Source organism: Pelodiscus sinensis, chromosome 5 (assembly GCF_049634645.1).
Source record: "Pelodiscus sinensis isolate JC-2024 chromosome 5, ASM4963464v1, whole genome shotgun sequence".
NCBI lineage: Eukaryota > Metazoa > Chordata > Testudines > Trionychidae > Pelodiscus > Pelodiscus sinensis.
Window position 1 is genome coordinate 30099086 of NC_134715.1, and position 141864 is coordinate 30240949.

Sequence of the window (141864 nt, forward strand, 5' to 3'; positions counted from 1 at the left end):
GGAGCCACCTGTAATAAGCAGTGTCCAGCTGGAGCCCGCTCCAAACCCTACCCCAGTCATGTGCCCCCCTCTACACCCCAGGCCCCTGACCTAGCCCTGAGCCCCCCCAGACCCAAACTCCCTTACAGAGCCTGCACCCTGAACCACCTCCTGCACCCCAACTCCCTGCCCCAGGCTCAGCTCAGAGCCCCCTCACACTCCAAATCCCTTAGCCCAAGACCAGAGCCTGTGTCCCAACCCTCTGCCCCTGCCTGGTGAAAGGGAAGGAGAATGGGAGGTCAGAGTGAGCAGGGGCAGGGCCTTGGAGAAGAGGCACGAAGGAGGCAGGACAAGGGTGTTTGGGTTTGAGGTGGATCCTGAATTGCACTTAAATTCAAAAAGTGATCTTGTGCTTAAAAAGGTTGGAGACCACTGCACTAAGGGCACTGACCAGGGAAGTAAATTCACCCACAGCTACCCTGTTAGTACATGTAGTTCTTAAACCTCTCTTTGAAAACTGGTCCTGTATATGTGAAAATAGCAACATTTTAAAGCTTGAAACAAAAGTGAAGTTATACCATTTTCTTGCCAATGCTTCTGTCTGTAACTGCATGGAGTTACACAATGAAAGAATGACTCCATGACTGAGGGAAAACAACTGAATGAAATTGCAAAGATTTTTTTTTTTAATCTTGGAAATTTGACTGCACAAAATCCATGGTGGATTTTCAAGGAAATTCTTGGTTGTTAATAAAAACAACAACAACAACAGGAGGAAAAAAATAAGAGGTAGTGGCAAAGGTTGAGGTTTCCTAGCAGTTACACCACTCTCTGTGAACTCTTTCTGAAAGCTGCTGACAGAGCTTTGGCATATGATCATCCCCTAACTGCTGATTAACATAGCACTGTTTTATATTTAACTGAAAGCAGAGTAGGAGGAATAGGAGGTGGGGCTGCACTGCTTATAAGGAGAGGAGTAGTAACAAAATTCTTCTTCTGCGCCGGTTTCTTCTGTCTTCCTTCACAGCTGCACTCCTCTGGATCACTTTGCCTCTGGTTCAGATGAGTGCTATCTTTAATTAATTGAGTGCTTGGTGGAAGGAGAGGTGGGGGAGACAGAGACAGAAAGGATATAACTACATCATTAGAATACAGATCGAATCTGCTGGCCTAAAACAGGCAACGCTGCTGAGGAGCTTAATAAGCCTTTTTTAGAGTTAATGTCTAGCTTTGAAGGAAGAGAGGGGAGCAGAGATGCAGGGAATGGATTTTGAAGATAAGATGTCCAAGAAGTACTGCATGAAGAAAAAGCATGTGGCCATTATCTGTGCAGTGGTGGTTGTAGTAGGTTTAGCTGTGGGACTTGGTGTAGGATTAAGCAGACCTGAGCCTTGCCAGAATTCAGGAGCCACACAGCAGCCAGCAACCACCGTCCCTGGGACAGAGGAGCTGCACTACTGCGCTCCCAAAAATGATGTGAATGGAGGCTGGAAAGACTTCAGGCTACCCACTTACATTAACCCAGTGCACTATCAGCTGGAAATTAAGCCTGAGATGGAAGCAGATATTTACACAGGGACAGTCAACATCTCCATCAAGTTGAATGAATCAACCCAGCATTTGTGGCTTCACCTCCGAGAGACCAAGATCACAGAGATGCCCGTGCTCCGGAAATCCTCCGGGCAGCAGATTGCACTGAGAGATTGCTTTAAATATGAACAACATGAATATGTGGTGATGGAGGCAGAAGAGAAGCTCTCTCCTACTGCTGAAAATGTCGACTATGTACTCACCCTGAAGTTCCAAGGCTGGCTGAATGGCTCCCTGGTTGGATTTTACAGAACCACCTACACTGAGAATGGAGTAACCAAGTAAACCCATTTATTTTAAACTTTGACTTGCACAGCTATCTCTGCTTACTCAGATCTGCTCTCTCCCTCTCCCCCTTCTTTCTGTCACCCAATTGCTTACCTTTCTGGGCTCTCTTGTAATTTTCCTGCTCCCCTCAGGAAGCTACAGCATTAAGAATGCCAGAGCAATCTTGGGGCCACTGCTTACAAGGAAATGTGGCTGGAGTTTGTATTGTGAAAAGCAGTCTGGTACTCTATTGGCCATAGGCTACCCCTGATCTTTTCAAACTCACATCTGGGAGTTGTATGTGGGGACTGAGACTTGTCTGTTGCTTCATAGGTGTAGTCTGGTACATGGAAACAGCTCTGTAAGTTGTATTTGATCATTCCCAAAAGTAAGAGCCTTTCAGTGAAATGCCAGCTATCTGGCACTGACAGCTTTCTTGACATAACCTCTTGGATGTTGTAAGCTAAAGGAATGTCAGAGCTCTACTTTTCCTTCGCCAGCTGCTTTAAATTACACATAGGCAGGTTTGAAAGCTGGAGCATATCTATGAGTTGACATACTCCTTCCCCTTTATTAAAATGTTACCAAGGTTTTGTCACAATTAAAGAACCCAAATATGTCCCCTTTGGATGACTCAGACTTTCCTTTCCTCAGATCTCCACTACTTCTAAGGCAGGGCTTGAAAAATCTGGTAGATAGTGCTAGTGGCAAATTTCCCCTGATGCGTATATGTTAGGAGAGAGGCACTAAACAACCACTTTCTGCTATATTTATTATTAAACATTTTAAAGGGATGTTTCCAGCCCTAATACTTGGAAGATGGGTTGGAATCTGCAGACAGGCTGCTGGAATCCCTCCTAGCTTTCCTGAACAGAAAAGTGAATCTAGTCCATTTTCATTGTTGGTATTCAAAACCTTTAGGTGCAACAAGCCAGAGTTATGTCAGCTTGACTCTGCTGCCAACTAGCAAACCCATGAGCAAACCCAGAGGCTGGCAAAGGAGGATGCAAGGGCAGACCGAAGAGAAAAGGTCAACTGGGCCACCCTCTGACATGTATAGAAGTGGATTCCTACAACAATTTGGTCTAAGGGGAAGCCCTATGGGGAGCATCTGAGTTTCCATTTGGCTCTTCAGCTCTATTCCCTTGCTACCATCCCTGTACAGCTCCTCTGTTATCAATGTAAGTAACGTACTTATGGCCCTAGCATATAACAACCTCATAACCATTAACAAAGTCTCACTGGGCCTCTGTAAAGCAGGGAGTTGTTATTTACAGTTTATTGGAAGCAGGGAGGGAGAGAGAGGTGACTTGCCCATGGTATCACAAGAAATATGCCAGAGAATCAGGGACAGAACTCAGATTTCCAAAGGGCCAGTTCAGCATCTTAACCACAAGCTCATCTTCCCTCTCACCCCTCGGTCAGCCAGCAGGCCTCTGTTTCTGAAGTAGGGTGGCAAGGTGGAACAGCAACTCAAATGTGGAAGCAGGAAGCATCCCTCTTTCTTAGCAGGTTTGTGTAGCAAATGCCGGGAAAGAGTCTTGCGTGACTAACAGATATTTAACAAAAATATCTGTTAAAACCACATTATTAAGATTGCAAAGTCAAACATTAACATGGCTCCAGGTGTTGCTCAATGCCTCATTTATTGCACAATATTCAAATTCCACTATGGAAATGGGAAGAGGTGGAATAGAAAGAAGCCAGTTGGGAGGCTGGTTCTATTGGGGCAAAGGATTGCTTAAGCATTGCCGTCGCCCCTTTTCTCTAAACACTAGGCATGGGTCCAGACATTACTTCCCCTTAAATTCAGCTCTGATTTTATACATTCACCAGAAGATAATGGTAGGTCCCAGAGGAAGAATGATTCAGTCGTTTGGGGACTGGCCTGGAACTTAGGAAACCACAGTTTAATGCTCTTATTTGTCACCGACTTCCATTATGATACTGAATACCTGCAAATGGGGGAAACAATGATGAGGAAAAAAACAATAAACAGATTGAAAAGTGTTCAGATATGAAGATAATGAGGTCCAGGAAAGTGCCAAATAAGTGTTTTGGCCTAGAGTAACAACTTTTCAATTCTCGGCTGCTATTAAGAGATGAGAAGTTATTCCAGTTTCTATTCTTCTGGTATTACTGAGGATACAGATGGAGCAAGGCAGCTGTGTCTTAGCTTTACATACCTAAAATCTGGCTCAGATCAGAATTCCTTATTGAAAGCACTGAAGTGAAGCAATGTGTGGGTGTCGTGGGGCTCAAAAGGTGCTAGTTTGGCATGTCTCTGATAAGGAAGCCGGTATTCATGGTTTTGTTGGTTAGCACAGATGTGAATTATTCCTCCATTCTCTCCTTGAATTTTCTCTTATTAAAAGAAAGCCAAGGCAGTTGCTGAAGGCAGAAAACACACTTTGCCATGACTTTGCGTATCCTTTGGTAAAGTGCCAAAATTTCTCTGGGAAAATGATGAATCTATGTTTGCAAAAAATGTATGAAAATCTATTACTTCACTGAGGCAGACAAATAAAACTCTTTCTTTGTGTGTGTCACTTTTTTTCATGAAAATCTGTGTGTGCTTGGCAAAAACCAGTAATTTATCATCTAAATGTAGCAACATTTTATTTTGGGAACAACAGCTGCATTTGGTCACAGACAGATCTCCTCTCAATAGTCCTGGTATAGTTACTACTTTGTCACTTCTGATTCATGTTTTAAAACCTAGAAATCAACACAAATTGCAGGGACAGGATGCAACTTATAAAAAGGGGAGGCTTTTTCATGTAAAAACCAAGTTATGCAAGATTTTTTCTTTCTTTAATTACTACTTTTGTGCACAGAGACATGGCCTGGACTAGAGGGCTCTGAATCAACTGCCATGACTGGTGGCATTAATACATTGCATCATTGGTGTATGTCTGCCTACTACAAATGTATGAATACATATGGATTATCACCTTATAAATCAGTGAAGTGGTTCTTGTGTTGTCAGTCTTAAAGAACATGGATAGAAGAATGTCTCAATATACAGCAGTTTGAAAGGCAACAGCTGTAAAACATTGCCCAGAAGACTGAAGTTAACTTGGTTATGAAATAACTTCTAAACTCTACAAAGACGAGAACAGGACATCAAACAACTTATAAAGCAGAAGAAACTCTGCTAAGTCTAAGCTCTTTTGGGAGGCTTAAATAAGGTGATGTTCATTACACTTCCACCTCCAAGACCTTGAATTTGAGACATTCGAGTGACTGTTCAAATGAACAGAAATAGTAAAACTAAGATGTATTACCTCATCTGACCTATACATGAACCTTGCCACTAACCTATCTTAATGACCATCTTTAGTATTTATCAATCACAGGAGAAAGCCAAAGGAACAGAAACATTGAAAAATTAGTTGCCAAATGAACTTTTGTTGATGGTGGTAAAGATCTATAATTTATTATGAGTATTTGAATTAATTTACTGAGGAAAAGACAAAGAAAAAATCTTCACCTTACAATAATGTGGCTCGAATAGCTGTAGAAATGCTGTCAGAAAGTGCATTGCATTCCAAATTAATTGAAGATACCTGAGATGCATTCACCTGTCAATCAGAGCAGGGAGCATGCTCCATCTCTGAACAGCATGCTGATAGGGGGCAACTTGAATTCATGTTTCAGGTTTCATAAAAGTTGTGACAATGTTCTCTAAATGATCCTATTTTGCAACAACTTTCTTAGTCATTTCTAAGTCAGCCAACTTCACTTCCAAGCCAAAATACTGTAAACAAAATGTGGCACAGATTTGTTGTTAGGTGTTCTACTCTATCTCAAATGTCAGTGCACAACTCATTACTGGAGTCAGTAAAGTTAAGAGTATTAGCAGGCAAATGTGCAGGGTAACCTCTGAAGGATAAATGTCTATACCACGAAAGTGCTGTGCAGAAAGCTTCACTGTTTTGTGGAGGTAGGGATGAGCAATCACTCGAAAGTTTTTGAAGATGTCTTTCCAAGAGAAGCTCAGGTCCCAATCCTGTTATGAGCCCCAATCAGTGGAGCTTCCTATGGACAAATCAATCTATTCATTTGGAGCTCATAGATAGATCAGGGCCTTAGTTTTCTTTTAGCGGATGACATTACTAATGTTTACTCCAGTGAAGTCAATGGGATTACTCATATTAGTAGGCTGGGCAGAATTTCTCCTTTCTGTGTGATGGAATACTTGTGTTTTACTTTTCCTGCTCTTAAAAAAAAATGAGCACATCCTCCATTTATGATTAGCAGTTTTATTTTATTTAGATGCTAAAACACCTAACAGTTGTGACTTCTAGGAGCCTAAGTATATTGGAGGGCTATAAATATTGCAGTTAATCTTAGAAAAAGACCAATGGAAATAAAACTTTTGCTAGTTCTACTATAGTTTGCAGTATTAATGAATAATTATGCTCATACATGGAAACAACAAATAATGGGTTTCATGAAGACTTAGGGCAATGCAACTATTTTTTTTTATTTTAAAGGAGTATAGCAGCTACTGACCATGAGCCAACAGATGCACGGAAGTCATTTCCTTGCTTTGATGAGCCCAACAAAAAGGCAACTTACACCATAATTATCATCCATAAAGAACCATTCCAGGCACTCTCAAATATGGCAGTAGAGGTATGTATTTCACAAATGAACTATATAAGAAGAATATATCTGTAAAACAACTGTAACAGTAATTCAGATCTAAACACTCTTGTGTGTTAATAGATCCATTGTCATCTCAGAAGCTGTACAGATTAAGGTTACCACCTTAAGGTTTCATAAGGCTTTTATAAAATAGGACAGGTGGTTTAATTATCATTCTTAGTTGTGTATTACTGGCCACAGAGGTTCAGCAGCAAAGCACAACACAGCAGTGCTCTGCCAATCACAATGGAGGATAAAATCATATTTTTTCTTGAGTTAGCTATTCCAGGGCTTCTGCATGCACAGATTTTGTAGACTTGCTGTCCCACAGGCCATATAAAAACAATAAGCAGTGGTGTTGTAGCTATGTCAGTTCTAGGATGTGAGAGAGACAAAGTGGGTAAGGTAATATCTTTCATTGAACCAACTGCTGTTGGTGGAGAGAAAGCTTTCAAGCTTAAACAGAGCTGACTAAACTACAGAAGGATCTCACAAAAATGGTGACTGTGCAACAAAATGGCATACAAAATTCAGTGTCGATAAGTGCAAAGTAATGCATATTGGAAAAAAAATCCCAACTATATGTCCATAATGATGGGGTCTAAATTACAGTAAAACTCCAGTGGTCCGGCATCCAATGGTCCGGCACTCCTGATGGTCCGGCACCATCTGGAACACGGAAGTGCTCCGGCAAGCCGGACAATTGGAGCTGCTCTGCCCTGGGCTTCCCTGAGTCAGCCGCTGGTCAGTTTCAGCAGCGGCTGACTTGGGGACACCTGGGGCAGAGCAGCTGGGGTGCTGCCGGGTTGCTCTCGCAGTGCCGAGGGGCACATCACCCCCACTCCACCCCAGATCCCTCATAGCCCCCCCCTTCCAATAGTCCTGCATATTTGATAATCCGGCACCCCCTGGGTTCTAAAGGTGCCAGATTATCGGAAGTTTACTGTAGCTATTTTCACTCAAGAGAGAGATCTTGGAGTCATTGTCGATAGTCCTCTCAATGCACAGCAGCAGCCAAAAAAGTGAAATGAATGTTGGAAATCATCATGAAAGAGGTATTTAAGAAGGAAAATAACATTGCCTCTAAATAAATCCATGGTATGCCCACATCTTAAATACTGTGTGCAGATGTGGTTGCTTCATCTCAAAAAAGATATATTGGAATTGGACAAGGTTCAGAAAAGAGGGAAAAATGATTAGGGATATGGAATGGCTATCATAGGAGGATATACGAGAACTTTTCAGCTTGGAAAAGAGATGACTAAGGGACAACATGATAAAGATGTACAAAATCACGATTGGTGTGGAAATAATGAATCAAGAAGTTATTTACTCCTTCCCATAACACAAGGACTAAGGGTCACCAAATGAAATTAAAGGGTACCAGGTTTTAAATAAACAAAAGGAAGTATGTCTTCACACAATGCACAGTCAACCTGTGGAACTCCTTGCCAGAGAATGTTGTGAAGACCAGGACTTCAATTAGATAAATTCATGTAGGATAGGCCCATCAATGGCTTTTAGCCAGGATGGGAAGGGATGATGTCCGTAACCTCTATTTGCTAGGACAGGGAATAAGTGATAGGAATGGATCCCTTGATGATTATCTGTTCTAAGTCCCTCTGGAGCACATGGCATTGGCCACCGTCAGAAGACAGAATGCTGGACTAGATGGATATTTGGTCTAACCCAGTATGGCCATTCTTATGTTCTTATCACTCAAGAAAAAAAATCTAACCAAAATGGACAGGGAAACTACCTCATGTTTTGGGATGGTGCTAAACTTCTGATGACCAGAAGCCACGAGTGGAAGAGATGGAATGATCCACTCCTAGTTGCCCTGTTCTGTACTTCCTCCCAAAAGCTCTGGTATGGACTACTGTCACACACAGACAACGGGGCAAAATAGGCCATGGTCTAACCCAATGTGCTAGATTTTGTATTTTTAGCGCATAAAAACTTCCTTTTTTCCCTCCAGTTGTAGACATGACTTGGACATTTACTGGTGTTTTTCATGGACTACTCCATTTCTGTAGGAAATACTGATGGAGTTTCTAGGAGCACTTTAAGTTGAAAGTAGAAACATAGTTAACATATTTTGGAAGGGGGTTCAAAGCATAAAAGGTTCCATGGAAGGTTCTACAAAAGGATTAGACTGATCTAATGTATTTGCACTAAAAATTACGGGATATTTACTTCAGCAAGACAAGGGGAAACGTAGTGATTTTGTTTCAATGTTTCTTTGAAATTATAGGTGTGTTCAGTTTTTAAAACTGAAAGTGGTATTGTATATCTACTGTAAATATAGTATGTTATTTGCCATTGGCTTTTTCACTTTTGCGGAGTTATCCAATCAGGCAACAGAAAATATACTATATGACGAGTAACAAATAGTTGAAGTAATTTGTACACACTATTCAGCAACTATTTAAGGATATCAAGTGTATTTGCTAAAATCAAGTCTGGCATGCAATGGATTAATAAACCAAAAATCTAACCAGCACTAAGAATACAAGAATGTTTAAACAAACCTTGCATCAAGATTTATAGACTAATTACTACTGAAAAAAATTGGATTCCATGGGCTAAATTCTTCCTTCAGTTACATCCATAATATCCCACTAGCTTCAATAAAGTTACACAGGTTTAAAGGAGGGCAAAATTTGGCCCACTATTTAATTTTCCCAACAGTTTGGTTTTAAGAAGCCATTTCATGAAGACTAGTTAGAAAACACATTAAACTGGACTCAGGCTTATTGAAAAACTCATCTGAAGTGCATGGTTTGAATTCTTAATACAAACAGCTAGAAATGAAAAAACTTATTCTTAGTGCATAAAACCAAAGTCTCATTATATGCCTGGTACCTTTAAGAAAAAAATCACTTTGCATGTTCCCATCTCATGTCCTGTGTAAAGCCAGAGTGGAAGTTCATCCTGACCATAGCTCTACTTTATATATATAACTATTGTATTCTTTTATGCACATGTCTGCAGTTTTAAAAAGTAAGATTTTTTTTTCTCCTTCAGCAAACCGTTCGACTGGGTGATGGCTGGAACAGGACAACTTTTCAGAAGTCTGTCCCAATGAGCACATATTTGGTGTGCTTTGCTGTGCATCAGTTTGAGTGGGTAGAAAGAAAGTCTGCCAGAGGCATTCCTGTAAGTCCAATTTTAATTCTGAATGCGTTCCAGATGTGAGTTTCAAAAAACATAAATCAGCTTTTCATATTGTATTGCTTAATCTTCCCATTCTTATGGCCTGTGTTCTGCAGGAAGTCAAAATAAGTGATCAAATAGTCCCTTCTGTCCTTAAAAGCTGTGAGTGTGTGTGCACCTCATTAGCAATCAACTACACTGAAAAACTGAGTCATAGCACTGCATTGTTGTGTACAAATGCATAGTGTACCATTATTAATTATATCACAGTAGTGCCTATACAGTTATAGTAGGACTGTGCAGTTATAGTAGGAATGATGCAGACTCATTAAAAAGACACAGTCCCTGCCCTGAAAGGCTGGAACCTCAGGTCCTCTGAACTGAATAGGTTTGGATTTGAATCCATGAATCTGAACTTCTCCTATTATTTTAGTTCAGATTGTATCCAGAAGAGTAAGGAGTCTGTTTTCCAAGTATGGTTTGGATTCAGCCAGAATTTTGTAAGAACAGCTAGTCTCATGAGATTTTAACTTTTTAAGATCTTGTGGAAACAGTTCAACAGTTGAATCTTACCTGAAACCACAGCCATGATGTAGCCTCCAAATCTTAATGAGCTTGTACTTGAGCTGGAATGCTGAATGCCAACCTGTTAGTTGTCCAACTTTTCCAATGTGAGGTAGAAAAATTCTTCCAAAGTGGTGCTCTTGCTATTTCCCTTATTTTTTCTTCTAAAAATCAGAGTACACACTCAGTGTGTCTACACTACAACACAATTCCTTAGTCTGCGTCTACACCGCAGGCAGTTATTTCAAAATACTGTCAAGCTGGAGGACTTCTTACTCTGACTCCTGTAACCCTCATTGTATGAGGAATACGGGAAGTTGGAGGAAGAGTGCTCTATTTCAAAATAAGTGCTGTGCAGACGTTCCCTATTTCAAAATAAGCTACACAATTGACGTAGCTCAATTTGCGTTGCTTATTTTGAGTTAAGCCCTGCAGTGTAGATGCACCCTTACACTGTGAGGATGTCTTAACCATTTGCTCAGCGTAGTTTATTACTGTTCTAGATAAAATATTGCCTAATGACTGGAAATCCAGATTTCTGGATTATAGTCACTGCTATTGACTCACTATATAACGTTCCTTCGCAAGTCAATATTTTGCCTCGGTTTCCCATTTGCAAACCAATCCCTTCCCACACTATAGAGTTGACTGACATGCAAATATGATGCTTTTAACAAAAATTTCAGAGGTTTTACCCTCCTTATTAGCAAACATCTAATGGCATAGTGCCGTGCTGAGGTTTCCTTGCCGAGAGCACCATTTATGGGGGGCTAGGTGGACAGTAGACCCCGTCCCTGAGTTTGAATCCCTGGATTTCATACTTGGGTCTGCTTAAAGCCCATCTCCTAACTCCAGATGCAGTTCTTAAATGCAACAAAGTTTGAGCTGCTTGCAGATTTGCCTTTGGGGCAGGGAGTTTGTTATAAAAAGAGGGCAGAAAAGTGATTACAAATTACAAAAGACTGGGCATTCCAGTAATTGAAGGTTTGTTAGATCATCATGAAAACATTGCAAGGTACTCCACTTAAAAGATGGAGGGGGGGAAGAGTAGGAAAAAGAGTTATGCGTCAGGGATCTTCATTTGGACTACTGTGTTAAACTTACAAATGTTCTTGAAAAAGGGGTGAACATAGACTAATCCAAAACTGACTACAAAGAGCTACAAAGGGATGTCACAAAATTGAGAAATTGAGCAACACAAGGACAGATGGAATTCAGTGTTGATAAGTGCAAAATAATGCACATGGGAAAATATAATCCTAACTACAGATGCAAAAATGATGGGATCTAAAATAACTGTTACCATTCGAGAAAGGGATCTTGTGGATAGTTCCCTGAAAACATCTGTTCAATGTGCAGTGGCAGTCTAAAAACTAAAATGATAACAGAATATTGGGAATCATTAGGAAAGGAATAGATAATCGTACAAAATTATATTGCCTCTATACAGTCAGGCTACGTCTACACTGGCCCCTTTTCCGAAAGGGGCATGCTAATTTTACAGGTCGTAATAGGGAAATCCGCGGGGGATTTAAATATCCCCCGCGGCATTTAAATAAAAATTTTGAAGTAGGAATAAGAGATCCTCCGGAAAAGGGCTTTTTTCCGGAGGATCGGGGCCAGTGTAGACGCTCTTTTCCGGCTTTTCTAAAAGCCGGAAAAAAGCGGCGGACATTTTTATTTAAATGCCGCGGGGGATATTTAAATCCCCCACGGATTTCCCTATTACGACCTGTAAAATTAGCATGCCCCTTTCGGAAAAGGGGCCAGTGTAGACGTAGCCTCATTGTATGCCCATATCTTGAATACCGTATGCAGATCTGGTCACCCGATCTAAAAAAAGATGCATGGGATTTGGAAAAGATGCAGCAAGGGCAACAGAAATGATTCGGGGTTAAGGAATAGCTTTCATATGAGGAGAGATTAACAAGACTGGGACTTTTCAGCTTGGAAAAGAAATGACGAAAGGATTAGAAGATATGTTAAAAGTCTAGAAAATCATGAATGGTGTGGGAAAATAGAATAAGGAAATGTTATTCATTCTTTCACTAACATAACAGGAGAAGCTGACCCAATTAAATGTTTAAGCAGCAGATTTCAAACAAACAAAATAGGCGACAGGGGATGGATCATGATGATTGCCTCTTCTGTTTATTCCTTCAGAAGCACCTGGCTTTGGCCACTGTTGGAAGACAGGATACAGGGCTAAAAGGACCATTGGTCAGAGACAGTATTGCCATTTTGATGTTCTTGTATAGAGCTGAAATGTATCGCCCCTTTGCTGTAACCCACTAGAACCCATTCCTCTTCCAGAGCTGAGACAGAGCCTAGGAGTCCTGGGAGACTCCACAGAGCTAGTAACAAAGTAAGAATATATATTAAAATTTTAAGGATAACCAGTGTCCTTTAAGTGACTTGCCACAATTAGATACAGTATTCCTGTCAGCTAACTGCTAAGTTGTTTGCCAAAAAAGTAGAGCTTTCCAGTGCCTTAGTCATCCCTGGATAGAGTTGATGTGTATGTGTGGGGGAGGGCAGATGGCATTGGTTCTCCCCCCCCCCCCCATCTGATGCTTGGCTTTTACTTGGAATACTTAGTAACACTGCTGAAGCCTCTATCCTCAGTCAATTCCCCTCATGCTCTTACTCTCTTTTCCCCCCGCATCATGGCATGCACAGGTCACCCCCTCTCCACCACCAAAATCTGAAATGGTGCCCCTGTTCCTTGCTCTAAAACTTTCTGTTTGTACACCTTTACATATGCAGTGTTGGATCAGAAAAAATTAGACCTGCACCACATTTGTCTAAATACATGACCAGAGTATGTTTTGTGAAGTGATGCAGTATCCTTGATTTTTTTTAAAAACCTCACATTTGTTTAGTTGCAAATCTCATTCACAAGCTGTGATAATCAGCAAAGGGTCTCCAAACCTTTAGAGCAAGAGTAGCTCTCAGAGTCAGAATATGCAAGGGTCTTTTGCAGAATTTATTTAGGGAAAAAGAAATGGAATGCAGCAAACACACACATTACTTGGTATACATAAAACCCAACCATTCAACAGTCAGCTACCACACTCTTCTAGGCAATGAATTAGGGACTGATATTTGTTGATTCAAAGGGAAACATTAAAGGCAGCAAAGTTACAGTGTCACATCCCAGGTAAGTGCCCTCACCAGTGGGTTACTGGCTATTTTGAGTTCTTTCTCTGCTAGTTTTGACCATAAATTCCATCCTGGATGCGAGAAACCTTCCAGATAAAAGCTTTGTCAACACAGATACTTTCCTCAAAAAAGTTTAGATTTTGACAAATCAGTATTTTCTGAAGAAAACTGTTTTGCCACAAAATGACCATCCAGCTCTAAGCATGCATCTTTGCAGGAAAAGATCCTTGGCCCCTTACACCTGGAGAACAGTTCATTGCTAAATAGTAAAACAAAATTAATTTCCACATGGCAGCAGCAGAGTGGGGGCATGAGAGATCAACACTTGACATGTCACTTTTCTCCTCTTCATTAAAAAATATGATAGATCTAAACTGTGCACTCAGTACACAATGCGTACTTCTTAATACCCAAACATACTTCCCAGTTAAGATGAGTGATGACTAGCTTATAGTTTGTAGGTTATAATAAACAAATCCAAGTAAGAAATATCACAGAACACTCACATTGCCTCATAAAAGCCATGAGCATATCTTCATCATACCAGCATTGGAATTTTACTATAAAAATATCATTCTCACAAGGCAAGATCTAAGCATGATACTTTGCAGATAGCTTAGCAGCTATCACACATGTCAATGCCTACCTTACTACACTGACAGTCTATTTTTTTTAATAATATTTACAATGACAATCAGAATTTAGTCTGCAACCCTTCTACTAAAAGCAGTTTCCTACACTTACGCGAAGCATGAAAAGTTGAGAAACTGTCCTGCTAGTGCAGGACAGGAGAACCAAGCATAGCCAGAGTTGGAGAGGAAAGTGAAGAAAACATATGGCAGAGCACACTTTACTATTGCTTCAAAAAGGAACACTATATCTCCACAGATATATACAGAGACCAACAATTGTGAGATGTCCTGTCCCCTTAAGTGTTCTGTGCTCTCTTCATCCCCCAAGTGCAAAGCTTTTGTTGCCAGAACAATGAAACTACCACAACACATCAGAGAGATGGACTGTATGTCCATCTGTTCCCTCAGCATTTGTCAGACTGTCAGTCTGTCTCTGCTAGCTCCAAACGTGTAACCATTTGACCACAATGTTCTTCATCCAATACCATGTAGCGCTGGATTGCAAGCCTGCACTAGTAGGTCTGTGTGGGAAAGATGTTCCTGCCTCTTCTTCTCTACACAGTACACTTCTGTAGCAGAGACTTGTGGAATACAATTGTGTACCTGTCTTGTTACCAGGGAAACCTACCATAGCAAAAAGCTAGAGGAAAAAATCCTTTTTTCCAGCTGTTTTTCTCACTTAGACACTCAGTTGGCCTTTTTTGTTGATAGCAGGTTTCAGCACTTAGGGTACGTCTAGACAGATACTGTTGAGAAAGCCTCTGTTGAAAAAGAGTGTGTAGACTACAGCCAGTTCTGTCGACAAAGCAAGCCACTTTTTCGACAAAGGGTCTAGACGCTCTCTTTGGAAAAAGCACAGTGTGGATGCAATAACGCCTTTTTCGAAATAACTCTGTTGAAAAAAGATGTTATTCCTCGTAGAATGAGGTTTACCACCATCGACAAAACTGCTGCGTTCTGTCAACTTACTGTCGACAGAACTTGGCAGTAGTGTAGACGCAAAACCTGTAGTCTAGACACACTCATACTGTCTAATGTGCTAGTCTTCGGAGAGCACGTGTAACACCAACAAACGCTGATCATTGGCAGGCAGAATCAAACCTGGGACCTCTAAAGGCTTATTACAGGGGCTAAAAGTCATGTGATGACAGTAGCAAACTCATTAATCTGTAGGTGGTCTAGGTGACACTGGAATGGGGGATGCAGCACCACACTTAGCAGGTATGGGTTAAACACGTATACCTGTTCTTACCTAAAGGATGTTTATCTGTAACAGCTGCAAAAGTATTCATTTGTGAAAGCTATTCTTCCAAAAAACTGAAAAGTACAGCTGAACTTTCAAGTAGTAACAAATACATTTTATAAATCTATTCAAATTTCATGTGGTGGCTTACACTAATCACTAAAAATTAAGCTCGGAGGTGAAATCCTAATCATGAAAATCATGGTCCACAATCCAGACAGAATTTAGTGGAAGCAGTGAACAGACAGCAAAATATGTTAGGTTTGTCTCTTATTGTTACTTTTTACTTATATAACTCCACAGCTGTGAATGCTGCCTTACAAAACAAGTAAGACAGTGTTCCCATCCAAAGAGCTAGTAATCTACAATTGGGCAAAATCAGGAGATGAGGGAACGAGTGCGCTTGGTCCTGAGAGGAATGAATAAAATAATCTCATAATGTTTCTATGGATGAATAACGCACAGATTTGTGGGAGGTTACACATGGATTTGATCTCTGTATATCTATATATAAAAGTTTACATTTCAGAAACCTCTTCCATAAAGTGGTGTAGACAAGCATCTCAGTGTTAGGTTTAATCTTTCAGAGAAGAAAAGTCAACCACATTATCCTTCTCCTTAGCAATGATGCTTCAGTACTAAACACATGTTGATTTGTTTTGACCAGCTGGTATCTACTCTAACTGTATTTCTCTACTTTATTTGCAGCTCAGGATCTATGCACAGCCACAGCAAATACACACAGCAGAATATGCTGCAAATGTTACTAAAGCTGTATTTGACTACTTTGAAGAGTATTTCAATATGAGCTATTCTCTTCCAAAATTAGGTGATTACAACCATTTATATTCTTCATGCTCTTCATTTACTATCACAGTTTTGTTTTCTGCTTCACTGTTATTTCATGGGAGAGTGAGAATAAAGAATTTGTGCTGCTAACGCCAGAATCCACTTAGATTAAGACTTTATAGTTCAAGATGCCCTATTATGTCATGAGCGGAGGCTCAGACCCAGTTGGGATATTCTCCTCCCTTCGTTTTGGCAGCTGAATTGAAACACTGGCACTAACACTGCTATTTTAGAGTGTCCAGTTTTAAAAAATGGGAAATGTTAGTTCAACACAGAAACAATACGGCCTAAACACAGCAAAATGCAGCTTGAGATAGATGGGTTCCACTCCAGGGAGGCTTGTCAACAACAGTAACTGGTGACATAAATGATTCAAGTCATGTGACTTGTTCCAATTTGTGTACACCTATTTCTACCAGGGACCCATGACTATAATTGATTTTTTATAGATGGGATGAATGAAGAACACAGATCCAAACCAAACCAAACCAAACCAACCTTGATACCGAACCAAATTTTGCCTGTAGCCCCTGTATTTTAAGGTCCTAAAGCAAAACATTGGCTCTGAGCATCCCTAAATTTGGACCTTTGAAATCTGGATCTGATATATGAAAATTGAATTAATTAGGGATATAAGTAATGCTGTAGAAAAACTACAGAAACAGCCCATGCTATAAAATCCAAAGGCATAGTAGCAAGGTACACAAACTTAGCTTATAAGGATGGAAAATTAAAACAAAACCCAAAATGTTAAGGCAGCCAGAGTATTTTTTAAATCATGTTATGCGCTGTCTAATGGATTACCCATGTCAAACCACTGACATGCTAAATTCTCTGAAAGTTTTTAAACTTCCTCTTTTCCTCTCCCCTTGATATCATTTGAATCACTATAAATTTCCATGTATATTACAGGTTACAATTAAGTTAGGAGACCTAGCTATAACATAGTTGTCCCTTTACCTGGTTACAAGCGGACTCCACTTTGTGGATCCATTTAGACTAGCTCTTAGCTACCTATAACCAAGCTCACGTTTCTATAACATGTCTGATGCCCAGTTAAAGGACACTGTTAAGGTTACATCTAACATTGTAGAATAGAACTCTTCCCCTGATTGTAACACAGACCATCTTAAAGATTTTATGTTGTTTGTCTCCTACTTCTTTGAACCCAGAAGAACACATCTCCCCTCTCAAAACCAGTAATCCATCTTTCTTTCATAGCTTTATAGAATCATAGAGTCATAGAACACTAGAACTGGAAGGAACCTCAAGAAGTCATCGAGTCAAGTCCCCTGCCCTCATGGTAGGATCAAGTATTGTCTAGATCATCCCTGACAGGTGTCTGTCTGACCTGCTCTTAAATATCTCCAGTGATGGAGATTCTGCAACTCTCCCAAGGCAATATATTCCAGTGTTTAACCACCCTGACAGGCAGGAAGTTTTTCCTGATGTCCAACCTAAACCTCTTTTGCTTCTTGTCCTATCCTCAGAGGGCAAGAACAACAATTTTTCTCCTTCCTCCTTCTAACACCCTTTTAGGTACTGGTAACTGCTATTAGGTCCCCTCTTAGTCTTCTCTTTTCTAAAATAAACAAGCCCAGTTCTTTCAGTCTTCCATCACAGCTCTTGTTTTCTAGACCTTTAATCATTTTTGTTGCTCTTCTTTGGACCTTCTCCAAATTCTCCACGTCTTTACTGAAATGTGGTGCCCAGAACTGGATGCAATACTCCAAATGAACACAGAGTAGAGCGGAAGAATGACTTCTAATGTCTTGCTCACAACACTTCTATTAATGCATCCCAGAATCATGTTTACTTTTTTTGCAACAGTGTCACACTGTTGACTCATGTTTAACTTGTCATCCACTATGACCCCTAAATCCCTTTCAAGAGTACTCCTTCCTAGACAGTCACTTCCCGTTCTGCATGATGCCATAGGCCTCCTCATCACTTCCCATTCTGTATGTGTGAAACTGATTGTTCCTTCTTAAGTGGAGTACTTTGCATTTGTCCTTATTAAACTTCATCATGTTTGCCTCAGACCATTTCTCTAGTTTGTTCAGATCATTTTGAATTTTGACCCTATCCTCCAAAGTACTTGCAACCCCTCCCAGCATGGTTTCAACTGAAAACTTAATAATTATACTCTCCATGCCATCATCTAAATCATTGATGAAGATATTGAACAGAACCGGTCCCAAAACAGACCCCTGCGGAACCCCACTTGTTATGTCCTTCTAACAGGATTGTAAACAGTTAATTACTAACTACTCTCTGAGAATTGTTATCCAGACAGTTATGCACCCACCTTATAGTAGGCCCATCTAAGTTGTATTTGCCTCGTTTATTGATAAGAAGATCATGCAAGACAGTGTTAAATTCCTTACTAAAGTCTAAGTGTACCACATCCACTGCTTCTCCCTTATCCACAAGACTTGTTATCCTATCAAAGAAAGCTATCAGATTGATTTGACATGATTATTCTTTACAAATCCATGCTGGCCGTTACCTATCACTTTATTTTCTTCCAGAAGTTTGTAGATTAATTCCTTAATTACTTGCTCCATTATCTTCCCTGGCACATAAGTTAAACTGACTGGTCTGTAGTTTCCTGGATTGTGCTTCTTTCCCATTTTATAGATGGGCACTAGACTTGCCCTTTTCCAGTCTTCTGGAATCTCTTCCTTCTTCCATGACTTTTCAAAGATTATAGCTAAAGACTCAGTACCTTCTCTATCAGCTCCCTGAGTATTCTAGGATGCATTTCATGATAGTGTCCCTTCATTATTATAAATTGATTATATCAGACATGGTGAATTAAAGAGGGGTTTAACAAAATAATAATTTAACTAAACTAATGTACTATCACATCAATATTTTTCATGTTTCCCTCATTTTTGGATCTTTGACAGACTGTATAATGTGTCCCATAGACCTTGCCAGGTTGACAGCTATGACCAGTGACTGAGCTGAGTATAATAAACAGACATTGGTAATTCCACATGCAATTTGCAATTAGAGATGGGTGTAAAGGCTTTTTGTCTAATTTTGAACCCATTTGATGCATTTTACCCTTATCCTCTTGGAAAGGCTGCTGTCAATCCTCACAGAATGCAAGGCCAATTGAGTCCACAATTGTATTGATCATGGAACGTGAAGAAGTGACTCCACAGATTGCAGTGAGAAGAAGCAATTGTTCATAACATGGGGAATTTACTTCAGTTATTAAGTCAATACATATTTGTTATTCAAGAGAGTGACAATGACATGCCTCATTATGCAACAGACAGTTTCAGATGCTTTATTGCCTAACTTATCCCTAGAAAATACAATTAATTTCTGGATCGAAGCTGTGGTGTTAGATTACATTTGTATTTCCATAAGGTTGCACAACACTGTCTGGCAACAGATCTTTGACTAGTATAAATTGTCAGAGCTACATTAAAGTTGCTGGAGCTATGACAATTTGCATTCAGTTGTGAGTCTGTCCCACGGTGTTACTGAGTATCATACAGATAGAAAGAGGGCTTTGAGAGTACACTCTCTCATTGCAGTATGTAATATAGAAGACTGTCAAATGACAAACAACAAAACAAGCTATTATCATATGTTTTGAATAATCAGAGGGCTCTCTTCCTACATAAAAGGGAATCATTGTGTAAGAATTTCAGTGACTACAATGTTGACCATGCTCTCTTTCTTTCCACATAGATAAAATTGCTATTCCAGATTTTGGTACTGGTGCTATGGAAAACTGGGGTCTGATCACTTACAGAGAAACAAACCTACTTTACGATCCCAAAGAATCTGCTTCCTCCAACAAACAGAGAGTAGCAGCTGTGATTGCCCATGAACTCGTTCATCAGGTACATCTCATTTAAAAACTGCACCTTAAAAATAATTGCACAGATGTAATTCTACTCAGAGTTTCACAGTACTGGAATTATTGATAATGGTATTTTCTCAGAAAAAGTAGATATTTAGGATGAGGTTTTCAGTCAGCATCTGAAAAATCTTATTGCAACATCATCATCTCTCTCTCTCTCTCTCTCTCTCTCTCACACACACACATATTATTTACATGTGAACACACGTGATTTAAGCTTGCAAGTGGATGCAACTAAACTGTGGAAGCTGCTTGAAAAATTGATCCATATAAAGGTTAATCAAATCAAGAAGAGGAAACTAAAAATAATTCCAGTGATATATGAATCAGTACCAATCACCTCTGTAATATGTAATTTTATAATACAAATGATTAATGTGAGTCATCTGAATTCCTATTAAAAACCTACTTTTATGACAAATTCTTCTTCCTGGAAACAGGAAGAAATGTAAACAAATGAATGTACTGCAAGAAGATTCACAAAACTATAATAAACACTTATTGCAATAGTTAACACTTTATTTTTAATGTTTACAATTACAGTGGTTTGGAAACATTGTGACCATGGATTGGTGGGACGACTTGTGGCTAAATGAAGGATTTGCTAGTTTCTTTGAGTACCTTGGAGTAAATGCTGCAGAAAGTGATTGGCAAATGGTAATTATTCTGTACTATGTTTTTCATTTTGTAATTGAGTCAATATTAAAATCATGTTATAGATACTGAAAACTAAGAGACACAATGGATACACATACACTTAATTATTGTAGTGTGCAGACAGAAAGAGAAAAGAAATGTGAACAAATGGGCTTATATAGTTGTATAGCACCTCTAATGGTTGGCCTGTATAAACACTTGGCTTGGTTTCTAAATTGTCTTGGTAACCAGGTTTTGATCTGAAACTAGTCTGAAAGTTCTGCTACTCTAAAGGTTATAATGTTTTGACAAGTGAGTAAAATACTAGTTTGTCACTGTTATAAAGAATCAATAAGGCCATGTCTACACTACAGAGAAAATCAAAGCTGCCGCAGTCAGTCTTCTGGGGTTCAAATTAGCTGGTCTAGTGAACACACACTAATTTGAACTGAGGGGATGCTCCTGTCAACGCCGGTATTCCTGCTCCTATGAAGAGTGAGGGAAGTTGAAGGGAGAGTGTGCTCCTGTCGACTTCCTGCAGTGTGGACTGTACCAAAATTCGATTTATGATACTTTGACTCTAGCTATGCAATTAATGTAGCTAGAGTTGCGTATCTTAATTTGAAATTCTCCCCTAATGGAGACCTAGCCATAGCAAATTCTGAGCCTGGACGTGGTGATTTTGCAAGGTGGCAATATGTCTTAGCCCTCAAGTCCTCAAGAGAGCCTTCTTATATTTATTCAGAAGAGCTGAATTGTCTGGTTCTGTTTTGTTTTGTGTGGATACAGAACCACGATCCAACATGGAAGTCTGGTGGATTGGCAAGTGGGGATTTCTAGTTTTGTTTCCAGATTAGAAGGGGGAAATGATTTTTCCAGCAGCAGATCCTGCAAGTGTTTTCAACACTATTCCATAGTACAGTACCATGCTCAGAAGAGGTCTAATCAAAATCATGTTTAAAACACTGGTGACCACAGGTGTCTGGCCTAAAATGCCCAACATTGCTTACAGTGGAGCTGAACTAATCAGTTCACTTTAAGATTCTGCAAAAAAAGGAAACCAGGTGCTTATATATTAACATTTTACACACTGAAGACTAATCACTGCTTGTATTAATCAGGTGATTTTGTTGTCTGCCAAAAACAGATTTCATGGCCCATATCTACCAAATTAATATGAGACTTTATAGACAAATGCTAATCACTGGCACATATACATTAGCAGTGACTAGACCATATCTGATGCTCCAGAACAAAACCAAAAATATTATGCATCTTTTCATTCATGCAATACAGTGCTCTACATAAGAGGCGAAATCCTTCTACCTTGTATTAATCACCTTCTATCCTGAAGTATGAAATTCCATTCGTCTTATTTAGCATATATAACTACATGTTATTGATCATGAACTTATGTAGCCCTTTTAAAATCTAGATTTTGTTTAAGGCATAGAGCTGTGGTTCTCAACTGTTCTGGCCTACGGTCCACCCCACTCATTGCTGACCTTTCTGTGGACCGTCAGTCAACCACCTGTGATGACAAAATGGGTGCATGATGGGGTGTGGAAGTAGGGTCTGGTTGAGAGGCTGGCTGTAGGATGGGAGTCGGGGGGAGGGAGGGAAAATGGGTGGAAGATAGGATGCAAGATTTGGCTGGGGATGGAGATCTGCCCAGAAGGTTGGGCACAGGAGCAGGCTGAGGTGTTTGGGTGGGAGGTAGGGTGCAGGAATGGGGCAGGTTTGTGGTTTCTGCTCTCAAACACTACCCCCAGCTGCTCCCCTCGGCTGTGATTTTGGAAAGCCTCCAGGTGAGTAGTTTCCTGCGCTGCCATTTCCCCAGCTGAGGATAGGGGGAGCAGCAGTGCATGGATCTGCTTCCTTTCCCAACAAGCCAGATCCGGCCTGCGAGGCTCAGGCCCTGCCTCATAGTGGGAAGCTGGTGCTGGTGTTCCAACCTTGTGTGGGAAGGGGCTGCGGAGCTGGAATGCCAGTACTGGTTCTCCGCTGCAGCACGGTGGGGTGAGCTGCAAGCCCACGGATCATCTGCAAGACTGTTGCAGACCACTGGTGGTCCGTGGACCACACCTTGAGAACCATAGGCATAGAGCTATGTACCAATGAATGGAAAAACAGAAGATTATCATCAAACTTTAGTTTCACTCATCCATTCATCAAGAATAAAATGAATATGGACCACAAGTTACTGAATCTCTCAAAAGAAAAAAAAATCAGACACAGCACCTCGAGAAACCCTACCTACTCCTCAACCTGATCTCCATATATTCATCTGTGCTATGTCTCAAAGAAGAAATTGGGTTTTGTGATGCACACGTGTGCAAACTGGATTCTGTGAGAGATAGTGTATTGTAGCCAACGGAAAATGTCCCCATCTTAGAAATATAATGCTCGTGATATAATTATAATTATTCTGAATATATTCAGAATATAATTATTCTGTAGAGCAAATGAAGTTTCATTCTGTATTCCTCTTCCACCACATCAAAGGCAGGTCTGAAACTTTCTTTAAAGTTATAAACTACTTGTTCTTGGAATTAGAATTAGAGTTCTGATTTTGTTTTTGTTTTAATGTTTCCTTTTTACCAGCTTGATCAGATGTTAATTGACGACGTGCTGCCTGTGTTGAAGGAAGACTCCTTGCAGTCTTCCCACCCTATTGTGGTCAGTGTGTCATCTCCCGCTGAAATAACATCCGTTTTTGACGGCATATCATACAGCAAGGTGAGCTATGGCATTATAACGTTAACTATGACAAAGGGCATTTAAAGGGGGAGACAAAGGGGAGACAAAAAAGACAGTGGAGCCTAATCAAAATCAGCCTATGTCTGCACTAGTTTTATTTTTTTTTCCAAAAAATTTGCCTTAGTTGAGGTTACAGCAACTGCAAGAACAATCCTTTAGTCAGGGCTCCAGATAGCCATTGGTATTCTGTGCCATCTAAGCATGCTCACAGCATGTGTACAACTGTGGGGATTAAAATGTTGGCAGTCTCTAGCACTGTCCTCACTAGAGTTCCTATTGTATATGACAGAGTTACACTAGATCCAGCACAGTGGTCACTAACCAGTAGACAGTGATCTACTGGTAGATCTTGGCGCCTCTGACAGGTGATCTTGACTATTTTGGCTGGGAAGCTATCAAGCACTGGCACTTCAGTTGCCTCTTTAACCACTGTCATTCTGCTCCTGCCCTCTGCCCTGGAGCTGCCCCCCGGAGAGCCTCCTGCTTGCTGTGCAGAGTGTGGGAGGGAGAAAAGGCAGGGTGCTGATGTCAGGGTGTCCCTCCTTTCCCCACTCCTGTACCCCATCTCCACACATTGAAAAGGGGATGGAGGGAGCTTGGCAAATCTCTGTCACTCTCACACACTGTGTGTGTGTCTGTCATTCTCACAAACACATACTGTCCTTCACTCTCATCTCCCGACCCAACATATACATGAGTTGTTGTTGTTACTTCTTTTACTGCTTGCAAAGTGGGTTATTTTGGGTTTTTGACTGGTCTGTGCATTTCATAATTTTCATTTCTCTCCTACGCTTAAATTTAATACTTTGAGTAATGAGTTCTCAAATGCCTAACCTGTCGTGTCTGGAGTAATTGTCTTTATGGTAATTGCTGCTCCTGGACATGTCTGGCATGTCCCTGCAACCCCTCAGAAAGGCATAGCAGGGTCTCCCCACATGCTGTCCTTGCCTGCAGCTCCTGCTCCTGCAGCTCCTGCTCCTGCAGCTCCCATTGATCAGTAATAGGGAACCATGGCCAGTAGAAGCTGTGGGCTCAGTGCCTGTAGATGAGGGGCAGCACATGGCACCATGGAGGCACTGCTGTACAGGAGTGGTGCAGGGCCAGGGCCTTAAGCCTGCCTTAACCCCACTGCTCCACCACCCAGAAGCTCTCAGTTAAATGGTGCCCAGATGCTTCCTGAACCCTTGTCCTGAACTTCCTCCTGCACCAAACTTCCCTCCCCAGATGTGAGGCCCCCTGCACCCAAGCACCCTGAAATGCCTCCCGGACCCCCAAACCTGGAGCCCCTGCCATATGCCGAATCCTTTGGCTCAAGACCAGAGTCTGCACCCCAAACCCTCTACCCTAGCCTGGTGAAAGTGAGTGAGGACAGGAGATGAAGGAGGACGGAGTGAGCAGGGTGAGGCCTCAGAGAAGGGGCAGGAAGGAAGCGGGGCAAGGGTATTTGGATTCGAGTAGATCTTACATTGCACTTCAATTGAAAAAGTGATCTTGTGGTTATAAACATTGGAGACCACTGATCTAGCATGTCTAATCAGACTGGTGGTGATAACAGCAGCCCTCAGTCCATCTAAGTAAGGGCATCTAATGTTGCTGAAGCAGTGTTAATGACCATGGGAATTTTTAAAGACAGGGAAACTGCTTTTAGTGGGACTACTTGTAGGAGAGAGACAAGGCCTGGGAGCCTTTTACAGCAAAATGTTCCTGCCAGTTACTAGTTTTAGTGACTCCACAGTTAAAGTTGTTTTGAGATTCCCACTTTAATTATTACCCTCCATTTTCCCTCCCAGTTTAATTTTACAGTTTAATCAATTACATCTTCAGATGACATTTGATACTGTTTAAAGTTTTTAGAGAAAATATTTTAAAGGAGTTATTTTTGAAGTAGTCATGAGAGTCTCAGCATTTCTGAACCTTGTGGGTAAAAGCATCAAAACATCCCAATTAATTTGGCCCAAATGAGAGAAGTTATGTGAACAACTTGGGTTTATGTGGAAACAATTGGTTTACATTACTTGTATTCTTCTACTCTACTGTGTCACAACTTCAAGGGGACTACAAAAAGAAGTGAGGAACTTTGTGAGAAACACAATTCTACATTGTTTATTAAAGTGGCTGTATAGTCCTTGTAATTAAAATCAGTTCTGAAGTTTGTCAGCCTCTCCAGTTTTTATAACAAAGCTATTTTTGCATTGGAAAAGAGTCATCTACTGGCCAGATTCAAAAGTGCAACAATAAATTGGAAGAGAAACTCTCCAAACTAGGGGCTCTGGGTCAGTGGTTCCCAAACTTTTTGGCATCAGACCCCCCTTATAGATTTTTGACAAACCCTCACGGTCCCGTCCCCCCCAAATAACAGCAAAACTTGTTGAGCAAAAAAAAAAAAAAAAAATAGCAGCACAACTGGGGTGGGGGGTGGGGGATTTACAGGGTGGACTGGGTTGCATTGTGCCCCCCCTGGAATTTCTTCATGCCCCCCCCCAGGGTGGCATGCGTCCCAGTTTAGGAACCCATGCTCTAGGGGATCTACTGCTGTTTTTAACCACTACTCTGCATCAAAGCACTCTATGGAACTTTTAGTGCATGGTAACACAGTCCACATGGCCAGTAAACATGCAGCAAGTTAGTGTACTGTATATTCACACCCTGCTTGCTGCACACAAAGTCTTAGTGTAGATAAGTCCTAAGTCTACTTCATGTTAACAACCAGTCTGGTGTGACTCTGGTGTGATCAAATAGAACACACCTAGTAATATAAACAATGGATTAGTAATCCTAGTAATATAAACAATAGATTCAAGGCCTGAGGACTGACATGAATTCCTAATCTCATGAGACAGTGATAGTTTAAAAAAACAGTTCAAAATATTTATTTCAACAATCCTATTTTTAAATTTTTAAATAAAATGTATTAACTTTGAAGTTGTAGGTTGGGTTTTTTTTAAAAAAAAATTTGTTTCCCTCTTTCTGTGTCTCCCCCTTTTTTTCTCTTCCACTTGTCTATTATTTCTTCTCTCTATTTATTTCCCCTCATCTTCCTTGGCGTCATTCGCTACCCTCTTCTTTTTCAAGGCCGCTATCTCACTTTTTTCTCCTTCTGGCCACCCAAGATCCTAAGCCTGTTACAAGATCACAGAGCCCATCAACCATCTTCAGAGGCTGGTATTTTTATGCCAGGTCAGCATTCCAGAATAATTTAAGCCTTTACTAGAGTCAATGTACAATGTAAAACTGTAGATTTACAGTATTTAAAGGCTCCCAATTCAGTGAAAGTCTCAGTTCTGAAGTCATGCAGGAGTGTGAGGCTGTCTCTAGACTACACCTACCTCTCTGTCAACAGAGAGATGTAAATTAGGCACCTCAAAATTGCTAATGAAGCAGGGATTTAAGTATCCCATACTTCATTAGCATAAACATGGCCAATGATTTTTTCGAAACAGAGCTTTTTTAAAAAAACGGCAGTTTAGATGGGGATCTGTCAAAAAATAAACCCTTTTTTGACAGATCCTGTAAACCTCCTTTTTTGAGGAATACAGGATCTGTTGAAAAAGGGTTTATTTTTCAACAGATACCCGTCTAGACTGACATTTTTTTTCGAAAAAGCTCCGTTTCGAGAAAAAGCAGAGGCCATGTTTATGCTAATGAAGTGCAGGATATTTAAATCTCTGCTTCATTAGCAATTCTGATATGCCTAATCTACATCACTCTGTCAATAGAGAGGTGTAGTCTAGATGTACCCTAAGTGTTGGAGAAAGAGTGAGTGTGTGTGTGTGTGTGTGTGTGTGTGTGTGTGAGAGAGAGAGAAAGAACGCTTTGCAGAAATAAATAACTATATTTTTATCCACATATATTACTTCTATTTTTTGATGCAATATTCACTCTACTGAAGTATTTTAAAGTAAAGAGAATCTAGTTTTAAAAAGGTAGGAAATGACCTTGTCCCCTTTCTTTTTGTACATAGGGAGCATCAATTCTCAGAATGCTTCAAGACTGGATTACACCAACAAATTTTCAAAAAGGATGCCAGGTATGAACAACAGTAGAACAGGCCAGAAACAAAACAAACCACATGTGGCAAAGGGAAAGATTTTCCTCAGAAAAGTGAATGTGATGCACTCAGGTGTGGTGCTCTCATCAGAACTTTAGATAACTATTTCTGTACTAAAACATATGTTCCTAACAACATTTCTATACGGACATTTACTCCAATTAATCTATATTTTATTTCTTCAGGCTGTAGATACTTCTTCAACCACATCTGAAAAAGCTGTTTATACAATAGGTTATGTGAATTCCCAACATAATGTTACCACTTGGTAATGATATAGGCATTAGGGAACATTTGCAATGGGACTAGGTAGCAATTTTAAGTGACAATTCATACTCAAAATGAGTTGGAATTTGAACTGTAGTGTTGTATGTATATTTGAAGGCCAGCCAGTGATGACCCTAGACACATGATATGTAACAGTACTTTCCAGATTCTTTCTTATTCTATTCCCATCCTCTTTATCAGTAGTAACTAGAACCTAGTCACCCAGCTACCAAAGCACTCCTGCATCTTCCTAACAACAAGTACCTCCAGACCACTCAGTTGTGCTATGCTGTTTATGGAAATCTACCTGAAGGCTTTATAAATCTTGATTCGCTGACCTGACACCTGGAAAACTTGAAGCTAGTCTTGAGAACATGAAGTTAGTACAACTCCTTCTCAGAGCACCTAGGGAAGTCAGGACCTGAAAATAGTTGCTCTACGTCTATCAATCCATATGCATGATGCTAACTAAGAAGCACTTGCCCTGGGGAGTTGAGGTGGGGTGAGAGGAGGGACCTCTCCTTTAATTTAACCCTACCAAGAATTTAGGACACAATTTTAGGATACATGCCAACTGCTATACACAATAAGAGAGAAAATTGGAGATTTTGGAGTTTTCAACAACAGAGTACATTACATAAGAACATAAGAATGGCCGTACTGGGTCAGACCAAAGGTCCATCTAGCCCAGTATCCTGTCTGCCGACAGTGGCCAGCACCAGGTGCCCCAGAGATGGTCAAGCGATTTGGCTCCTGCCATCCCTCTCCAGCCTCTGACAAACAGAGGTCAGGGACACCAATTCTATCCCCTGGCTAAGAGCCTTTTATGGACCTAACCTCCATGAAATTATCTAGCTTCTCTTTAAACTCTGTTATAGTCCTAACCTTCACAGCCTCCTCTGGCAAGGAGTTCCACAGGTTGATTACATGCTGTGTGAAGAAGAACTTTCTTTTATTAGTTTTAAACCTGCTACCCATTAATTTCATTTGGTGTCCTCTAGTTCGTCTATTATGGGAACTAATAAATAACTTTTCTTTATCCGCCCTCTCTACGCCACTCATGATTTTATAGACCTCTATCATATCCCCCCTCAGTCTCCTCTTTTCTAAACTGAAAAGTCCCAGTCACTTTAACCTCTCCTCATATGGGACCCGTTCCAAACCCCAATCATTTTAGTTACTCTTTTCTGAACCCTTTCCAAGGCCAAAATATCTTTTTTGAGGTGAGGAGACCACATCTGTACACAGTATTCAAGATGTGGGCGTACCATAGTTTTATACAGGGGCAGTAAGATATTCTGTGTCTTATTTTCTATCCCTTTCTTAATAATTCCTAGCATCCTATTTGCCTTTTTGACCGCCGCTGCACACTGTGTGGAAGTTTTCAGAGAACTGTCCATGATAACTCCAAGATCTCTTTCCTGATTTGTCATAGCCAAATTAGCCCCCATCATACTATACGTATAGTTGGGGTTATTTTTCCCGATGTGCATTACTTTACAATTATGCACATTAAATTTCATTTGCCATTTTGTTGCCCAATCACTCAGTTTGGTGAGATCTTTTTGGAGTCCCTCACAGTCTGCTTCTGTCTTGACTATCCTAAACAGTTTGGTATCATCCGCAAACTTTACCACCTCACTGCTTACCCCTGAATAAGTTGAAAAGGATTGGTCCCTTGGGGGACACCACTAGTTACCACTCTCCATTCTGAAAATTTACCATTTATTCCTACCCTTTGTTTCCTGTCTTTTAACCAGTTCTCAGTCCAAGAAAGGACCTTCCCTCTTATCCCATGGCCATGTAATTTACACAAGAGCCTTTGGTGAGGGACCTTGTCAAAGGCTTTCTGAAAATCTAAGTATACTATATCTACTGGATCCCCATTGTCTGCATGTTTGTTAATCCCTTCAAAGAACTCTAAGGTTACGTCTACACTGGCATGATTTTCCGGAAATGCTTTTAACAGAAAACTTTTCCGTTAAAAGCATTTTCGGAAAAGCGTGTCTAGATTGGCAGGATGCTTTTCCGGAAAAGCACTTTTTGTGGAAAAGCGTCCGTGGCCAATCTAGACGCGCTTTTCCGCAAAAAAGCCCCGATCACCATTTTTGTGATCGGGGCTTTTTTGCAGAAAACAGTACTGTGCTGTCTACACTGGCCCTTCTGCGCAAAAGTCTTTCGGAAAAAGACTTTTGCCTGAACGGGAGCAGCATAGTATTTCCAGAAAATCACTGATGATCTTACATGAGATCATCAGTGCTTTTCCGGAAATTCAAGCAGCCAGTGTAGACAGCTGGCAAGTTTTTCCGGAAAAGCGGCTGATTTTCCGGAAAAACTTGCCAGTCTAGACACAGCCTAATAGATTAGTAAGACATGATTTCCCTTTACAGAAACCATGTTGTCTTTTGTCCAACAAATTATGTTCTTCTACATTCCTCACAATTTTATTCTGCTGTCCTCTTAAATCTTTAAATAATTAATCACAATGCCTTTGTTGTCTGGGTTAATTATGTTCATATCCACACCCAACCATGCCGACTCCCTAGCCCCACCCTCAAACAAACCACCTCTCCCTTTTCTCCCCACATTCTGAGTTGCTACACTGGCATTTTTCAATAAATCTCTCACCCCTGAGCTAGTCCTCAAAGCATATCTTTTGAATATGGTGATTGAGATGCCTGAGCCCTCTTTATGCTAGTGATCTCATTGCTGTTTCCAAGCTAGAATGGACAGAGCTAAGATACGAAGTGGCAGAGAGTGCATCCTGGCTGGTCAGCTGACTGATTATATTGAAACATTTCTATACAATCAAGAGAGACAGTTCTACAAGAACTGCCTGTATTATAGGTTAGGTCCATCATAGTCTATATTATAGGCACGTGCTGCTATTACAAATATTTGCTATTTATTCACATCCCTACAAAAATACAAAGTACCTGTGGCTGAGATTGAAACAAACAGCACCACATACCTAATACTTGATAAGTAGGCTAGGAAAGAAAATATCGCATATTACTTGTGTCATAGTCTAAGAGTAGCACTGAACTGGGGATTAGCATGTTCTAGCATTCAGTATTTAAACATAATAGTAAATCATTAACTGATAGCTAATAATAACCTATTTAAGCCTTTAAGAACACTTTGATCATAGAATGTGGTTGTCCAAATTATCATAGTTCAGCTTCCATCTCCTATTTTAAAAACTTATAAATTAACTTTCTGTTTTTGTGACATATTTAATAAGACAGAAACTTATAACACAAGTATATTTTGTCCACTCAAAGAAACAATAAAGAAAAAAATCTAGGGCCCTCTCCAAGAATTAATATATTTCTCGTTAATATATCATATTGGGAAACATTGAATCCCTATCTTAGGAATAGGTCTGTTATTTGGAAAATATTGAAACTTTATTGGACATATATGGCTTCATTTATTTACAGAAGATGCACACAAATGGGATGATGAGAAAACTTTATTTTCCTTTTCAAATGTATTAGTGAGCAGATACGTTTTTGCTGATTCCAGTTTGTTTTTAAATTAAGACATACAAATTAATAAAACTTTATACACAAATTGGACCCGAGCTTAGGCTCCTAAAGGAAGAAGTGGATTCTCCTACAGACAGTATATAAATTAAATCACATGCCATCCTGGGTGACATTTAGATCTTCAATGCCCCCTAAATTTTTGACAAGGAAATTGTTTTTGAGAGTCATATAGGATAATATTTTGGCCCCTTATAATTCAGAGTGCAATCATTTCTCAATGCGTCTGGCTTTTCTAAAGCCAGAAGAGAGGAAGCAACTGATTCCACCCTGCATTTACATAAGAAGGAGTAAGGATACCTCTGAGATCTACTTTGTAGAACAGCCTGTGAACTCTGTTTTTTGAAAGTGTTTCTACTTTTCGTCTGTGCAGAAAGCAGTGAAATAAACCAATCTGCATACCTCGGAAAGCCTTTGTGCTCTTAGGAAAGTATTCTGCATTCTTGTACAACAACTAACATTACAATATGTACATTGTTTTGACAGGTGTGGAAGGACGACATGCAAATATTTCAAATATTTCCTTCTCTCTTTTCCTAGGACTACCTAATTAAATACCAATTCCAGAATGCAAAGACAGATGATTTCTGGGAATCCCTGGCACAGGTATTCTCTGTAATAAGTAGCATAATAACCCTGCTATTAGCATAATAACCCTGCTATTATAGATTTCTGTACTCATCCTACAGAGCAGGGTTTCCTCAATTTTTAACACGTTGTAAATATCTTGTTGGAAGCAAAGTCATCTCCCAGGCAGCCTCCCCCAGCTCAGCAAACTCCAAATCTCATCCCTCTAGCAAATATTCATTTAATTTTAATTTTATTTTATTTTGCATGGGAAAATTGCTAAGGAGCGGGCTGGAACTGGAAGCAGGTAAAAGGAAATTGCTAAAGCAAAGCAACTCTTTACTCACTTACACAAGAAACATCAACCTTTCCAACCTACACATCTGCCCACATTAGTTTCGCTTAATGAATATGTATACATTACACACATATATTCACTCACTCTCCCATTCCCCAATACTATTCTCTCTATAGTAATAGTTTCTATAGCACTTACCACAATATTATCTAAACCGAATGATTTCAACTTTTCTAGACTACTCTATCACTTTCAGGAGTCTGATTTGTCTTGAATACCCTCAAGTTTTGTCTGACTTAAAAACTACTTGCCTATAAAATCAGACACAGAAATTCAAACGCATCACAGCAAACCATAATTGAAAAATTGTTTATGTTCTCATTATACCATATAATTATTAATCAATTGGATTGTACATATTGTACTTACTTTTCAGTGTATAGCACGTAGAGCAGTACAAACAACTCAATGTCGGAATGAAATTTTACTTGGAACAGATTTCACTTTTTTTTTTTTATGTAGCCTGTTGCAAAACTAGGTAAATCTCTAGATGACTCGATGTACCCCCTGGAAAACCTCTGCCTAATCCCAAAGGCATATGTACCCCTGGTTGATCTAAGCACTTACTATGCTATGATTGCTAGTTTAACTATCCTAGATCCGTATTGCTCCCTCATTTCTCACCAGACCTTGGTTCTTTCCATCTTCCCAAGTTCTGGCTCTTCCCTCCCATCCTGCTTCCCATTTGCCTCCTGCGGCCCAGCTCTTTTCTGCTTCCCCAAGTTCCCAGCTCCTTATTTGGACATCACATGCCTTCTTCTGTCCTAGCCAGGTTCCACACAATTATTTTGCCCAAATTCTGGATTAGTGTCTCCTCCTGTCCTCCCCCTTGTCCCAGTCTATTTCCTGCCCCGCCTGGCTTTCTTCTTGCTCTGTTCTCCATCTTTGCTGCTCACAGTAACTTCTGGACCTGGAGAATAACACCTTAAACCTGGCTCTTTTCCATCCAGCACATAGGAGGTTGGAGGGGCATGGCAAAGTCCCATGGTCCCAGACTGAGACTCAGCTGCACTCGAGAGCTTGTAGGTAAAGAGGAACGGATGGGGCAGCTCCTCCATTTAACAGCAGTCCTAGTGCTGTCTGCTCCTCCTTCCTTCCACAAACAGCTTCTTGAATTTGTTTGGAGGATGGAGCCAGCAACTTAACTCTCTTCAGAACACATGGAAGGGTGGGCTTCTATAGGAGGATTCCCAGACCTTAGTTTGGGAATTCTGCTATAGAAGAAATTGCCAACAGTGCTTGAGACTCAGCTAATCAATCCTGTGCTCTACTCCCTCCTCAGAAGGCAGCAGACAAGGAAAATAATGAGAGCTTGAAGTATGAAGACAGGAGCAAACCACAGGGGCAAGATATATACTTTGCCCTTCCTACTGCTTGAATCCTGACCTCCTGCAATCCTGTTGCTTTAAGAGTAATTAAAACATCTCAGTTCACAGCTCTTTACTTTCTTTTTCTTACATGCACCATGAAAGGATTCAACAAAAATCTTTTTAGCCAATCTTGCTCTCTTATTTTCTGAATAGTTAGGAACAAAGTTCTAACATTAATGAGGGAGACCTATTCCCTTTCTGGTCTCCCATCCCCTCAGCATGAGAGTTTTATTCCCTCTTCGGTCCGTTTTAGCTTCCTCAGAGTGACCATCTGCTATTACTCTTAGGCAAGTAGAAATCCAGTGAAGGAAGTGATGGACACCTGGACCAGGCAGATGGGATACCCTGTATTAAGTGTAGAAGCCAATTCAAAGATCACACAGAAACGTTTTCTGTTGGACCCCTCAGCAAATCCTTCCGAACCACCCTCTGCACTTGGGTAAGGTTTTACTGTACATGCCTGTCCTATAGACGAAGTATATAGATAAATGGTAGGCAAGCTGCGGACTGTGGCCCATCAGGATAAGCTGCTGGTAGGACACGAGTCAGGCTGTTTATATTAAGCATCTGCAGGTACTGCCCCCCACACCCAAGGGGCCACAGTTATCATTTCTAATGTACTGGAAAATTGTACTCCTTCCAGCCACCATGGCAGTGGCTTGTGCCCTGGGCCCTTTATATCACTGCTGAAGTGCCAGTCCCCATTGCATTAAGGGGTTTGGAGGTGGGGAGCCCAGTGCCACGCTCTGGGGAGTGCTGAAATCTGGCTGCTCCCCAGGCCTGCCCCTCCACTCTAGGCTCCATCCCATTTAAGAATGCAGAGCTGGGAGCTCACCTCACCTTAACCAAGGGCCTGTGGAGGCTATTGGTGCCCTCTGGCCAAGCAATGATCCTTTAAAACTCCATGACAATAATTCTCCAAAACACAGATAATAAAAGTTAGAAGTGTAAAATTCTGTTAGGCTGTGTCTACACTGGCAAGTTATTCCGGAAAATCAGCCGCTTTTCTGGAGAAACTTGCCAGATGTCTACATTGGCCGCTTGAATTTCCGGAAAAGCACTGACGATCTAATGTAAAATCATCAGTGCTTTTCCGGAAAAACTATGCTGCTCCCGTTCGGGCAAAAGTCTTTTTCCAGAAATCTGTTCCGGAAAAGGGCCAGTGTAGACAGCACAGTAATGTTTTCTGCAAAAAAGCCCCAATTGCGAAAATGACGATCAGGGCTTTTTTGCGGAAAAAGCGCATCTAGATTGGCCACGGACGCTTTTCTGGAAAAAGTGCTTTTCCGGAAAAGCGTCCTGCCAATCTAGACGCGCTTTTCCGAAAATGCTTTTAACGGAAAAGGCTATGTAGACATAGCCTTAATGTTTTAATTTAAAAATGTAAAGCTAGAATTGACCTTTCTCCTGGTAGGTGGCAAAGAGACACCACATCCTTTATTTTTTTACTTGCTAGAATGAAGCTACCTTTCCTTTTATCCTAGGTTTAATGCAGTAAAGTCAGAAGAATGACTGTGTATAATTATAATAAACACATTTACAAATTACATAATGGTACAGAAAGTAGCTGGTCCATAAAATACGCCTCTGATCTTGAGTTATGATCATTCCTATTTTATAGATGGGGAAAATAAGGCACAGAATTGGGAAGGCCCCCATTCAGAAAAGAACTTAACACAGGCTAACTTTAAGCAGGGATACCCTTCCATGGATTTCAGAAAAAATGGCTTGGTCAATGAAACTTCACATAGATAAAGCTAGGCATGTGATTAAGTACCTTCTTAAATCAGGGCATAAGCAACTTGCCTAATGCCCTGTATCACACATTGACAGTGACAGAGTTTAGACTAAAAATCAGTAATCCATTTGCTCAGTACTGTGCTCAGCTCCCAGAAGCATGGTACATACAGTATAGAGTTTGAGAGACTAATTACTGCTATTCTCCATACCTAAAGAGAAATGCTATCAGATACTTCAAACCTTCTATTTTAACTTAGAAATGGAATATTGTCTTAATTCTTCAGGGTTGTCCAATAAAAATAACTAAGTATCTATTTTAGCTTGCCTATATCCAATATATTTGTAAACTTCTTTTGCCAGGAAGATGCCCTGATGCAGTTTATATTTAAATATCAAGCTGTTGGTAAAAGACCAAGATTTGTTAGCTGTGGTATTTAGTCATACATTAGTAGATATATAGATATAGATGGTCAGGTATTTATAAATCGACTACAAAGAAATAAGTTCATGAGGTGCCTAGTGCAATAAAACTGGATTCTATAAGTTTTACAATAAATGTATAATTAATAATGATAATTTATAAAAATAATGTTTTAAGTGCATTATTTTAGATTCTCTTTCAAAAGCTATTTTTTTATCATTTAAAACAATTTCAGTTACACATGGAATATCCCAGTGAAATGGCATGCTGGGAACGAAATGAATGTTACATTCTACAATAAGTCGGAATCTGCAGGTAAACTTCAGCAATGTTTCATTTAAGAATAACAATAGGCTCAATGTGACAACCATGCAAAGCTTTAAAAATATGCACAATAAGAACTAAAATATGCAATTTGCTTTTATGTTATTCAGTGCTTGAAATACCCTGTTTGGGAATGGTGGAGTTAAAATTCTTCCCTGAAATAAGCCTGTCCCATAACCAGGATGATCCTAATTAAGGCCCATAATTAAAATCTATTCTTATTTATTTACACAGTATGACACCTCATCAATTATAAAATTGGTCACTTAATTCACTGAATTTGGTGCACATTAAAAGATTTCCATTTAATGTAATTCCATTTAATGATAGCATGCGAGGATTACCTCTTCAACACATATGTTTATCTGTAAAGGTGTTGTTGAATTATCAGCAATGGGACTTAAGTATGTGCTTCCCTGTATCACAGTCAAAGGGAAGAAGATGGATCCAGATGTTAATAAATACATCTCTGGACAAGATCAGTGGCATTGAGAATTAACAAAAGCTTTTGGAATAAATATTATTAGGAAATTTTTCATCATTATTGTTTTTGTAATAAACACTTAATTTCCTGTTTGCTTATTCCAAGTATAGTAGTCTCCATTTAATAATGAACATTTGCTGACAGATTCCACACTTACCACAATTATTTCCTTTTTTAAGATTATAGCTGGCATCGATATCTTTATTCTCTGCCATTTTGGGGCACATTAAAGCAAAGATTTCCATTTAATTTGAATGATAATTTGTATGAGCGAGGATTAACTATTCAGACATTTAAAACATGCTTAAACCCATCCCTACTCAGAAAAGCACCTACACATATGCTTAGCTGTAAGTGTGTTGCCCCACTGATAGTAATGGGCTTTAATTATGTGCTTTCCTGAATCTCAACCTAAGAGAAGTTAAATCTGAATGGTGATAAATACATCTCTGGCAGTTGGGACTAGTTTACTTTAGGTTGAAGGAGCTGTAGTACTCTGTTAGCTTTGGACTTGGCTGGAGCTATTTTCTGCTCAAAAAGTGAAAATGTCATTGGAAGTTTGGTTTTTCCTACCTCCAAAATCCTACATTTGAAGATGTGAAATTTTTTTACTGCTCAACAAAATGCCAAAATTCAAAAATATCTGACCAACTCTTCTATTCTCTTTTTGTATTTAATGCTTGTCTCCCCTTTTTATTTTATTTTATTTTATTTTATTTTAAAGTGTGGATTTTACTTGCATTCAGAATCTGGGATGAATATTAAGCCTCCTGATTATGTTGTGATACATGATAGAATTGCATGAAAGAATTTTTATTTATCACTCTCTCCATCACAACACAGTACGAGGCTGATAGCTTTTCCAATGAATTAAAACAGTCTTTTGAAATACCTTGCATGGTTCATTCAAAATGAAAAATGCTACTGAGTCAATATCCATTAGAATATAATGATTCTGACTGCAGACACTGAAACAGGCACTTTCAAAACTGCTGACCATAGCGGGAGTACAGGCAGTCCCTGAGTTACGCGGATCCGACTTATGTCGGATCTGCAGTTATGAACGGGGCTTTTCTCACCCCGGAGGACTGGAGTGGCAGGACGCCCAGATGCGCTGCAGTCCCGCCACCCCCGTCCTCCGGGGCGAGAAAAGCTGCTCCACGTCTCCCTGGTCTGCTGGGGGGGGGGAACCCCCCCAGCAGACCAGGGAGACGCGGAGCAAAGCCTTGGAGCACGCCCGCAGCGGGACAGCCTGGGCGCGCCTGGGCTGTCCCACTGCGGGCGTGCTCCAAGGCTTTGCTCCCTGTCTCCCTGCAGACCAGAGAGACCGGGAGCAAAGCCGCGGAGCACGCCCGCAGCGGGACAGCCCGGGCGCGCCTGGGCTGTCCCGCTGCGGGCGTGCTCCAAGGCTTTCCTCCCCATCTCCCTGCAGATCAGGGAGATGCAGAGCAAAACCGCAGAGCGTGCTCCGTGGCTTTGCTCCCCGTCTCCCTGGTCAGCAGACCAGGGAGACAGAGCAAAGCTGTGGTGGACGCGGGCGGTCCCGCCACCCGCGTCTCCCTGGTCTGCTGGGGGGGGGTGTGCAGCTAGTGCCCTCCCCCCCCAGCAGACCAGGCTTTTCTTGCCTACGCCTGGGGTAGAGCAGCTGGGGCGCTGCCGGGTTGGTCCCGCAGCGCCGCTCCTCGGTGCTACTGTACCAACCCGGCAGCACCCCAGCTGCTCTGCCCCAGGCGTCCTGATTCAGCCGCTGTTGGTCAGTTTCAGCAGTGGCTGAATTAGGACGCCTGGGGCAGAGCAACTGGGGTGCTGCTGGGTTGCTCCAGTAGCGCCGAGGAGCGGCGCTACTGGAGCAACCCAGCAGCACCCCAGCTGCTCTGCCCCAGGCGTCCCCAAGTCAGCCGCTGCTGAAAATGACCAGGGGCTGACTACAGGAAGCCTGAGGCAGAGTTGCTCTGCCCCTGGCTTCCTGGAATCAGCCGCTGATCAGTTTCAGCAGCAGCTGACTTGGGGACGCCTGGGTTTCTTAAGTTGAATCCGTATGTAAGTCAGAACTGGCGTCCAGATTCAGCCGCTGTTAAAACTGATCAATTTCAGTAGCGGCTGACGCCAGTTCCGACTTACATACAGATTCAACTTAAGAACAAACCTACCGTCCCTATCTTGTACGTAACCCGAGGACTGCCTGTAGTTCAACATTTGAGAATGGAACATCATCCTCAGAGTTGGGCTTCAGTCTGTGTTTTCGTGAACCTCAAAGACTTCTGCGCTGACTTGGCTTATTTTGTGGTTTAATTAATCTGTAGTTATAGGAACTGCGTCAAGGAATAGGAAGGGAAAAGAGATGCATAGACATAAAAATGGAAAAACATACAGAAGATAAATAGGTAAAATACAAAATCAGAATAATACAAACCATCACAACACAGGAGACTGATAGCTGTCCCAATGAATTAGAACAGTCTTTTGAAATATCTTTGAATTGAAAATGGTTTCGGAATAAATATTAATGTGAATAATCTTTGTGATTATTGTTTTTGCAATAGACAATTTCCTTTATAATTATTCTGAATAGTCTCCACTTAATAATGAGTATTTGCCCACAGATACCACACTTTACCACAGTTATTTCTTATTCTAAGGTTGCCGTTTTAGAACAACCAAGCTCGAATTAAGTTTTTGGTCCTTTGTGTTTTAAAAATAAAAAAATGACTTTTGGAGTGAATGTATTTCCAATGAGCTCTCACTCTCCCCCAACTATGTATTTATATGTATAAACATTTTTCATTACTATTTCCTTATTGCCACAGGAATTATTATACCACACAAAAACCCTGATTCTTTATTGAAAATCAACCCAAGTCACTTTGGATTTTATCGTGTAAATTATGAAACACAAAATTGGGACTACATAGCCAATAATCTGCTAAAAAACTATTCGGTGAGTCAAATTGAATTAACCAGTTTGTTATAAGATGGTTGGTTTCTGGGATCTATTGAAAATTACTTTTTTCTACAAATACAAACATATTTTTCTCCCTCCCCTCGTGCAGTCTTTCTCTTCTGCTGATCGTGCTGGGCTTTTGGATGATGCCTTTTCTTTAGCAAGGTAAGTCTCAATAACGAAACTATAGCATTATAGACGTTTCAAAATAGGTTTCATGTCTTCCCATTGGTTTTTATATTGGCATTACATCAATTTGTATGATAAGAATGAGCATTTTAAAACTATTGTTTTATTATAAATACAGGTTGAACCTCTCTAGTTTGGCACCCTTAGGACCTGACCAGTGCCAAACCAGAGAATTTGCAGAACCATGGGAGGTTAGTAATGTCTAGCAGCATTACCAACACTTCCCTTGCTTACTGGGCCCATAGAAGACATTTTGGGGTAAATTAGAGCTAAAAGTAGCACAGCATACTGACAGCCAGGACTGGTGACTGTAAACAAACTTAATGGGTCCATAGGAAACTTGTCCACACTTATCATAAGTTGACATCTAACTAAAATCATGCTGGACTACCAGGTCACTTTGGATTTTATCGTGTAAATTATGAAACACAAGACTAGAGAGTGATGGCGTAGAGAAGTTCAACCTGTATAGAAAGAATTAGGTCTTGGTTTGTCTTCAGGAGCCATTTCTTTTCTTCTGTTTTCCTCTATGAGGAGAAAATTTAAACATGTGCACAGCTCTTAATGAAGTCAGTTAGAGATGGCCTTACCCATTCAGTATTAGGAATCACTGAAGTTAATGGGAGTTTTGCCATTCAGGATTTATTTCCTTTCTTTGCCTGTAGAACTCTTGTGTTGTTGAGCGTGGTGTAGATGCCAAAACAATGACAGAAATGTTTCAGATGAAGCCATGGTCCCAGAGGAAACCTGGTGTCTAAGGAGAGTCACAAAGGGTCTATCCCTCTGTGTGTATATTTCCATAGATATACCAAAATCCACCAGATTTCTTTCTGAATCTTGGGACCTTAGAACAGATAATGAGATATAACATCTTTGCTGGTAACACAACTGTGTGTACCTTTTCAAGGTTTATTTGGTGAACAAAAGCAGGTAACTACACAATGTTGATTGCTCTAGAATGGTAATGAGAGCTCCTTCAGAGCTATTCTGCTCTTGTACATGACATCTAATCATAATAATCCTTCAGAATGTTCTTTGGAAAGGGCCTCCTGAGTATGTTCCATAACTTTTCCCCAAGTTTATTATCTTAACTCTTTTACAGAGCATGGTGCTATAGTAATCTCTTTAGCATTTTAATTGCTGTTATCACACAATACAGGCAATTCCTTTTGCCTTGGGATAAAGTGAAGGGCTCTTGTGGGAGTGCAATTGAGTAGTTGTGTATAAAAGAGATAAATATTGTGAGAACTAGAAGGACAGTTGATAACAGAGTTCCATAAAAACTCAGGAAAATATAGCATGGCCCTGGTTACTAGACCCATTAAGAAAGCAATTTCATACACAAAATATATCCACAATTTTGCTTCCAATTTACTTGTTATTGTAGGTGTGTATGTAAAGGAATAATTATAATCACTTGCTCTTAAGTGTCTGAATTGTACATGCAGTCACCACAAGTGTGTGCATGAATTGTATACCTGATGTACCTAAAATCAAACCCTTCCGGTTCAATGCTATGCATAATACAAAAAAACAAAATCAATAAAATAGAAGATTTAAGATTATTCAACAAACTGGTTAGGTATTTAGAGCTTGTTTGTCCCCCCTTAGGGATTCACATTATAGAAAACTTGCTATGTCATTTATATGCTGCATTACAAATACTAGTTAATTTTCACAACATTACTATAAAGTGGATAAGGATTAACACCCCCATTTTGCAGATAAGGAAATTGAGATACACAGATGTTAATGGTATTAGAATTTGTGTCTTTCTGACTTTCAGTTGTATGATCAGCCCACTAGATACTGATTGCTTCATGCAAATACAAACTCACAGCCAGAGTAGGAATACTTCACTCGCACCAGTAGGCAGTTACAAAAGCAGTCCCACTGAATTCATTAGATTTTCCTACATCATTAAAAATGTTTCCCCATGTTTAGAGCTTTAGTGTTTATTTCCATGTCATTAAAAGATTTGCAAGCAGTTTTTTATTCTTGCCTCTGCCAATGGTCTTCTGATTGATCTCAGGCAATTCACGTCAACAACTCTATGACTCAGTTTCTCCAGCTGCAATATGGAGATGATACTGACCCCTTTTTAAAATGCTTTGAGATTTACTAGGTATTATAATTATTTACCTAGAGTTACACTTGGTATTATAAGGATTTACTGATTTGAAATAACCTTGTCTATTAACCCATATTCAATAATATTAGTAGATTTCCTGCATTTACTATGAATGGATAAATGAAATCTTAGCCAAATTTTTTTGGGCACTGATGTAATTATGCATGTTTCAAAACTAGCAGAGAAGACTAATCCCTAGATGAGCCATGTATCCATTAATTCCACTAGGATATATTCATTACAGTACCGTGGAGTAATTTTTTTATACTTCCACAATTGCAACACAATTAAAAGTGTGCTATTTTCAGTTGTCCCATCATAGCACAAAATCTCTGATACACACAAATTGAGGGGTCCAGATTCTATTAAAAGTGGGTGTGTAGAAGCTGAGTTTTGTAAAGCTTGGACATTTCACCAGGTAATAGGGTTCAGGTTTTCACTGAAACTGGGTGAATATTTTCCACCAGTGAGGAAAAAAAAAAAGATTCAGGTAACTGAAGCATAATGTGAATTCAGGTTGGATTTGCCCAATTGTTTTGGTTAAAAAAAATCTGAGCCATCAAAATACTTAATTCCAACATTTTCTAAATGGAATGTGTTGATTTCTCAATTAAAAATGTTTAAAAAATAAAAACGATGGGAAATTTTAAAATGTAAAAGCCTTTAAAAAAGCTCAAACTAAACTAAACATTTCGTTTGGGTCAAACCGAGCATTTCATTTGGATTGGAAGTGATTTTTTTCTTTTCTTTTTCATTTTGCTGAAAAATAGCCATTTCTGGTCAAGATGAAATTAATTTTATCTCATTTCCTGCTCCCTCCAATGAACTAAAAAAATCAATTATTTTTATATTCTTAGTTATCATGTTCTCCAAGGGCACTGGCACTGAATGGTGGTAACTTGCTCTACCTAATCTATTTTTAGAGCAGGCAGTGTGTTGATTCCTTAGTGCCTCTTCCATAATTTAGCACATTCTCATGGGGGGAAGGAATAAGTTAGCCATATTGTCTGGGGAGAGGAGAGAAAGATATTGCCCCTATTCCTCTCCAAAGGAGACAGTTTGTTGGCTCTAGTCTTCAGAGCTCCTGGATCAGCCCTAGCACCTATAAGTGTGATTCTAGGGAATGGTGGAGATGGGAAACAAGAAAGCTTCTTCCGTCCACCATGTTAACAAGGATTGGAAAAAAAGGACACTGCTTACATGTGACCTACTCTGTCCTTCTCTCTTCCTATCTGAGAGAAGGTAGACTGGGTGTTATTTACACTCAAAGAATAATAGAGAAGTGATTTGTACACAATTGAAGAAGAATAGAGAAGTGACTGAGGCTACATCTACACTACGAGTTTTGCCGGAAGAGGCAATGCAAATAAAGCAAGGATTAGCATTTTCTTGCACTTCATTTGCATAATCTCTTCCAATCCATTTTTGCGCTAGGGGTTTTTGTGCAAAAACAAGCAGCTAAACCTCTTCCAAAGTAGGCAAGCAAGCTTTGCAATTGTATACAATGAATTCTTTATGAAAAGAGCTTCCCACAAGAATGATGCAAACTTGGAATATGATTATAATTAACACACATATAATTAACCCACAATACATTCTCTGTGTTCCAGTTACAAACAAAGCAAGATTTCTAAACATGTGTCAATTATCTCTCTCCATTCCTCAGAGCTGAACTTCTGAATTATTCTGTTCCATTGAATCTAACAAGATATCTAGAAAATGAAGAGGACTATTTACCTTGGCAAAGAGTTATATCAGCTGTATCTTACCTCAGAGACATGTTTAAAGATGATACAGAGCTCTACCCCAAGTTTAAGGTGATGCAGCTATGAAAGTCTTGCTTACATTCCATGTATTTTACAAATCAGGGGTATAAAAATCATAACATTGACAACAGAGTAATTTTCAAAATTGCTGAAGTTGTTTTATGTATAATTTCAACATTAAAAATGTATATTATATATAATATTCTTAACACATTTTCTGAGATAATTTACATAAGCACCGGAATTATATCGATCAACAGTCTAGGACTGTATACTGGAAATAAAATCAGAGTGTTCACAGTTAACATTTGCCATCTATTTTCATTGTTCACAGTAAAGTTGTTCTTGTGCCAGCGCATTCCTGCATATTTCCAGCAGGATTGCTCAAGAGTGCAAAACTTCTGATGCCGTACCTATGCTATATAATGTAACAATGTCTCTGTCAGATTGTGGGCAATCATGATAGCTGACCTGGGGTTAAACATACTTCATGATCAGCACAGATATGCACAATCTTTAGTTGGTATTAGATGAGAGAACTAAGCTGAGCAATGCTTGTCCTACTTTATGGTTATTTTATCATAACTTAAGCAAGGTTTCAAGATGGTGATATATCGAAAAGTGTCAGCACAAAGCAAAGAGCAGAGTGATGTTCCCATCCCTTCATGACATTGTGACTTTGTTGAGGCTTTTTTCCCCCACATGCTATAATTAAGGAGCTTTGATGTCACTGTTGTAATTTTTAAAAAGGCAAATTATGACTATGAAAACCTTGTTACATCATGAAACTCATAAATGTAATCAGAAAACCTCTTTATTTCAGGCACATTTTCGCAATCTGGTTCAACCCATTGCAAGTCAGCTTGGTTGGGACGATGATGAAACTGAAAGCCATGTGATGAGGTTAAGAATTTTTGGTGTACATTAATATTTAATATTCTGTGTTGAACACTACACAAATCTCTGTCTTTCTCTTTGTGTTTTTAAGGCTTCTTCGTGCAGCTGTTTTAGAATTTGCATGCAGTATGGATGACATGGGTGCTTTAAACAATGCATCTAGCTTATTTTATTCCTGGTTAGGTGGAGTAAGGTGAATATTTATGGTTTCTGCATTCAGTTAAGAGCATTGTGTGTTGTATTATAATGCCACTCAGAAAAAGGTGGCAATCATAATATATTGCTTTATTTATTTATTTGTTTGTTTGTTTGTTTGTTTGTTTAGTCCACCTGTAAATCTCCGGCTCTTGGTTTATCGCTATGGAATGCAGAACTCTGGCAATGAGACATCATGGAACTACATGTTTCAGAAATATCAAAGCACTCCATTAGCTCAAGAGAAAGAAAAGTTGCTCTATGGTCTGGCATCAGTGAAAAACATCACGCTTTTGGACAGGTCACTGAAAATATGCTGAGAGTTATTTTCTAGTGGAATTAATGCTCCTTCCCCAAGCTAGTCCCCCGTATTGCCATTTGTGTCATGCGTATTGCACAACATAGAACACAGTAGATTGTCAAATGCTGACACTCTTTAATTTGTCCTCCCTGAGAGTCATTATCCCTTTCATCTCTTGTAAACATAGAACTACCCTCATTGTTACCACTGACACCATAAGGGCTACTGTCCTCCAAGGTCCCAGCTGGGATCTGGGCACTATTGTGCTACTTCATAAAATAGCAGCTCCTGTTCCAAAGAGTTTACAGTTGAAGAAATGACAAATGAGCATAATCAACAATAGGAAGCCTTAGAACACGAGGGTAACAGTGATCGGATACGTGGTGATCAAGGTTTGCATTGCATATAACTTCACAAGTGTATATCATTTAAGGTTATTTCATAACTAACTATTACACCAGGGCTCAGCAAAATACTGTCCATGGGCCATATCCGGCCTGCCAAGCCACCAGATCTGGCCCACAGAGGCAGCAGGGAGCCTCAGGCAGGTTCCCTGTCTGTCCCACCCCTCTCTCACTGCTCAGAAAAGCGGCGGTGGGATTATTTGTCTGAACAGCTGTGAGCCTGGGGGAGGGGGAAGAGGCTTGGCATGCTACCCCTGCCCCAGGACAATCCCATTGGCTGGTTTCCTCCCCCTTTCCTCAGGTTTGTAGACCCACATGGGCCCGGCAGTGGGTGCAGGGATGAGGCAGGCAGGAATCCCGCCTCAGAAATTAGCTGGGCTGCTGGTCTCTCGGCCACAGCCTGCCTCTGACACCCCAGCCCCTCTGTTCCTCCATTGCTATAGCTTGAATCCTGTATGCACCTTCTAAAAAAATGAAATACTGGTGATACCTTTGTGACTATGTCAATTTTGAAAATCTTATCCATAGTAGGATAATCAGACTATTTTAGACCAGACTATTTCATCCCTAAATTGCGTTAGGAAAAATATGTCTCTAATGCTATATTTTCCATGGCAAAATACAAACACTGTTGCAGATCTGAGCTGTACTAACCAGATGGTTTAGACTGATCTCAGCAAACAAACAAAGACATGAAAATATTAAGATGGCGTTCACTATTTCTTATACTCAGCCTTGGAAAATCCATACTTGAACAGTTACTTTACAACCCACTTTTTACAATCTGTAAGGAAAGATTTCCAATTCTGTTTAATTGTTTCCCATCTGGTTTCTCCTAGGTATCTCAAGTATATTTACAACACTAGTCTTATTAAAAGTCAGGATGTGTTCACTGTCCTGAAATACATCTCCTATAACAGCTACGGTAAAACCATGGCTTGGGACTGGGTACGGCTCAACTGGGATTATCTAGTCAGCAGGTATGTTAACATCCTTTGAATGCTTAACACTTCATTCTAAGTCTTCTGCTCTTTATTTTCTAATCTTTCCCTACTTTAATCTCTTTCTACAGTCACCATTAGGTGCAGGACCACATCAATCGGTTTCTCTTAATGTGAGGCAAAACTTGCACAGTTCTCTGTGTTTTCTGTGGAAGGAAAGGGTTCTAAGAAGCAACTTTTTTGGACAGAGAAAGCTGAAAATGTTTTAAATGTCATTATTGCAGCCCGTGGTGAAAAAATTAGTTACTGCCAACTTGAAAATCCTGCATTAATATTCTAGTATGAATCAAAATTTGCTGAGTGTTACATACCTCTCTTTTGAACCAAATAGCCAGCTACCAGATCTTTGTTAAAATAGGAAGCACAGTTAAGACCCCAGTTTAGAACCTGCCTGATTTGAAGCATGTGAATAATCCTCTTGGTAATGGGAAGCCAGCTTTGCAAAGAATCCAACCATTAGCATTTAACCTTATGAAATACAGAGCACCCTAATATGCCACCGTTTTCACAACACTCGGCTCCTTACAGACAGAAGGGCAGTATTAGGCCTCTCATACTATTTAATTTTGTGGAGATCTAGCAGTGGAATAATGAGAATCTTCATACTAGCTCAGCATAAACTGTTGTAGAGGGAAGCAATAATTCCATGGATTCTGTGGCTAACACACATGCAAGTGGAATGAAAGGGTTGCATCTCCTAGGCCAACCAATAGGAAACACTCATGTACTTTCTCTCTCCATAAAAACACCTGGCTTTTTATGAATATGTATTAAAGCAAAAAGCTTCCTGACTGATTCCCCTGGTGCTGTCACAACCTAGTGTGGGAAAGATCACAATTCACTAAGGGTGACAATAAATGTGCCTGGAGAAAATCAGAATGGGCACTATGTGGGTGAAATGACTGGAATTTTTTTGGGGGTAGAGGGATTGGGTGGGGGTTGAAAAAAATCTACCTAGGATACTGGGTTACAATGCATTCTCTCTGTACCTATTACTCAAGCCTATTGGTTGGCCTAGGAGATGCAACCCTTTCATTCCACTTGCATGTGGAAATGTTGTAATAGAAATTTCTCTCAAGGGTTAGCTTTATTCCAGGCCAAAGACACCATTCTTTGAATATATTCATATCAGAGATTTCATCAGGTATTCCTAAACTGCAGATTAGTACAAAAATCATATAATATTATGACTTTTCAAATACCTCTGGTAACATCTAGAAATATGGAGCAGCATCTATTTCATGACCCTCACAGATTAAGAAATAAAAGAGTTTATTTTTATATCAACTACTATTTTTTCCCAGATACACTCTCAATGATAGGAATCTTGGTCGACTGGTATCCATAACCCAAACGTTCAACACTGACCTTCAGCTTTGGCAGGTATGGAGATGATACCTATATTTATTTTAAGATATTAAATGATAAGCTCTTCCTCAGCAGGGAATTTGCCTTTTTATTCTCTAAATCCTGGTCTACACTAGGACTTTACTTCAAAATAACCCCCCAAGGTTGAATTTCTAAGCAGAGCGTCCACACTACCAAGCCCATCATTTCGAAATAACAGGCCACGAAATTCAAAATCTGTACTACTGGTTTTCATCAGGAGTAATGCTAATTCCAAAAGAGTTATTTTGAAATAACTGTAGTGTGGATACTCTGGTACCGTTATTTTGAAATAATTAATACCCAGATTAATTCAAATTAATTACTTCCCATTTGTTCCTGGCGCTATAAGTCCAAGGTAGTACATTGATGGAGCCTGCTTTGGACTAATTTTGAGGCTTTCCTAAAGTATGGACATTGCTAGTTTGCATTTGTTAAACAGGGAGTTATTAAGTCAAATTTAGTCATTTAAAAATACTTTCCAAGAGTAGACATGGCCTAAGATGCCTAGGATAGTTTTGTAATAGAGATGTAGCCGCGTTAGTCTGGTCTTGCTGAAATAATTATTCAAGTACTACCAGTCCAATCCTGATGTACTTTCTCAAATAAAACTTCCTTGATTCAGGAGCTTGGAACTGATCCTCTAAAAATTACTTGATGCTAAATACAACAGAAGTACTTGCTGCCTGTGAATTCATTTTCTTTTCTCTTTTCAAGATGGAAAATTTCTTTGAGAAATACCCTAATGCTGGAGCAGGAGAAGCACCAAGGAAACAGGCTCTTGAAACAGTAAAGAACAATATTGCATGGCTAAAACAAAACAAGGGAGAAATAGAAGCATGGCTATCAATTTAATGTTTTACTTCAAAGTTGTGAAGAATTAAAAATATCCTTTCTTAATTTTATGCACTTACTATTTCTTACATGAACATTTGGGAGTCTGATTACAAATGCTGTATCTGAATCCTATAAACCCTTATGCACTTGAATAACTTTATTCATGTAAGTATGCACTAAGATAAATAGGACTACTTGTAAGAGTAAAGTCACTCGTGCTATAAAGCAATTGCATAATTGAGCTCCTGTTTGTCAGGATGCTTTGTGTTTGTACCACCTATTGCCCCCTGTTAATACAGAAAACAATCTGTTTAATAATATTTAAAACTCTCAGGGATTCCCTTCCTACTGCATTTTATAGGTGGTCTATTCTAAGGGAAGTAAGTGGTAATTTGAACTTGTTTAAAAATAATTGTATATATTTATACCTGTAAAAAACACATCATGTGGAATTTAATTTTGGATTCTTAGTATTAATGAAGTGTCAGTTATTTATATTCTCAACTGAGTCTTTAAAAGTTTAACTACTGGTATTCAAAGAATGAATAACTTACTGTTAAGTTTATTATGTGGGATTCTATAATTTTTATATTTTATTTTTCTCTCTAAATCCTTCAAATCAACAGCATCTAGGATAACAGTCTCTCTGTGTGACAAGGAAATGGATAGCGGTTGCCTCTCTTTTCATAAGAAAAGCAAGGCACCACCACCAGCAACTAAGAAATATTCACAATAAACGAGGAAATAAAACCATGATAAAAATAAGTAAACTGGTCATCACCACCTTTTTAAAAAATATCAACCAGGGCAGGGGATTTGGCAAACACTCTGGGTACATCTACACAGCGGCGTTATTTCAGAATAACTGACATTATTTTGAAATAACAAAATGCGCGTATACACAGCAAACCATTATTTCAAAATAATGTCGACCTGGAGGACTTCTTACTCTGACTCCTGTAACCCTCATTTCAGGAGGAGTAAGGGAAGTCGAAGGAAAAGCATTCTTCCTTCAACTTCCTGCTGTGTAGACAGCTCCAAAAGCTGAGTTAAGCTATTTCAACTTCAGCTACACAATTGACATAGTTGAAGTTACGTACCTTAATTCGACTTTTGCCCCGCAGTGTAGATGTGCCCTTTGAGACAGTAGTCTTAGAAAGGACTAACTCACCCATCTGCTGGAGCTAAGGCTGGAACAGGAGGAAAACAGATTGTGTCACCTCTATCCAAGAACAAATGGGAGCCAGGTTGTCAGACTACTGAGTAGGCCTGAGAGCTGGCCAAACTTAGGCCACTATTTCAACGGGCCACTGCAGGAGTGCAGAATCAATAGTGAGTGAAAAGCACACCTCTTTGTGCCATGGAATGATTGCTAGCCAATTGCTAGTGAAAGGAAAGTGTCAGCCAGGTATCCACATTTAAACATTTAAGGATTTTAATCTACAATGATTACAAGCCATTAATGATATTTGCTTCTAGCTATGAGAGGAACATGGACAGAGACCAATGACTTCTTCAGTGCTCTCACCTTTGCCCCCCCCCCCAGTGCAAATGAGGCAAATTGTACAAAGCCAAAATATGCACAAAATCTTTCACTATTTTCCTATATGATGAACTGTCCCAAGCTTGTTCATATTTATAATGAGCACTTGTCTGTAAAAGGAAATATCATGTGTCTTAGATTCCCCCCGCTAATGTCTGTACCTCGAAAGATTTTTATGATTGATTAAAGTAAATCAATATGGTGAGTGAAGTAAATAATTATAGTGACATTTTTCTTGTGTGTTGATTTCATGTAAGCAATCTGCAATATAGAACATGTAGCTCACTGGCAAAGTCTGTTTTCCACCTCACACTGCCTACTTTTAGCCAAAATTTTGTGATCCCATTAGCCAATATGTGTTGTCTAGTTTCCCCTGTACCTAAGTCAAAAAACATAGGATATGTCTACACTTGCCGGCACGCTAGTTCAAATCACAGATGATTCAAACCAGGAAGTGCACGCGGGGACGCAGTAGTTCGAACCAAAGCCCTTGGTTCGAACTAACGTTACTCCTCATTTTTTGGTTCGAACTACCGCCAAAGGGCTTCGGTTTGAACTACTGCATCCCCGCGTGCACTTCCTGGTTTGAATCATCTGTGATTTGAACTAGCGTGCCGGCAAGATCATGCTAATGAAGTGTGGGATATTTAAATCCCCACTTCATTAGCAATTTCGAATGCCTGCATTTGCATCCCTAGTTCGAACTAGAGTGCAAGTGTAGACATACCGATAGAGATCTAGAACAGTTCTCACTTTAAGAGCTGAGCATTTTAGCTCCACCTTAGGTTTTTCTTTTTTTGCTCTGGAGGTCCTCAATTCAATCCTAGCTGTCATGTAAATGAGGGTTTATCTGGTACTGAACCAGAGCACTCTAATGTGAAATGTATGAGTTAAGGAACCAGCCTCTCAAGCTGAAAATTGTAATAGATCTTTATCCTTTGTGGATCAGTGACAGAGGGGAACCCATTTCAATGGGTTATATTCACACCTATCAAAAAGAGAAGAGAATGGCTGTGTCTAGACTGCATCCCTTTTTTCGTAAAAGGGATGCAAATTAGACCTATCGCAATTGCAAATGAAGCGGGGATTTAAATCTTCCCTGCTTCATTAGCATAAAAATGGCTTCCGCTTTTTTCCGGCTCGGAGCTTTGCCGGAGAAAAGCGCCAGTCTAGACGCGGATCTTTCGGAAAATAAAGCCTTTTCCAAAAGATCCCTTATCCCTTATTTTACAATAAACAAGCCGGAAAAAAGCGGCAGCCATATTTATGCTAATGAAGCGGGGGAGATTTAAATCCCCGCTTCATTTGCAATTGCGATAGGTCTAATTTGCATCCCTTTTACGAAAAAGGGATACAGTCTAGACACAGCCGATGGGTTCAGATCAATTAGCTTTCAGACATGTTCTTGCTAGTTTGTGAAATGTTAGTTTGTGAAATGTATCTGATGAATACAGATTTTTATTTTTAAATTAAGAAAACATTAATGGGAAAATGTGAGGCAGCTCATCTAGTAGGAAGAAGGGGGCAAACATGAGTTGCTGAGTTCTAACTAAATATGATCCAGTGCGATATTGGACACTGATACAAGCAACAGCAGAAAAGTTTGACAATGTTTCTGGTTTAATTTATTCCCTCAGTCAACCAAGATAAAGAGTTTCACTGCTTTAGTAAGTACAGCAAGACAGACATTGTAAGAAGCATGTTTTTCAAGTGAGTACCTCTCTTTCTGCCAGAGAAGACTTGTATAGACTAGTAATGAAATGTGCCAGGAAGAGATAATTGACCCTTCAGTCAGTCCTTAAGCATCAGCTATAATTTCTGACTGAGAAAAGAGACAATGGGATGAGATTCTGTGCGGGAGACAGAAAATGTAGAGATCACTGAGAACCTGCCCTGTGGCCTCAAGGTATCCTAGCAAGTGGTTGCTGGTCTCAGTTTCCCGCTCAATTCCTCATACTCACTACACACTTCAGAGTATAAAAATAGCTCCTTTCAGGGATTTTAATTTATTATCTGAAGTCTATTAGCATAAACTAAAATTCCCCCCTCAGTCCAGTCCAAATAGTGAATTTGTCCCCAACAGTCCAACTCCAAGCATGGCTCTGACATCTCTTATCATGCTCCACCTTAGCTCCTAGATAGGGATCTAGGATTTCTCACCATGCCTAACCTAGCTCCTTCAGCTGGGGTGTTTGTCTTATTTTCTTCCCACGTATGATTCCAGTGATTGCCTGGAGATATCAGAGGGCTCAGCCCTACACCTTTCCCCAGCCTTCAACCTTTTCTGGTCCTCCAGCTCAGAGAGCTGTAATATAGCTTCCTTTTAGCCTTCAGACCTCTCCAGTTTTAGCCTTCAGACCTCTCCAGTTTTCTCTCACCATGCTTAGATCTCCAGCCTGGAGAACTGTATATGTGACCCTCTGGCTGTCTTCCTAGCTTCTGCTATCACTAGCACTTCTCACCATCTTGTCCTTCAGGTGGATCCCTCCCCAAAGCTCTCAGTCCAGCTCTGCACTTCCTCTGAGCTCTCTTTACTATCAGTGCTGGTTGGGAGAGGTCCTGCCTTTTCTGAATTCTACTTCCAAGCTCTCACTGAGGACACTAGAGTTCTGAACAGCACTCTTAGAGTCTGAGCTCTCATGTATAATGCTCAAGGGCAACCCAACCCTCCTCATTACACCAAATGAGGGCACACCTGGCCTGGAAGAGGAGTTCTGATGCTGAGGCCAATTTCATTTAAGGGATCAGCTACCCTGTTACAGTCATTTAAAGGATTTCTGTCCTTTGCCAATAACAGATCCATTTGATGCTATGACAGGATTTCCATATTGACCTGAGTTGGCTCTGCAAAAGTGGAAGTAGGTCCACAAAACCAGGGAGAAGTCTGCTTTTACAGCAGGATAAAGGTTCCAGCAATTTCAAGCAACGTCCTTTGGATTCGGCAGTGCCCTCAGAACCTTTGAACAGCTCATGGAGAATGTGCTCTGTGGCACGCATCTCTTTCCGTCTGTCATGCATGGATAACAAATCTGGTGCATGCTACATTTTTTTGGTCAGGAACGGGTACTTTTGTAGAAGGTCTGAGATAAGCCCGAGAATGCCAATTTGAAACTGAATCCAAAGAAACATGAGCTGTTTTAAAAAGAGATCATTTTCCCTTGGTCATTTGATCATCAGAGAAAGAATTTCCACTGATAAAGTGAAAGCGTACAGAACTGTTTGACTCTTTAGCACCATAGACCTTTTTAGTATTCTGCTGTACCTGTTACACCAACAGAGCTAAAGTTCTTGCATACAGTAAGAGAAAGGCCTTGAGTAATCACCAATGCATGCTTTGGCATTTGCAGAGTTAATACAGGCACTTGGGACTGTTTCAGTGTTACTCTACTCTTGCCTGAGAAATTTTCATATTAAAACACAGAGGCAAATGCTCACAGAATGGAAACACTTTGAGCCCAGATGGCTGAAGAAATTATAGGCATTTAAAGATGCTTTCTCTTGCTGAGCCTGTTGAAGGGCCAATTGGAAATCGCTCTCTGAAGAAGAGAGCAAGAAATGGATAGCACCTCTTCAGTGCTCTGGGTCCTGAAGCTATGTAAGTGTTCTTGAGTCAGCTGCTGAAACAACAGAAGCCGGAATAGGAAAACAGACAACAAAGCAGTTAAAAACATAGCAGTAGAGAATCCCAATGTTAAAATAGGTCACGCATGGAAATTTAACTGGAAATTGCCACTATCATAGAATACTGTGTCTTCTGATAGTATAGTGACAGCTCTTTGGCCTCAGGGTGAAATAGGAGAAGCTCACCAGTGCTTGGTACAAGTATTAAAAGGATAAATTGAAAAGACATACTAAGGATTAAATCTGCCCCTACTGAAATCAATGACAAAATTCCTGTTAAGTATGCGGTGATCAAGATCTCCTCCTAAGTTTGTGTCTTAGCTTTTAAACCATTGTATATTTTGGGTTCTGAAAGCACTGATTGAGAAACAATGGAACAGAGCCCCACTTTACATTCTCCACTGGAGTTACTCCAGATTTACATCCACACACATAAGATAAGAAACTATCCCAAGAAGCAAAAAAAATGGTGTAGGAAAATGATACAAATATAAAACTCTCCCCTCCCCGCCGCAAACAATAGCATTGAAACCCCAATAGGATCCCACTGCTGTTGACATTTCTGAGCCTTTGTGGGAGGTAATATGAAAATAAATCTCCCTGGATTGCTGCAGTCCAATTTATTAAAAAGAAAGTCTGAAATGTATCCAATTTTAAAAACAAAGAAACAAAACCACAAGCGATTGAAATGGCCAATGAAGTTCTTGTTCCTAGCTCAAAAAAGGCATGGAAGGGAGAGTGTCCTGCAAAATATGGCCACCATGCAATATATCCAAAAGGGCAGCACCCCTGTGGACAGGTAATACATGCAAACTGCTGCCAGTAATGGTCTGCTGTGCAGTGCCTTAGAGCACTTGCTACAGATAAGGAAATGCTGGGTGGGTGGGGGAAATTCCATTTAAAATTACAATGAACACTAAAGAGTCGGTGTAAAGAGTTGGTGTTCTCTATTTTTCAACTGAAAAGCATTACAAACTAGCATCACAACTGGCATTGATTAAGGGTTAAGGGTTAAAGCCGTCCTGTGCAGAAGAATGTCGATATATGTCCCACAGCACAACAGGAACCCATGGCATTGATGGAGCCAAAGATCTTAGGTGGTCAGTTGCGTTGGGAGTGATTTCACCCTTTGGGCCAACAAGCCACAGATGAGCAAAGCCAGAGCAGTGCATTCTGAGACTTCTCGGAATACAGCTCCTGAGCTCCACTGTTGATATGAGGAGTGTTGCTGCAGAGCAAACGGTGAAGCCTCACACATGAGCAGGCGAGGAAGAAAAAGAGGGTTGGGTTCTCATCATTCCATGAAGCTTGAATTGATCCGGGTTCCAAAGTAGTGGTGGTAGCAGAGGGCTGGAGAGAGGCAGAGCCCCCAGCATGATCACTCAGGAGAAGATGAAGTCCCGATGGACCTGATGCAGACATTGGATCCAGGCATCAGAGGGGGAAAAACTTACAGAATAGGGGTTTTTTTAGGGAAACAACAATGATTCCAGAAAGAACACTAGATTTGTTTATGAGGAAACTGGTGATTCAAGGGAGTATCCCAAAATTGTCTTGCTCTAGTTAGATAACAGGAACTGATTATTCCTGGCAATGGGTGGTGTCCCTTCAAGACAACTCCCAATGCAAATAGGCAGCTTTCAGGGGTACCAATACAGGATTAATTATTATAATTGTCAGATAACTACTGAGCAGGGTGTGTGCAGGTGTGGGTTCATGAACACGTGGAGCAGAGATTTCTCCCATCCAGCAATGCTTCCCTACTTTTCTGGCCCCAGAGTTCAGTGTGGTTCTTGCCTTGGAATCTCTAGTCTCCATTCTGTTTGCTAATGGAAATATCTTCCTGTCCCATCTTTGATATAAATGAGGCTAGGGGAGTTTTCTGTCACCTTTATGTGGAGGGATTTAGATAAGTCTCTCACTGCCTTCTCATTGACTTTTGGAAGTCTTTTTTTTCTGACTGGTTCAAGTGGAAGCTAGCGCGCGCGCGCGCGTGTGTGTGTGTGTGTGTGTGTGTGTGTGTGTGTGTGTGTGTGTGTGTGTGTGTGTGTCCCCTTCAAGAGACAGTCAGGATACTGCACTGGTGTAAAAGCAGGGAGACGTTTTTAATATCATTGCTTAGACTGTAACTCATCGAGAGTAACTTTGTACTTTGTTCTCCAAGGCTGCAAAGCAGTCATCTTGTTATGAGTCTTGTACTTAGACAGGGTCAAAATCCTTGCTCACGCTAAAGCTCCTTTTGCTGTTAATAGACATTATGCCCAAGTAAGATCACGAACAAAAGCCTGCTAAGGCATTGGAAAATATTCCAGTGACTTCTGTAGGCTTTGGATCAGGCTTCAGAATTTGGCATCTAATACTTTTTTTCTTTAGTTACATCAGATATAAAAATGTAAATGACTAATACGAGGCTCGACAGCTTAGGTCTGCCAAGAAAAAAAAGCAGCATCAGAAGAAAGTAGTGTAAAAAATTTTAATGGAAGGGTTTTTGTAAATGTTGGCTGCACAGACTCCAGGCAGAACACAAAATTCAAAGGAAGTGGAAAGCCTCAAAAACCTCAAAAACAGGGAGTAGGGAGATTTTATCTGGAGTGCTGATAGGGGAAACAGGGGAGTCTGATTGTCCAAAGCCACTGGAAATGATACATTTTGTTTGGGGGATGTTGATGGTAAAAGAAACATATAATCTACAAAACTAGGATTTTTTGTAGGAGCTATTCTGCTGTGATAAACACATTCATTCTATTCATTATCATTGAATGAAACTGGATATTAACTTCTATTCACACTTACAGTGGCAACTAATTATAGCTCTGCTGTACACAAAATAAATACCAGATACAGTAATTTAATTGATCAACGCCCAGATTCTATCCAGAGTTTGTGTAAATGAATAAGGGAGGAGATGGCACAGATTTAGGACTGCCATATAGCCATTGTGTAGCAGCCAAGTACAACCACCGTCCCCATACTCCTCAGAGCTCTGGGACTGCTCCCTCCAACAGGCCATAGGGGAGTCCATGGCTTATCTCTTGCCCTGGCCATCAGAGATGGTCAGGTACAGGAGGGAACATGCCACATGCCTTCAAATGTGGCAGAGTAAGTGCACTGCTTCTCTATATTCAGGAGTTCTGGGAGGAAACATGGAATCCCTGCAGCAGTGCCAACTAGGGATAGGGGATGGCAGGTCTGTGTTGCCTGTAGTACTTGTCAAGGACAATCTGGCCCCAGAAGATTCCCTTCCCCTGTTTTACATATATAAGACCATGAGGTGAATAAAGGTTGCTGGTGTACAGAGGAACGCATGCCTTCACCCTATCGCAACTTGTATGTAGGAATTAACAAAAGGGACCTGTTCTCAGACTGAAGGATGCAGCTCTACTATGTAAAGTTCATGAGTGTGTTCATCAGAAATTCAGCTGGGCAGCAAGCTCTCAAGGGATATGAGGAGGACCAATATTGCTCAGGACTGGAAGCGGAGTGGAGTGGAGTTGGACTTGGACTCCGGGTGCCAGAGATAATGTGCATGGCTAGGCAAAGTAAGAAAAAATGCTGCTGCTTTAGAACTAAGAGAATTGATTTAAGGACATTTTGTATATCTCGACATATGATGTTGACAATTTGTGTTTTGATTACTATAAAGCTTTAATGTTTTTCATCGCAATGTTTATGGTCATTAAATAATTGTTGTGTAATGTCCACTAGTTTGACCCCTCCATAACTTTTTACTATTGCAAAATCGTAAATCAATAAAAACATAATTCTTAAAAATAGACATATCTGTTGAAATTTAAAAAAAAATGAATTCTGACAAACCTAGTCATAATGGCAGAGCTGTAAATTCACAACTCATCCTGCCTCCATATTGTAGATAAATGGCATAGACTCTTCCTATATTACAAATTCTACAGTTTCTCCTCCCCTATGCTCTGAATTCATTGTTAAATGACCTCTTCAGTTCATATGGTAACACTGATTTTCTGTATAATATTCCAGTGGAATTGTCTCTGCCTTTGAATTTTTTATTTCTTATTTTCTCAGCTTTTGAATTCTGATCTAATGGATTTCTCTTTCTCTTATATGACTATAACATACATATGCAATCATTTTTTCTATAACTCTACTTGGTTTCTGATGCACCTAATAGTAGCGGGAGACTATAAGAATCAATATACTGGAAGAAATCAAAGGCCCATCTAGTTCATTATTATACTGACTGGATGGCTCAAAGAAAAAAGAAAAATCCCTTCTTTGGCCATTTTACTCTGAGTGTCACAGGTGAATTATATGTTACATAAAAGTGTTTCCTTTACTCTGTTTCAAGTGTAATCTCTTTTTAATGAGTACATCTCCTTGTTCTTACATCATTGTAAAGGTAAACTGAATTTACCCCTAAGCCATCCGGGCCACATCTACACTGGCATGATTTTCCGAAAATGCTTAAGTTTTCCGTTAAAAGCATTTTCGGAAAAGCATGTCTAGATTGGTACGTTTTGCGGAAAAGCGTCCGTGGCCAATCTAGACGTGGTTTTCCGCAAAAAAGCCTCAATCGCCATTTTCGTGATCGGGGCTTTTTTGCGGAAAACAGTACTGTGCTGTTTACACTGGCCCTCTTGCACAAATGATTTACGCAAGAGGGCTTTTGCCCGAACGGGAGCAGCACATTATTTCCGCAAGAACACTGACGATCTTACATGAGATCAGTGTTCTTGCGGAAATTCAAGCTGCCAGTGTAGACAGCTGGCAAGTTTTTCCGCAAAATCATCTGATTTTGCAGAAAAACTTGCCAGTCTAGACACAGCTCCAATGTTTTATTATCATTACTAAGGGGCTGCACCTTCTGCTTGCTGCACTCACCTATCCATCTGTTTCACTTTGCTATTGCTTTGCTGAGAGCGTCTGTTGATGCTGATGATGTCATTCTGTCGCCCGGCAGGAAAAACTTATATAACAATATATACTATTGTTCTTTTTCCAAATTAAAAGTACTTTCATGGTGTCACTCCTGGTACACACCAACGTAAAAGAGCAGAGTTTGGTTCAGTGTTTTTAATCTCGTAATATGGATTACTTCTACTTTTCCATGGCCATGCCTTCAATTATTCCTCTATATGTTGTCATTTTTTTTAAGATAAAGAGCTCACAAATGAAGAAAGCATCCAAAGATAAGTATCTACCATCAAGTGATTATAAACAAAAAAGTTTCCTCAGGTGTGCCCTGTTTGCGCTTGGGAAGGATCATTCTGGATAGCAGCCAGCATGTTAAGAAAACAGGGTGGGGCTATGCTTCCTGTTCTAATCCTGTTCCTCTCCTCTTTAAACTGGTGCTGCTTCTTTACACAAACAATGTGAGAAGCAAATATTGTGTGGGGCTTGATGCTGGTCTGTCTTCAAATACCCTCTAAATTGTTTGGGAAAAGGACTAATCAATTGTTCCCACTCCTGTCACCCTTTCCAGCCTCTGACAAACAGAGGCTAGGGACACCATTCCTACACATCCTGGCTAATAGTTTTTGATGGCCCTAACCTTCATGAATTTATCTAGTTCTTTTTTGAACCCTGTTACAGTCCTGATCTTCACAACATCCTCTGGCAAGTTGCACAAGTTACACAAGTTGACTGTGCACTTCATGAAGAAAAACTTCCTTTGGTTTATTTTACACCTACTACCTATTAATTTCATTTGGTGATTCCCCTAGTTCTTACATTATGGGAACATTTGCTGATTCCCCTAATTCTTACATTATGGGAACAAGGGAAAATAACTTTTCTTTATTTACTTTTTCCACACCAGTCATGATTTTATCGACCTCTATCATATCCATTCTTAGTCTCCTCTTTTATCAAGCTGAAAAGTCCCAGTCTTTTAATACAACTAACATTTTTGGAACGCTCTGACCCAGATATGTTCTCCTCTTTCCCTGTAGGAGAAGCACTAAAGGCACTGACTAGGCGGGAAGTAAATTCATCCCCTGGTTACCTTGTTTGTATGCGTAATTCTGAAACATATCTTTGAAAACTTGTCCTGTATATGTGAAAATAGCAAAATTTTAAAGCTTGAAATAAAAGCTAAGATATACCATTTTCTAGCTAACGCTTCTACCTGTAACTGTGTGGAGTTACACAGTAAAGGAATGACTCTGTGACTGAGGGAAGACAACTGAATTAAATTGCAAAAAAAAATGTTTTTTTTAAATATTGGAAATTTGACTGCAGAAAATCCATGGTGGATTTTCAATGAAATTCTTGGTTGTTAATCAAAACAATAACAACAACAGGAATAAAAAATAAGAGGTAGTGGCAAAGGTTGAGGTTTCCTAGCAGTAACACCACTCTCTGTGAACTCTTTCTGAAAGCTGCTGACAGAGCTTTGGCAGATGATCATCCCCTAACTGCTGAGTAACATAGCACTATTGGCTATTTCAGTCATAGCAGAGAGCAAGAGGAGGAGGGGGTGGAGCTGCACTGCTTATAAGGAGAGAAGTCATTACAGCAGTGTTCTTCTGTACCCATTTCCTCTCTTCCTCCACAGCTGCACTCTGAATCAGCCACTTTTCCTCTGGGTTAGATGAAAGCTACTTTTAATTGAGTGCCGGATGGAAGAGGTGAGAGAGACAGAAAGGATATAACTATATCATTAGAATACAGACCAAATCTGTTGGGCTTACCTAAAAAAGGCAGAACTGCTGAGGACCTTAATAAGCCTTAAGATGTCCAAGAAGGACCGCGTGAATGAACAGCATACGGGCACCATCTGTGCAGTGGTGAAGGACCGCGTGAATGAACAGCATACGGGCACCATCTGTGCAGTGGTGGTTGCAGTAGGTATAGCTATTGGACTTGGTGTGGGATTAAACAGACCTGAGTCCTGCCAGACTTCAGGAGCCACACAGCAGCCAGCAACCACCATCCCTGGGACAGGGGACCTGCACTACTGCACTCCCAAAAATGTGAGTGGAGAATGGACAGACTTCAGGCTACCCACTTACATTAACCCAGTGCACTATGAGCTGGAAATAAAGCCTGAGATGGATGCAAATAGTTACACAGGGACAGTCAACATCTCTATCAAGTTAGATAAACCAACCCAGCATTTGTGGCTTCACCTCCGAGAGACCAAGATCACAGAGACGCCCGTGCTCCGGAAATCCTCTGGGCAGCAGATTGCACTGAGAGATTGCTTTAAATATGAACAACATGAATATGTTGTGATGGAGGCAGAAGAGAAGCTCTCTCCTACTGCTGAAAATGTTGACTATGTACTCACCCTGAAGTTCAAAGGCTCGCTGAATGGCTCCCTGGCTGGATTTTACAGAACTACCTACACTGAGAATGGAGTAACCAAGTAAACCCATTTATTTTAAACTTTGACTTGCACAGCTATCTCTGCTCACTCAGATCTGCTCTCTCCCTCTCCCCCTTCTCTCTGTCACCCAATTGCTTACCTTTCTGGGCTCTCTTGCAATTTTCCTGCTCCCCTCAGGAAGCTACAGCATTAAGAATGCCAGAGCAGTCTCGGGGCCACTGCTTACAAGGAAATGTGGCTGGAGTTTGTATTGTGAAAAGCAGTCTGGTACTCTATTGGCCCTAGGCTACCCCTGATCTTTTCAAACTCACATCTGGGAGTTGTATGTGGGGACTGAGACCTGTCTGTTGCTTTATAGGTGTAGTCTGGTACATGGCATGCAGCTCAGCTGGGTTCCTCCTGTTCTGCCCTCTTCTCTTTGTCTCTGTCTCTGTGCTCTCTCCCCCCCTCCCCCATTCCATGGCTCCTTATATTAAGTCTTATTCTGTTCACTCTTCAATCCCAGTCTCCTTGCTAAGCCAGTTCTAGTGTCTCTCTCTGGACTCCTAGTCACCCAACTATTCTCCATTTCCCCCTTTTTTGATTCTTCATCTAATTTGTTTTGCTCCCTTCACTTCCTCCATCTCTATTAGCTCTCTGTCCCAGTCTCCATCCCTGGGCTCCTACTTCAGTCTGTGTCCCTCCACTCATATCCCTCTGGCTCCTTGTCCCAGTCATCCCCTCACATCCTGGTTTCTAGTCAGATCTACCTTCCCTCACCTGACCTGCATCCACCAAGTTTACTGCTTGCTGGTCTCAGTCCCCTTCTGGATCTTCATCGGAGATCAGTCTTCCCCTACACATACACTTTGCTCTCTGGCTCCTACTCACTGTCCTGGGCCTGTCTAACCCCACAACTTGGAGCTGCTCTCTCCTCTTCCCTTGCCCTCAACCCCACAGTTCTAGTCTTCCTACAAGAGGGATCTTTGTCTCAATATAATCCACAGATCCGTCCCATAGATCTAGCTCTTGTCCCCTCTGCATTCAAAGCAGGCTTTTCTCTCCACCTGTGATCAGGGGCATGGTAGAGTCAAGGAGTTGGGTGGGCATCAAGATCATAGGAGAGAGAGGTTTCCTGCTCTAAGTTTAGGTATTCAGCTATCACATAAGCCTCGGCAGCTGTAATTTCAGGGAAAGTTTTGCTCAGTGAGCCCAAGTGATAAATGTTTGGCAGTGTTAGAAGCAAATGAAAACAGATCCTATCATGGGAAGAATTGGGCAACATTAATAAAAGACAGTGTTACCATCCTAGCCTATCATTAGAATGGGGTGAGGGAGACAGGCAGCTAGCAATTAGCCAAGTCTTCCTTCCTTCTTCAATAGTCTCAGAAGCTATAAAACCTGACAGCTGACGGAGAAGAGGAAGAGTGGTCCGGAGGAGGTGGAGTAGAAGCAGCCAGCTTGGAAGCTGATTCTTCCAGGATTGCTTAAGCATTGCTGTAGTTCCTTTTCTCTAAACACTAGGCATGGGCCCAGAAATCACCATCCTTTGGTTCCACCTCTGGTTTTATACATTCACCAGAGGGTAATGGTAGGTCCCAGAGAACAGATGATCCAGAGGTTTGGGGACTAGCCAGGGACTTTTTAATACTTTTTGTCCCAGACTTCTATGATGACACTGGACACTGTACTTCATCTGTAAATGAGGATAACACTGCTTCTCTACCTCATGAGATTGTGGTGAGAATGAACAAAATAAACAGACTGTGAGGTGCTCAGATAGGAGGAAAATGAAGACTAGGAAAAAAAGTGTCTCAACTTAGAGAGTGACAGCTTTTTTAGTTAAGTTAGTTAACTCCTGTTTCTTTTCTTCTGGTATTACTGAGGTTTTGGAGAAAGCCGGCTGTGTCTTGGCTTTGCATAACCAAAATCTGGCTACGATCTGAATTCTCTTTTATTCAAAGCACTGACGTGAAGCAATGTGTGACTGGGGCGCTCAAAAGGTGCTAGTTTGGCATGGCTCCAACTGATAAGGAAGCTGGTATTCATGGTTTTGTTGGTTAGCACAAATGTGAAATACTTTTCCATTCTTTCCTTGAATTTTCTCCTTTTAAAAGAAAGCCAAGACAGTTGCTGTGGGCAGAAAGTACATTTTCCCATTACTTTGTGTAACTCTCACTAAAGTGCCAAAATTTTCCTGGGAAAATGATGAATCTATGTTTGCAAATATGTATGAAATCCATTACTTATCTGAGGGAGAAAAAATTTTCTCTCTCTCATTTTTTTAATGAAAATCTGTATGTGCTTGGCAAAAAACAGTAATTTATCATCTCTTTAAATGCAGCAGTGTTTAATTTTGGGAACAGCAGCTGCATTTGGTCTCAGACAGATCTCCTCTCAATATTCCTGGTATAGTTACAACTTTGTCACTTCTGTTTCATGTTTTAAAGCCTTGAAATCAACAGAAATTGCAGGGACAGGATGCAACTTATAAAAAGGGAGGGCTTTTTCATGTAAAAACCAAGTTATGTAAGATTTTTTCTTTCTTTAATTACTATTTGTGTGCACAGAGACATGGCCTGGTCTAGAGGTTTCTGAATCAACCCCCATTAATTGTGACATTGATAAATTGCAGCATTGGTGTTTGTCTGCCCACCATAAATGCCTGAGGGTACATGGATTATCACCTATAAATCATTAAAGAGGTTCTTGAGTGGTCAATCTTCACTAACATGGATAGAAAATATAGAGCAATTTTTTAAAGAAACAGTTTTTTAAACCATTGCCCAAGAGATTGAAGTTAATTTGGTTATGAAAAATCTCCCAAACCCTACAAAATGGAGAATGGGACATCAAACAGCTTATAAAACAGAAGAAACTCCATTAAGTCTAAACTATTCTGAGAGGTTTAAATAAGGCGAGGTTCATTACACTTCCTCCTCTGAGACCATGAATTTGAGGCATTTGAGTGACTGTCCCAATTAATATGAATAGTAAAAACCAATATGTATTACCTCATCACGCCTCTAAATGAACCTTGCTAAGTTCTTAATGACCATGTTTAACCATCACTGGGAAAGCCAAAGGCAACACAGACATTGAAAAATTGGCTGTCAAGTGAACTTGTGATGGGGGTAAAGATCTATAATTTTATGAATATTTCAAATTACTTTTTTTGGGGGGGGGGGAATCCACACCTTAACATTTTGTAGCATAGAAATGCTGTTAAAAATGTTCTATGTTCCAAATTATTTGAAGAGATATCTAAGATGAATCCCTACCATCATCATTCAAAGCAGAGAGTGTGCTCCATCTCTGAACAGCAGGCTTCATATGTTTTCTAAATGATCCTATTTTGCAATAATTCTCTATGTAATTTCTAACTAAGTAATCCCACTTCACTTCCAAGCTAAAATATTGTGCAAACACTGTGACAAGGCTTGCCATTAGGTGTTCTACCATATGTTAAACATTTCATATCCGTGCACACCTCATTATTGGAGTCAGTAAAGTTTAGGAGTATGGGCAGGCAGTGTAAGCTCTAAGCGATATATGCCTATGACAAGAAAGTGCTGCGCAGGTAGCTTCACTATTTTGTGGAGGTGGAGTTAAGCTTTCCCTCGGAAGATGTCTTTCCAGGAAAAGCTCAGGTCCCAATTCTTCAATTAATAATCAGCGGAGCTTCCTATGGGCAGAGCAAATCATTCATTCAGAGTTCATTTGTAGATCAGAACCTTAGTTTCCTTTCAGTTGATAACATTACTAATGTTTAGTCAAGTGAAGTCAATGGGATCACTTTCATCAGTCGGATGAGCAGGATTTTCCCTTATTGTGGTGGGGAACACTTGTGTTTTATTTTTCCTGGTCTTAAAAAAAATTGAGTCCATCCTCCATTTATGATTAGCAGTTTCACGTGGTTTCTGTTAAAATACCTAACAGTTGTGACTTCTAGGAGCACAGGTATATTGGAGAGTTATAAATATTTAAGTTGTATCTTAGACAAAGACCAATGAAAATAAAACTTTTGCTAGTTCTACTATATAGTTTGCAGTATTAATGAACAATTATGTTCAGACATGGAAATAACAAATAATGGCTTTCATGAAGGCTTAGGACAATGCAACTATTTTTTTTTAAAGGAGTATAGCAGTTACTGATCATGAGCCAACAGATGCACGGAGGACGTTTCCCTGCTTTGATGAGCCCAACAAAAAGGCAACTTACACCATAGTTATCATCCATAAAGAACCATACAAAACACTCTCAAACATGCCAGTGGAGGTATGTATTTCACAAATGCACTACATAAGTGGAATGATTCCGTAAAACAACTGTAATGGTAATTGAAATCTAAACACCTTGTATGTTAACAGATCCTTTTTCATCTCAGAAACTATATAGCTTAATGTTAAAAAAGATTTATATAAAATAGGATTGGAGGTTTATGTAGTAAGAAGGCGGCCTAAAACAAAAGCCCATGTAGCATAGGCCCACAACACAACTTGATGCTTCAGGGTGATGTTTAACTTCGGACTACCAGAAGCGAAGAGTGGAGGGATCTCCCCTAAATGTCATGTTCTATATACTCTCCCTGAAATTCTGGTACAGACTGTCAGACACAATCAATTGGGCAAGATGGACCATAGACTGACACAATGTGATAGCTCTTACATTTTTATGTGCTAAAAATACACCCTGAGTATAAATGTAGCATATAAACTTATTGATAGTTTTTCATGGATTACTCAACTTTTGTAAGAAATGCTGAAGTTTCTAGGACCAATGTGACTAGTTAAAGTAGAAACACAGTTATCATATTTTGGAAAGGAATTCAAAGCATAAAGGGGGTTCATATATGCAAATGAGGCGTGGTGATGAATATTGCCACACTTCATTTGCATACCTAATGAGCTGCCATTTTTGTGCAAGAGCCATTCTGCCTAAAAATAATCAGCAGAACGGCTCTTGTGCAAAAGCCCCTTGCGCAAAATTGGCAGCTCATTGGGTATGCAAATGAGGCATGACGATATTCATTGGCATGCATCATTTGCATATCTTCTTGCGCAAGAATGCGCAATGTAGATGTAGACTTGTGTATAACATTTCTACTGTAAGTACCTGTCATTTTCCTTTTTTTTTTTTTTTACTTTTTCAGAGAGTCATCCAACCAGGGAATTGAGAATATACCACATGACCAGTAACAAATAACAAATAGTTCAAGTGATTTGTACAAACTATTCTCCAGTTATTTTAAATGATTAAAGGTCTAGAGAACATGACCTATGAAGGAAGGCTGAAAGAATTGGGTTTGTTTAGTTTAGAAAAGAGAGGATTGAGGGGGGACATGATAGCAGTTTTCAGGTATCTAAAAGGGTGTCATGAGGAGGAGGGAGAAAACTTGTTCATCTTGGCCTCTGAGGATAGAACAAAAAGCAATGGGCTTAAACTGCAGCAAGGGAGGTTTAGGTTGAACATTAGGAAAAAGTTCCTAACTGTCAGGGTAGTCAAACACTGGAATAAATTGCCCAGGGAGGTTGTGGAATCCCCATCTGTGGAGATATTTAAGAGTAGGCTAGATAAATGTATATCAGGGATGGTCTAGACAGTAATTGGTCCTGCCATGAGGGCAGAGGGCTAGACTCGATGACATCTCGAGGTCCCTTCCAGTCCTAGTATTCTATGATTCTATGAAAGATATCAAGTGCATTTGCTAATATCAGGACTGACTTGCAATGAATTAACAGACCAAAACTCTGGCCAGCTCCAAGAACACAAGGATGCTTGAACAACCCCTTGGATAGCAAACCCAATAAGGTTTACAACACTAATTATTACTGAAAAATTGGATTCAGTGGGCTAATTCTGCTCTCAGTTACATCTGCAATACCTCAAGAAAGTTGTACAGGTTTAAAGGAGGGCAAAATGTGTCCCTTTGTGTAATTTATCCAACATTTTAGTTTTATGAAGCTAGTTCATGAAGACTAGCTAGAAAACAAATTAAAGGGGACACAAGCTTATTGAAAAAACTCATTTTAAGATGATATAATCACAGATAATACATGGTTTGATTTCTTAATGCAAACAACTAGACATACGAAAATGTGTTCTTGGTGCATAAAAACAAAGCTCCAACCTAGGCATTGCACCTTTTAGAAAAAAAAATCACTTTGCATGTTCCCATCCCATGGGCTGGGTAAAGACAGAGGGGCAATTCATCATTCCTATAGCTCCAGTTTATATAAAGATATTTGATTCTTTTATGCACATGTCTGAAGTTTCAAAAGGTAAGAATTATTTCTCTTCTTCAGCAAACTGTTCAACTGGGTGATGGCTGGAACAGGACAACTTTTCAGAAATCTGTCCCAATGAGCACATATTTGGTGTGCTTTGCTGTGCACCAGTTTGACTGGGTAGAAAGAAAGTCTGCCAGAGGAATTCCTGTAAGTCCAATTTTCATTCTGAACACATTCCAGTTGTGAGTTTCAAAAAACATGTCAACTTTTCATATTGTATTGCTTAATCTTCCCATTCTTATGGCCTGTGTTCTGCATGAAGTCAAAATAGTCCCTTCTGTCCTTAAAAGCTGTGAATATATGTGCACCTCGTGCCTCTATTATTTAGTAATCAACTACACTGAAAAATGGAGTCATTGCACTGCACTGATGTTTAAAAATGCATAGTATAACATTATTCATTATATTACGGTAGTGCCTATATGCTCCAATCCCAGTAGGAATACTTCAGACACATTAAAAGAATAGTCCCTTTTCCAAAAGAATGGACCCTCAGGTCTTCTGAATGAAGCATGTTTGAATTTGAATCCATTAATCTAAAATCCTATAATGTGATTCTAGATTGTCCCAAAAGAATAAGGACTTGGTTTTCTAGTTCTGGTTTGGATTCAGGCAACATCTTGTAACTGTGACTAGTTTCATGAGATTTTTACTATACAAAATCTTGTAGGAACAGTTCACATCATTTTATCAGAGTTCTTGAATCTGACCTAAAACCAGAGTAGTGATTTAGCCTTTAACCCAAACTCCGTACTGAGCCTACATTTAATGTGGAAAGCTCAGCCCCAAGTAGTTATTTGTCAAAGTTTTTTTAATCTGAAGTAGAAAAAGTCTTCCCAAGTGGTGCTGTTGCTAGTTCCCTTCCTTTTCTTTTAAGAATCAAAGCACACACTTTTGGCATAAGGATGTTTTAGCCATTTGCTCAGGGCAATTTATTACTGTTCTAGATAAAATATTGCCTAGTGACTGGGAATCTAGATTTCTGGATTTTATTAAGAACACTACTATTGACACACCATGTAACCTTCTTTGAGCAAGTCTGTACTTTGCCTCGGTTTCCCATCTGAAATCAAAATGTGCCTAAGTTTTAGCATTCACCAACATGCAAATCTGATGCTTTTTACAAAAATGCAAGATGTCTGACCCTACTTGTTAGTAAACATCTAATAGCATAGTGATGTCCTGAGGCCTCCTTGCTCTAAAACTTTTTTTTTTTACATCTTTCCGTATGCAGTGTTGGATCAGAAATAATTAGAACTGTATCACATTTGTATAAATGCATAACCAGAGTGCATTTTGTGATATGATGCAGTATCATTGATTTAAAAAAAATCATATTTGTTTAGCTGCAAATTTAATTTATAAACTGTGATAATTAGCAAAGGGTCTCCAAACATTTAGAGCAAGAGTACCTCACAGATAAAATGTTCCACTTGTACTCAGAATCAGGACAATGTTTTTCTAGCCTAGACACGTTCCCTCTAGATCTGAATCATCTACCCAATCAGAATTTACAAGGGTCTCTCACAAAATTTGTTCAGGGAAAAAGAAAAGGAATTAAGCAGATGCACTCAAAGTCATTATTTTGTATGCAGAAAAGCCCAGCCATTCTACATTCAGCTACCACACTCTTCTAGGCTATGAGTTCTAGGCTAGGATTCATTTTTATGGTTCCAAAGAGGAACACTAGAAAAACACTAGAAAAACAGCAACTTTACAGTATGATTCTAGCTCAGAGGTGGGCAATAATTTTTTACCTGGTGCCGCTTCAGAATTTCAGAAAGGGTGGGGCCTCAGATGGAAAGAGCAAGGCCAGGACACTTCCGTGCTTCCCCACCCACAGACCCTGATTTGTTTGGGGGGTGGAGGAGTGCAGTCTTTGCCCCTGCTCCCCATAGAGGACCCACCTGCTGTTCTGAACAGCTGGTGATTTCCTCTAGGCACCAATGCCCCTGGCAGTGGGAGGAGACTTTGTGCGCTCCCACCCCTGCCCCCAGGACAATCAGGGCCTGGGTTGAAGGGAGACCATGCGAAGTCTCTGGCTCTGTGCCCCTGCCCTGCAAGGGAGTGTCACGCTTAGAGTCACCTACCAGCTGACCAGCAGCTGGCAGTTGACCTTAAGTGCCGAGCTCCTTGCAGAACGGGAGGAGACTTTGCACGCTCCCCCCCACCCCAAGGTCTGATTGACATAAGAAATCTCTCACTCCCTGCCCTCTGGCATGTGGCACCTAGAGTCAACCGCTAGGGTTGACTCTAGGCACCGCACGCTCCCTTGTCCCTAGGCCCTGATTGGCCTGGGGGTGGGGAAGCAGCAGAGCATCCAGGGGCCAGATGAACCTGCTTGTCAGGCCAGATCTGGCCCACAGAGGCCCTTTTGCCACTCCTATTCTTGCTTTTCTGAATAAAGGTGAATATCTACCCTACCTTTCTCTTAGATAGCACTTCCATCACAGGCCAACTTTGTTCAGTTCAAAGCCTAAATTCCTGACTAGATTCAGTCAGGAATTTTTCAAAGGAACAATTTTTCCATAAGAAGATTCAGATTAATTGAAAGTGAATATTTTTGTAGCTATCTATCATTTTTTACTAAAAACTTTTATCTGGAATGTTTCTTGGATCCAGGATGGAATTTTTGTTATGTGTACCTGAGTGTAAATGAGAGAGAAGCAGACACCAGAATAGCCAGTAATCTCCGTGGTCAGGCACACACATGGGATTAGCAGGACCCAGGTTCAAATCCCTGTCTGATTCACAGCTAGGTTTGTCACATCCCATGTGAATGCCCTCATCAATGGGAAACTGGCTATTCTGGGTTTTCTCGCTGCTGTTTTTGACCAAAAATTCCATTCTGGACCCAAGAAACTTTCCAGACAGAAGCTTTGTCAAAAGAGATACATTCTACAATTTTTTTTTGACAAATTAACAAACTGTTTTTTTGTTTCTTTGTTTGTTTGGTGGAAAACAGTCATCCTTGGCCCATAAGCCTGGGGAATATTCCATTACTAAACAGTAAAACAGAATTAATTTCCATGGGGCAGTAGCAGTTCTTGGTCACAGATAGTGGGGGCATGGACAGCAGCATTTGACATATCACTTTTCTCTTCTTCATTAAAAAATGTAATGATAGATATAAACCGTGTATTCGTACACAATGCACAAAGTTTCATGGATGAATAATGCCGAGATCGGGGGGAGGAGAGTAATACACGGATTTGATCTCTGCATATCTATATAAAATTGATATTTCATAAGCTTTCTCAAATAAGTGGTTTACACAAGGGTCTCAGTGTTAGCTTTAGTCTTCCAGAGAAGAGAAGTCAACCATATTGTCCTTCTCTTTGGCAATGATGCCTCACTGCTAAACACATGTTGATTTGTTTTGATCAGTTGGAATGTGCTCTAACTGTATTTCTCTATTTTACAGCTCAGGATCTATGCACAGCCACAGCAAATACACACAGCAGAATATGCTGCAAATGTTACTAAAGCTGTATTTGACTTCTTTGAACGGTATTTTGATATGAACTATTCTCTTCCAAAATTAGGTGATTACCACAATTTATATTCTTCATTCTCTTCATTTACTATCACAGTTTTGTTTTCTGCTCTTAATCATTGTTATTTCATGGGAGAGTGAGAAGACAGAATTTGTGCTGCTAACGCCAGAATCTGCTTAGATTAAGACTTTATAGTTCAATATGCCCTATTATGTCATGACAGGAGCCTCAGACTCACTTGGGACATTCTTCTCTCTTCATTCTGGCAGCTGAATAGAAACACTGGCACTCACACAGCTACTTTAGAGTGTTCAGTTTTAAAAATATGAAATGTTAGTGACATTAACACAGAAACAATACAGGATCAATGCAGCCAAATGTAGCTTGAATAGACAGGTTCAACTCCCAAGAATGCTTCCCAACAACTATTACTAATGACATAAATGATTCAAGTCAAGTGACTCACTTCAATTTGTGTGCAACCATTTCCACAAGGTTGAATGAAGAGCACAGATCCAAACCAAACCAACCTTGATACAGAACCAAATTTTGCCTGTAGCCCCTCTATTTTTAGGTCCCAAAGCAAAACATTGACTCTGAGCATCCCTAAATTTGAATGTTTAAAATCTAGATTTGATCTGTGAAAATTGAATTAATTAGGGATATACAGTAATTGAAGCTGTGGAAAAGCTTCAGAAGCAGCCTCTGCTATAAAATCCAATGGTATAGTTTACTAAAGTACAGAAACTTAACTCAAAAGGAGGAAACATCTAGCTGCCTTAACGTTTTTTTTAAATCATGCTATGCAGTGGATCATGCACTATCCAATAGATTACCCATGTCAAACCATTGACATTCAAAATTCTCTGAAGTTTTTGAACTTCTTCTTTTCCTCATCCTAAATACCTCTAAAAAGTCAATATAAATTGCCATGTTACAGGTTACAACTAAGTTAGGAGACCTAGCTAGAACACAGTTGCCCCTTTACATGGTTACAAGCTGGCTTCACTTTGTGGATCCATTTAGACGGGCTCTTAACTATCTATAACCAAGCTCATGTTTCTGTAACATGTCTAATGCCCAGTTAAAGGACACTGATAAGGATCCAGCTACATTGTAGAATAGAACTCTGTCCCCTGATTTAATAATATTTGTATCACAGACCATCTTAAAAATTTGATATTGTGTTCCTCCGGGTGCAAAGTAGTAAGAGAGAAACATCTCAACTCTCAGTACAAAACCAACAATCCATCTTTCTTTCATAGCTTTATGATACGTCCCTTCATTATTATAAATGGATTACACCACAAGTGGTGAATCAAACAGGGTTTTAACAAAATAATAATTTAACTAAATTAATTTACTATAACATCAAAACTTCTGAAATCAGTATTTTTTGTGTTTGCCTCATTTTTGGATCTTTGACGGACTATATAATATGTCCAAAAGACCTTGCCAGGATGACAGCTATAACCAATGAAAGAATAAACAAACATTAGTAATTCCACTTGCAGTTTGCAAGTAGAGATATGAGTAAGGTTTTGTGTCCAATTTTGAACTGATTGATCCATTTTACCCTTACCCTCTTGGAAAGGCTGCTGTCAATCCTCACAGAATAGAATGCAAGGCCAATCGAATCCAGAATTCACATTTTTAACTTGTGTTGATTATGAAAGCCAAAGAAGTGACTACACAGATTGCAGTGAGAAGAAGCAAATGTTGTTCACGACAGGGGGGATTTACTTCAGTTAATAAGTCGATAAATATTTATTATTCAAAAGGCTGTCAGTGACATGCCTCTGATTGTTTTAGATGCTTTATTGTCTACAGCATATCCCTGTAAAATGTTAATTTCTGAAGCCAAACTGCAGTGTTGGATCACATGCGTATTTTCATATGGTTGCACATCACTTTATCTGGGAATGATATTTGACGAGTGTAAATTATCAGAACTTCATAGAAGTTGCTGGAGCTATGATAATTTACATTCAGTTGATTGTCTGCCCCCACAGTATCACTGAATATCCTACACATAGGAACAGAAAGCCGAGAGTACACTCTCTCACTGCAGCATGTAATACAGAAGTCTGTTAAATGACAAGCAACAAAACAAGCTTTTATGTTGTGAGTAAGAAGATGGCCATTCTCCTACCCAAAGAGGACTCATCACATAAGAATTTTAATGAATACAATGTTGACAGTGCTTTCTTTCTTTCCATATAGATGAAATAGCTATTCCAGATTTTAATGCCGGTGCTATGGAAAACTGGGGTCTGATCACTTACAGAGAAACAAGCCTACTTTATGATCCCAAAGAATCTGCTTCCTCCAACAAACAGAGAGTAGCAGTTGTGGTTGCCCATGAACTCGTTCATCAGGTAGATTTCATTTAATGTTTATTGTTTTTAAAGCACTGGAAGTGCACAGTATCCACATACTTCATTTATGAACATAACCAGTTATACATTTAGCTTCAGGTTTTCTACGCATGTTTAAATTTTATTTTAAAAATAAGTGCACAGAGGTAATTCTACTATTAGAAGTAGTATTGGAATTATTGAAAATGGACTTCTCAGAAAATTGGATACTTAGGACCAGGTTTTTCAGTTTCTGAAAAATCTGCTTGCAACTTCATCTCTCTCTCTCTCTCTCTCTCTCTCTCACACACACACACACACACACACACACACACTTTATTTACATGTGAACACATGTGATTTAAACTTGCAAACAGATGCAACTAAACTTTGGAAGCTGCTTAAAAATTTGGTCTATCTAAAAGTAAATCAAATCAAGAAGACAAAACTAAACATAATTCCAGTGGTATATGAATCAGTATCAATCATAGCTATAATATGTAATTTCATAATGCAAATAATTAATCTGAGTCATCATGTGACTTCCTATTAAAATATTACTTTTGTGACATTCTTCTTCCTGGAAATAGGAAGAAATGTAAATAAATGAATATACTGCAAGAAGATTCACAAAACTGTAATACACACTTATTATGATACTTTATATTCAATATTTATAATTATAGTGGTTTGGAAACATTGTGACCATGGACTGGTGGGACGACTTGTGGCTAAATGAAGGATTTGCCAGTTTCTTTGAGTACCTTGGAGTAAATGCTGCAGAATCTGATTGGCAAATGGTAACTATTTTGTACTATTTTTTTTTAATTTTGTAATGGAATGAAAATTAGAGACACGTCATAGACCATTCTAATCAAAATAATATTTAAAATTGTGGTGACAGAAAATGTCCTATCTATCCTAAAGCTCCCTACACTGCAAACAGTGGAGCTGAACTAATTAGTTCACTTTATGTTTCCACAAGAAAAGAAAAGCAGGTGCTTTATACATACACGTTTTATACACTGACGACTAATCACTCTTTGTATTAATTTGGTCAGTGGTGGGCAACCTGCGGCCCATGGGCTACATGCATCCCATCGGAGTCCTATGAGTAGCCCATGAGACATTTTGTTTGCTGTTGCTCATGTGCAGGGTTGCCAGATTCCTCTGGTTTCCATCCATATAATTTTTTCCTACCAGTATTAATAGAGCGACACTCACTTAAAGCAAAGGCATGTGAAGTGAGGTGCATGCTGATTGCACACAATAACTGTGAGAGCTGTTATTCAATGCAAGTGCTGCTATCGTTCAATCAGCACACTCTGCCCATTCTAGGAACACAAGCACAGTTAACTAAACTACCCTATCCCGGGAGACTATCTTGATTATGGCAATTTTGAAGCCCACTGAGATGAAGGGGGGTCACTCATGTGGCCCCCTCACTAGCCCAGGTTGCCCATTGCTGAATTAATGATTTTGTTTCCAGCCAAAAATAAGTGCCATAGCCCACATCTACCAAATGGATATGAGACTTTAGCTACCATATGCATATTATTTTATTTATACAGACTTTGTTAGATTTTTATTATATTAAATCCTTTATAGCCAAATGCTAATCATTGGCCCATTTACTTTGGCAGTGAGAACACCAAAACAAAGCCAAAAATACTATGCACCCTTTCATTTGTGAAATGCTGTGCAGTTCATGGGAATTGGGAAGTATGGGGGGGATTCTTCCACTCTATATTAATAACCTTACATCCTGAAGTATGAAATTACATGAGTCTTGTTTTAACATACATACCGACATATTGTTATTCATCATGAGGTTATATAGCCCCTTTTTAAAATGCTATTTAACTAAGGCATAGAGCTGTACACCAATGAATGGTAGAACAGAAAATTATATAGAACTTTAGTCTCACTCATCTATGAATCCGGCATTAACTTAATATGGATCACAAGGTACTGGATCTGTCAAAGAAAAAAATCAGGGACAACACCCTAATGAAATCCTGCATATTCCTTGTCTGGGCTGTTCCCCACTTTGGCACTCTAAGGCTACGGCTACACTATGAGTTTTGCTGGAAGAAGCAATGCAAATGAAGTGTGAATTAGCATTTTCTTGTGCTTCATTTACACAAGAAACCTTCCAGTACACAAGAATCAAATCATCACCTTAAAAAAAGTGATTTTTTTTCATTACAAAACAAAAGATAAACTTGATAAAGCATACTTGGTTGCTAGATGTTACACAGCAACTAAGGAAAACAAATTAAAACACAGAGAAAAGTCTCTGGGCACAGTGCATGATGATAAATGGGGAGGGTAGGCCTAGATTCACACAGAGTAGTTCAACCCAAACCACAGAAGAAAGAAAAATTACCCTGAACGTGACTAGATTCACTTTTCCCTTAACTTACTTCCAATTTTCTCTTTGTTTGGTCCACTACCATGACCCAAATTCCTCGGAGACATGGTAGTTCTTCCTGATATTAAATCGTTCTGTGTCTCTCAAATCCTGTTTTTTCTCTCCCACAAAAAGAAAGCAGGCAGGGAACCTATATCCAATTCAAATTTCATCCCTCTATTTCAACTGGTTCTCCTGATCCCCTGACCAACATCTTGCTAGCCTCCTGAGTTTAACCCCCTAGTCACCGGCTGCTGGTCAGCACTCCTCCTGTTCATTACACTCCTCAAGCCAACCTTCATATGTTCATCTGTGCTATGTCTCAAAGCTGAAATTGGTAATAGCCTCTCTTTTTTTGCCTTGTTGACCTTTTTGTGTTTTCCGATGCACAAATGCAAAGAGGATACTGTAAGAGAAAATGTATCGAGGCAGATGAAAAATGTCCCCATCCTAAACATATAGTGCTAGTGCTCAAATCATTCTGTAGAGAAGCTGAAGTTTCATTTCTGTATTCCTCCTTCACATCCCCATACACCAAAGACAGGTCTGAAACTTTCCTTTAAAATTATAGATTACTTACTCTTGGAATATGAATTATAGCCCTTAATTTATTTCTGTTTTAATGTTTTCTTATTTCTAGCTTGATCAGATGTTAATTTACGATGTGCTGCCTGTGTTGAAGGACGACTCCTTGTTGTCTTCCCACCCTATTGTGGTCAATGTGTCATCTCCAGCTGAAATATCATCAGTATTTGATGGTATATCATACAGCAAGGTAGGAGAGTCCTGGAATTTTAATCTTTTTACTGCAAAATATTTCCTGCCAGTTTCTGGTTTTAATATACTTAAGTCGTTTGGTTTAACAGCTTCTTGTGCAACTCCAGGGTTCTTTCACATTTGCTACCGTAGACAAGATTTCCTCTTACTATTCTAATTCTCAATCCACACTGCACCCGAAGCCCTGGTCTACACCAGGGAATTATTTTGAAATAACTCCCATTATTTCAAAATACAAGCAGAGCATCCACGCTACCAAGCCAATTATTTCAAAATAAGGGGCTGGTTATTTCAAAATAATAACTCTTCCATGAGGAATAACACTTATTTTGAAATAGTTATTTTGAAATAGCGGTAGTATTGATGCTCCACTGCTGCTATTTCAAAATAACTATTCCCCAGAGTCATTCAAAGTAATTACTCCCCAGTGCTTCCTGGGGCTCTAAGTTGAGGTAGCGCATCCACATTAAGTGAGCCTGCCTCGGACTAATTTCAAGGCTTCCCTGTTGTATGGACATGCTATTTTGAAATAATTATTTCAGGAGCAATTATTTCAAAATAAATTATTTTGAAATAATTTCCTAGTTTAGACATGCCCTAAGAGAGCAGTTAAAGAATTCAGAGACTTCCAATGATTAATTGCATTCAAAAATCGGATTTCATACACACAAAAAAAGAATTAGTAGGCTTAAGATTTATGTTAAATTCTTTAAATCCTTAGGGTATGTCTACACTACAAAGTTAATTCGAACTAACAGCCGTTAGTTCGAATTAACTTTAATAGGGGCTACACATACAAACCGCTAGTTCGAATTTAAATCAAACTAGCTGAGCGCTTAATTCCAACTAGGTAAACCTCATTCTACAAGGAGTAATGCCTAGTTTGAATTAAGTAGTTTGAATTAAGGGCTGTGTAGCCACTTAATTCGAACTAGTTGGAGGCTAGCCCTTCCCAGGTTGCCCTGGTGGCCACTCTGGGCCAAACCAGGAAAACTCTTCTGGCCCCAGAGCCTTTAAAGAGGCACAGTCTGGCTACAGTGCTTGTGCCAGTTGCAAGCCTGCCAGCACCCAGCCAGCAGACCCTGACCCTGGCACAGCATGAGCCAGCCACCCGCTGCCACCCAGCCCTCCGCCTCTTCCCAGGACCAGGCTGGCGGCTCACAGGAGCCTGCCCAGGGCTGCAAGAGGCGGGCGCCCGCCTGGTCTAGTGCGGAGATCGTGGACCTCATCGAGGTTTGGGGGGAGGCCTCCAATGTCCACAATCTCTGCACTAGGCACAGGAAAGTGGCCGTCTAGGGCAGGATAGCTGCCTGCCTGGCCACCAAAGGCCACATGCGAACCCAGGAGCAGGTTTGCATGCAAATCAAGTTTGTCCAGTGAGACGCCCGACCCTGAGCTTAGAACATAAGAATGGCTGTACTGGGTCACACCAAAGGTCCATCTAGCCCGGTAGCCTGTCTGCCAACAGCAGCCAGAACCAGGTACCCCAGAGGGGATGGACCAAAGACAATCACCAAGCAATTTGTCTCATGCCATCAATCTCTAGCCTTCCACAAACAGAGGCCAAGGACACCTGATCCAAACCCCTTTTAATCATTTTAGTTGCCCTTTTCTGAACCCTTTCCAAGGCCAAAATATCTTTTTTGAGGTGAGGAGACCACATCTGTACACAGTACTGAAGATATGGCATACCATAGTTTTATATTTCCCCTCCTCCTTCTTCCCCTGGCTTCCCCCTTCCAGCTCCCTCCTCCCAGGTTTCCCCCTCCCCTCTTCCACCCTCTCTCTTCCCCTCTCCCACCTCCTTTTCCCAGTCTCCCCAGAGGTTAATTCCCCCACCCCCGAAAGAGAGTTTCTATTTTTGAATACACGTGTCCTTTATTTTTTACATCAGGAAGGGGGACTAGGGAGGGGTAAGTGGAAGGAGGTGAGGGAGGAATGGGGCATGAGCCCCCGATGGGGAGGACTGGGGTGGCTCTGCGGGCTCCTCAGGGTGGAAGTTCTCCTGCAGGGCCTCCTGGATCCTGACAGCCCCCTGATTGACACACACCCCCCCCCCGGATGGCAGCCTACGACAAGTGCAGCCAGGCTGATGGCCGAGTGCTGTGATGTGCCGAGTGTGGGCACTCTGGGCACTCCAAGACAGGACTGCTTTGCTGTCCCTCATCGAGGTAGACAAGCAAGCGGGGAACCCTGAGAACTGTCTTAACTTTGGTTCAGGGTCCACTCAATATGGACATGCTATTTTGAATTAGCAAAACGCTAATTCGAATTAGTGCATCTAGACCTAAAAACTAATTCAAATTAGCTTATTTCAAATTAACTAATTCGAATTAAGTTAGTTCGAATTAGTGCTGTAGTGTAGACATACCCTTAGTGAATAAACCATACACAGTCTGTGCTTTTTTGTATTTTTCCTTCAGAACCCAATATGTAGAAATTCTAAGTGGGGTCTGCTAATGTTACATCCAATCTGTTCCTTCTCTCAAGACTTCCATTTTTATGCTAAGCAAAAATGTTTCTTTCGCTGATTTTAGCCATAGCGTTATCTAGAACAAAATCTTTGAATAGTAGGCATCTCTTTTTACTAGCTAATCTACAACTGAACTGAATAGCCTATATTCTTTACAGTTCTTTTCTATTTTTCAATATTAGTGCTTGTGCCCAACACTACAAACCAGTATTCATTGCATCCTAAGTGTCCAGTGGCCAACCATAAACATTAAGTAAATTGCATTCTAGTAGCCCTGAAGGTCTGAGTAAAAACAACAAAGGCCAAGGTGTGTAGACTAAAATCAGATACTCTAGACCAGTGTTCCCTCTAAGCTGTGCGGCTGCACAGCTTCACAGGTGATTAATCAGCCCCAGCTAGTCAAGCTCAGGGTTCCGTGCATGGAGCTGATCGACAGGGCAGGGCTGATTAATCACCTGGGTAGCTGTGCTCCCCCACAGTTTAGAGGGAACACTGCTCTGGACCTAAAGTTTCACCCATGCAGTGAGTAACAGACTTTCTTGTTTTCTCAAACTTTTAAAAATACCCTGATGGGATAGAAAGTTTTCATCTTTAATTTACCTTCCCTCTTTTGCTTACTTAGTTCCTACACAACAGAATGTTTTAAAATCAACCACTGCTTTGGAGAGACATGCAATGTTTGGGACTAGTGATCTGGAGATAGTTTTTTTTTAATATTTAAAATACATCTTACCAAGTGCATGATAGTTGACAATGCACAATTTGGAACTCAAATTCAACTTCATCACAACACAAACATATTTATATAATCTACAGACAATGAATTTTTTAGGGTCTATGGAGTTAGCACATTCTAAATGATGTACTGGGTCAGTATCTGATTGATAGGGAACAACATAGGTAGAAAAGCCAAGTTAGGTAAAATGCAATGTTATTCTGGCCATGTAAGTTCCAGTGTATCAATGAAACAAAGTGGATGAGGTCATTCCTTTTCATGGATCAATTTCTACTGGTGAGATACAAAAGCTCTTGAGTTTACACAAAGCTCTTCTTCAGGTCATATTTATGTGGTCTGATTAAATTGATATTGAATTCTAAGTAGTGCATTGTCCACTGCCATATGCTTTCCTAAGATGTTTTCTTAACATTTTTTAGGGTTACCTGAAAGGAAGCAAACTAATCTGATGATCATAGATTTGCCTACAGACAATAAAAATAATCTGAGTTAAATCCACATAGTGAGGATACACAGATGCAAAATGAATTATGTCTCTGGCTCCAGAAGAGCTCTGTGTAAGCTCAAAAGCTTGTCTCTCTGACCAACAGAAGTTGGTCCAATAAAATATATTACCTCACCCTCTTGTCTCATTAAATTGGGAAAAAGACAGTTGGACCGTATTATCAAACTGTTCTTAGTGATTCCACAGTTAAAGTTGTTTTGAGATTCCCACTTGAATTATTACCCTCCATTTTCTCTCCCAGTTTAATTTTACAGTTTAATCAATTATGTCTTCAGATGACATTTGATACCGATTAATGTTTTTCAGAAGAAATATTTTAAATGAGTTCTTTTTGAAGTAGTCTTAAGAGTCTTTGTATTTCTGAACCCTGTGGGTAAAGGCACCAAAACTTCCCAATTGATCTGGCTCAAATGAGAGAATAACGATTTATGTAACTTCTACTCCACTGTGTCACAACTTCAAGGGGACTACAAAAGGCAATGAGGAGGCTTGTGAGGATGAGAAACACTGTTCTACGTTGTTTATACAAGTGGCCTTATAGTCTTTATAATTAAAATCACTTCTGAAGCTTGTCAGTGTCTCCAATCTTTACTACAAATGAAGCTGCTTTTGCATTAGAAAAGAGTCATCTGCTGGCCAGATTCAGAAGTGCAACAATAAAATGGAAGAACCTCTCCAAACCAGGGGCTTATCTATTGCTGTTTGTAACCACTACTCTACATCAAAGCACACTATGGAAATTTTAACTCATGGTACAACAGTCCACGTGGCCAGTCAGCGTTTAGCTATTGCACTGTATATTCAAACCCTGGCTTCCTATGTACTATGTCTAAGTGTAGACAAGTCCTAATTATTGTATATGACTACTCAATGTTAACAACCAATTTGGTGTGACTTTAGTGTGTTCAAACTGTCATTCCTAGTAATATAAACAATGGATTCAAGGCTTACTGAGGACTGACATAAGTGCTTAATCTCATGGGACAGTGAGAGTTAAAGAAAATACAGTTCAACACATTTTTTCAACTATCCTATTTTTCTCCCAGGAAAATAATATTTACTAAGTTCGAAGTTGTATGTTGGGTTTGGTTTCTATTCCTTTTCATTTCCCTTTTTATGACTCTCCCATTTTCTCTCTTCTATCTCTCTATTATTTCTTCTCTTGATTTATTTCTCCTCTTCTACTTTGATGTTATTTCCCATCTTCTTCCTTTCCAAGGCCCACTTTATCTCCTTCTGGCCAACCAATTTCCCTTTTTTGGAGTAAGTGTCACAGAGCCTAGAAACCTGCTTCAGAGGCCGTATTTGTATGCCAGGTCAGCATTCCAATATAATTTAAGCCTTATCTAGAGTCAAGGTACAATGTAAAACTGCAGATTTACAGTATTTTAAAGGCTACTGACTTTTTAGTCAAAGCCTCAGACCTGAAATCATGGCAGGAGTGTGAGTGAAAGTCAATGCTCTGCAAAAATAAGGAACTATATTTTATCCACATAATTACTTCTATTTTTGTTCTATTGAATATTCACTGTAATGAAATCTTGTAAAGATAGAAGAGGAGAAATAAATAGAAGAAATAATTGACAGATAGAAGAGAGAATCTAGTTTTAAAAAGGCCTGAAATAACCCTATTCCCTTTCTTTTTGTATATAGGGAGCATCAATTCTCAGAATGCTTGAAGACTGGATTACACCAGCAAATTTTCAAAAAGGATGTCAGGTATGAACAACAGTAAAACAGGCCAGAAACAAAAACAAATCCCACATAACAAAGGGAAAGACTTTTCTGAGAAAAGTGAATGTGATACACTCGGGTTTGGTGTTCTCATAAGAAATTTAGGTAACAATGTCTGTACTAAAACATATAATCCTAAAACATTTCTATACTAACATTTGTTCCAATTAATCTACATTTTATTTTTTCAGGGGGTGTTTTTTCACTAATTTCTTTCAACTATATCTGAAAAAGCTGTTTAGCCAATAAAAGCTAGGTCACATGAATTCCCAGCATGATGGGAGAGTTTGGTAATGATATAGATGTTTAGATCCTTTTGCAATGGCAATAGGTGGAAATACATACTCACTGAAATGAGTTGGAATTTGGACTGCAATGTTGTATGTGTGTTTGAAGGCCATCCAGTGATGACCATAGGTCCATGATATATAACAATATCTTCCTGATTTCTCCTTAATTCCTCTATCCCTATCCTCTTATCAGTAGTAACTAGAACCTAGTCACCCAGATAGCAGACCTCAGCCCACTTAGCTGTGCTATGCTATTTATGGAAATCTATCTGAAAGCTTTACAAATCTTGATTCACCCAGTTGGCATCTCCAAGCTTGCCCTGAGGTCACTATAATGAAACTCCTTCTCAGAGTACATCTGTCAATCCAGATGTATGGTGTTAACTAAGAAGCCCTTGTCCTGGGAAAAGCAAAGAAACAAAAAGCCCTCCTTTTTTTAACCCTACCAAGATGTTGGGATACATGCCAACACAAAAGAGAAAATTGGAGAACTTGGGGTCCTCTCCGAAAATAGAAGACATTACTGATGCCATCTAAAGCCTTTAAATAATTAATCACAATGCCACCAACCTATGCCAAAAATACTCCCTCCTCTCCCAAGACAATTTGGAAAGTGTTTCTATTTTCTGTTCAGAAAGCAGTGAAATAAACAAATGTGCATACCTCGAAAAGCCTTTGCTGCATAACATCACTCTTAGGGTGTGCCTACACAGCAAAATTATTTCAGAATAATGGCCTTTATTCCAAAATAATTATGTGAGCATCTACACAGCAATTCCATTATTTCAAAATAATTTCAAAAAAACTGATGGCTTATTCCAACTTCCGTAAACTTCATTCCACAAAGAACAACACCTATTCTGAAATAGATATTTCAAAATAAGGCACGTGTAGATGCTCCACTTCTGCTATTTCAAAATAGCTCCTCACCAGGACCATTCTAAATTATTCCTCCTGGGTCTCTAAATCAAGATAGCACCTCTACATTAGCACCTTCCCTGCAATGTAGACGTGCTATTTCAAAATAAGCTATTTCAGAAAAATTATTCCGGAATAGCTTATTCTGAAATAATTGTGCAGTGTAAACATAGCCTTAGGAAGCTATTCTGTATCCTGGTACAATAGAGAACATTACAGTTTGTGTATTGTTTTGACTGGTGAAGGAGGAGGACATGCACATATTTGAAACATTTCCTTTTCTCTTTTCCTAGAACTACCTAAAGAAATACCATTTTCAGAATGCAAAGACAGATGATTTCTGGGAATCCCTGGCACAGGTATGCTCTGTAACAAATACTCCTGCTATTAAAAGATTCTGTACTTAGCCCACAGAACAGAGTTTCCTCCGCTTTTTCATGTTGTGAGCCTCATTTTCTGCATGGACAAAGTGCTAGGGGGTAAATTTTAACTGGGAGCAAATGAGTGGGAATTGATAAAGCAAAGCAAGCCTTTACTCACATACATAAGGAACTTCAACCCTTCCAAATTATCTATCTGCTCATATCCGTCTCACTTAATAAACTACACACACACTCTCGTTCACTCCCATTTATTTATGATTCTCTCTACAGTAGGGTTTTCTATAGCACACATCACAACAGTATCTAAGACAGTGGCTTTCAACTTTTAAACCAGGAGTCAGCAACCTATGGCTCTTGAGCCAAATATGGCTCAGTATGGAACCAAATATGGCTCTTTTGTTTTTCCCAAAATACATGCAACTTTTTAAAATAAAATGAAAGATTAATTCAAATGTTTAAAAATGCGTAATTACTCATGTCAAGATGGTCTTTTTTGTCTATTCACCTAGTGTTTTTTATGTAGCTTGTTGTAAAACTAGGCAAATATTTATATAATAAAAACACAGGAAATTAGGGTTGGAAGAGACCTCAGGAGATCATCTAGTTTAGTCCAACCCCTGCTCAAAGGAGGATCAACCTTAACCAAATCATTCTTGACAGGGCTTTGTCAAGACTTGTCTCATAAACCTCTAAGGATGGAGATTCAGCTAGACAACCCATCCCCATGCTTCACCCCCCTCCGTGTGAAATAGTTTTTCTAATATCCAGCCTACATCTTCCCCACTGCAACTTGAGACCATTGTTTCTTATTCTGTCATCTGCCACCACTGAAAATAGCCTGGCCCAATAGTCTTTCTGACACCCACCCTTCAGGTATAGAATCATAGGACTGAAGAGATCTCAGGAGGTCATCAAGTCCAGCCCCCTTCCCCTTCCCAATCCCAACTAAATCATCCCAGCCAGGTCTTTGTCAAGTTGGGATTTAAAAACCTGTAGGGATGGAAATTCCACCACCTCCCTAGGTAACCCATCCCAGTGCTTCATACCCCCCCCCCCCCAGTGAAATAGTTTTTCCTAATATCCAAACTAGACCTCCCCCACTGTAACTTGAGACTATTGCTCCTTGTTCTGCCATCCGTCACCATTGAGAGCAGCCTCTCTCCATCTTCTTTGGAACCTCCCTTCAGGAAGCTGAAGACATCATTCTTCTTTTCTGCAGACTAAATAAGCCCAAATCCCTCCGCCTCTCCTCATAGGTCACGTGCTCCAGCCCCCTAATCATTTTGGTTGCCCTCTGCTGGACTCTCTCCAATGGGTCCACATCCTTTCTGTAGTGGGGGGCCCAGAACTGGACACAATACTCCAGCTTCAGCCTCACCAATGCTGAATAAAAGGGAATAATCACTTCTCTAGATCTGCTTGCAATCCTCCTCCTAATGCACCCTAATACACAATTAGCCTTCTTGGCTACAAGGGCACACTGTTGACTCATATCCAGCTTCTCATCCACTGTAATTCCCAGGTCCTTTCCTGCAGAACTGCTGCTTAGCCAATTGGTCCCCAGCCTGCAACAATGCTTGGGATTCTTCCATCCCAATTCCAAAGTAGTTGAGGGCTGCAATTAAATACCCTCTCATTCTTCTCTTCTGAAGACTGAATAAGCCCAGTTCCCTCAGCCTCTGCTCATAAGTTATGTACCCTAGGCCGAATCATTTTCATTGCCCTCCACTGCACTCTCTCCAATTTGTCCACATACTTTCTGTAGTGGGGAGGAGCTAAAAAATGGATGCACTCCAGATGTGCCTCGTCAGTGCTAAATAAAAGGGAATAATCAGTTCCTCCAATCTGCTGGCAATGCTCTTATTAATGCAACCTAATGCTGTTAGCCCTCTTGGCAACACAGGCACACTGCTGACTCTTATCCAGCTTCTCATTTACTGTAATCCCGAGGTTGTTTTCTGCACAATTGATGCCCAGGAAGTTGTCCCCAGCATATAGCAGTGAATGGGATTCTTCTCTCCTAAGCGCAGGACTCTGCATTTGTCCTTGCTGAGCCTTATCAGATTTCTTTTGGCCCAATCCTCCAATTTGTCTAAGTCACTCTGGACCCTATCCCTGCCCTCCAACATATCTACCTCTTCCCAGCTTAGGGTATGTCTACACTACAGAGTTTTTTTCAGAAAAACAATGGTTTTTCCAAAAAACCTTCAATTACGTCCACACTGCAATCGCGTTCTTTTGAAAAAAAAATGAAAGAGCGGAGTGTTTTTTCCAACATTGGTAAACCTCTTTTTACGAGGAAGAAGCCTTTTTACGAAAGAGCTTTCAGAAAAAGTCATGTGTGGACAGGGAAGAGGGAGTTCTTTCGCTCTCTGTTCCTCCTTCCTTTTACTCGCAGTTACCTGAACTTGTCTGGGGGCTCAGGATGGAACCAACAACTCAGTTCTCTTCAGAGCACTTGGAAAGACTGGTTTGCAGACAATTGTTTGTGAATTTTGCTACAAAAGAAATTGCCAACAGTGCTCGAGACTCAACTAGTCCTCTACACTCTCCTCAGAAGGCAGCAGAGGAGGGAAATCATTTCAGCTTGAAAGGTGCAGAGAGGTGCAAGCCACAAAGGCAGGGAATATTCTTTACACCTCTGTGACAGGATGTCTGCCCCTATCAAGGGTTAAATCCAGTCCGCAGAGAGGACTAGGGCTGTGGAGCAAGCAGCTGTGGCATATAGCCCTCAATTAGGGCCCAACTATGACTGTATAAATAGGGGCTTCTAGAGACGTGGGGAGCACACTCTTGCTCCTGCTGTGGCGCAGAAGGGACCTGCCTGTCATAGAAGCTGGAGGCTTTGGGAAACAGAGCAGTGCTGGGGAAAGGCAGGCAGAACTGTGGAGCTCAGGCATGACTCCCTCCCCACCCACACACACACATACTCCAGGGCCTGAGACAAGGCCTGAAGGTACTAGGGCAGCAGAAGTCAACAGGTCCACCCCCTTGGTAATGATGAGTGACCAATTCCGACTGCAGTTTGCCCCGGAGGAAGGGGCTAGATGATGACCAGCAATGGGTCATCAAGGTAAGCTGGATATAGGGGGCTGGAGTACCTAGGGAGGGGAGGACCTTAGAGTGCAGGGGCTTTGCTGTAGGATAGTATTGAGAAGAAAGGGCATTGGGGGCAGGAAGGGACACTGGACCTGAGCCATGCAGAGGACAGGTAACTAAAGGTAAGGCACTGGCCAGCAGCAGGTCTCCAAGGCTGAGAACCTAATTCCTGAGGTGACCAGCAGGATGTGCCACGGTCAATCACAATACCTGCTGCCTGAATTCTGACCTAGTTTAACCCAGTTTGTTTTAAGAGGAATTAAAATGTCTGACAGTTCTTTACTTTTCTTCTTGTTCTTTTCTTTTTCCTTCAATCTTGCTGTCATTTGCTCAATAGTTAGGAACAGAGTTCTAACACTAGTGAGGGAGACTTGTTCCCTTCCTGGTCTCCCATCCACTCATCATGAGAGTTTTATTCCTTCTACAGTCTGTTTTAGCTTCCTCAGAGTAACCATCTGCTATTACTCTTAGGCAAGTGGAAATCCAGTGAAGGAAGTGATGGACACCTGGACTAGGCAGATGGGATACCCTGTATTGAGTGTGCAAGCCAATTCAAAGATCACACAGAAACGTTTTCTGTTGGACCCCTCAGCAAATCCTTCTGAACCACCCTCTGAACTTGGGTAAGGTTTTACTGTACTTGCCTGTCCTGTAGACCAATAGTGAGATGCTGCAGATACATGGTGCAAAGTGTCTGTCACGTGTCCCATCAGGGTAAGCTGCTGGCAGGCTGCAAGATAGTTTGCCCACAGGCACTGTCCCCATAGCTCCCAGTGGCTGTGGTTCATCATTCCAATTACTTTGGGAAACTGTATTCCTTTCAGCCAGCATGGATCAGGAAGAAGAGACTCCTGGGGTGTTGTGCCTCACAATAAGACTGGCTACAGCACACCTATCCTGACAAAGTCCTGTCCTGGATATTAACACTCAAAAAGAAAATTACAACTTTAAGAACTCATGTTCTTTAAATAGTGCTGCCAGATAAGTATGTGGATTTCTATATAGTATGTCTGGAACATATCCTCAATACCCATACTTAACAGCATGGTCATTGCACTTTATACCCAAGACAAGTATTTATGTACACGGTCTCAGGAACATATAAAAACACTGAAGGTAAAATACTTCACTTAATGAATTTGCAAAACAAGTATTAAAAACGTTTACTGGCTGTCTCCTGGAGAAATGCAACAGCCAGACTTTTGGCCAAACAATAGTATTTTAATACTCCATGACAATAATTCTCCAAAACACAGCTAATAAAAGCTAGAAGCTTATGAATCTGTTACTGTTTTTATTTAAAAATGTAAAATTAGAACTGACCTTTTCTGGGTAGGTGACAAACAGACACCACGTCCTTCATTTTCTTACTTGCTAAAATGAAGCTGCCTTCCCTTTCATCCTAAGTTTGATGCAGTAAAGTCAGAAGAATGGCTGCATATAATTATAATGAACATATTTACACCCTTCTGATCTTGAGTAATTATTAGGGCTGTTGAGCGATTAAAAAATTTAATCGCAATTAATCGCACGTGCCTCCTCTTTGAAACACCACGGTAACGTTTCAACGGGGCAGGACTGCATGGAGCCCTGGATCAGCTAGAGTCCCCAGCTAACCGCAGGCTCCATACAGCACTACCCCTTGGAAGCACAGCAGCGGCATTTCCAAAGGGCAGCACATTAGGAGCCTGGGATCAGCTGGGGACTCCAGCTGATCACCAGCTCCACTGTTGCAAAGCCTCTTTGAAGCATTGGAGCAGCACCTCAAAGGGGCTTTGTAACACGGAGCCGGGGATCAGCTGGGCACTCCACCTGATCCCCGGCTCCTAATGCACTGCTCCTTTAAAACGCCAAAATGGCACTTCAAAGGAACAGCACAAGTGGATCTGGGGATCAGCTGGAGTGCCCTGTTCATCCCCGGCTCCACATTGCAAAACCCCTTTGAAGTACCACTGCAGCACTTCAAAGGAACAGTGCAGCATTAATGCCTGCAATTAAAGCATTAAAAAAATTAACGTGTTAATCCTGTCCTGCATTAATAGAAGGCATTAATGTAGGTCAATTGACAGCCCTGGTAATTATCATTCCCATTTTATAGATGGGGAAAAATGAGGCACAGAGACAGGAAGGCCCCATTCAGGGAAGAACTTAACACATACTACCTTTAAGCATGGAAATCTTTCAATTAATTTCAGAAAAAATGGCTTGATCAATTCAACTATTAATATGGCTGTTAGGCATGTGATTAAATGCCTTCCTAAATCAAGGCATTCATGACACGTGTAATGCACTGCATCACACATAGTCAGACACAGAATTTGGACTAGAACTTGATAGTCCATAGCTCCCACTCCTGTGTTTAGACTGCCAGAGGTGTGACACATACCTTTCAGAGATTTAGAGATTAATTACTGCTATTTTCTATAAGAGGAAAACTATCAAATACTTCAAACCTTCTAATTTAACTTAGAAATGGAATATTGTCCTAATTCTGCAGGGTTTGTCCAATAAAAATTAGCAAGTATCTATTTTACCTTGCCTGTATCCAAGATTTTTGTAAACTTTTTTTGCCGAGATGATGCCCTAACACAGTTCATATAATTATATTTAAATATCAAGCTGTTGGTAAAAGACCAAGATTTGTCAGCTATGGTGTTTAGTCATACATTAGTGGATATGCAGATATAGATGTATGGGCATGTACAGATTTATACATTGACTATGAAGAAGTAACTTTATGAGGTGCCTTGCACAATGAAGCTAGATTCTTTATGAGTCACCATAGGTGTATGGTTATTCACGATAACCGATAAAAATGTTTTAAATGTGTTATTTTAGGTTGTCTTTCAAAAGTTATTCATTTTTTTTTCATTTAAAATAATTTCAGTTACACTTGGAATATCCCAGTGAAATGGCATGCTGGGAATGAAACAGGTGTTGCATTCTACAATAAGTCAGGATCTGCAGGTAAACTTCAGTGATGTTTCATTTAATAATAGTAGGCTCAATGTGACAACCATGCAAAACTTTAAAAATATCCACAATAAGAACAAAAAAAGCAGTTCTCTTTTATGCTCTTTAGTGCTTGAAACACTCTGCTTGGGAATGACAGAGTTAAGATTTTTCCCCGGAATGAGAATAGGCCCTGCCCATAAGTAGTATTATACTAATTAAAATCTATTCTTATTTATTTACGCAGTATGACACTCAGCCTATTATAATATAGTCATCTAATTTAGACGAATTTGGGGCACATTAAAAAAAAGTCTATTTAATTTTAACGATAGCATTTTAGACAAGGGTGGGGAACCTTTTTTGGGTTGGGGGCCACTGAGCTACAGAAAAATCAGTTGGAGGCTGCACACAAAATCAGAAGTAAAAACAAACAAACAAACAAAAACACCTCACCCATGTGGCCCCCAGCTGAGAAGGAGAAAAACGTACCCCACATTCCCCTCACACACCAGAGCCCTGACGGGCCCAGGCTAGTTGATTTTGTTTGCTCCCGCTCCCTGGGGGAGAAAATGGGGGGGGGAGGGGCTGGTGAACCAGTACAGGCTCCCCAGTGTGTGGGGACCAGATCCAAGGAAGCCAGGGGTCGCATCTGGCTCTCAGGCCGTAGGTTTCCCACCTCAATTTAAGACATAGGTAAATCCATCTCTATTCAGAAAAGCACCTACACATATGCTTATCTGTAAAGGTGTTGTTGAATTAACAGCAATAGGATTTAAATATGCGCTTTCCTGAATCATAGCCTAAGGGAAGATGATGGATCTGGATGGTGGTAAATACATGTCTGGCCATGATCAGTGGCACTGAGAATTGACAAAAGCTTTTGGAATAAATATTAATAGGAATAATCTTTGTGATTATTCTTTTGATTATAAACACTTAATTTCCTGTTTGCTTATTCTAAGTACAGTATTCTCCATTTAATAAAGAAAGTTTGCTGACAGATTCCATCCTTACCACAGTTATTTCCTATTCTAAGGTAACAGCTGGCATCAATATCTTTATTCTCTGCCATTTTAGAGTAACCAAGCTGGAATTAAACTTTGGGTCCTTTGTGGATATGGGTTAAAAATCAAACCTGACATCTGGAATGAGCATATTTCTGATGAGCCTTTCCTCACCCTGCCTCCTGCCCTTCCCCTCCCCCCCCCAATTTATTTATATGTATGTAAATTTTCCATTACTATTTGCTTACTGGCACAGGAATTACTGTAACACCTGGGAATCCTGCTTCTTTACTGAAAATAAATCCAAACCACATCGGATTTTATCGTGTAAATTATGAAACACAAATTTGGAACGACATAACCAAGAATCTGCTTAACAATCACAAGGTGAGTCAGATGAAATTAACTGGATTTGGTTATAAGATTGTTGGTTTCTGGGGTCTATTGATGATTACTATTTTTTCTACAAGATATAAAAATCATTCTTGTTCTCTTTCTTTTTCCCCTTGTGTAGTTTTTTTCTTCCACCGATCGTGTTGGGCTGTTGGATGATGTGTTTTCTTTGGCAAGGTAGGTTTTATAACGAAATTAGTGCATTAGAGACATGTTCATGTAACCTTCATGTCCTCCTACTGCTTATTATATTGGCATTCTCTTGGTTTGGATAAGAATGAGAAATTTTGAATTATGTTTTTATTATACCAAAAGAAAAAAAATCAGTCTTTATCTTTCTTCTCATGTTTTCCTACATAAGGAACAAACTTAAACATATGTACAGCTCTTATTGATGTCAGTTAGGGTTGGCCTTCTCTGTCCAGCATTTGGGTCTGATCTTGAATCACTGAAGTTAATGGGAGTTTTGCCATTCAGTTCAATGAAAGCAGGATTTATTTCCTTTCTCTGGCTTCAGAGCTGCTGGCTTTTTGAGCCTGCTGTCGATGGCAAAGCAATGACAGAAATGTTCCAGATGAAGCCATGCTCCTGGGGGAAACAAAATGCCTAAGGAGAGTCACAGAGGGTCTATCTGCCCCTCTGTGTGTATATCTCAATAAATATCCCAAAATCCAGATTTCTTTCTGAATCATGAAACATTAATGAGACATAGCTTCTTTATTGGTAACACAACTATGTGTACCTTCTCAAGGTTTATTGGGTGAACAAAAGCAGATAACTACACAAAGTTGATTGCTCTAGAATGATAATGAGCGCTCCTTCAAGAGCTGTTCTGCTCTTGTACATGACATCTAATCACAATAATCCTTCAGAACTTTATTTGTAAAGTACCTCCTGTGTATATTCCATAACTTTTTCCCAAGTTTATCATCTCAGCTCTTTTACATGGTGCTATAGTGTTCTCTTTAGCACTTTAATTGCTGTTATCACACAATACAGGCAATTTCTTTTGTCTTTGGATGAAGTGAAGGGGTCTTGTGGGAGTGCAGTTGAGTAGCTGTGTATTAATGAGATAAACACTGTGAGAACTAGAAGGACTGTTGATAACAGTTCTATAAAAAGTCAGGAAAAATAAAGATGGTTTGGCCTGCTTACTAAACCCATTAAGAATGCAACTGCATAAACAGAATATATGCACAATTTTGCATCCAGTTTATTTGTTATGGCAGTTATTCATGCAAAGAATAATTATAATGATTTGTTCTCACATGCCTGAATTATATACAGTTGCTGCAAGTGTGTGCCTGAATTATACACCTAATATGCTTAAAATTAAACCCTTCATGTTCAATGCTATGTACAATACAAAAATTCACTAGCATACAAGATTTCATGACATATTAGTTACATATTAGCTACTTTGTTCCCTCTGTGGGATTCACATTAACACATTTTCTGTGTTACTTATATGCTGCATTACAAATATTAGTTAATCTTCACAACAATGCTGTAAAGTGGGTAAGGATTAACACCCCCATTTTGCAGATAAGAATACTGAGATACACAGCTCGTAAGGAATTAGTCTTTCTGACTCTCAGTCATATGATCAGACCACTAGATACCCATTGCTGCATGCAAAAATTAACGGCTAGAGTAGGAATCCCTTACTCCCACAAGTGGGCAGTTATGAAAGCAATACAACTGAATTCATTAGATTTCCCCCCAACATTAAAATGGTTTCCCATGTTTAGAGCTTCAGGGTTTATTTTTGTGTCATAAAAAGATGTGAAAGTCAATTGTATTCCTGCCTCTGCTACTGGGTTGATGCTTGACCTTCAGCAAGTCACTTTAGCGGCTCTATGTCTCAGTGATACTAACCCCTCTTTAAGTGCTTTGAGAGTTACTATGTATTGTTGTAATGATTTTCCTAGCATTAGCATTAGGTATTGTTGTAATGATTTATTTATCTGAAATAACTTCTACCAACACATACTCCATAGTATCAGCAGATTTCCTGCATTTTACTATGAGTGGATAAATGAAATCTTAGCTAAATACTTTTGGCACTGATGTAATATGCATGTTTTGAAACAAGCAGAGAAGAGCTGCGTATCCATAGTGCCTCTAAGACACATTCATCACTGCACTGTGGATTAAATAACACTTCTTCAGATATCTAAAAGGGTGTCATAAGGAGGAGGGATAAAACTTGTTCATCTTGGCCTCTGAGGATAGAACAAGAAGCAATGGCCTTAAACTGCAGCAAGGGAGGTTTAGGTTGGACATTAGGAAAAAGTTCCTAACTGTCAGGGTAGTCAAACACTGGAATAAATTGCCCAGGGAGGTTGTGGAATCTCCATCTCTGGAGATATTTAAGAGTAGGTTAGATAAATGTCTATCAGGGACGGTCTAGACAATATTTGGTCCTGCCATGAGGGCAGGGGACTGGACTCGATGACCTCTTGAGGTCCCTTCCAGTCCTAGTATTCTATGATTCTACAATTGCAACACAATTAAAAGGGTCAAGTATCAGAGGGGTAGCCGTGTTAGTCTGAATCTGCAAAAGCGACGAGGAGTCCTGTGGCACCTTATAGACTAACTGAAGTGTAGGAGCATAAGCTTTCGTGGGCAAAGACCCACTTCGTCAGATGCATGTGATTAAAAGGGTGTGATTTTTAGTTCTCATCATAGTACAAAATCTCCAATACACACAAATGAGGGGTTGGGCATCTACATTAAAAGCAGGTGTATGGAAGTAGACTTTTATACGGACTTGGATCATTTCACTAAGTAATAGGGTGAGAGTGAGGTTTCTCAGAAATAGGATAGATGGAAGTCAATCTGGTTATCAAAGCTTGTTGAATTTTTTTCCTCTGTGGGAGTTAAAAACAGATTCAGTTGAACTGAAGCATTTTGTGAATTCGGGTTGTATTTGCCTGATTTGTTTGGTTAAAAAAAAATCTAAAGTATTGAAACCATTCATTCCAACATTTTCTAAATGGAATGTGTCAATTCCTAAATTCAAAACAAATCATTTTTAAATTTCCATAATTTAGGAGTGTGAGGTTCTTTTACACTTATAAAAGTCTTTAAGAAAGCTCTCTCAAGAGCACTGAATGGTGGTGTGCTCGCTTTGCCTAGTCTATTTTTAGACCAGAGGGTTGCACTGGATCCTCCTGAGTGCCTGCTCCATAATATAGCACCTTACCACTGGGAAAAAGGAATAAGAAAGCCACAGCTGTTCCCACCTGTAGTTGTTTAGGGAGAGGAGAGGAAGACATTGCTCATGATCCTTCCCAAAGGAGACAGAGAATTTCTTAGCTCTGTCTAATCCCTGACTACCTCTGTCCCCCGTCAGTGTGGTTGTGAAGGGAAAAAGAGAAGGGAGACAAGAAAACTTTTTCTCCTGATCATGTTCAAAGATGGGAAAAAAAGACAACTGCTTGTTTGGGGGCCCATTCTGTCCTTCTCTCTTCCTATTTGAGGAGAAGTAGACTGGGACTTGCACACAATTGAGGAAGAAAGGAGGAGTAATTTGGAGGACCGAGAGGAAAAGGGACTGAGTGAAGGAGAGCAGGAAGAAGATATTAAACCTATAGTAAAAAGACACTGAAAATGAAAAACATAGAAGGCTGATCTCTAATTTGACTTCTAAAACTTGGATTTGAACAGATTTTCTTCTAGAGAGGTACATCGTCCTGAGTTGAGTACCTCTGCTTCCTATAGGTTGTACGATAGGGTCAATACACCCTCTTCTTTAAGACAGCTAGACAGTTTCCAAAGTAGGCAAGCAAGATTTTCAATTGCATACAATGAACTGGTTCTGAAAGGAGCTCCCCACAAGAATGTAACATGGCTGCCTCAATTAATGCACGGTGCATTAGACTTCTTGTGTTCTATTTACAAACAAGGCAGGATTTGTACGTTTCTTTCAACTATCTCTCTTCCTTCCTCAGGGCTGAACTTCTGGATTACTCTGTTTCATTGAATCTAACAAAATATTTACAAAATGAAGAGGACTATTTACCTTGGAACGGTGTTATAACAGCTGTATCTTACCTCAGAGAGATGCTTACAGATGATACAGAGCTTTACCCCAAGTTTAAGGTGATGCAGCCAATGAAAGTCTTGCTTATAATCTATTCTTCTTACGTGTTCAGTTATAGCCATGTCAGGGTTATAACAATGGCAGTAGTGAAAGCAGAGTGATTTTTAAAGTTGCTGTAGCTATTTTATGCATAATTTCAACATTAAAATGTGTATATTTTTATTAGACTCTTAACATATATTTTCCAAGCTGATTCATATAAACACCTCATTTATACAGATCCACAGTCTAGGCCCATATACTAGAAATAAAATCAGTGTTCCCAGTTATGGTTGCCACCTATTTTGATTGTTCACAGCATAGTTTTTTTTGTACTAGGTTTGTCCTGCATATTCAGAGCCTTCCTGTCCATAGGAAAAATCAGGGCAGCCATGCCAAGCTCCACACTTTTGGGGGCCCCACCACAGGCACCCCAACAATCCTACGGACAGGAAGAACTATGTGATTATGGATTGACGGTGGCAGCAGGGGTCGCCTTCCTCCACACTCACCATAGGCATCAGGGGCTGGAGCAGCCCGGCAGCATACTCCACCCCACCCTGCTGACCTTTCCTGGCTCGCTGCGTGCATCTTTGCAGCAACAGTGGGCAGCAGAGCATCTTGCCCAGAGTGCTCTGGATCCCTTCACCTGTAGAGAAGCAAGGGGCAGTGAGCCGGGATAAGGCGGCACAGTGAGGTGGAGCAAGCTGCTGAGTGTGGGTGTGGGGAGGTGAACCCTGCTGCCACCACCCCAGGTCCCCAGAATCCCCTGGACGACATTGCTCACGGGAGGGGCAAGGGGACAAGGAGTTGCCCCAGATCCCACGCCCCCCTACGGATGGCTTGTGAGAATTACAAGCAAGATTGTTCAACACCGCAACATTTCTCATGCCATACCTGCACCATGAAACGTAACCATGTCTTGATCAGATTGTGGGCAATCATGAAACCTGACCCTGGGGCTGAACATATTTTATGGTCGGTACAAATAAGCACAAACTGTAGTTGGCATTATATCAGAGTTTGTGCTAGTTTATGGTTATGTTATAGTATATACAAGGCTTAAGGATGGTTGGACATCTTAATGTTTTGTCCAGCACACCATAATAGTGCAAAGCAAAGAGCAGTATGATGTTCCCATCCTTTCATGACATGCTAACTTTATTGAGGAATTTCCCCCCCAGGTATAGTTAAGAGCTATTGTTGGAATATTTAAAAAGGCAAATTATGACTCTGAAAACCTTGTTACATCATGAAACTCTTAAATATAATCAGAAAACCTCTTTATTTCAGGCATACTTTCGCAGTTTGGTTAAACCCATTGCTAGTAAGCTTGGTTGGAATGATGATGAAACTGGAAGCCATGTGACAAGGTTAAGAATTTATGGCATACATTAATATTCTATGGAGATTCAGTGTTGCACACCTACAAAAATCTCTCTCTCTCCCTGTGTTTTAAGGCTTCTTCGTGCAGCTGTTTTAGAATTTGCATGCCGTATGGACGACACAGATGCTTTAAACAATGCATCTACCTTATTTTATTCCTGGTTAAATGGAGCAAGGTGAATATTTACAGTTTCTGCATTCAGTTAAGAGTACTGTGTATGGTATATAATGCCACTAAGGAAAAAGGTGATAATCTTTTTTTTTTTTTTTAAAGTCTACCTGTAAATCTCCGGCTCTTGGTTTATCGCTATGGGATGCAGAACTCTGGAAATGAGACATCATGGAACTACATGTTTCAGAAATATCAAAGCACTCCATTAGCTCAAGAGAAAGAAAAGTTGCTTTATGGTCTGGCATCAGTGAAGAACATCACGCTTCTGGACAGGTTGCTGAAAATATGCCGAGTGTTATTTTCTAGTAGAATTAATGCTCCTTCTCCTTTTTGTCATATATGAAATATGATATAGACTACAGAAGCTTGTAAAATGCTGTCACTCTTAAATAGTTCTCCCTGAGGCAATACTTCTGGTATCTAGACAAAGTCATTGCTTCCCTGCTTGAAATAATATGCTCAAGTGCTGTTTTTTATAGCCCTTTGTCTCTTGTAAGCATAGACCTAATTGTTACTACTACCATCATCAAAGCACTATTCTCCAAGGTCCCAGCTGGGATCCGGGCCCCTATGTGCTAGCACAGAAAATGACAGTCCTTGCCCCAAAGACAACAACAAGAAGCACTAGAAGAGTAGGGAAGAAGGTATCAGTAGGAGGGGTAAATGAGAAAACAAGGCTTACAGTGTGTATAACTTCACAGGTGTATGTATCATTTAAGGTTATTTTGTAATTCACCCCCACATAGTCATCAGTTCTGTGACTAAAACACGGATTGTTCAAACACACACAGCAAAACCGCAACAAAATCTGCAGAGTAGGTAATTCACACTTTGAATATTTAGGATAAAATTTTCACATGACCTCGGAAATCAACAGGAAGTAGGTGCCTCAGTATCTTTGAGGATCTGAGGCCTAAGACCTGTAGGCTATGTCTACACTGCCCCCGTTTTGTGCAAAAAATATACAAATGAGGTGAAGCATAGAAAATCGCCGTGCCTCATTTCCATAATTAATTAGACTCTTTTTGCGCAAAACCCCCCTCTTGTGCAAGAGCCGTTCTTCCACATTTTTTTTTAGGAAGAATGGCTCTTGCGCAAAAGCCTCTTGTGCAAAAACGGAGCCTCGTTAATTATGCAATGAAGTGGGGTGATATGCCTCGTTTGCATATTTCTTGCACAAACCGGGTGCAGTATAGACATAGCCGATGTGTACGCAAGGTCATACTTATGTGTAAGATGCAATTGTTATCCCTTGAGTCTTGCTCCTTTAAAAAACATTAAAACCTATGTGCCTATGGTGATTTTGAAAATCTTATTCCTAACAGGTAACCATCCTTAAAATGCTCTAGGAAAAAATAAGTGTCTAGTGCTATATTTTTCCATAATAAACTACAAATATTTCTGCAAATATGAACTGTTCCCACCAGATGGTTTAGGCTGGTCTCAGCAAACAAGCAAAGACATGAGAATATTAAGATGGCTTTCACTATTTCTTATACTCAGTCTTGGAAAATACATACTTGAATAGTTACTTTACAACTCACTTTTCACAAGCTATAAGGAAAGATTTCCAAGTCTGTGTAATTGTTTCCCATCTGGTTTCTCCTAGGTATCTAAAGTATATTTACAACACTAGTCTTATTAAAAGTCAGGATGCGTTCACTGTCCTGAAATACATCTCCTATAACAGCTATGGTAAAACCATGGCTTGGGACTGGATGCGACTCAACTGGGACTATCTAGTCAAAAGGTACGTCAACATCTTTTGAATGTTCTATACTTCGTTCTAAGTCTGCTGCTCTTTATTTTCTAATCTCTCTCTACTTTAGTCTCTTCCTACAGTCATCATTAGATGCAGGAACACATCAATCCATTTCTCTTAATGTGATGCAAATCTTGCAAATTTCTTTGGGTTTTCCCATTTGTTGCAGCAAATGGCTTGTGGAAGCAAGAGGCTTTAAGCAGCAACGCCTTTGAACAGAGTGCTGAAAATGGCTGTGCATTTCATTATTGCAGCCCATGGTGAAAAATAAATGAAATACTGCTTGAAAATCCTAGACTTAAGTTCCAATATGAATCAAAACTTGCTGAATAGCACAAAGCAAGAGTTGGTGTGTTTATTATTTACATAGTTACATACCTCTCTTTTGGTCAAAGTAGTTAGCTATTCAATATTTGAAACACTGAATAAAATAGGAAACACACTGAAGGCTCCATTTCAAGCAGTCAAGAATCTGCCCAATTTTAAGCATGTGAATAACTCCATTGGTTTATGGGAGCCCAGCTCTTTGGAGAATCTAATCATTTGCATTTTGATCCTGTGAGATACTGAGCACCCTAATCTGCCAGTTTTCACAACACTCAGCACTTTACAGATTGAAGGACGGTATGAGGCCTGCCATACCACTTAAGCTGAATGGCTACCTAATAGTGGAATAATTAAACTTCAGAGGAAGTCTTCAAACCACTTTATTATAAACTGTTGTACCGGGGTATCAATAATTCCATGGACTCAATGACTAACCATGCAAGTGGCATGAAAGGGCTGCAACTGCTAGGCCAACTAAAAGGCATGAGCAACAGGTACAAAGAGAATGCACTGTAGCCCAATGCCTCTCGTAGATTTTTCTACCCCCCCCCCAAAAAAAACCCCACATATCCAGTCATTTCACCCACATAGATAGTGCCCATTCTGATTTTCTACAGGCACACTGGTTGTCACTCTCAGTGAATTACATGAGGTTGTGACAACACCAGAGGAATCAGTTAGGAAGCTTTTTGCTTTAATAAAAGCCAAGGGGATTTTGGGAAGAAGAGAAAGAAAGTGCACGACAATTTCTTAAAGTTCTATGTGTTACAATTTGGGCTTTTTGAACCGTACATCTTTGTGGGAAAGAATTGTAGTGTGAATTTGAAGAATAAAAAGATGTAGATAAAGCAGTTAAGACTTATGCTACAAGGTATTTCTGTCACGAGAAATAGTGACAGATCACTAGCAGCCAGTGGCAGGAGAAAACTGTTGCAAGGTCCACCGAGTTATGGGAGTATTGTTCTATGAATTCTTCCAGTGGTCAATCCCCACTGTGGACCAATACAGAATATTCTGTGTATTTACACCAGTCTACAATGAGGGGCTTGCAATGTTCTCATTCCCATTCATTGGGTGTGTCTAGACTACATGGCTCCATCGACGGAGCCATGTAGATAAGTTTACTCGGCAAAGGGAAATGAAGTGGTGATTTAAATAATCACCTCTTCATTTACATCAAAACGTTTCACGAGGCATAAAGGATCTGACGACAAAGGGTTCTGAGGTTGGCAGATCCCCATCTAGACTACCACGCTGTGCCATCATTTAGCTAATTGGCACAGCACGGTGGCCATTTTGATGTAAATTAAGTGGCGATTATTTAAATCATAGAAGCATAGAGCTGGAAGAGACCTCAGAAAGTCATCAAGTCCAGCCCCCTGCTCTAGGCAGGACCAATCCCAACTAAATCAACCCGTCCAGGGCTTTGTCAAGCTGAGACTTAAACACCTCCAGAGATGGAGACTCCACTACTTCCCTAGGTAACCCATTCCAGTGCTTCACCACCTTCCTAGTGAAATAATTTTTCCTAATATCCAACCTGGACCTCTCCCACCACAAGTTGAGACCATTGCTCCTTGTTCTGCCATCTGTCACTACTGAGAACAGCCTCTCTCCATCCTCTTTGGAACCGCCCTTCAGGAAGTTGAAGGCTGCTATCAAATCCCCCCTCACTCTTCGCTTCTGCAGACTAAACAGATCCAATTCCCTCAGCCTCTCCTCATAAGTCATATGCTCCAGGCCCCTAATCATTTTGGTTGCCCTCTGCTGGACCCTCTCCAATGCGTCCACATCCTTTTTGTAGTGGGGGGCCCAGAACTGGACACAATACTCCAGATGTGGCCTCACCAAAGCCGAATAAAGGGGAATAAGGACATCTCTGGATCTGCTGGCAATGCTCCTCTTAATGCAACCTAAATATTCCATTAGCCTTCTTGGCTACAAGGGCACACTGTTGATTCATATCCAGCTTCTCATCCACTGTAATCCCCAGGTCCTTTTCTGCAGAACTACTACTTAACTGGTTAGTCCCCAGCTTGTAACTATGCTTGGGATTCTTCCTTCCCAAGTGCAGGACTCTGCACTTGTCCTTGTTGAACCTCATCAGATTTCTTGTGGCCCAATCCTCCAATTTGTCTAAGTCACTCTGGATGCTATCTCTGCCCTCCAGCGTATCTACCTCTCCCCCTAGCTTAGTGTCATCCGCAAACTTGCTGAGGGTGCAATCCATCCCCTCATCCAGGTCATTAATAAAGATATTGAACAAAACCGGTCCCAGAACTGAACCTTGGGGCACTCAGCTAGAAAGCGACCGCCATCCTGACATCGAGCCGTTGATCACTACCCGCTGGGCCCGGCTTTCTAGCCATCTTTCTATCCATCTTACCGTCCATTTGTCCAATCCACATTCCCTTAACTTGCTGGCAAGAATATTGTGGGAGATTGTATCAAAAGCCTTGCTAAAGTCAAGATATATCACATCCACTGACTTTCCCATGTCCACAGAGCCAGTTACCTCATTATAGAAGCTAATCAGATTGGTCAGGCATGACTTGTCCTTTGTGAATCCATACTGACTATTCCTAATCACTTTCCTCTCTTCCAAGTGCCTCAAAATGGATTCCTTAAGGATCCCTTCCATGATTTTTCCAGGAACCGAGGTAAGACTGACCGGCCTATAGTTCCCTGGATTGTTCTTCTTCCCTTTTTTGAAGATGGGCACTACATTTTCCTTTTTCCAATCATCCAGGATTTCTCCTGATCTCCACGACTTTTCAAAGATAATGGCCAAAGGCTCCTCAATGACATTTGCCAACTCCCTCAGTACCCTCGGATACATTAAGTCCAGACCCATGGATTTGTGTACGTTTAGCTTTTCTAAATAGTTCCTAACGTGTTCTTTACCCACCAAGGGCTGTCCATCTTCATCCCATCTTGCGTCACTTAGCACATTAGTCTGGGAGCTCACCTTAACTGTGAATACAGAGGCAAAGAAAGCATAGAGTAATTCAGCTTTCCCCACATCATCTGTCACTAGGTTGCCTCCTTCATCCAGTAGGGGCCGCACACCCTCTCTGATCACCTTCTTCTTGTTAATATGCCTGTAGAAACCTTTCTTGTTATCCTTCACATCCTTAGCCAGTCACAATTCCATTTGCGCTTTTGCCTTTCTGATAACCCCCAGGCATTCTCGAGCTATACCTTTAAACTCCTCCCTGGTCATTGTGCCCAGAACAGAGTCCCATGGTCGAAGAAACCAAAGCCCTCTTTGCAACACAACCTGCACAACCACGCATTTACGCCCTCAATTTGACGATCCCTGCCCAGTCCTTTCCCTCCAACAGGGAGGATGGACGAGAACACCACTTGCGCTCCGAATTCTTGAATCCTTCTTCCCAGTGCTACATAATCCACAGTAACCTGCTCAAGGTCATTCTTGGCCGTATCATTAGTTCCCACGTGGAGAAGCAGGAAGGGGTTTCATTTCCCTTTCCCAAGTAAACTCATCTACATGGCTCCATCGACGGAGCCATGTAGTCTAGACACACCCATTATGACAATGAAATCAGTTTCCAGCTTTGCTCTTGTGTATTCATACTGGTTCCTGGGGCATCTTTTCTCTTCAGCTACCTGAGTAAGGCACTAGAAAGGGGAACTAACAAACTTCCATGGGGGCACCAAACCACAGTAAGCTGGCCAATTTACAGAGGTCCTCTGATTGTACACAATTTTAGTGCTACAAAGGGATAGACACATGAAAGTGTTGTAATAGAAATTTCTCTCAAGGGTTGACTTGATTTTATGCAGTAGACATGGTTCTTTGAATGTTTACATCACAGATCTTGCCAGGTGTAATTAACCTGCAGAATAGTACACAAATAATGTAACATTATGATTTTCATAATATTTCTGCTAATATCTAGATATGTGGGGCAACATCTATTTCATGATGCTAAAGGATAAAGAACAAAAAGAGTTTATTAACAGTAAAGGAAAAAACACTTCAAAAAGCAATCTGATTTTATATCAAATGCTTTTTTTTCCAGATACACTCTCAACAATGCATATCTTGGTCGACTGGTATCCATAACCCAAACATTCAACACTGACCTTCAGCTTTGGCAGGTATGGAGATGATATCTATTATCATTTTAAACCACTAAATTATAAGCTCTTCCTCTGCAGGAAATTTGCCTTTTTATTTTTTAAGATGCCTAGCACAGAATTCATTTTGTTTTCTCTTTTCAAGATGGAAAATTTCTTTGAGAAATACCCTATTGCTGGAGCAGGAGAAGCACCCAGGAAACAAGCTCTCGAAACAGTGAAGACCAATATAGCATGGCTAAAACAAAACAAGGGAGAGATAGAAGCATGGTTTAACTAATTTGTGTTTACTTCAAAGCTGCAAATATTTAAAAATGTCCTATCTTATTTTTATTCACTTACTATTTCTTACATGAATATTTGTGAGTGTTTACAAATGCTGTCTCTGAATTTTACAATATGCACTTAAATACACAAATAAAGTTAAGTACCCACTCAGATAAATAGGACTACAGTACATGTAAGAGTAAAGTAGCTCATGAAATAAATAAGCGTTTGTGTTTGTACCTCCCAACTACTGCTTTGAAAAATGTACTCCTTATTTATGTAGAAAGCAATCTGTTTAAGAATATTTAAAACACTCAGGGATTCCCTACCCAGTGAATTTTACAGGTGGTCTATTCTAAGCAATAATATGAACTTGTTTAAAAAAACATCAGGGCTGTCAAACAATTAAAAAATGTAATCGCAATTAATCGTGTGCGCCTCCCCTTTGAAACGCTGTGGTGGCATTTCAACAGGGCAGCACTGCACGGAGCTTGGGATCAGCTGGAATCTCCAGCTGGACCCCGGGCTTCATGCAACGTTGCCCCTTGGATGCACTGTGGTGACGTTTCCAAGGGACAGCTCATTAGAAACCTAGGATCAGCTGGGGACTCCAGCAGATCTCCAGGTCCGCTGTTGCAAAGTCCCTTTGAAGTGCTGGCTTTCCTTGCACTGCCCCTCTGAAGTGCCGTTTTGCTGCTTTAAAAGGACAGTGCATTAGGAGCCTGGGATCAGCTGGGCTATGTCTAGACTGCAGGCTTCTTTCGAAAGAGGGTCTTTCGAAAGCATCTTTCGAAAGAGCCTCTTTCAAAAGATCGCATCTAGACTGCAGGCGGATCTTTCGAAAGAGAAATCCGCTTTTTCGAAAGAGAGCACCCAGCGAGTCTGGATGCTCTCTTTCGAAGACGGCCTCTTTACATTGAAGAACGCCTTCTTTCAAAAGAGGAATTTTCGAAAGAAGGCGTTCTTCCTCGTGAAATGAGGTTTCCCGCCATCGAAAGAAAAGCCGCGTTCTTTCGAAATAATTTCGAAAGAACGCGGCTTGAGTCTGGACGCAGGGGAAGTTTTTTCGGGAAAAGACTACTTTTCCCGAAAAAACCCCTGAGTCTGGACACGGCCCTGGAGACTTCACAACTATTTCTTTTCAGGGATTGATATTATCAGCCTACTGTTTAAATTTATTATTTGGGATTCTCTAATTTTTATATGTTTTTCTCTGTAACTCCTGTCTAAGTAACTACTGCCTAGGATGCCAGTCACTGTATGTTTTAGACAAGGACATGTATACCTGCTGCCTCTCTGTCCATAAAAAAAAGCAACAACTAGGAAAAATTCTCTATTAATTAGGAAAGAAAATTATGGTAAAACTAAGTATATTAGTGGCATCACTTATTGAAAAACATCAACCACTGTCTCTTAATATGAGATATGGCAAAAACTTTGAGCTTTAGTAGGAGCAAGTTCATCCCTGTTCTCTGTCTAGGGACAAATGGGACCCAGGTTGTCTCCCAGTGCAGACTACTGAGTAGGCCTGGGAACTGGCCAAACTTATGGGACCACTGCAGAATTGCAGTATCAAAAGAGAATACAAGCACACCTCCTTTCTCCTGCAGGCTATTGGGCGGAGGAGGGTCCAGATACTACCACCCCCTTCAGCTGCCCCTCCAGCCTGCAGGCTGTCTGTGGGAGGAGGGAATGAGGCTCTGAGGGGGGGGGGTTGCTCTCCCAATCCCCCACTCCCACATGCAGCCTGCAAACTGTCTGTGCGGGGCAAGGCACCGGGGGCTTCCAGCAGCCTCTCCCCAACTGCAACCTGTCTGGGGAGGGGCCAGCCTACATGGCCTGCTGCAGCTCACCGCCCAGAGCCTCCAGGCTCTCTGGGGGCTTCCCCGTCTCCTGCTGGCCTGCCTTTAGCACCCTCCCTGCCCCAGCCCGCAGCTCTCCCCAGGGGTGGTAGGCTTCAAGTTTGGTGCAGGAGGGCTCCTTACTCATCTTCAGGCAGGCAAGATGGCAGAGCATCAGCCCTGCTGGCCACTCTCTTGGTGCTGCAGCTGCCTCTAGTGGCCACTCTCAGTATCACATCCCTCTCATCTCTGTGCCCCTCCCATTCCATGTTATGAGAAAATAGTCCCATTCCCGGCACTTCTCATTTTCCAGGCACAACCAAACTCTGACCTAGGGTAAGAGGAAGCTACATACTGAATTTGGTGACCTGAGCTCTTGTGGTTTAGGAGGAGGTTTAAACAAATGGATTAACAGATACACAGACAGATGCACTATAATAGATAGATAGATAGATAGATAGATAGATAGATAGATAGATAGATAGATAGATAGATAGATAGATAGATAGATAGATAGATAGATAGATAGATAGATAGATAAGATAAGTCCTTATCTAGACATACATATCTAATGTATCTTAGATCTCACCTTCTTATGTCTGTATCTTTAAAGAATTTTGTGAATGAATAAAGCAAATGAATATGGTGGCTCTTTTAATGTGTGTTGATTTAATGTTATCATGCTGCATTATAGACTATGTAGTCCTAGAGGTGCTTAATGACTTCTTTGTTTCAGTCTTCACCAAGAAGTCTGTTGATGAAGGAATGCCTAACATAGTGAATGCTGGTGGAAATGGGGTAGATTTAGAAGATAAAATAAAAAAGAACAAGTTAAAAATTACTTAGAAAAGTTAGATGTCTGCAAGTCACCAAGGCCTGATTAAATGTATCCTAGAATATTCAAGGAGCTGATAGAGGAGGTATCTGCTATCATCTTTGAAAAATCATGGAAGACAGGAGAGATTCTAGAAGACTGGAAAAGGGCAAGTATAGTGCCCATCTTTAAAAAGGGAAATAAGAACAACCCAGGAAACTACAAACCAATCAGTTTAACTTCTGTTAAACTTCTGTGCCAGGAAAGATAATGGAATAAGTAATTGAGGAATTCATCTGTAAACATCTGGAAGAAAATAAGGTAATAGCTAGTATGGATTTGTAAAGAACAAATCATGTCAAACCAATCTGAAAGCTTTCTTTGATAGGATAACAAGTCTTGTCTATAAGGGAGAAGTGGTGGATGTGGCATACCTAGATTTTAGTAAGGCATTTGATATGGTCTCACATGATCTTCTTATCAATAGACTAGGCAAATACAACTTAGATGGGGCTACTATAAGGTGGGCGCATAACTGGCTGGATAACTGTTCTCAGAAAGTAGTCATTAATGATTCACAATCATTCTGGAAGAGCATAACAAGTGCAGTTTCACAGAAGCCTGTTTAGGGACCCATTCTATTCAATATCTTCATCAACAATTTAAATATTGACATAGAAAGTACGCTTATTAAGTTTGCAGATGATATCAAGAGGGGAGGGGTTCCAACTGCTTTAGAAAATAGGGTTATGTAACCCTTACAGTTATAATTCAAAATGATCTGAACAAACTGGAGAAATAGTTTGAGGTAAATAGGATAAAGTTTAACAAGGATAAATACAAAGTACTCCACTTAGGAAGGAATAATCAGTTTCACACATAGGCTACGTCTAGACTGAAATGTTAAAATGGAAAAGATACACAATTTGTGTACCACAAATTTACTTTCAAAAGAGGCTCTTTCAAAATTTGGTGCATCAACATGGTGACAAATTTCGGGAAAAAAGTGTTCTTTCAAGCGATCCCTTATGGCTCATAGAACCAGATTTACAGGAATGGTGGAAGAACGAGTCTGTTCTTTTAAAAAAAAATTGAAATGCAGACTAGACAGAGTCATACAGAATAGTTAGCAACCATCTAGGAAGTAGTACTTCAGAAAGGGAACTAGGGGTCTTAGTGGACCATAAGCTAAATATGAGTCAATAGTAGGACACTGCTGGAAAAAAAAAAGCAAGCATGATTCTGGGATGCATTAACATGAGTGTTGTGAGCAAGACATAAGAAGTCATTTTTCTACTCTACACTGTACTGATTAGACTTCAGTTGGAGCACTGTGTCCAGTTCTGGGTACAACAGATCAAGAAAGATGTGGAAAAATTGGAAATAGTCCAGAGAAGAGCAACAAGAATGCTTAAAGATCTACTCTAGAGAACATGAGCTATGAGGGAAGAGTGAAAGAATTCAGCTTGTTTAGTTTGGAAAGGAGAAGACTGAAGAGAGACATGATAGTGATTTTCAAGTATCTAAAAGGGTCTGTCTGACAAAGAGGAGGGAGAAAAATTGTTCTCTTTGACCTCTGATGATAGGATAAGAAGTAATGGGCTTAAACTGCAGCAAGGGAGGTTTAGGTTGGACATTAGGAAAAACTTCCTGTCCGGGTGGTTAAACACTGGAATAAATTGCCTAGTGATGTTGTAGAATCTCTGTCTCTGGAGATATTTAAGAGTAGGTTAGATAAATGTCTATCAGGGATGGTCTAGATGGTGCATGGTCCTTCCACGAGGTCAGGGGACTGGACTCAATGACCTTTCAGGGTCCCTTCCAGTTCTATGATTCTATGTAGCAAGGTTCACTGACACAAGGCTCCCCTCACACATGCCTATGTTTAGCCAAACGTCTGTGATCCCAGCTGATCAATATGTATTGTGTAGTCTCTTCTGTACCTGAGCCAAAAGATAGAGAGATCTAGTACAGTTATCACCTTGAGAGCCAAACATGTTAGCTCCACTTTGTTCTCAATTCCATCCCTGATGTGAGGGCTCATTTAGGATTAAACCAGAAGTTTCTACTGAGAAAAGAATGAGTTAAAGACCCAACCTCTCAAGCTGAGAATTGTAATAGCTCCATACCTCTGCAGATCAGCCACAGAGGGAAACTCATTTTGTTTACTGAGCAATAAGTTACATTCACATGCATCAAGAGGAGAAGATAATTTGTTTTATAAGGTGGTTCGGCTCAATTATCTTCAAGATAGGATATTTAGTTTGTGAAGTGTGTCTGAAAAAAATATTTTTATATTTTCATTAAGAAAACAATAATGAGAAAATGTGAGGCAGTTCATCTACTAGGAAGAAGGTGGGAACATGAGATGTTAAGTTCTAACTAGATTTGATCTAGTGCAATACTGGACAGCAGCAACACAAGCAGCGATAGAAAGGTTTGATAGTGTTTCTGGTTGAATGTATTCCAGCAGCCAACTGAGATAAAGAGTTTCACTGCATCGGTAGAAGCACAAGACAGATAATAAGAGCAGTATGTTTTTCAAGTGAGTTCCTCACTGGCTCTCACCTTCTGCCAGAAAAGACTAGTACAGACTAATCATGAAATGCATCAGAAAGAGATAATTAACCCTTCAGATAGTCCTTAAGCATCAGCCATAGTTTCTGGTTGGGAAAAAGGACAATGGGGACCAGATTCTGTGTGGTTGACAAGAAATTAAATGGTCACTGAGAACCTGCCTCAGGGCATTCCAGCAAGTGGCCCCAGTCTCAATTTCCTACTCAATTCCTCAAGTAACACACTCCCTTTAGAGTATAAAAATAGCCTCGTTTGAGGGGATTAATTTATTGTCCAAAGTCTCATCATCATAAACCAAAATCCCTCTCCTCCAATGCAGTCCAAAAAGTACATTCATCCCCAGCAGTCCAACTCTAAGGGTGTGTCTAGACTACAGGGTTTTGTCGACAAAAGTGGACTTTTGATGACAAAACTAAACCTGCGTCTACACTACCGCTGAGTTCTGTCAACATAATGTCAACAGAACTCAGCAGTTTTGTCAATGCTGGTAAACCTCATTTTATGAGGAATAACGCCTTCTGTCAACAGAGTTCTGTTGACAGAAAGTGTTATTACATCTAAACTGTCCTTTGCATCTACACTGCCATGTCGACAAAGCAGCTTGCTTTGTTGACAGAACTGAATGTAGTCTAGACGCTCTTTGTCGACAGTATCTGTCGACAAAATTTCTGTCGACAAAAGCCTGTAGTCTAGACGTACCCTAACTATGACTCTAGCATCTCTCCTCATGCCCCCACTCAGCTTCCAGGGATGGCTCTGCCCCTCTCACCATGCCTGAGCCAACTCCTCAAGCTGGGGTATTTCTTTGCCTTATTTCCATCCCAGCTAAGGTTCCAGTGATTGTCTGGAGATATCAAGGAAGGAATTTTCACTGATAAAGTGAAGGGGTGCAGAACTGGCTGGCTTGTTAGCTTTACACAACCTTTTAGGACTCTGCCATTCCTATAATACCAACAGAGCAAAGTCTCTTGGATATAGTGAGCAAGAAAAACGCCTTGAATAATCACCAACTGGTGCTTTGGCATTTATAGAATTAACCTTGGAACTGTTTCAGTGCTGACTTTCTCTTGCTTGAGAAAAGAACCTGGGGATTACAGTAGATGAGAAGCTGGATATGAGTCAACAATGTGCCCTTATTGCCAAGAAAACTAACAGCGTACTGGGCAGCATTAGGCGGAGTATTGCCAGCAGATCGAAGGAAGTGATTATTCCCCTCTTTTTGGCACTGGTGAACCCACATCTAGAGTATTGCTTCCAGTTCTGAGAGACACACACACACCCTACAGAAAAGATATGGACAAATTGGAGAGAGTCCTGCCAAGTGCAACAAAAAAGATTACGGGGCTGGTGCACATAACTTATGAGTAAAGGCTGAAGGAACTGGGCTTATTTAGTCTGTAGAAAAGAAGAATGGGGGGGGGGGTTGTTAGCAGTCTTTAATTATCTGAAGGGAAGTTCCAAAGAGGATGGAGCCAGGCTATTCTCCATGGTGGCAGATAACAGAACAAGAAGCAATGATCTCAAGGTGTAGCTTGAATAGTAGGAAAAACTATTTCACTAAGAGGGTGGTGGAGCACTGGAAAGGGTTACCTAGAGAGGTGGAGGAATCTTCATCCTTAGAGATTAAGGTAAGGCTTGACAAAGCCAGGACATGAATGATTTAATTAGAGTTGGTCCTGCTTTGAGCAGGGGGTTAGACTAGATGATCATCTTAGGTCTCTTCCAACCCTAATCTTCTGTGACTCTATGGTTTTCATACTAAACACAAATACTGTGAACCCAGAAGGCTGCAGAAATTATAGGCATATGAAGATGCTTTCCCTTGCTGATCCTGTTGAAGGGCTGTGATGGAGTGGACCAGACCCCAAGCCGTTTGCTGCAGGCTTGTGACCTTGCCACCCCCTCTCCCAGAAAAGGACCATCGAGAAGTTATCTAGAAAGTTCAAGTGGCTACAGGAGGAACCAGCCAATCAGAGGCCAGGAAGGCCTTTAAGAAGACGTTGCAGGACCCGAGTCAGCTCAGCATTGCTGGAGACTTCAAGGCGTATAGACCATGAGGCTGGCTGAGGAAGCTATCTCCATGAGGAAAAGGCCTCAAAGCACATCTATATTGAGGAGGGATCAGACTAGGGCCATGTCTCCACTTGCTGCACCAGAGATGGATCTTCAGGCATTTGATTTAGTTAGGAGCGGCCCGAGGCCGGCTGCGACAGCTGACGCCCTAGGAGGAAGGCACGATTGGCACCCCCGCCTGCACGGCCGTCAATGGCTGTGATGTAATTATCGGGCACCTGTGCACCCCAGGCTGGCGGCACCCTAGGCAACCGCCGAGTCTGCCTATGCTCACGGGTCACTCCTGGATTTAGTGGATTTAATAAAGACCCACCAAATCAAATGCTGAGGGAGCCTGTGATGGGGTGTACCAATCCCATACTGGCTGGGGAGGGGTTAGCCAGGCTTGCTGGGCTGAAAGGCCCCTCCCCTGCAGCCCTGCTGGGCAGGCTTTAACTGCAGACCCAGTATAAAGGCCAGAGGAGCAGCTCAGTTGGGGCTGACCACTGGAGGCGAAGGAGATCCTGCTGAAGGACAGGAGCAACTGCCCCTGCTGTGGTTGCAGCCACCGCACCAGCAGCAGCCACTGCAACCTCTACACCAGCTGCAGCCACCATGCCAATCACAGGCCACAGCCGCCACACCGGCTGCAACTGCAGCCACTGCCGCAGATGCAGCAGCATTCACTAGCACAGGTGAGGAATATGCCAGCCAGTGGACAGGAATAGGAAGCAGCCCAGGGCAGGGAGCAGTAGGCCTCCTGGCAGACTCAGAGCATTTCAGGGGAACTCCCTGCCAAGCTAGTGGTGGGAACCACCGACTGCTGACAGGGCCCTGGGCTGGGGCTTGGTGGAGAGGGAGGGCCTGGGCTCTCCCTACCCCCACCTCAGGGGAAAGCTAACTTAGTGAACTATAGACTCGGCCACTAGGCCAGATTTACCCTGCAGACAGGGGCACCATAGACTCAGCCACTGGGCGTTACTTACCCTGCAGACAGGAGCATCAGAGATTCGGCTGCTGGGGCCGCACTATCCTGCTGACCGGGGTGTGGTGGACTAGGCCCTGAGCCATAACCCCCAGACTAGAGGGATTTTAGCTGGGGCAAGATCACAGAACGGTGGAGGAGAAACTGACCTGCCTAGCCCTTTGGGAAGGACAGGCTACGCATCCCCTGAGAGAGCCCCTGGTCCACGCTGCTACTCCTCACTATGTGAGGAATAAGTGAAGCTGAAGGGAGCATTTGCTCCCATCAACCTCCCACTGTGAGGATGGCACCAAGCTCAACCTAAGGTATGTTGACTCCAGCTACGTTATTTATGCAGCTGGAGTTGCATACCTTAAGCCAATCTTCCAGGTCTAATATTGACCTGCCTGGAGAGGCACACTAACAGAGGGCACTGAGCTGGGCCCCGGCTGAGGGTGTACCATGGAAGGGGTTCTTTGTTATCTACACACAGGGTGTGTGACTCAGCCAGAAGGCTGAGTGGCCAAAAGGCTGACAAACAGAGCACAGGCACATGCACTCAACTGGACAGGGGTGCTCGCAGGAGGTGAGTGCCATCTCATTACAAGAGCCAATGGAAATATTCTCAAGACGAGAAAAAAAAATGAATAGCACCTCTGAGGGGCCCTGCGTGTTGCAGCTGTATAAGGCTGCGTCTAGATTACAGCCCTTTTCTCGAAAACGGGATGTAAATTAAACACTTCAAAACTGCAAATGAAGCCAAGCTTAAGTTTCCCACGCTTCATTTGCATAATGGCTGCTGCGTTTTTTTTCAAAACAGGGCTTTTTGAAAGAAAAATGGCCGTTTAGATGGGGATCGATCAAAAATAAACCCTTTTTCGAAAGATCCTGTACTCATTTTTTGAGAAGTATAGGATCTTTCGAATAAGGGTTTTATTTTCAATCGATCCCCGTCTAAACAGCCGTTTTTCTTTCGAAAAGTCCCATTTTGAAAAAAATGTGGTCACCATTATGCAAATGAAGCACGGGAAATTTAAATCCCAGCTTCATTTGAAATTTCGAAGTGTCTAATTTACATCCCTTTTTCGAGAAAAGGGATGTAATCTAGACATAGTCTAAGTGTTCTTGAGTCCCTTCCTGAAACAACAGAAGCGGCAATGGGGAAACAGCACAGTAGCTAAAAACATACCAGTAGAGAATCCCAATGTTAAAATAAGTCATGAATGGAAACTCAACTGGAAATACCACTGCCCTAGAATATTCTCTTCTAAGAATACAGTGACAGCTCTTTAGCCTCAGGATGAAAAAGGAGAAGCTAACCAGTGGTTAGCATAGGTATCAACAAGTTGTACTGGAACCATTGAAAAGAGAGACTAAGGATTAATTCTGACCCTATTAAAATCAATGACAAACTTATTAAATATACCAAGTTCAAGTTCTCACCCTGAATATGCTTTGGCTTTGTATAGTCATTGTATATTATAGGTAATGAAAGCATTAATCAAGCTAAGGTTATATTTTAACTGTGAAATAGCAGGATCTCACATTAGATTCTCCTCGGGTGTAATTCCAGATTTACATCCACACACATTAGATAAACTCTCCCAAGAGGTTAAAAAAAAAGGTATAGAAAAATTATACAAATATAAAACCATTCCCCTCCTGTCCCAACAAAAAATAGCACTGAAACTGCCATCTAAGCACACTGCTGTTGACATGTCTGAGACTTTGTGGGAGGTGGCCTGGAAATACTGCAGCCCAATTTAAAAAAAAAGAAAAAAAGACTGAAATGTACCAAATTTTAAAAACAAAGAAACAAAGTCAGTGGTTATTACAGACTCTTGTGAAGGTCTTTCATCCAATGCATGGAAAGGGAAGAGGTGGCCTTGAAAAATTTGACCAACATGAAACATCCAAAAGGTTAGCACCCTGGACTGTGTCTACACTGGGCCACTTATTCAGGAAAATCAGCCGATTTTCCGGAATAAGCTGCGAGCTGTCTACACTGGCCCTTGAATTTCCGGAAAAGCAACGACGCTCTACTGTACAAAATCAGCCACTATTCCGGAAAAACTATTCTGCTCCCGCTCGGGCGTAAGTCCTTATTCCGGAACACTGTTCCGGAAAAGGGCCAGTGTAGACAGCCCAGTAGTCTTTTCCGGAAAAAAGCCCCAATCGCGAAAATGACGCTCGGGGCTCTTTTCCGGAAAAGCGCGTCTACATTGGCCACAGACGCTTTTCCGGAAAAAGGACTTTTTCCGGAAAAGCATCCTGCCAATGTAGACGCTCTTTTTCCGGAAATACTTATAACGAAAACTATTCTGTTTTAAGCATTTCCGGAAATTCATGCCAGTGTAGACACAGCCCTGGTGTATGGGGTAGCCTCCACAAACTGCTGCTGATAATACCCCCAAACCTAGAAAACTGCCCTACATCACCTTCCCCTTCTTCACTGACCTCACATTTATTTACAGATGGATGCCAGAGACAGATTCTCTTGACAGCAATTTATGGCCAGTTGGTATTGCAATGGAACTATGTACCCGAGTGTTACAGGACAGACAAGAAACGAAATAAAAAGTCCACTGGTCTCCAGATTGTGAGAAAGGTTGATCACATCCCTGCAACAGGATTAATTGGACACAGAATAATTTGCTGTAACACATGAACAGAGCTTGGTAAATAATTCTTCTGTTTGCTAGAAATTGCCTCCTTCCCAAAAGCAAAATTTCAGCTTAAATATGAAAACAATTAGGTTTAGTGAATCAAAGTCAAGAATAGTTTTTCTGGGTCAAATTGTTGCATTTTAATTTTGAGCATTTTTAATTTTCCAACATGTTTTAAAATAAAATTAAAGGAAATTCTTGAATAAAAGGCCATTCAGCATAAAACCACTGAAAGTTCTGCAAGAGTCTTGAAATGAAAGATTTTTTTTTTAATTTTAAAGTGTTTTTCACTGAAATCACTTGACAAAAATCAACATGAGTTCACAGGGTGTTTTGGGGTTGCTGAATCTGCATTTTTGTTTTCCTTCGCACTCACTCCACCCCAAAAAAAGGTTTGGTTGAAAAAAAAATACACACAGGTATAGGTGGGAGGATTTAAGTCAATTTTGAAGGCATGCTACACTTATATATTACAAGTACAAATTACATAGTTCCACATTCTAATGACAAAAAAATGGGTACTTAAGAACAATTGGTACCTCCTCGATCAGCTTCATGTAGCATGGACATGCTAATTTACTGTTACTTTCCTTTTTTTTTCTTTTCTCCCCTCACCCTATCTCCTATTTATTTAGAAACTGGACATTTAATAACTCCATTCCTCTGAAGAAGCAGGTTTTGCCCACAAAAGCTCATGAGACCATCTACATGTTTTGTTAGAACAATGACAAGTCCTGTGGCACCTTGTAGGCTAACAGATTTATTGGAGCATAAGCTTTCGAGGGCAAAGACCCACTCCATCAGATGCATGTTTCGTTAGTCTCTAAAGCGCTTCAAGGCTATTTGTTTTTTAAGTTTTTACACTTACATATGTTACTGTCACCTACAGCCAGGGAACCCTCACATGGACTAGAAGCCATTCTAGTACAGAGGAGATTGACTATCATTGGGTGGAAGGGCAGTCAGAGTGGTTTCCTCCAGGAGGCATGCAGCCCCCAAGTTAAGGAGAGAGGTCAGCGTGTTTATAGAGTTCCTCTTGTTTTACATGCTGGCAGCTGCTCTTACACTACTCAGGAAACTTAGAGTTCAGTGAAGCAGCTTCCTAGCACAAAAAGAGAATATGTTCTGTCAAGGAGCAGATCTCACCCCAAGTAATGCCCCAAGTTTCTGGGACATGTTGTGAGTTGTATGTTCTCAGTAGGTTTGGATGGGCAAGGGAGCACAAGACCAGAAGGCACAGAAGGCTAGGTATTGTGTGAGTTTCCTTTTCTTGAATATTCTCAAAGGCCAGTTGCTTGTGCTGGTGGAAGTTGCAAGAGATGCAGATCCATGCTTCAAATTACTAACAGCCACTGATCCCTTTATTTTAAATCAAACGAATGACAGTATGCTTGCGGGGGAGAGGGGCTGTGAGAAACAGAAAATCTGCTGGCTGCACACGAGAAGGCAGCAACAGGGGGTGTCCCTCTGCAGGCTCAGAGTTTCACAGCAGAAAGCCAGGCTTAGTGCAGGGAGTTGAGGTTATGCCTTTGTGTCTTCCCATAGGAGCAGGGGTGAAAGCACAGAGGCAACACCATGACTGTGCAGAGTGACTGAAGTAAAATACAAGTGAAACATCTAACATGACCCAACACTACAACTAGAGGAAAGGCCAGTTAGCTCACAAATCAGATTACAAGGAAAAACAGATACACAGCAATCCACTCAAATGATCACAGCTGAAAAATAACACTTGGGGGAGGTGGACAATTCTATAGAAGCATTCCTCTTGCATTACTTGAAAATTATTAGAGGGGGAAACTGAACAGATTTCTTAAAATGTTCCAAGAATAAGGAGTGACAGAAGGGTGGCTTATAGAAGGAGATAACAAAATAACGGAATTAGTTTACTGATATTACATTTAAGTTCTCAATAAGAGAAATACAGTGCTTTATTGCATATTGTATAGACACATTGTCCACTGTAAGGTAGAAGAAATATCACCCACATACTGACAATGAACAGAGAAACCACTACGTACACAGCATTTTTGAACATTAGGATCCATTATATTTTGAGCCTTATAGAAAAGTGTGATTGTTAATCTGGAAAATTGGATTATTTCTTATGATAATTGATAAATCCCACAGGATCGTAAAGAGTTACAGGCAGATTGAATACATCTGCATTTAGCACCTGATTTCATGTATAAGTAGGAGATAACTGTAAGTGCACCTTGGAAATACAAATTAGCTTTGCTAACTTCTCACCAGAATATATTCAGTATATTGTAAGTTATCTATGGGTTGGTAAAGAAGTAGAATGGTCTCCTATTAATACTTCATCATTGTGTATTAAGAGCGGCCTCTAGTGACAGGTAGAACTCATCACAGTTCATTAACTTTGCTAGCACTGCTTATGTCCATGTATTAATTTTCTTCAAATATTTAGGACTAGAAGATTTACCCAGCATTGCTCAGATGTGTAATTCAAGAAATGGTTGGTTAGATTTTGTTGGGAAATAAAAAGTGGTGTGGGGGGGAAGTGGGGGAGGGAATCCCTAGGCCCAGTAAGGAGCCATAAGAGGGGCAGAGAAGGGAATCCCCAGCTCCAAGAGGAGGGGGGAGGGGAGGGGAAGAGGGGAGATGAGACTAGTATGAAGTGGGGGTGAGCAGTAGTTTCTTCTTTCTGTTGCCGAGCTGCAGTAAGTTTGAAATAAAACGATCATTGCATCCTGCAGACATTGTGTAAGGCATTAAAGGGTGAGCAGAGCTTGTGTAGTGCTCATTTCAAGTTAGCATTTTAAGGCATATGGAGAAAGACAGTAGTAACGATGCTCACTAACCTTAAATGGTCCCCAGAAAAATTACTGGGTGGTAGTTTTGATGTTCAGCTCTTCGCATATTGTCTTTGGAGGCTTGGCTTTTGTGATGGATTCAGTTCTAGGCGCGAGCGCGTGGCCCCTCACTCGGGGTCACGGCCCAGCGAGCCCACTGTTTACTCCGGTATTTCAAGGGGTGTGAACTCCCGGCGCCCCTCCCCCCGGGGGGGCAAGGCGGGGCCCCGCAAGCCCGACATTTCCAGTCCTCCTCCCAGGCACCTCAGTCCGTCCTCCCGGTCCATGGGGTGGCGATGCCTCCCGTCTCCCTCCCGTTCCTTTTCTTTCCATAGGTGTTGCCGCACGAAGGGATTCAGGAGGGACTAGGGGGACCCTGGCCCACCCTCTCCACCAGGTCCCAGCCAGGGGCCCCAAGGGTTAGGGGTGCTGATCCCTTACCTGGCTGACGGGGTCCCACCTCGTAATGTGTCAGCCCATGGGCACCAAAAGGGCCCGGCCCCGGGCTGCTTCCTAGCCGTCCTTGGGGTTGCGGGCCCCACATCCGAGCCACCGGTCCTTACCTCTTCGTCGGGTGTATGCGGGCTTCGGCCCCAGAGTCCCTCCAGTGCTCTGCCTTGTCTGCTCACTGAGGAGGGAGGGATTGTCTCTTTGGTGTCCCTCCCCCCGCTCTATCTCGCGGCCTCCTTTCGAACCTCCCGCCCCCGCGGGTGCCCCCACGTCGGGATGCGGGGGGCAGAGTTGTGCCCTGGTGTCATCCAGCCTGGCCCACCAGCCAGCCTATTCACCGGAGTCACGGGGCTCCGCTCCGCGCAGCATTCAACAGGCACGTTCTTCCGGCAGCGCACCGGTGGGGCAACCCCTCCCAGGTTCTCTGCCGGGGCTGCCGCCTGCCCCGTTTTAGTGTGGGCCACCGCTGGCCAGTCACAGCTTTGCCATTGTCGTCACACTTGTAGACACCAGTGTGGAGAGTGACACAAGAGCAAGTCCTTTCCAGAGGGATGTAGTTTGCCTTTCCCAGTGAAATCTGGGGAGTTGCTCTTGGGGAGACATTCAGCCTACAAAAAGAAAAAAAAAAAAAAAAAAGAGAGGTTTATCCTGCCAGGCACACATGTAAAAACTTATTCCAAATGCCCACTGTTGTCTTCCCCACCCCATTTGCCCTTAAATTCCTTCTTCCCTGTAGTTTTCCCTGTTTCCTCCCTGCCTTTCCCCTCTCCCTTCTCTTTTTTAGCTTTCCCTGTCATTTCTCAGTCTCTTCCTTAGGTCCATTTCCTTTATTGGGCTCTTTGTTGCTGCCTCTCCACATTCCTAATTCTTAGTGCCCTTTTTCCCAGTCCTTTCTCCCTCTGAAGGTCAGGCTTCCTTTTTAACCGTCCACACTGGAGGCGTGTTTCACTTTTGGAAAAATGGGATGTGTGGGCCTTACAGCACTGAGCAGAACATCGCCTAAATACCTTCACAAATCGGTGCCCTCCTCCCAATCAGTGCCGAGAATGATCAGTGCTGGCTGGAGCAGCAGAGGAGGAGTGAAATCAAGGAGAAAGAACAGAGGGCAAATTCCACCGTTTGCGAGGCAGAAAAATTGGGAGGGTCTGATTCCACCCAGCATTCACGTCAATGGTGCACACTCAAGCCCTAATAGAAAGCAAGGATATTTGGCAGCACCAAGAGTCAGTGGGCAGCTAATGTATTAAGGAGGAATGGGACTATGTTATTACTAGTAATAGGTTAGTGACATGGGTGGTGAGTGAAGGCCCAGCTGGGGAAAGCAAGCTCCAGACCTGCCCCTTCCACTTGAAGGCCTGCCCCTGGAGCCACGCCTCAGCCACCCCCAACCTGATCCTTCTTGGTCACCTGTGCTGCAACTGCAGCCCCAGCCCTTCCCAGCGGCCAAGGAGCAGGGCTACTGCAACACTACCCCAGCCCTCCCTGGTGGCCAGGGAGCCACACTGCAGCCCCAGCCTTCCCCAGTGGCTAGGAAACTGGGCTGTCATGACACAGCCCCAGCCCTCCCTAGTGGCTGGGGAAGCCAGGCTGCTACCTTAGCTTTCCCAGCGGCTGGGGATATAGGCAATTTTGGAAGGCAGTGCCTTCTCTTGCCTACATTACCAGCCACCATGGTTAGTGATTGTTACCTTTTTTCTCTTGTGGACCCTGTACCTTACAGTCTGGAGCTCTAGGAATTATCTGCATGTTCTCCTGCCAAAGGACACTCATTGAGAGGCCCCTCTCCAGACAGCCTCTTATGTTATGATTGCGTGACATGGATATTCTGAGACGGGGATTACATGTCATCCATAACTCATCACATGCCCAATTGCGATAATTATTTCTTCACAAGAATTGGCAGAAAAAAAGGATGAGCGCCCTTGCATTGAAGAGCTGCCGCCGCATATTTCCAGATTAGTGTTGCTTAAAAGCACAACACACTATTGAAATAATAGACCTTAGTTGCCTTGGTAAGTGTCCTAATTTTCAAGACACTCATATCATAATGATGAACAGGGTAATAAGGACCAAAAGAGAAGTGAGTAGCTGTTATGCTGGTTAACTTCAAGTCTTGCTTAGGCACTTATACAATAATTATTTTAGATTAGTTTCATATTTTAAAAAAATTAAGTGCAGGAAAAGAAAGGTGAAACATAGATCAGATTTGTAGTTCAATTTGACCAGATTCTAACTCAAATTGGTTCTTCCAATCTTTTCTCATGATAAAAGAAATGAAGCGTATATTAAATTACTGCAACATTTGGATCGACTGTGAAATTTGTCCATAGCAAAGTCTTGAGCATATTGTTAGCTATTGTGATTTTTTCAAAGGTCTGCTAGTTAATTGCCATGTTATTTAAAGGAAGGTTTTAATGGTGTTTCAAACAAGCCCTAATCAATGTATTGAGATGAGAGGAATAAATCTTTGTAAATAATATAATCTTATATGTATAAAGCCCTATTATGTACTTCTTGCTTGAGCAAAACTCTTAGTGAGATCACTGTGAGTTTTGTCTGAATAAAGTGTTCAGGACTGCATCCATAATAAGTAAAATATATAATCACTTCCTATAGCAAAACACAAGTCAAGCAATTTAGTCCTGACTGCCAGACATCAGTACTGTTGTGATCTCACTAGAGGGAGCAATTTATTTTGAAATATTAAATCAGTTTTAGTTTAACACTTAGCAAGAGGATGGCCAGGGAGGAGGGGGGCGGGGAAGCAAGGGGAGTGTAAAAAATCCAAAGATCTATCTAAAGCAAACACGCATCTTAGGGGAAGACAAACAGGGTATCTCTCAGTGAGAATGAAGTGTTAGTTTGAACGATTTCAGAACTTTTTAAACAATAGCCTATAAATCAAAAAGGAATCCACAAAATTTACAGAAATTTTGTGTGTTCCTAGCTTGTTAAGACTTATGCAGTTCATAGATCTGTCATCATTTCTATTAGAAATGCTTTCTTTCCAGCATTTTCAATTCTGCTGCAAAAAAGTCACTCTTTGCTGAAACTTGACAGGAAGTTCATCTTTATTTAAAACGCATATTTATGTATACGGATGTGCAGGCACGCACACACACCCTTTTTCTTTCTTTCTTTCTTTTTTTTTTTTTTTTGGTTGTAAATAGAAATAAATTCCAAGATGCATCAGACAGGATTCTTAGAAGTGATACCGGAGCTCAGAGTCTGTCAATATTTTCATCATAAATTCTCTATTTAACATTAAGAGTTTATAACTCAACAGTAAACATTCATTTGGGGCTGTCCCTTGGCACATAAGGTCCCAGCCCAGAAGAAGGGTGGCTTTGTTGCCTTTCAAAATTAAAAAAAAAGCAGCTTTTAAAACTATTAAGATTCAAAAGCATATATGGAAACTTTTATTCAAGGAGGATATGTCTACACTACCACCCTAGTTTGACCTAGGGTGGTTAATGTAGTCATTCGAAGTTGCAAATGAAGCCCGGGATTTAAATATCCTGGGCTTCATTTGCATCTTGCCAGGCGCCGCCATTTTTAAATCCCCATTAGTGCGGACTCCGTGCCCAGAACTAGACCTTACAAATAACATCATTGTGAGCCAGAACCTTTACAGAACTGAAACTGTCAGGTTATCTGAACATTTAACATTTCATATGTTCATTAAGGGCCTGAGCCAAAGCCCACTGAAGACAAAGGAAGTCTCCCCATTTACTTCAATGAGCTTTGGATAAGGCCTCGGCCCTGCAATCTAATCCATGCAGGCAAACCCTTATATTTCTACAGAGCCCTACTGATGTCAGTGGGACTCCATGAGACCCCACCCATGTGCAACCACTTGTAGGATCAGAGCCCAGAAAAGTGTTACTGTGTTTATATACATATTAATATCTTAATCTCTTCAGAGTACATGGAATTATAGCAGAATTGATTAATAATTGGTGGTAGTATTCATAGCAGCTTTTGGTTGTCTTGTTGCCTCTATACTCTGTGGCTTATGAGATCGTCAGTGCTTTTCCGGAAATTCAAGCGGCTAGTGTAGACAGCTGGCAAGTTTTTCTGCAAAAGCAGATGATTTTGTGAAAAAAACTTGCCAGTCTAGACACAGCCAGGATGAATAGAAATCAGAGCTTTTTAATATTGTTACTGAACTTTGATATTATATCTCCACAGGATGGACTGGTACAAAATGCCTCAGAATGTATTACACTGATTATATGAATGGCCATAATGTTTCTTGTTTCTACGCTCCTTCAATACACTGTCAGTTCTAGGAAATTATACTTCATAGAGGCATAGTTGTGGTGTCAGTGTCTTGTGTTTTGGTGCCAATAAACACAGATGGACATGGACTGAAATCATCTAAAAAAAGAGAAAAAGCACAACAGTGCCATGGTTAACCCTACTGGAATAAAGGTATTTTCTTAACTACCATGCAAGAATTTTAAGTGTGTGGCAAACCCAAAGGAATAGATTTAAGGCATACATATATTAAAATATAACTTGGTAAAGGGGTGGGAGATATATTTGTTTTCTCTGCCTCCTTTATATACAAAGGCCTGAGACTGATGATTCTCTGGAAGATAAAGAAATAGTAGGTTTGTAACAACATTGACGAAGGAACTGAAACCTTGCACACTGAGAGGGGATGTGATTTTTATTCAGGCCACATAAAACTTTGTTAACACTTTGGTAATTTGTTTGCTGAATAAATAGTTGGAAGAAAAGCTCTTTGGAGCCCCCATTTGAGCATGATAATCAAGCACAAGTCTAACTTAAAATATACGCATAGTGCTATTGAATTATTTTTGTGCTTATAGTTCAGCCAGGTACTTGCATACCTTGCCGAATCAGGGGCTTGATACAAATTAAAAACATTTTTTCCTTCAATCAAGTGCTGGGAGAACTTCTTATCCATACATCTGGATTCCTCCAAGAATACATCCAGCAAGAGGGAGAACACCAAATAGTAAGGGGGGGGGGGTATTTAAAAACCTCCCACGGGTGCTTTATGCACCATTAAGAATTTTTTAAAAAAAAGGGAACAAATCCACTCTTTCCTCTTTAGTTCACCTTCAGTGGCACTTGCTGTACCAGCCTGACTCATGCACACCTTTCCATCTATTTTTGAATTTTGGTGGCATCAATTCCTGTATTATCTAAGGGCTTGATCCAAAGCACACTGAAGTCAGTGGAAAGAATAACCTTGACTCAAATGGGATTTGGAACAGGCCCTAAATGCCAGCACATACAACAGAATGCATTGTACATTAGCTGCTTCCGTATGTGGCACAACAAGGTAATTGACACTACGGGGCAATGTCAACCTAAAGTACGCAACTCCAACTGTATGAATAATGTAGCTGAAGTCAATGTACTTTAGGCAGAGTTGCTATGGGGTCTGTACTGCAGGGAGGTGGGTGTCAATGAGAGAAACTCTCCTGTTGACTTTCTTTACGCTTCTCATTCAAGTGGAGCACCGGAGTTGACAACAGAGCAATTGGTGGTTGATTTAACAGATCTTTACTAGATCCACTAAATCAGTCTCCTCCATCGCCAGTTTAGTAGGCCTAGACACAGCACCAATATCTCGGTAAGCCCTAAGGCTACGTCTACACTGGCATGATTTTCCGAAAATGCTTTTAACGGAAAACTTTTCCATTAAAAGCCTTTTCGGAAAAGCATGTCTAGATTGGCAGGATGCTTTTCCGCAAAAGCAATTTTTGCGGAAAAGCGTCCGTGTCCAATCTAGATGTGGTTTTCCGCAAAAAAGCCCCGATCGCTGGAAAACACTACTGTGCTGTTTACACTGGCCCTTTTGCGCAAAAGTCTTTCGGAAAAAGACTTTTGCCTGAACGGGAGCAGCATAGTATTTCCGGAAAAACAAATCTGAGCTGTCTACACTGGCCCTTTTGTGCAAAAGCTTTGCGCAAAAGGACTTTTGCCCGAACGGGAGCAGCATAGTATTTCCCCAAGAAGCACTGATTTCAGACAGTAGGAAGTCAGTGTTCTTGCGGAAATTCAAGCAGCCAGTGTAGACAGCTGCTTTTGCGGAAAAACTTGCCAGTCTAGACACAGCCATGCTGTTTAGGGAACCCTTTTGTCCTTGGCCACGTATATTAGCAATTTAAGTAATTTTTAAAAGTGGCAAAGATCCATAGAACATTCAAGCTTAGGATAACTGTGTATAATATTTTACCCTAGTCTCAGAGTAGTAATCTATAATTTTAAAAACAAGAGGCACCTTAGGGCATGTCTACACAGCAGGGCTAAACTTGAAATAAGCTCCGCAACTTGAGCTACGCTAATTGCATAGCTTAAGTCGAAATACCTTATTTCGACTTTTGATGCTGTCTACACAGCAGTTATTTCAAGATAGAGCACTCTTCTCCTGACCTCCCTTACTCCTCATACAATGAGGGTTACAGGAGTCAGAGTTAGAAGCAAAAAAGTGCCTGTTAATTGTAGGACCTGTGTTAATTATGCTAATTTAGTGGGTTGGACGTGTCCCGGTCATAGCTTTTGATGCGAAAATGTGGATGTCAATGGCAAGGGAAATTGGCTTTGTGGAAACCAGTTAATATCTTTATTCAAGCCCAGGAGAACTGTCAATTTGTAGATGAATTCCAATGTTCTGCCATCTCTCTCTGTAATTGGTTGGTGCAACTCCTTTGTAGAAAAATGGCTACTTTTAAGTCCATGATTGAGTGACCAGGTAGGTTAAAAATGTTCTCCTACAGGTTTGTGTGTGTTGCTACTCCTGGTGTCTGATTTCTGTCCTTTTATCCTTTGCCACAGAGACTGTCTGGTTTGGTTGATATGTGTGGCAGCAGGGCATTGTTGACACTTGATAGCATATATCACATTAGAAAATGTGCAGTCACATGAGGCCCTGATGGTGTAGCTTATGTGGTTAGATCCTGCGATGGGGTCATTTGTACAGATATGTGGACAGAATTGGCAATGGGATTTGTTGCAGGAGCAGGTTCCAGGATGACCATATCTGAGGTGTGGTGTGTGGCTGCTGGAAAGGATTTGCTTCAGGGTGGTTGGTTGCCTGTAGGCAAGGATTGGCCTGTCTTCCAAGGCCTGTGAAAGTGACAATATACAACCTATACTGGAAAACAATGATACACGAGAGGGGTTTAAGCTGTAGGTGATGACCAGTTGTGTTCAGTTATTTTCCTTGTTGGGCCGGTCTTGAAGAAGGTGACTTCTAAGTACTTGTCTGGCTCTATCAATCTGTTTCCTCCCTTCTCCAGGTAGGTATTTAAGTTTTAAGAATGCCTGATAAAGATCTTGTAGGTGTTTGCCTCTGTCTGTGGGATTGGAGCAAATCCAGCTGCATCTTAGGTCTTGTCTGTAGACAATGGATCACGTGATGTGTTCTGGATGGAAGCTAGAGGTATGTAAGTAAAAATAGCAGCCAGCAGTTTTCCAGTATAAGGTGGTATTAATGTGGCCTTCATTTAATTGTACTGTAGTGTTAAGGAAGTGGATCTCCTGTGTGGGCTGGTCCAGGCTGAGATTGATGGTGGGGTGCAAATTGTTGAAATCCCTGTGGAATTCGTCAAGCGTCTCCTTCCCATGAGTCCATAGGATCAGGGCTTGACAAATAATGTAATATACTCACCCGTGGCGAGTAGATTACAACCCAGAAGAGCCGGCGCAGAGCGATCTGCACATGAACAGAACCGCGCAGCTGGTGAGTGGGGCTTGCTGCCACTTGGTGAGCCCTGCATATGATGATGTCATGAGCATAGCATAAGTAGAGGAAGGGTACTAGGAAATGGGAGCTGAGGAAAAATTGTTCAAGCTCAGCCATAAAAATGTTGGTATATTGTGGAGCCATGTGGGTACCCATAGAAGTGTGGCTGACTCGAAGGTATAAATTGTTCCTAAATTGGAAATAGTTGTAGGAGAGGATACAGTCACATAGCTCACCCAACAGGCGTGCTGCAGCTTCAGTGGGAATAGTGTTCCTGACAACTTGCAGTCCATTCCTCATGTGGAATGTTGGGCTATGTCTGCACTGCCCCTGTTTTGCGCAAAAAATATGCAAATGAGGCAAAGCGTAGAATATAGCCATGCCTCATTTGCATAATTGAGGCTCCAGCTCCATTTTTGCACAAGAGGCTTTTGTGCAAGAGCTGTTCTTCCTGAAAAAACTGCGGAAGACCAGCTCTTGTGCAAGAGGAGGGTTTGCGCAAAAACGGAACCTCATTAATTATACAAATGAGGCACAGCAATATTCTACGCTTTGCCTCATTCTCATATTTTTTGCACACAATGGGGGCAGTGTAAACATAGCCTTTGGGTAAAGAGTTTCTACATCCATGGAGACGGGGGGGGGGAGAGTGTTTTCAGGAAGATTATTGATGCTCTAATTTTTTTTAGGAAGTCCATGGTGTCTCAAAGATAGCTAGGAGTGCTAGTAGCAGAGGGTCTGAGGAGAGTTAACCATTTGGCTGTCTCTAGACTACATCCCTCTTTCGCAGAGGGATGTAAATTAGACACTTCAAAATTGCAAATGAAGCAGGGATTTAAATGTCCCATGCTTCATTTGCATAATTGCGTGATGGTGCTCTTTTGAAAAAGCACCATTTCAAAAATAAAACTGCAGTCTAGATGCAGTTCTTTCGAAAATGGCAGGCTTTTTCAAAAGATTCTGTACTCCTCAAAAAATGAGGTTATTTAAATCCCTGCTTCATTTGCAATTTCAAGGTGCCTAATTTACATCCCTCTGTCGATAGAGGGTTGTAGTGTAGACACAGCCTTAGTGTGGATGCAGTGACTCAGTAAAAAGGCACTTGTAACAACACAAATTATTCCTCTTCCCATGGTGAATTAGCTGTCCTAATACAACTACATTCACATTAAAGAAGTTGAACCACTTTAACAGTGTAGTTACAGTAGTGCTAGTGTTGTGCGTAGGCAAAGCCTAAGTAATATTTCCCAAGACAGACAGACATTTTGCAGTTCGTATAAGGGCTTAAGAACTGAGCTCATGTTTGAAAACTTGGCAGTGTGACTAGATCAGTATTTTAAAGTAAAAGTTAAGTACCCAAGCTAACACTTGTGCCTTCTTGAATGTATTTGAGACTATAAAACCCCATGTATCTGGAAATCCATCTCATCTGAACCTTATTTACATCCTTTGATATGCGCCACTTATTCATCATCGCTCTTGCTCACCTGAATATTTTGGATATCCAGAGACAGTTCAACTAAGTAAGGTTGCATTTTATATATCATGTCTCTTCTCATGGATCAAACAACCCACCAAACCTCTTTCAGTCAGTCACATTTCTTCTGCAAAGCCTTTTAAAAACCATTGCTATATTCTTGCTCAATCTATGGCTCTGTTTAGTACAACTTGTAACACTCATGTCTGAAACTGAACAGGAATGAGTCAAAAAAGTTGTTTGAGAGTGTTTATTAAAAGTGGCTTTATGAAAAAATTGTGAAAATGTTGAAAAACATTTATGGGATTTTTTTTTTTTTTTAAGAAACTGAAATAATTTTTCCCCCACAACATTTGTTGGGGTTTCCCCTCCTTTTTCAGTGGCAAAATTATCAGGGGAAAGATTGAAGAAGTTGAAATGGGGAAAGCAAAAAAAAAAAAAAAGAGAAGGGAGAAAGCATAAGAAATTGGAGATTTTAGTTCAGGACTTTTTTCATCAAACATGTACTGAATAAACAAATTCAGTATTTCCAAAACCTGTGGCCTGTTTTTTTTTTTTTTTTTTTTAACTGAAAGCTTGAAGAATGAAATTTATTTTAACCAGTTCACGCCTGAATTAAAATGCCAACTCCTTTGGTCAGTGACTATTTTCTTACGAAGTACCATATAGATTACACTTTTAAATACTAGAAGAACTTTGTTCAAAGTCAACCACTCAAAAGGTTAGGAAATGCTAGAATTAAGGGTGACTGCGTAATTTTGATTTGGTCCTCTAGATTATAACCTAATGCATACATACAAATTACTATTTTTTCCTACAGCATCCCCGCTTCATTCAGTTCACACAATTGATGGCACTCGCAAAGCAAAATATTAAATAACTGTTCATTGTCCTTAATATCCAGTGTGTGGCCTTAAACCTCCATTGCTGCACACTACCCCCTATTAGTGTACCTCATAAAAACTAAATTGATTTATTTCCCCAACACTCCTGTCAAATGAGGGGGTTTAGCTTCATTTTAAAATGGAGAATTGAGGTCAAAATAAATTAAGGGCAAAAGTTTCTACTAATTTTGTCTGGGTGATTGGAGACACCTAGGAATTTGGTACTTGTAGACACAGCTACAAGTGATCAAGAGAGGTCCTGGAAGGGCAGTTACAATAGAGCTGTGCTATCAAAGGCATGGGCCCTGAAGGATATGGATGGCCCTGTGCCACGGGAGCCACAAAAAACAGTTATGAATAGTCCAGAGCCTAATTTTGCATCAGATTTGAAGAAAAGCCCCCTAGTGGAACCATGTGGCAAGGTTATACAAAGAGATTTCTTCCCATGAGCCTTCTCCCAATGCAGTTTCTATAGCAGAGGGAATCTATCTCGAGGGTATGTATACACTACAGGTTTTTTTGGAAAAACATCTTTTTCTGAAAAAACTTGAGTTATGTCCACGTCACAATTGCATTCTTTTGAAAGAAAAATCAACAGAACTGCAGGGGTTCGGACATTTGTAATCGGCATTCTACAAGGAAGAAGCCTTTTTGAGAAAGAGCTCTTTCGGAAAAAGGCGTGTAGATGGGGACGAGGGAGTTCTTTTGAAAGAAGAGGAAAGAGGAAAAAGCATAAGTGCCCTGGTGGCCACTCCATCCATAGTAATCACAGCTTAAATGTGAGATAGAAAAAGCAGATTGCTGAATGGACACTATGCGCTTTTGCAGTGTGAACGCTCTCTTTTGGAAGACGTTTTTCCAGCAGATCTCTTTTGGAAAATCTTCCTTCCGAAAGAAGCCTGCAGTCTAGACATTGCCTGAGAGTTCAGAATTATAGCCATTTTACATCTGTGTGTAAACTGAGGCCCAGAACTGCTAAGCCTCCCACCTAAGATCATAAAGTGAGTAAGTGACAGCAGGAATAGAACTCAAGTATCCCGACATGCTTTCTCCTCTGACTTATGCTCTCTTCCACTGCTTTGTAAAAGTTACCAGAAAAACATTTAAAAATAAATGAAAAATAAACATTTTTCTTTTCAGTAATAAAAAATGAGTCTATTTTCCACTGTTGTAAAATTGTTATGTATGAAGCATTCTTTATTTTATAATAGCTATTCGAGTGTTTGTCTGTGGGATTTGTCTGGGATGGAAAACACAAGAATAGCTGCTTTGAGCTAATCATTTAGCAGAAGACAAAGATATCTTAGATTGTTAATGCTTCAGAGTTAATGGTTCTCTCAGGTTTTTCTTCTTTCAAATGTAGCAGCTGTAACAAAATGTTGTTCTATGCACACACAAACTTTTCTTTTTTGAAAGTTAATTCTTTATCCCTTGTTTTATTCAAGATTGTGTTAATAAGCTACCCCTTTCAGAGTGGAAAAACATGAACTTGATAACAGATATGCTTTATTTAAACATTTTTTTTTTTAAAAGGGCCCAGTCCAGCAAACTTCCATCACAGAAGTAATGCCACTCAAATCAGTTTTGCAGAATCAGCCCCCAACGTCAGAATGTTTGTGTTTAGTCTATTAATTGAATCAGGGTATTGCATGTTCTATTAACTGAATGTGGATTTTGCACTTATTTTTATAATAGTGCTGCAGATATATATTCTTACTACTAACGACCAGATCCTAGAGTAATTTACAAAGACTACATAGACCAACAAAAAGTTTTCTTGATTCTGAGGCCTAATCCTCGTTTTCTCACTAACCTACTATGTGACCTTGGTTCACTTTGGGTACATCTACATTGCAATGCTGTTTCGGGATTCCAGAGTATCCCAAAATAGCTATCCTGTGTCTTCACAACAAGCCCTTTATTTCAGGCTTGCTATTCCGAAGTCCCTGTAAATCACATTCTACAAGGAGTAAAGGGCATTTTGAAATGGTGGTTTATTTCAAAATTTGGCAGTACAGACTGCGACAAATGATGAAATAAGCTATTTCAAAATAGCATCAAAATAAGATACACAATTTGCGTAGCTCAAATTATGTATCTGATTTTGAGTTATGGTGCTGTGTAGATGCACCCTTGCTCTCCCTGTCACTCTGTTTCCCATCCCACAATCCATCTTTCCTGTTGAAACTATGAACTATTTCAAGTAAGGTTCTCTGACCTTCTGTTAATGCTGCTTAGCACAATGGGGAACCCACCTCTATTGGGCCCGGTAGGCACTATTATCACACTAATAAAATAAACAGACCATGCACAGAGTTTCTCTGTGGTGGTCAAGGGAACAGAATCTTCTTTTCTCCAATATGGAATAGCACTGCAGCTCCTCCAAAGCTGAATAGTAAGAAAGTTACAGTGCTATATCAAACACCATTCCAGACGATGAAGGTTTTGAAGGGAGGATTTGTGGAGGCAAATCCACAAGAGCATCCAATCTGCAGCATGAGAATTGGGAAAGAAGTTCTTGAGTACATTCTACATACACACACCAAGGCCACAGGGCAAAGAGCATCAGTTATTGCAAACAGAGTCTGTGATTACTCATTCACCTCCTTCCTCAGCAAAAAAACAAAGAGGACCATGCAAGCAGCTAGCATATAGGGGATTCTCTTTCAAGGAAGTAAGAGCCATCTGGTCTGTCTTCTAGCAGCTCCCTAAATTCTGTCAGTTTGAGGGACTAAATCTCCAGGCCATTCTGTGAAAATAACTGAGGAATTAAAACAGACTGGATGCATCTGCTCTAATGCAAGGTCCAGAGCTTTCCATAGATTTTCCAACATGGAAGACCATGGATCATTATGATTGGCTGTGCACAGGAATAAGTCAGATACATAGCTTTGCCATGCACAATTCCATAAGTCTGCTTAGCAGACTCCCTAGAATTTACATGCTAACAGAACTTAGAACATTCATTTATTGTGTGACTTAAATTTGTCACTACTTTCTTTCCATAGAGCTGAGTATTTTTATATTTATAACAAGTCATACCAAAGGAACACATTTTTCATGTTACAGTGACCATTATTTCTGTTTGAACTCCAATTAATGTTGATCAGAAACTTGTGTGCACAGAATGAGCAAAATAGAATCCTTACTATTTTAATAGTGTTTAACCTAAAGCCAAATTCTGCCATCCTTTACTCATGTTGATGAGCACCTTTGTTATGCAGTAGTCCCAAAGAAAATTAATGGCACTGATCATGGAGATATATTCTGCCCATTGTGTATAATGATGAAGTCTGGCTATTTCCACATAAAAATAAAGCAAATAAAAGGAAGAGATTGGAATCCAAGGAGACTTTGCTATGTTGCAATAAGGTCAAGGGAGGAAGAAAAGTGAGATTAGGTGGTTGTTGAATATGCAACGTACTTATGGCCCCTTCAGATTTTTCTGATGGAAAAATACCACTAAAGAGTAGATAGTTAAATCTGAACCTATATTGATTGGAAACATCTTGGATGACGTATAGTAATGTCTTTGAAACACTTCAGTTTAAGGGATGCCCAAACTAGTTCTAGATCCTTAGCCTTAGGAATTTTGCAGGAGACCCTCCCCGCCACTGGGAAAGTGAAAAGTTGGTACAGGTTGAATCTCTCTCATCCAGCATTCTCTGGTCTGCCAACATCCATGGTCTGGCACGATTTTAGTTAGCCAGGTGTCCATGTATAAGCGTGTCCAAGTTTCCTGCAGTCCCATAGAATTGGTTTACAGGCACCAGTCCTGGCTCTCAGTGTTCTGTGCTATAATTTAACTCTAATTTACCTGTAAATGTGTTCTAAGAGCCCAGTAAGCAGAAGAGGTGTTGGTAATATTACTAGGCTATGTCTAGACTGTCCAGTTTTTCCAGAAAATCAGCCGCTTTTCCAGAAAAACTTGCCAACTGTCTACACTGGCCGCTTGAATTTCCGCAAAAGCACTGACTTCCTACTGTAAGAAATCAGTGCTCCTTGCGGAAATATTATTCTGCTCCCGTTCAGGCAAAAGTCCCTTTTGCGCAAAAGGGCCAGTGTAGACAGCTCAGATTTGTTTTCCGCAAAAAAGCCCCGATCACGAAAATGGCGATCAGGGCTTTTTTGCGGAAAAGCGCATCTAGATTGGCACGGACGCTTTTCCGCAAAAAGTGCTTTTGTGGAAAAGCGTCCGTGCCAATCTACACGCTCTGTTCCGAAAATGCTTTTAACGGAAAACTTTTCTGTTAAAAGCATTTCCGGAAAATCATGCCAATCTAGACGCAGTCCTAGACAACACTGACCTCCCATGATTCAGCAAATTCTCTGGTTTGGTTCCCATAAGGTCCCCAAGGTGCCAGACTAGACAGGTTCTGCCAATGTGGCACTTTCCTAAGAGGGTCCTCAGTTACCATGGTGGTTTCTCTGCAGAAGCTAACACGTTAAATACAATTTCTAGTTGGCCAACATAGTTTGACAAACTGATGAAATACAAGTCACACATGGCATTTTCTTTTGTTAAACTGTGAGTGACTCTATATGTATTTGGGCCAACTGGTGGGCTTCTCTCTGCTGCTTACATGTAATGCAATCAGCACACACTTGTGCAAATAAATCTAGCATTTGAAAGAGAGTTATGCTATACTTACACTCAAGATTTCAGATAATGAGCGAGTTGAATTAACGTAAATCTGTCTCCCTGTATTAGAATGTCTCAGTAATGATGCTGTAGTTGTGGCTGACAAACATTTAGAATGAAGTGACCCTCTACAGTTACTCAGAAGTTTTGTTATTCTCCTGGCAGAAGTATTTCATGGCTGTTGGGCAGTTAAGATTTTCTGGACATCAAACAATAGTGTCAGCTGCTAAGGAAATTTTCAGATGCTTTTAACCCCATATTTATAAGCTGGCTTTGATTTAACACTTCATGTTTAAAGTCCTCAGTGAAGACTGCATGCCTAGCCTTTGTGAAGAAATTTGAGTTTGAAATAAAAGTTCCTGTCTCCTACATCAGGCATAACAATGTTATATACAATAGATTTTCCAGACTGCACTTTAATCCAAATCCTGCATCCATTGAAGTCAATAGTAACACTCAGTTGGACAGAATTTGAAATAAAAATTGAAGCATGCTGCAAAAGCACACATTGAACATGTACACTGTGGAAATGCTTTCAAACTCAGATGCCTGAAGAGACAAAACAACCACACAGGTGCAGATGTGTGTCTGTCCAATTACTTAGACACTACAGTGATGAAGATCATATGAATACCTCAGAATCACTACTGTATTTTTATCATCCCAACACCTCTGAGAAAATAATTATCTAAATTCTACAGAAGAACAGAGGGGAGATTTGACTTGCCCAAGTTCACATAGACTATCCACAGATGTCCTATAATCTGGACTAAGGACTTCTGCATCCTCAACTATCTTGACATCTAAATTAGTAGATGTACGGAAGACAAAGCCATTCCATTGTAGCTACAGCTCCCAAATACCTTGGGAATGATGCATCTCCAAGGGACTCTGGATGACTGACAATAGGGAGAGCCTGAAAAAAATACTCTAAGACAGACCTCCTCATTGATCGCTACATGACAGAGAAATGAGGAGCCCATCAAAAGTGGATCTTTCCAGATAAAAAAGGGGGAAAAGAAAACACTTTTTTCTAGTCTTCATCAGAGGAGTGGAACCTAAGATGCCCAACATCTACAAAAAAGAGTTCACTCAGACAGCAGCAGGGCTGTGTCTACATTGGTGTGATCTTGCACAAAAGCGGCTGCTTTTGCGCAAAAACTTGCTGCCTGTCTACAAGTTCTTGAGCAAGAACACTGATGTTCTAATGTATGAAATCAGCGCTTCTTATGCAAGAACTAGGATGCTCCCGCTCAGGAATAAGCCCTCTTGCACAACTGTTCTTGAGCAAGAGGCCAGTGTAGACTGGCAACATGAATTTATTGCACAAGAAAGCCCTATGGTTAAAATGCCCATCAGAGCTTTCTTGAGCAAGAGAACGTCTACTCTGTCAAGGATGCTCTTGTGCAAAAGCACATCTCTTGCGTAAAGGCACATGCCAGTGTAGACACTCTCTTCTGGAAGAGTTTTTGCACAAGAACTCTTCCACAAAAGACTTCTTGCGCAAAATCATGCCAGTGTAGATGTAACCCAGTAGTTTGCTCTGACATGCTTCCTCACAGAAGGAGGAGCCAAATCAGACCTTGGATATCATATCATCTCACTTTAAAACCACAAAGGGTTGGGCCTGGTTAGCAGAGTCCTTATATGCATATTCTGCTGTGTGCTTGATGCTGCAATCTTATTTTCCTTATATCAATTATTGTTAGTGATTTTATAATTTAAACTTATTTGGTTGCAGTCTATTTACAGTAGTCAAAGAGTTGGTCTCCCCATAGATAAAGCAGACTCTTATCTCTTTTAAAAAGCCACTGCATTGAAGATAATTGGTATCCATTCAAACAACCAAGCACATTATCAGGCTTGCGTCACTTGATATTTACCCTCTTGTGGGTAAATTCTATTCTCCCCCACTAAGATTTATACATAATTCCCACTGGCTTCTGTGGGAGTGGTACATTCACATGAGGAAAAATTTAATTCAGGGTTAGCTTCTTGTCTCCTACATCAGGCATTAAAACGTTATATACAATAGCCTTTCCAAACTGTACTTTGGTCCTAATCTTACACCCACTGGAGTCAATAGTAAAACTCAGTTGACAGAATTTCTGTTCCACTACCAGAACTGTTTTCATGTGTGGGTGTAATCTTGCATTCTGTAGTGTACCACTAGTAAGATTATTATATTATTATAAATAATAATAATAATAATAATAAAAGAATAAGCTAGTTGGACACCAGAATGAACAAAAATATATAACAGTTGATAATCATCACTGGTCTGGTAGAATTGTATTAAGGTGTACTTTCCATTATTCTCTCTACAGTTGTCTCTTTAGTTAGACTTTTGCATGTTTACTTAACTAGGAACTTGTTTAAGTAAAGGGAAGTATCCATAGGACCTCTGGAAATAATATAGATATTAAAAATGACATTTGCACCAAAACAACAGACTTCAGATTTATGCTTCCTACAACAATTTATGTTCTGTCCCAACTATACACTACATCAGCTGGTCTTTCATTACATGACCACCCTCCAGGCAAAGTGTCACCCTACATAACAAGCTGAAGTAGCTGTGCTTGATGTAAATAATCCCACAGGGCTAGAAGTACTCCTTCCCCCTCCTCCCTACCCTACCAGCTCACATAATAGCAAAGCCACTCCATAGCTTTTACCACAATCATCTAAAGCTCAAGTTGTTCTTTTATAGCCCTATAAGCAAAACACCACTCCTACTACGCCCCTTCCAGCTGGATCACCACAAAAGTTTAATCCCCTTCCATGGTAGCAAAGTGCAAAGTCACAGCCCAAACAAAACAAAAGAAGGAAGAATTATTTCACACAGCTGGACTTAGTTCCTAGCTCCTTTATGGTTATTTGTCCATCCACTCTGTCATCCTCCTGATCCTTCAGTGAGGTACCTCAAGCCCTAGAAGTGGGGTAAGAATCTTCAGTAGGCACCCAGTTTATTTCAAGTAGTTCTATGTTGAGACCCACCTTATCTGCCAGAGAGAATCAGTCATAAACAATGCTAAAGCTCCAACCCACCTTCTGTCACCACATACAGACTAATAATCTTTATGTTTCATCAAGCAGCTCTCCACTGAGAGAGATCTTCCTCTTTAGAGCCTTGCTTTTAGCCTGCCGCTCACTCCAGGAGTAGCTTGCAGGCTTGATTGCGGTCACACGGCAGCATATTAACCCTTCCAGCTGAGGATGTGTGTAAACCCCATCACAAGCCCCTTATGCAGCAGATGTACATGATCAGTGAATCAGCACTATCATAGATCCACTCTCTAGTCTTCCCGCTCACCCTTTAGCTCCCCCAGCAGCTGGGCACACAGAGCCCTGACAAAACTGAGCTCAGTGGCCCAGGCCCCCCCCAAATCCTACTTTCTCCATCCCCCACCCACTAAAAACACACTGAGTCTTTGCAGTTGAGGGCCCTCATTGAGATTAGATAACAGCATACTCTGAGGTGGGGAAATCTTTGCAAGTACAAAAATCAGCATATCTCTTCCCAGTCATTCCCTTTTCCTGCTCAGCCTTGCTTCTGCTTACAAGCTGTGGAGATCTGCTTTAATACCATACCTGTGAGCTGCTGTGGTACTGAAGGTGGGAGGTGAACTTTTTATCCAGGACCCTCCTTCCAATAACAGAATTTGGCCCAAGACCCTGAATCAGCCAAGTATTTAAGCAGATGCTTGAAGTCAGTGGAATTTAAGTTGACATTAAATATGAGCTTTTGTGCTTCACTGAATCAGAGCACACATGAGCATGTTTCTCCTTTTTTCACCCCAACTACTGGGGAAAAAACACACACAGGGTGTGAGCTGGTCCTGTAATACGGTGGGGTAGGGGTGGGGAACCTGGGGGCTGGATGTGGATCCCGGCTTGCCTAGGATCTAGCCTCTGAGGCTCATGACCCCTCCCCCCAGCACTAGAGGGCCCATGCTGGCACTCCAGCCCCCTTGCTGCCCACCACAGGGCTGGAGCACACAAAATCTACTAGACTGGGTCCCATAGGCTCTGGTGTGGGAGAGGAATGTGGAGAGTTTCTTTCTGTTTGACGGTCAGTCAGTCAATGAGGGTGTTTTTTGTTTTGTTTTTTTGCTTTTCGCCTGACTGATTTTTCTGTCGGTCAATGGCTCCTGACCCAAAAAAGGTTTCCAATCCCTGCTGTAGGATATCAAATATACATTTGGGAACTAGGCTACATTATTGATGTGCTCAAAACCACCACTTGGTATTAGCAAGAGTCTGAGTGAGGAAAGAAGGCAGGATCTGGCCCACAATCTATGATGTGATTATAAACTGTGTTGCTAAAACTAAGCTTCATCTTTATGGTGGAAGCCTTTTATTCTGCAAAAGAGAAGAAACCTAACAGGAAATTTCCACACCTCCTGATACTGCTAAAAAGAGACAGTTGACCCTGTGCTAGTGGTGATGTGCCCAGGCTTATGAGATGCTGAGTACCCTGTGCTGCCACTGAGTCAATACAACAGATAAGAAAGGCTTAGGAGAGAAACATTATTTTCTCTTTTATTTAAAAGATCATTTATTCATTCATTGACAGCGTTGCTAAAAGCATAGCCAATCGATTGACTGTGCTTGTGGTGCGTCATAAAACATGTGTAAGAGTCTAAATAACCAATTGTAGCCAATTTTATTGTCCAAGACAAAGTAGTATAGTACAAACATACCCTTTTTCGGGAAGTAATTCCTGTCTTGCAACATGTTCACTTTACACAGAAGCTTTTCTTGGAAGATACATTGCCCAAATCACTTACAGCATGGTTGCTTACAATTTAGAAAGCACGGCATTCATCACTTAAGCTCCAACTGACTAGTTCTTACTTTTTCTTTATATTATTCTGTATCTTTCTTTATCTCTGTTTAGGACACTACATTTCAAGCCAGCTGACGGGTGTAAGATGTTTTAGTCACAGCTTCCATCCTTAGTGGTGTGTGTGGTATGTGCTTTTGCCTTTGTTGAATGTTTGTTATAAGGAGCTGTTATAATGCAATATGGAGTCTAAGGATTCAAGATGGTGCATGTGACAGAAAGGGTTTGGACTCCATCTTGGTAACCTTTTGCCACAAACTTTCCCGCCTAAGATCTGTTTCCAGCCAAAATTCTAAGCAGTTCTGAGCTGGCTGGAACCAGTTGAGGGCAGAGTTATCTCAGGAGTTTTCTGCCACAGAATGCAACTACAAAACTGCAGGCAGTGACATAGTTGCCGTCCACCATCGAGGCAGCCACGTCCAATTTCTCTGTATAGGCACCAGACCAGGATCTGACATTAGATCTGGTGGCTGCGGGCAAGAAGTAGCTGGACACGGTTCACCAGGGTTAGCCCCTGGTAGGGTACTAGACACTTTATTTACCTGTGCGTCCACAGGTACAGCCTCTCACAGCTTCCAGGGGCTGTGGTTCACTGTTCCCAGCCAATAGGAGCTGTGGGAAGTGGTAGACCAACCCACAATGCTTTCCCAGTGGCCGGGAAAGGTGAACTACAGTCCACAGGAACTGTGAGAGGCCATACCTGCAGGTATGCAAGTAAATAAAGCATTAGGTGACCCACTAGGGCTAATCCTGGTGAACCATGCATGGCCCACAGAACACTTACTTAGTGCCCATTCTTGTATTAGGTATTTGACCATACCACCTGTCTAAATTATCTAGTGCTTACCTAAATTATCTAGTTTCTTGTTCCTGAGTACCATCCAAGGAATCAAGACAAGGACTTTGCCACCAGACCATATCTGTTGATCTCCTGCTTCGGCAATGTAGAACCAGATCCAATGATGCTCCTGAGATCCTGAGATGGTCCATTGTCCGTTGGTGATCTCCACCTGCTGTGAGAGACAGTAATTCAATTTAGGCATTTTTATGCTCATGTGACGGACTGGGCCGGGTCTGGGCACAGCTGAGGGCATCTGCTCAGAGCAAATTGCTCAAATTTGGGGCTCTCTATAGCCTCCAGACTGGAGACCCTCCCAAACAGGCCACAAACCAGTCCCACAGAGCGCTTCAGCTGCCTGCTTGGCCAGCCAGAAGCCTCAAGGGCAAAACCCCTTTGGCACCCCAGCAATATCCATGCCCCAGATGGCTGTGGGCCTCATACACAGGTGAAGGGTTTTAGAGCCCAATCTCACCTTCCCCGAACAAATTCTGTCCAGTTTCAAGAAACTAGCCACAAATCCCAGGTCAATTTAGCCTCTGGACCTTACCCACAAGATCACGCAGAGCCAATCCTTTAGAATCTAACATCTAAAGGTTTATTACTACAAGAACAAAAAGCATGAGAGTAAGGTTGTTAAGGCATCATACATTACATGCATCGAATCTCCCAGTTCTCAATATAGGCTCGCAGCAGAGATGTTATAACTGCTGGCTTAAAAGTCCTTGGTGTACATCCTATGTTAGGATGGGTCCACAGTTCTTTCCGGCTCGTGATTCCCTACGAGGCCACATCTGGGGTCAGGAGCAGATCTGAAGACAAGATGGAGGATGCCACACGGCATCTTTATACCTCCTTCCTGGTCTCTTCTTGGCTGCAGCAGGTCACCTGGCCTGTGGCCTAGCCCCTAGGTATCAGTCACCATTCTTGTGGGCTGTGTCTACACTGGGCCACTTATTCTGGAAAATCAGCTGCTTTTCCGGAATAAGCTGTGAGCTGTCTACACTGGCCCTTGAATTTCCGGAAAAGCAACAATGCTCTACTGTACAAAATCAGCCGCTATTCCAGAAAAGCTACACTGCTCCCACTCGGGCATAAGTCCTTATTCCGGAAAACTGTTCCGGAAAAGGGCCAGTATAGACAGCCCAGTAGTCTTTTCCGGAAAAAAAGCCCCGATCGTGAAAATGACGATCGGGGCTCTTTTCCGGAAAAGCGCGTCTACATTGGCCACAGATGCTTTTCCGGAAAAAGGGCTTTTCCAGAAAAGCATCCTGCCAATGTAGACGCTCTTTTTCTGGAAATACTTATAACGAAAACTATTCTGTTTTAAGCATTTCCGGAAATTCATGCCAGTCTAGACACAGCCGTGGTGTGTCCTTGGCCTATAGAGGGCTATTGTTCCATAGAGACTTGCTCATTAACATGTCCATACGCTGAGCTGCTTCGCCCATAGTTCAACCACATACAGAGAAACATTTGGTATCCACACAAAGTACATGCTTATAACTTCACACACAGACATTATACAATTACATGAATAGCATATGTGGAATCAGAAGAAAGTAAGCTTCTATTTGACACCTCACATGGTCCCCTTTTTAGCACTTTTGGGGCCAACACTCCCCCCCTCCCATGGGTGCAGCACTGATCTGGCTGCTCCCCTCAAAATCCAGTAACGTGACAGCTTACTTTTTGGTTTGACCAAGGGAACAAGTTTATGAAGTTTGGGGTTCATACCCACCTGGAATCTATTTAATTGTTTGCTGTTGTTATCCCCAGAGAACATTCCCATAGTTGTAACTTTGCCTTAATAAATCTTTCTGCTTGAACCTTTTATTCTCTCCCTCCTTTATTTCAATGCATCATGGCAAGGAGGTACACAGTTTTCTAATCCTCATACTTGATAGATCCTAATAGCGGTCAAAAATCTGCTTATCTAATCACCAGCTTTCTATGAGAGTATGCTCTCTGATAACACTGCGAAGATATCCGTATTAGAGTATAGAACAAATATACATTTCCTTGGACAGGTTTTATATTTGTTAATGCCAAAAGGTACATTGAGCTTTGTAGAGTATTGTGGAATGTACCACTTTCAACATAAAAGAGAAAGTGGACAGAATTGTGGGAAACACACCATTTGGATAATCTAATTTATCACATGTTGAAAATAATAGAATATTATTAGAGTGCCCTGTGCTTAACATATATGTATTGGCTAAAAACAGCCATTTTCCATTATTGCTGTTCCTGTAAATAGGTTGCCGGATGGGCCTCTCCACCAGCTGTATGACCACTGTGAATTTGAAAAGGCCTGATACTATAAAATCACTCTCGTGCTTTCCCATGCTTCTGCTTATTGGATTATAGCTACTGACATGCAAGAATGGTTCTATCATCCCTAACTGTATTACACCAAGAATATGTGTCAGATTTGTTGCCAGTAACCCAATAACTCCAAGCTCCAAGTCCCTGGCCTCTTGGCCCAACCAGCAGTTGCAAGTACATGAGTAGAATGGAGGTGTCTGGTAACATCAAACTAGACTAAAAGCGATAAAGCTTGATTTAATTTTTGGTATCAGTAAATACATTGTGTGTATTTTATCTCTGTACAGCCTTTTCCTATTTGTAATACAGTACTTAATTAATCTGATTCCAGCTACTCAGTCAGTGTTACTCATATTGGAGCACTATTGTTTCATATCCTTATTTTTATTTTTCTAGTGTGATTGTTAAAGATTTCTCTTTGACTAATGAGACTTGTAGTTGGAATTTCTGACAGGGGAGGGAATAACAAAGTTACATATTGGGTGTGATGTTTGTGCCAGCTGGATATGAACTATGAAACAAATGTATTCAAGATAATTCAGGCCAGAGATTTATCATGGCAAATGGTATGAAAAGTCCCATTCTGGCCAGGAGATGGGGAACACTAATGTGATGAATGTATAATAAATATTGCCAAAAGCCAAAGGCCACATTATCGTAATCAAAACATATTCTAATTTGCAATAAAGCAAGTTAAAATACTATTCTGGTGCTCAAGAGTTCAGCTCTACAGAAACAGCAGTGCTGGAAGATGGGTAGAAGAGCTACTGCATTAGTGTAAACAGTTTCAGTGTAGACAAACTCTGTGTGCAGCAGGGCAACAGTTGAAATAAGCTACGCAACTTCAGCTACGTCAATTGCATAGCCCACGTAAAAATAGCTAAACTCAGCTTTTAGCACTGTCTACATAGCAGAAAGTTCAAGGTAGAGCACTCTTCCTCTGACTTCCCTTATTCCCCATAAAATTAGGGTTACAGGAGTTGGAGTAAGAAGTCCTCCAGATCGACTCAAAATAACTGCTTGTAGTATAGACACAGACTATGTTATTTCAGAATAACTTCAGTTATTCTGAAATAACACTGCTGTGTAGACATACCCACAGGTTCATCTTTTATTTCTTTTGAAGATCATGGTGTTATAATTCCACTAGATCTCCACTCACCATAGAGTCTTCAATCAAGCTGTTATTGTATTACTTTTCATGTTCACCTCTTCTACCCTTATGTTTGAGAGCACCCTAATAAAGGAAATCAAGGAGAGAGCCATCAGGTGGCTTGCTAGAAGATTGCCAATGATGTCTCTATATCAGGTAATAGTGGAGCCAGCTGGAAATGTAAGTTTGATGAAGGGGCTCATGGAATCTGAATTGAATAACCCTGTTTCCCTGGTAGATTCCCAACATGTGTGGGATTAGAGGGTCAGACAGTTGCTTTATTCCCACAGCAGTGTAGGAAGGAGCACACCCTGCTCTAATGAAAAAACAGAGGAAACCTGGGAACTTTATGGAGTTTCTTGGCGTCTACGTAAGTTTTACCTTGTTGAGGTGAAACTGGGCCCTTAGATAGATACCTCCCTATCTATATTATCTACTATAGATATGTCTCTCAGAGCCTATTTGTTCAAGAACTCACTCCTCTTAAATGGTAAGAGTTAGGACCATCACATTTGGTAGGCAACTTCCTCTTATCTGAACTTAAAGCATGGTCAGGGTTTGGTTGTGCCAGGAAAATGTAAAGTTCAGGGAAAGGGACTGTATTCCATAACATGGAAAGGAAGAGGAAAGAACAAGGAGGGACGTGAAAGGGAGAGGAGGGACATGATACTAAGTAGCCACTGGGGGCAGTCACACTACTAAGAGAGTGGCCACCTGACCAAGTAAGTACCCACTCCTCAACTCCAAACCATTCCCTCTCCCTATGGTTACAGCACTGGAAAGGGGGACAGAGAAAAGGCCCCTAGTGGTCTTGGGAGATAGAAGGCTCCTGGTGGCCAGGAGGCCTGAGAAGA

The 141864-nt window shown here is 40.9% G+C and overlaps 2 protein-coding genes across 2 annotated transcripts; both read left to right on the top strand.

The window, feature by feature from the left end:
- The first annotated feature begins 946 nt into the window (after positions 1-946).
- On the top strand, positions 947-50322 carry LOC102452629 (aminopeptidase A-like). The gene is made up of 20 exons (XM_006119275.4): positions 947-1850; positions 6336-6477; positions 9517-9648; positions 15955-16075; positions 19807-19961; positions 20525-20638; positions 23222-23356; positions 27339-27404; positions 31781-31846; positions 33823-33974; positions 35932-36011; positions 39312-39442; positions 39555-39610; positions 43432-43582; positions 44355-44434; positions 44520-44621; positions 44754-44924; positions 46168-46308; positions 47634-47712; positions 48433-50322. Exons 1-20 carry the CDS (start codon positions 1234-1236, stop codon positions 48568-48570), a joined length of 2829 nt encoding a protein of 942 aa, XP_006119337.2. The 5' UTR covers positions 947-1233; the 3' UTR covers positions 48571-50322.
- A 9876-nt stretch (positions 50323-60198) lies between these two features.
- LOC102452377 (glutamyl aminopeptidase) lies at positions 60199-104795 on the top strand. The gene is made up of 20 exons (XM_006119274.4): positions 60199-61061; positions 65141-65282; positions 67310-67441; positions 70719-70839; positions 73015-73169; positions 73835-73948; positions 76202-76336; positions 81706-81771; positions 83288-83353; positions 86948-87099; positions 89364-89443; positions 90692-90822; positions 90950-91005; positions 94785-94935; positions 96209-96288; positions 96376-96477; positions 96576-96746; positions 98083-98223; positions 102609-102687; positions 102812-104795. Exons 1-20 carry the CDS (start codon positions 60427-60429, stop codon positions 102944-102946), a joined length of 2844 nt encoding a protein of 947 aa, XP_006119336.2. The 5' UTR covers positions 60199-60426; the 3' UTR covers positions 102947-104795.
- The last annotated feature ends 37069 nt before the right edge of the window (positions 104796-141864 follow it).

Excerpts from the sequence above, each read along its gene's own strand:
- LOC102452629 (XM_006119275.4), top strand. The coding sequence starts at position 1,234 with ATGCAGGGAATGGATTTTGAAGATAAGATGTCCAAGAAGTACTGCATG. Across the intron at positions 44,435-44,519 it reads ACTGAAAGCCATGTGATGAG|GCTTCTTCGTGCAGCTGTTT; the intron begins GTTAAGAATTTT and ends TGTGTTTTTAAG. Across the intron at positions 47,713-48,432 it reads CTGACCTTCAGCTTTGGCAG|ATGGAAAATTTCTTTGAGAA; the intron begins GTATGGAGATGA and ends TCTCTTTTCAAG.
- LOC102452377 (XM_006119274.4), top strand. The coding sequence starts at position 60,427 with ATGTCCAAGAAGGACCGCGTGAATGAACAGCATACGGGCACCATCTGT. Across the intron at positions 73,949-76,201 it reads CAGAATCTGATTGGCAAATG|CTTGATCAGATGTTAATTTA; the intron begins GTAACTATTTTG and ends TCTTATTTCTAG. Across the intron at positions 76,337-81,705 it reads ATGGTATATCATACAGCAAG|GGAGCATCAATTCTCAGAAT; the intron begins GTAGGAGAGTCC and ends TTTTGTATATAG.